This window comes from Arvicanthis niloticus, chromosome 6, assembly GCF_011762505.2.
Source record: "Arvicanthis niloticus isolate mArvNil1 chromosome 6, mArvNil1.pat.X, whole genome shotgun sequence".
NCBI lineage: Eukaryota > Metazoa > Chordata > Mammalia > Rodentia > Muridae > Arvicanthis > Arvicanthis niloticus.
Genome location: NC_047663.1, coordinates 51,195,191 through 51,333,141, shown reverse-complemented (window position 1 = coordinate 51,333,141; position 137,951 = coordinate 51,195,191). Strand labels below are relative to the sequence as shown.

The following is a 137,951-nucleotide window of genomic DNA, read 5'->3' as shown; positions in this document are numbered from 1 at the left end:
TGAGAGTCTTGAAATCTGGGTACTCATTTTTTTCTTTGTCTAACAAACACCAATTAATTAAGCTGTAACTTCCTACTGTCATTTTGTTTCTGATAGTTTCCCAGTTTATTTCTGTTTCAAAACAATATGACTTAACTGTCTAAAAGATATGGCTCTTATACCATCAGTATGAATATACATAATATTGACATAAAATGACTAACAAAATACTGACAAATGGGTGGCAGTAGCACACATCTTTAATCCCAGCACTTGAGAGGCAGAGGCAGACAGACTTCTGAGTTCTTAGTTCAAGACCAGCCTGGTCTACAGAGTAAGTTCCACAACAGCCAAGGCTACAAAGAGAAACCATGTCTTAAAAAACAAAGCATAATATACTGTAAGAGAGGGTTTAATCCTATTAGTTATTATTTACTAGTTTGAGTAAGCAACAGACAATAGAATTTAAAAGATACAAATGAGGGCTGGTCCAAGGCGTGTTGTAGACTTAGTGCCAGCACTCTGGAGACAGAGGCAGGTGGATCTCTGAATGCAAGGCAGCCTGGTCTACAGAGTGACTTTCAGACCATTCAAGGCTATGTAGAGATTTTGTCTTGAAAAATTAAAAAGAAATGAGGGCTGGGGTACAGCTTAGTAGTAGAGTGCTTTCCTAGCATACTTAGGGCCGTGGGTTCAGTCCCCAGCAGTGCTCCAGCATGCACAGACACACACACATACAGAAGACACACACACAGACACACACATACACACACACATCCAGACACAGACACACACATACACACACACATCCAGATACATACACACAGACACACACACATACACACACACACAGACACACACACACACACACACACACACACACACACACTAATACAGTATATAGTAATGAAAAATATTTTTCTTCCTTCCCATCATCTAGTTTTCCTCCTCAAGGTGAGCACTACTAACAGAACATTGTTTATCACTTCGATTCGGAAACATTTCTGCCGTTTTAATTGGTTCTTTCCATGGAGTTTAAAATATCTACATGGACACTTGTAACACAATATTTTGTAGGATTAGCCATCTTATTTCATTCTTTTTGTTTGGTTTTTTTTTTCCTTTGTGTTTTTGCCTTCTTCTCTATAAGTTAACTTTGCTTTTGGACAGGCAGAGGTCAGCCTGGTCTACATAGCCGGCCAAGGTTACATGGTGAGACCCTACCCAAACACAATGTAGCTGGGTATAGTGACACACTCCTTTACTCTCAGCACTCAGGAGACAGAGGCAAGTGGATCTCTGAAGCCAGCCTGGTCTGCATTGTAAGTTCCAGAATGGCCAGAGCTATTCCCAGCACCCACATGGTGGCTCCAAACCATCTATGACTCTAGTTTCAGGAGACCTGATGCTCTCTTCTAGCCTCCTTTGGCACCAGTCACATACCCATGGTGCATAGTCAGACATGTAGGCAAAACATCCATTCACACAAAATTAAAATTAAACAACAAAAACAAATCCAAAAACTACACCTTTGCTTTCATCTTCTCTGATGTTTAAGAAGCCCTACTACCATGGTTCACTTCTCTAATGTTTTTCTAGTGTTTTGTTGTGTTGTGCTGGGCTTGAGTCCAGGCTCTATACATGCTAAGGACATGTTCTGTCACCCAGCATTAAATTATTTTTTGTTTGTTTAGTTTGTTTGTTTTGTTTTGTTTTTTGAAGAAGGTCTTACTGGGTAGCTCCAGCTGTTCTGGAGCTCTGTGTAGACCAGGTTGGCCTTGAACTCATAGAGTTCCTGAGTGCTGGGACTAAAGCCATGGGTCATCGTGCTCAGCTGTTTGGTTTTTATTTAAAGATAAAAGATTGGTTTTTATTACTTCTAAATTCTGTGTGTCTATGTATATGGGCACCCAGGTGTCTATGGAGGCACTGGATCCCCTGCTTGGAATTGGACTTGGGTCCTTTACAAAAGCAGTCTAGACTCTTAGCTACTCAGCCATCTCTCTAGCCCCACAAAGTTTTCTTTTAAAGGTTGAAATACAATATTTGTACTTATTTATGTGATACACTATTATAACTAAATAACAAATAATATAACAAATACACAGCTGTAATATGTAGCGATCAAGTCAGAGGAATTACTTTCCATTCCAAATGTTGCCATATCCATGTGTTTGCTGGGAGCATTAAAACTCACCTAGTTATTTCGAAATATATTTTGAGTAGAGTAAGTTGTAGTCTATATTTACCTGATGATCCTATAGAATGTCAATCATTCATGAACAGTGGCACTTGAACCAGTGGGAGGGAGGTTTTGCCATTCCCCTGCACCTCAGATGGGTGGAAGGCTTTGCCACATCAGTGGGTCTGAGGCATTACAGTCCATGGCCCAGCTGTGACATGTCAAAATTCACATGTACTCTCCCTTGGCTCCGAATATCCCTGCCTTTCTTATCTCTTCCATGATCCCAATCCAGCTTGACCTCTGGCCCAGTGGCACCTCTCCGTATCCTCTGGAATCCGACTAAGAAGAGAGAACTCAGAAGCCTCTGGCCTATGTTGGATCATCTTGCTCAAAATGGGAAGAAAAAAATCTCTGGGGCTGGAAATATGGCTCAGCGGTTAAGAGCACTGACTGCTCTTCCAGAGGTCTTGAGTTCAATTCCTAGCAACCACATGGTGGCTCACGACCATCATAATGGGATCTAATGCCCCCTTCTGGTGTGTCTGAAGACAGCTACAGTGTACTCACATATAAAATAAATAAAATTGGAGAAAAGGAAAAATCTCAAAAATTAGTAAATTCTGGGGCTTACAGACACTTGTAACTTGCTTACAGGATGATATAATAATATAATAATGACAAACCTGCATGCCATGTTCCATCCAGACTACATTCCATACTTTAAGCAACATATTTCCCTTGGGGCTGCATGTAAGAGCCCAGCCACAGACTCTGTGTACAATTCTTCCATTTTCCTTGGTGAATTTCAGTTAGCAAGAAGGAGTTTTTCCCTTGGAGGGCAACCTGGCAGAGGAGACTGAGAAATGAAGAAACGAATCACACATGCCAAAAAGCTGGGGTGGGTGGGCTGTGCTCTCTCTGATAGAGGGCAACAATTATACAACCCAGGATCTCATTGAATTAACTACGTACCATGCTCTTAGGGCAACTATGTTAACTCACTGGTAATCTTGCAAAAGACAGTTTCCAGCCCCTTCATAGTCCAAGGAGCAAGGCCTGTGAAGTCACACTCTCCTAGAATTTAGTTTTGCAGAGCTTGCCTTCTTGTACGGAAATGACCTCAGAGCTGTGGAATCATGTTTAAGGCTTCATAAACAAGAAGTGAAAATGTGAAGACATTTGCGTCTTTCCACCATGTATCTAGACCCCAATTCTTTGTCTATTCTTTTTCGAGTATCCAAATGTACCGTCCCTTCTTTGGGAAACCAAGAGCACATTTTCTGAACCTAGCCCAAGAATTGATGGAGCTGTAAGGTGTTTGCCTTACATTGGGGTTCCTCAGAATTTCCTTCAAAGCACTAATATTTGATTGCCTGTCTCTAGGTCCTATATGGCCAGTGTTTTACACACAGTGCATATAGCTTCGGTCTCACCTTTACCTTTATCTTACCTTTACCTTTATTTCTGTGCATCTCATGGAAGAATTCTGACCAATTTGACTTCTCCATAAGCAAGGGTCCCTGTTCAGTCGCTACTTGCCACACCCTGCATGGCTTGGTCCTGGAAAGCTGACAGGGGAGACTCAGAAATGAAGAAATGGCTGACCCAGAAGAAGTGAATCACATATTCTGAAAAGCTGGGATGGGTGGGTTGTACTCTCTCTGATGGAAGGCACCAACTATGCAACCCAGAAATTTATCTAATTAACAGTGTACCACGTACAGTGGAGGAGGGGGTAAGCCCTCCCTGTGGGAGGTCTCTCTACAGGGGAGCAACCTCAGGCTGCAGCCATCACACACTGGTCCATCATTAGTAAACACCCACACTGGGACCACAGAAAGGCTTTGTCATTCCTCTGATCCTCACTGGGGAAGGTTTTGCCATTGCCATGGGTCTGAAGTACTGGAGTTTTTAACATAGCCATGCCTGTGTTGACAATACCCATTCACTCAGGACTGCCTCCATTCCCCACACAAATATATAAGCAAGCAAAGTAAACAACATACTATGCTTCCCCCAATTTAAGCAAAAGAAATCAGGCTTTGCCCTTTGTCCTCCCCTCAGATAGTACTGATAATATTGGAGATTATAGAAATGGATTATTAGTCTTTTAATCTATCCCTATGCCTAAAAAGGTTAGCCACTCATTATGAGATGGATTGTGTCTCAAATTTTTTTTTAATATCTATTGATGTTCTGACCCCCATTACCCCAGAATGTAACTCCCTGGAAATCAGTGCCTCAAATGTGATCAAGTTAAAACGAGTTTCTTAGGACAGCTGTTAATCTAATCTGGGTGAACCCAGATACAACTAGGAAAAATTCGTGTGGAAACACATGGAAAAAGCCATCTTCAGTCCAGTAAAAAGGTCTCCGGGGAAGCCAACCCTGCCAATTCCTTGATTGAGGATTTCCAGTCTCTCGAACTGTAAGAAAATGACTTTCCATGCCGACACCACCCAATCCACAGTACATGGTTGTGACAGAACTAAACAAATACACTAGAACACAGACCTCAACCGATACACGGGGACATAGACCTCAATGAAGACACTGCCCAAAATAAAGAAAAGGAGGAATCACTCCTGTAGTCTTCTCACTGGCTCTGTCTGAAATGGTATACGGGCAAGCTGGAGCTTCCAAGTGAGCTGACTTTGCCTGCTGGCAGCTGGTCCTTGCCACTCAGCAGTGCCTAGAGAGGATCTAGTGCTGGGGCCAGCCCGGGCAATGGCCAGGTCCCTCAGAGAAGACAGGGAGTGGGTGAAGGAGGAGTGAGTCAGGCACGGTGGTCAGGGGAAATCTTTCATCCTGACTGACTGGCAGTCAGAGTGCTTCTTTATTTACACAGAACTCAGTAAGCGTGGATAGATGCATGTCATTCCAAAACAAAAAATCATATCATTTTTGTCCCCAAACACATGTTTTAATTTCCTCTTATCAACCCCATAACCCAATTTTTAAGAATCTAGAATCGGGGTTTTTTGTTTTTGTTTTGTTTTTTTTTGGGGGGGGGTTTCTTTTTTGTTTTTTGTTTTTTGTTTTGTTGTTGTTGTTGTTGTTGTTGTTTTGCCAAAGCACGACAGCCCATTCTCAGGCTTGTAGCTCTTGAGGTTTCAAGGTCGACAGAAAGAAAAATCTCCAAACCATCCTGGGCATATTGTCATGTCCTGAGTAGTGTATTATTAACTCTTTTTTTTTTTTAATTTATTTATTTATTGTATATGTGTACAGTGTTCTAGCTGCATGTGTGCCTGCAGGCCAGAAGAGGGCACCAGACCTAATTATAGATGGTTGTGAGCCACCATGTGGTTGCTGGGAATTGAACTCAGGACCTGAGGAAAAGCAGCCAGTGCTCTTAACCTCTGAGCCATCTCTCAGGTCCCATATTATCAACTCTTAGTGGTCAGAGTTTTAATTGTCATTAGACCCAAGAAAAATCTTCAGCCCAAAGCTGCTGCAGTTATTATTTAATGACTGCCATAATACAATGTTTACATTTTATACCTTAGTAGAATTTATTTATATGTCTAATCTTGGTATTCTTTTGTTCCTTGGTCTTACGACACCACGGTGGCCCTGCATGAGTTATCTTTTCTAAGAAAGGGAGTTTTAATACTTCATTCTTTTATTGATTCACATAATTCTTTGTCCATTAATTAGCATAAGCCCCAGTAGAGAGCAGTGATAACTCCAGCTAATCTAACTTTGTTGCTGTATCTTTTCCCCAAGGGGCATATGCGGCTCCCAGTCTTATAAGCCTCGTAATTGCCTGAGTGTATAGTAAGAGGAGGCCCTCAGCCTGATCTGCCGCTGCCAACTCCTCCAGCCCACTCAATCTTGCTTACCTTTTTGAGCTGACTTTCTTCTGATGATCTTGTTCCGGAGTAAGTACAAGGGCAGATGCTCCAAGAGTATCTTGGAGTCAAAGACTCATGACGAGACCTCTGGCATCTTTATTTGAGCCACAACATCCAGGGTGTAAGGAAGACCTTCAACTAGGTCAGAGAAGCATATCTCCTTAAAAGCTGGAGGGTTAATATGCTCAGGACTTTCTTGGGAAAGCTTAGAAGCAGCACCCGGGAGAAGGTATAAATGATTCAGAAGAAATTTCCATCAACTCAATATCCACAAGCTGTACAAATATTAAAGGCCTCCCAGACATGGAACACGTGGAGATCAGGACCAAAAGTGTAAGACCGTGTGACAGTGATTACATCCCTTGGCTCAGCTTCTGGGGATCTTTTGTCAAGCAGCTGTGCTGGTTTCACGACTTTCACTGTTTCCATTAGACATGGCTGTGCCAGGCTAGTGATGATTGTCAATGACAATCCACGGCGTCGCCTTCCCTTGTCCAGAATCCTGCCTTTCCAGCCTCTCCTGAAATGAATAGCCACTAAGTCTAAGGAGCTGGGACATCTTGGGGAGATGAGGAAGGTCACCAGCTGAGGTGCTCTTGTTCTAGGGGCCTTGTTTCTGGCATTGCACCCAAGATGGGTCCTACTTGTGGGTCACTCAGCACCTCATGGCTTAAGTTCCGAGGGTATCCACTGCCTCACCTCACCCCTGCTGAGCTGATGCCTTCTCTGGGCAACTCACCCACTCCTCTATGCTCAGACTCTCTCCCAGTACCACCCTGAGTCTTGCCAGTGTTGTAGCCAAGTGTGTTTTTTTCTGGTGTGGGTTCAGGGGGACGACGAGCTCTGCTTCCTCTGGCTCCAAAAGTCTCAGTTATAAAAGGAAAGGAGGCGTGCTAAGAGGCCATTTGCAGGGCTCCTCCTGAAAACCTGAGTCTGGGGACCTTCTTTACCGTCTGAGGATTGCTCCCAGTATTTTGGAAGCTGAGACAAGAAAATCTGGAGTTCAAGGACACACGGGGTCACTTAGCCAGACCCTGGCTTATAAATAAGAAAATTCTCGTGCCTTCTCTACATAAAGTCCTTACAAGGCCCAGCGTGACCTATAGAGTCCAGCCCCTACTGGCCTCTCTGACATCATCTTGGGCCTTTCTTCCTTTTTTGATTGAAATCAGAATATCCCAATATCTTCAAAGGTCAGTAACTTTTGGTTCCTTATTGCTTTCTTCCTCTCTGATGGAGTCTGCTTGTTCCCTCAAACCAGAGCGTGTGCGCTGCCTCCTACTCACCATGCGGCTTCCCCTTCCAGAGTTCCCCTCTCTGAGCAGAGCTGACAGATTTTTGTGGTCAAGGGCACAGACTGTCTGAGTATGAATCCACTTCTAGTTTCCTCATTGGCAAAACAAAGATGATGATGATGATGATGGTGGTGGTGATGATGATGGTGATGATGGTGATGATAATAATTCCAACATCCCAATTATGAAAACTATAGGAATTAATGTACGCAAAGTACTCTGGATGGAGCCTGGCATGCAGGCTTGCCATTATTACGTCCATTGTTGTTGTAGAAAATATTTACTCCCAATCAGGGGCTTCTACCCTGCCTTTGATCATTCAGTTCCCTGATAAAAGATGTACAGCTTTTATATTTATAATACGCATTAATCAGCACTAGAGCTGGACAGATATCTATCCTCTATGCTAGTAGAATCTATTTCCCCATCATTAACCCATTTTATAATCTGCTGTGTTCCATCTGGGCACTCTTAACTCCAATTGGCGGCCCTCGAGGTCATGTTTTCATGACTCACCTATCCCATGGCGGCTTCCTTATCTACCTTCTCTCTCCTCAAGCCTGGGAACCCAAGAACCCCACCGATCTCTCTTTTGTCCAGCTAATGACTGTAGGCACCTTTATTCACTAATCAGTGATAACTTCGGGGCCAAGGTTACATGTCATTACTTGAGTATGTCACTCCGGTTTGTGCAGACTCTCTCTTCCCTGGGGACAATCAGGCCTTGGGGGCCAGCATTACAAGCAAAAGACCAAACCTCAACGAGTTGGTACTGTTATTACATCCTGTAAGCACATTACAAGTGTCTGTAAGGCCCAGGATGGCAGCATAAATGGATGCCCAACTGTAAGAAGTCTAAACCCACATGAGATGATTCCCAGCCCTGGAATCATACATTTTGTCTGTTCACCTGGGATTTTCTTCATATATCAGAGGCTGAAGGAGCCAATCTCTTACCTGGACCAAGACTTATACCTTCACCCACAGGTAGCCTAGGTCTGCAGAGGCAGAGTGGACAGAAGTTGGCTCTGGACCCAGACTCCTATATAGTTGTCAAGATACACACCACACACACACACACACACACACACACACACCTGCAGTCCCTCAGATTCACATCCACTTTATCTTTAACTCACACATTTCTCTCCCATAATCCCCGCTGGCTTTGTTGGTTGTGGGATCTTCATGGAAAGTTTGGGTGCGATGGTCTTTGTGTTATGGCATTTGCTGCATCTTTTATAGCCTTGCTACCCATGGTCTGACCCTTAGAAGAGTGTATCATCTGGGAGCTTGATAGATGTTCAGACTGTACCATATCAAATCTACAGTATCAGAGTCTGACGGCACTTCGCACGGAGCGGGGCCTTCCCTGAAGTAGTGTCACTCCACGGAAGAGAGCTGACATTGCCTCACCCAGCAGTGATCACATGACAATAGCTCCTTGGGCAAGAGTAAGACTGCTCACTGCCCCTCCTCCATGCTGGCTTTTGTCTGGCTGGAGTTTGACTGGCTCTTCTTTTGTGCTGTCAGTCTCTGAGTTCATAGATATACTTACCCTGTGTCCAGAAAACAGTTGTTTCCTAGAAGTTATCCACAGCCTCTGGCTCTTACAATCTTTGTGTCCCATCTACATAGATTCCAGAGCCTCGAGAGGAGGGGTGTGATACAGATGTCCCATTTAGACCTGAGCCTTCCAAAGTCTCAGATTCTCTACAAGAGGTCTGTGTGTGTGTGTGTGTGTGTGTGTGTGTATGTGTGTGTGTGTGTCTGTGTCTGTGTCTGTGTCTCTGTCTGTCTGTCTATCTGTATGTCTGTCTGTCTGTCTGTCTGTCTAAGATCAGAGGACAGTCTTGGGTGTTTTCTTGTTTGAAGGAGCTCTTGTTCATTATTGCGTATATTAGGCTGACTCATGAGCTCCTGAGGACTCCTCTGTTCCCACCTCCCATCTCACCATAGATGCATCAGGATTACAGGCAGGCATGCTGGGATTACAGACAGATGCTGCTGCATCCAGCTTTACGTGGGCTCTGGGGATCCAAACCTCAGTCTTCACATTTGTGTGGCAAGTGCTTTTTATCCACTTAGTCCTCTCCCCAGAATCAAGTCTGATGATTCACAATCACTTTTTAACAATTGATGGTTTGTTTTTCTTATTGTTTTAATATTATATATGTATATATGTGTATATACATATATATATGCATGTATATACATACATACACACACACACACACTAATCTGTGTGTGTATGTGTGATGTGTGTGTGTGTGAATGTCTGTGTACATGTGTGCCATGGTGCACATGTAGAGGTCAGAGATTGACTTACAAGCAGGTTCTCTCCTTCTACCACAGGTTCCAAGAACCAGACTTAGGTCCACAGGTTTGTGTGGTAAGCACTTTTATCCAAAGAGCCATCTCTCTGTCTGATGACTGTGAGTCTTTATGGAACATCCTTGTTTTTCTATTTTGTTTTTCTGCATCATTCTCTTAGATGCTGTCAAGGGCCGTCTTAGTTAGGTTTCTATTGCTGTGATTAAACACCACAGCCAAAAACAGCTTGGGGAGCATTTGTTTCATTTTTTACATCCGGATAGCAGTCCATCACTAAAGGATGTGAGGGAAGAACTCAAGGCAGGAACCTTGAGGCAGGAACTGAAGCAGAGGCCACAGAGGAGCGCTGCTTATTGGATTGCTCCTCATGGCTCGCTCAGCTTGATTTCTTATAACATCCAGGACCCCAGCTGAGGGGCAGTGAGCTGGGGCCTCCCACATCAACCATCAATTAAAAATCTTGCACCAGACGTTTGCCCACAGTTCAATCAGTTCAGGCTCCGTCTTCTAAAATAATTCTAGCTCATGTTAAGCTGACATAGAGTGATCAGCACAGGGCCCCTAGTTTAGCAAATTCTTGGGACAGGAACTGGAAATCAAACACAGGGTCTTGAGTGTGTTAAGCACACACTCCACCACTGAGCTCCACTCCCAACTTTGCATTAAGAATCTTGTCTCACTTTCTCCCCTATTAATATTTTACCAGTTAATGTCAACACAGAAATGATATTTTAACTAACATCAAACTTCACTATTTTATTTTCATGCTTTTCTTAATACTTCAGCTTTAAAATCTTTTAAATATAATTATTTTTTGCAGTGATCCAAGGCCTTTTAAATGCTAGCCACATTTAAAAGTTCTCTCCTGTGGGTTGGAGAGATGGCTCAGCAGTTAAGAGCACTGACTGTTCTTCCAGAGGTCCTGAGTTCAGTTCCAACAGAAGAGGTCCCCTTCTGTTATGCAGATGTACACGCAGACAAAATACCCATATACATAAACTAAGTAAATAAATAAATAAATAACCTTTTAATTTCTATTTTTATTTTATGTGAGTGGGTGTTTTGTGTGTTTGTGTACCACTTGGGTGCCTGGAGCCTGCAGAGGCTAGAAGAGGGCATAGGATGCCCTGGAACTAGAGATACAGGGAGCTGTGAACTGCTATGTGGTTGCTGGGAACCCAACTTGGATCCTCTGGCAGAACAGCAAGTGCTTGTAACACTGAGCCATCTCTACAGTCTCCAATGTAATCATTTGATGTGTGTGTGTGTGTGTGTGTGTGTGTGTGTGGTGTGTGTGTGGTGTGTGTGTGGTGTGTGTGTGGTGTGTGTGTGGTGTGTGTGTGGTGTGTGTGTGGTGTGTGTGTGGTGTGGTGTGTGTGTGTATGTGTGGTATGTGTGTGTATGTGTGTGTGTATGTGTGTGTATGTGTGTGTATGTGTGTGTGTTATGTGTCTATATGGTGTGTGTGGTGTGTGTGTATGTGTGTGTATGTGTGTATGGTGTGTGTGTGTGTGTGATGTGTGTATATGTGTGTATGGTGTGTGTGTAGTGTGTGTGTATGGTATGTGTATGGTGTGTGTGTATATATGTGTGTGTGTGTGTGGTGTGTATGTGTGTGTGGTGTGTGTATATGTGTGTGTATGCTGTGTGTGTGTATATGTGTGTATGTGGTGTGTGTGGTATGTGTATATGTGTGTGTATGCTGTGTGTGGTGTGTGTGTATGCTGTGTGTGGTGTATGTGTGTGGTATGTGTGTGGTGTGTGTGGTGTGTGTGTATATGTGTGTGTGGTATGTGTGTGTATGCTGTGTGTGGTGTATGTGTATGGTGTGTATGGTGTGTGTGGTGTATGTGTGTGGTGTGTGTGGTGTGTATGTGGTGTGTGTGTGGTGTGTGTATGTGTGTGTGACATGTGTGTGGCATGTGTGTGGCATGTGTGTGGCGTGTGTGTGTGTGTATATGTGTGTATGTGTGTGTGTGTGGTGTGTGTGTGGTGTGTGTATGGTATGGGGGTATGTGTGTGTGGTGCGTGTGTATGGTGTGTGTGTATGTGTGTGTATGTGTGTATGTGTATGTATGTGTGGTGTGTGTGTATGATGTGTGTATGTGTGTGTGTGGTATATGTGTGTGGTATATGTGTGTGGTGTGTGTGTAGTGTGTGTGTGGTATGTATGTGTGTGTGTGTGTGGTGTGTGTGTAATATGTATGTGTGTGGTGTGTGTGTGTGTGTGTGTGTGTGTGTGTGTGTGTACTTCATCCAAGGAGTATGTGGTACTCACCCATAGTTTAAGCTACTCCAATAGCTAAAGTAAGAGAGTCCCTTGAATCCAGGAGATAGAGACCAGCCTCAGCATCTTAGTGAGATCCTGTATCTACCTATTTAGCTACACACAAACAGAGAGAGAAAGAGAGAGAGTTACACAGAGAGAGACATTCATACACACATAGACAGAGACACTCACACACACATGGATATATGTATATATACTTAAGTTCTAAGCAAAATTGTCCCCTGACCCTCACAGCCTCTCCTGTTATCACATGGAACATGTGTTATAATCAATCAGCCTATATTTATATCATTATCAGCCAGAGTCCATGGTTCACATTAGGGTTCACTCTCGGTCTTATCCATTCTGTTTTTGAACACGTAGATAATGACATGTGGATTCTACCAATATCATTCAGGGCATTTCGGTTCCCTAAGAAATATACTTGGTGGCTGGAGAGATGGCCTCAGTGGTTAAGAGCATTGACTCCTCTTTCAGAAGATCTGGGTTTGATTCCCAGCACCCACATGGAAGCTCAGAACCATCTAGAACTCCAGTTCCAGTGGATCCAACACAATGCTTTGGCTTCTGAGTGTACAGGCATGAACATGGTACACAGACATACTTGCAGGCAATTATTAATAAATTAATAAAAAAATTTATTAATTAAAAAATACAATTATTCATCCCTTCCCTTGTCAACAGATCCATCAATTATTCTGTCACTGTCTCCATAATTTGTGGTTTTGGAATGAACTCATACATTTCTTTTTTTCCCCCAGAACATATCAAAGGCATCAGTTGTAAATTCTTACTGGTACACAATAAAAACAAAACAACCTTAAATTTCTATCTATATACAATAATTGAAACCTACCACCCTAGATGATTAAACCATAACACATCAAACAACTAAAATTATCCATCCCAACTTAAAGGATCAGGATGATGATCTTCTATGATTGCTTCATGCCGAATTGGAGCAAAGGATTCCTGTTTGCAGTCCAAGGGAAAAATATGGTTAATCTGAAAAAAACAACAAAAACAAAATGGCTGACTGACCAAACAAACAAACAAACAAACAAAAGTAGCTGTAGCATTTTTTTCCAGTCTCTCTTCCTACCAGTCTATATGTTGTCCAGCCAGCCCTTGTGTTGTTAGTCCAGCATGTGTGTTGTAGGTCCAGTCTATGTGTTTCCTGTTAAGTCTTCATGTTATCTAGCCTACATGCAACTGATCATTTGTACAAGAACTTTTGAAATTGATGTGCGTGCATATTTTTGGAGAAATCAGCAACTGAGACAGTCTGTGAGAGTGGATCACCCAGGCTTATTTGCTTTGTGTAGACATTCATGTCTTGGGACCATTTGTTGGGAAATTTTTTTCCAGCCTTTTACTCTAAGGTAGTGTCTGTCTTTGTCACTGAGGTGGGTTTCCTATACGCAGCAAAATGCTGGGTCCTGTTTACATATCCAGTCCGTTAGCCTATGTCTTTTTAATTGGGGAATTGAGTCCATTGATGTTAAGAGGTATTAAGGAATAGTGATTGTAGCTTCCTGTTATTTTTCTTGTTAGATGTGTAATTATGTTTGTGTGGCTATTTTCTTTTGGGTTTGTTAAAAGATTACTTTCACTTTCTTGCTTTTCCTAGAGTGTAATTTCCCTCCTTGTGTTGAAGTTTTCTTTTCTTTTTCTTTTTTTTTTGGGGGGGGGGGGGAGTTCAGACAGGGTTTCTCTTTGTAGCCCTGGCTGTCCTGGAACTCACTCTGTAGACCAAGCTGGCCTTGAACTCAGAAATCTGTCTGCCTCTGCCTCCCAAGTGCTGGCGTGTGCCACCACTGCCCTGCAGGAGTTTTCCATCTATGATCCTTTGTAGAGCTGGATTTGTGGAAAGATATTGTGTAAATTTGTTTTTTTTCATGGAATATCTTGGTTTCTCCACCTATGGTAATTGAGAGGTTTACTGGGTATAGTAGCCTGGGCTGGCATTTGTGTTCCTTAGGGTCTGTATGACATCTGCCCAGGATCGTCTAGTTTTCATAGTCTCTGTTGAGAAGTCTGGTGTAATTATGATAGATCTTCCTTTATATGTTACTTGAGCTTTTTTCTTTACTGCTTTTAATATTCTTTCTTTGTTTTGTGCATTTGGTGTTTTGACTATTATGTGACAGGAAGAATTTCTTTTCTGGTTCAATCTATTGGAGTTCTGTATGCTTCTTGTATGTTTATGGGCATCTCTTTCTTTAGGTTAGGGAAGTTTTCTTCTATAATATTTTTTAAAGATTTATTTATTTAATGTATATAAGCACACAGACACACTGTCATTGTCTTCAGACACACCAGAAGAGGGCATCAGATCCCATTACAGATGGTTGTGAGCCACCATGTGGTTGCTGGGAATTGAACTCAGGACCTTTGGAAAAGCAGTCAGTGCTCTTAACTGCTGAGCCATCTCTCCAGCCCTTTTTCTATAACTGTGTTGAAGATATTTACTAGCCCTTTAAGTTGGGAATCTTCACTCTCTTCTATACCTATTATCCTTAGGTTTGGTCTTCTCATTGTGTCCTGGATTTCCTGGATGTTTTAGGTTAGGAGTTTTTTTGCATTTTGCATTTTCTTTGACTGTTGTGTCAATGTTTTCTATGGTATCTTCTGCACTTGAGATTTTTTCTTCTATCTCATATTCTGTTGGTGATGCTTGCATCTATGACTCCTGATCTCTTTCCTAGGTTTTCTATCTCCAGGTTTGTCTCCCTTTGTGATTTCTTTATTGTTTCTATTTTTAAATCCTGGACAGTTTTGTTCAATTCCTTCACCTGTTTGGTTGTGTTTCCCTGTAGTTCTTTAAGAAAAATTTGTGTTTCCTTTTTATGGGCTTCTACCTGTTTATCTATGTTCTCCTGTATTTCTTTAAGGGAGTTATTTATGTTCTTCTTAAAGTCCTCTGTCATCATCATGAGATATGATTTTAAATCAGAGTCTTGCTTTCCTGGTGTGTTGGGGTATCCAGGGTTCGCTGTGCTGGGAGAACAGGGTTCTGATGATGCCAAGCAGCCTTGGTTTCTGTTGCTTATGTTCTTGCCCTTGCCTCTCACCATCTGGTTATCTCTGGTGTTAGCTGGTCTTGCAGTCTCTGACTGTGGCTTGTCTCTCCTGTAAGCCTGTGTGTCAGCACTCCTGGGAGACCAGTTCTCTCCAGGAGGAATTTGGGTATGGAGAGCTGTGGCACAGGGTCAGCTCCAGGACCCTCATACAACATTTCAGATTGATCTCTCACACTTAAATCTAAGTTTTCTGCAGGTGTCTCCATGGCCTGGGTAGCTTGTTTATTTTAGCACCCAGCAATATTTTTTTGAGAGCAAAATCACAAGTACACCAACTCATTATGAACAGCGTTGGAATAGGAACAGAACTATGGGGGTTTTCAAAGGTGGACTGAATACATTTGGCATTATGAGATGACAAAACGTTATGGTCTGACTCTGAAAGGTCTCCACAGGCTCGCGTGCTCGAACACTTGGTCTCCAACTGGTGACACTTATTTTGAGAGGATGTGAAAACTTCAGAATGGGGGTGTATTACTAGTCAGGGTTTTCTGACTAGTTTCTCCCCTGCCCCGTGGATTTATTTTTGTTTATTTTTTTTTAATTCACTATATGAATCTGTACACCTGCATGCCAAAAGAGGGCATTAGATGGTTGTGACCCACCATGTGGTTGCTGAGAATTAAACTCAGGACCTCTGGAAGAACAGCCAGTGCTCTTAACCTCTGAGCCATGTCTACAGCCCCTTTTTCAGGGTTTTCTAAGGGAACAGAACTACTAGGATAAATATATATTTATATGTGTGTGTGTATTAATTTATAAAAACATATAAACACATATATACATACATACACATACATTATGTATGTATATATAAAGGGGACTTATCAGACTGGCTTACAGAATGTGAGCCGGTATTCCAACAATGGCTGTCTTACCACAGAAAGGCCAAGCGCCTGGTAGCTGCAGAGTCTACAAGGCTAGCTGTCTTGGCAATCTCAATTTGGTGCTGAAGGCCTGGAGAACTCTTGGAGCTCTGCTGGTCTTCACTGTACACTGGAGTCCTGAAGGAGTTTGTGTGTAATACCAGCTGCAGAGATAGGATAGATGAACTTGCTACAGAGAGGGCAGGGAGGAAAAAGGCAAGTTTCCTACTTGCGTGTCCTTTTCTGTGGGTTGTCATCAGAAGCTGCGGCCCAGCTTTAGGGCATGTGTTCCTGCATCAAATAATATGCTTAGAAGAAGTCCTCACAGGCGTGCCCAGCATTTGGGTTTTAATTGATTCCAGATGAGTTCAGGTTGACAACAAAGATTAGCTACCACAGGGAGTCTAGCTGGGAGAAGTAAGCTCGACCTGGATCTGGCCTTTTCTGTTCATGGTCCACAGCAGTGGAATGAATCCTCACCCACATGTCCCTGTGCCTCCCCGGCTCCACTTCTGCACCAGGATGGACTGAGATTCTGAACTTTCCTCTGTTAAGTTGCTCCTGTCAAATTATCTGGTTGCAATGATGCAAATGGTAACTAATACCCCCTTGAAGAACAGTTTGGTTGCTTCAGAGCTCCAGCAATGTGAATGGGGCTGCTACACCCCACGACATGTACAAGTTTGTGTATAGTTTTCGAAACATTTAGGTTATAAATACCAACGAGTACCATTCCTGAATCGTTTAGTAACAGTGTGTTTAATTTTGTTAAGAAACTGATGACCAGCCAGGCATAGTGACTCATGCCTCTAATCCCATCAGGTGACAGGCAGGTCTCTGTGACTTCAAGGCCAGTCTGGTCTACAGAGTGAGTTCCAGGTGGCCTTTTGCCTATTTTTATTTCATTTATTGCTGTTGTTATTGTTGTATTGTTCTATAAAGATAGGATTTCTCCAGCCAGGCGGCCCGCTGAACCCTCTCACGGCCTAGTGTTCCTGTCTTAAAGCCCCTCTTCCTCTTGGGGCACCTTTATTACCCCTCCTCCTAATTAATCTATGTTCACTGCACTTTATTTATTTATCACTTTTTTTTTTGAGACAAGGTTTCTTTATGTAACAGCCCTGGCTGTCTTGAAACTTGTTCTCTAGAACAGACTGGCCTCAAACTCAGAGATCCTCCTGCCAAAGCGTCCTAAGTGCTAGGATTAAAGGTGTGCACTATCAGTGTGCACTATCAATGTTTAGGTATACAGAGAAACATTTTTTAAAGAAGGTCTTTCCATGAATGACCTATAATTAATTATATAGTTCAAGCTGGTCTCAAACTCTTTTTTTTTTAGATGTATTTGTTTATTTTATGTATGTGAGTACACCATTGCTCTCTTCAGAGACACCAGAAGAAGGTATCAGATCCCGTTACAGATGGTTGGGAGCCACACCATGTGGTTGCTTGGAATTGAACTCAGGACCTCTGGAAGAGCAGTCAGTGCTCTTAACCATAGAGCCATCTCTCCAGCCCTGGTCTCAAACTCTTGACACTTCTCTTGTTTCTGCCTCCAAAGTGCTGGGATTATGGTTATAGGCCTCCAAACTGGGCATAAGAAATTTCTTTTAGGGATGGAGAGATGGCTCAGTAGTTATAAGCACCTCTGGCTGAGATCTCAGCTTTTATTCTTTTTTATTCTATAAAGGACTCAGGATGTAGCAGATAATAAATGATTCATATCTTGCTTCCATTAACAACATTTTAGTATTTAAATTATATATTTTCTCTTCCAAGTAATTTTTGAGTGAAAAACCATATTTACAAAAAATTATTAGGCTTATGACTAAACTTCCCTATTTGCAGGGTTGACTTCATTTTATCTCTTGGTGAGTTCAGAACATTTCCCACAACCGGAGGAGACACTGTGGTGTTCCCAAACCTAAGCATTCTCAGAAACGAGTTCTGGTCGCTCACGTGGTCACATGACTCCAGGCAGCGGTGAGCTTGGACATGCGCACAACGCTTGAGTCATAGCTCTTTGCTGTTGATGTGGCTTTCACCCCTCCCTTTGTCTAGCGTCATTTAATACCCAGGACCTTATGCCTGGTAGGCAAGCTTTCTGCCACTAAGCCGCATTCCCAGGTCACTGGTGTCTTTTTTAGTTTTGTATAGGTCCAACTTCTTTTGCTTTCTCTGTTTTGGGGGGTTGTTGTTGTTGTTGTTCTTTTGGTTTGGTTTGGTTTGGTTTGGTTTGGTTTGGTTTGGTTTGGTTTTGGTGTTTTGAGACAATGTCTCTCTATTGCCCAGTCTGACTCACTATGTAGACCATGCTGGCCATGAAACTTGCATCTAACCTGCATAAAAAAATTTATTTATTTTGCATCCCAACCACAGTTTTCCATCTCTCCTCCCCTCCCAGTCCCACCCCTGCACCTCCTCTCCACACACCCCCCCCCCCCCTACTCTCCTCTGTTTTGCTTTAGAAAAGGGCAGGCCTCCCGTGGACACCAACCAGCAAGGGCATATCAAGATGCAGACATCTCCTCTCCTATTAACGCTACACAAGGCAACCCACTATGAGGAAAAGGTCCCAAAGGCAGGCCACAGAGTCAAGAGACGGGTTAGGAATCCCACAAGACCAAACTACACAGCCGTAACACATATCCGGAGGGCCTAGGCCGTCCCATGAGCTGTCTCTGATTTTTAAGTGTGCCATTACACTTGGGTACATGCAGCTTTTGATTGAAACATTTCTCTGATGAGTCTTTCCTGTGATATTGTAAGCCTTTCAACCTGCTAACAACCCAGGTAGACCTAAGCTCCACCCTGTCATCTCCACAGGAAGATGGCATTCAGGATTTGTTTGTTTCTCCTCAGTCTTTTATTCCTAATACTATAGAACAGCCGTTCTCAACCTGGGGGGCTGAACTACCCTTTCACAGGGTTGCCTAAGCCCGTGGAAAAACACAGATATTTACATTACCATTAGTAACAGTAGCAAAATTACCATTATGAAGCAATGATAAAATAATTTTATGAAATAACTTTATGATGGGGGGGGTCACCACAACATGAGAAAGTGTATTAAAGGGTTGCAACATTAGAAAGATGAGAACCATGAGAACCATGGCTATAGAATAAGCCCAGGCTTCCCATGTGCTAGGCTGACACTGTATCACAGGTTCACAAACTCCATCGCAAATGGCCGATCTTCACCCATTCTGGGAGCTGGGACACTACTTTGCTTTGTTGTGTCTTTGTTATATCTAAGCCTGAGTGTGAGTTTTCTAAAATTCTTCCCTCCTCACTCACTCTTCTTAGTCTCAAGACTGAGATCTTTGAGATTTCTGCATGAACTTATGGGGTTTTTTTTTATGATTTATTTATTTTAAATGTACATTGTGGTTTAGTCTGCATGTGTGTCTGTGTAAAGGTATCAGATCCCCTGGAGCTGGAGTTACAGACAACTGTAAGCTGCCATGTGGTTGCTGGGAATTGAACTCAGGACCTCTGGAAGAGCAGCCAGTCCTCTTAACCTCTGAGCCATCTCTCCAGCTCCTGACGCTGTGCCAATCTATGCATATTAGTTTTTCACAAGGTCCATCCTTTCCTACAGATCAGAGCCTTTTCACTTCAGCCTGTTCTCTCCAGCTCTTACCTCCAGAATTCTAGTACATTTACCGAGGTCTTCCCTAAAGTATTCTTGAATACTACAGCAATCATTGTTTCCAGAATTCACTCTGGGATATTGCGATCTCTCCTGTATTTGAGGAAATGTTTTCAGCTCTTGACAATGCTTTGTTAATGCTTTATTAATGTTATGTCATCCATAGGGAGTTGCTTGAAATAAAATGAGCAGTGTGACTCAGTGGCCAAGCACTTGCCTAACACCCATGAGGCCACACACACACACGCATAGAAGGAGGGAGAGAGAGAGAAAGGAAAGGAGGGACAGAGAGACAGAGATAATACAATAAAGGGGCTGGAGAGATGGCTTAGTGCAAAAAGTACTTGCCTTGCAAGCATTAAGACATGCATTCAGTCCCCAGAACCTACATTAAAATTCTGGTCATGTTGGTTTGTGCTTCTAATCCCAGCAATGAGGAAGTAGTTCCCTGAGGGTCACTGGCCTTCTGGTCTAGCCTAGTCTAATTAATGATCTCCAAGCCAGCGAGAGACCTTGTCTCAAAGGAGGTAAACAGTGTTCCTGAAGATGACATGAAGATTGTCCTCTGATCTTCATACACATTCCCACATACATACACATGTGTGTACAGATACATACTCATTAAACTTAGTAACATGAGCTGGGCCTGGTAGTGCTTGACTTTAATCTCAGCACTTGGGAGGGAGTAATGGGTAGATCCCTGAGTTCCAGACCAACTTGCTCTAAAAATGCAACAGCAATGAAAACGCCACCTAGTGGCCACACTCTCTTCCTTGACTGCACGATTGTTTATTAGACACCAAGATAATTAGTTTCAAACAGGCCTTCCTGAGGTCCTAAGACTGCATGCTAGCTCTTTGTTCTGTATCATACATTTGAAACTTAAGTGAAAAGTCATGCCGGGCAGTGGTGGCGCACGTCTTTTTTAATCCCAGCACTTGGGAGGCAGAGCCAGGTGGATTTCTGAGTTCGAGGCTAGCCTGGTCTACAGAGTGAGTTCCAGGACAGCCAGGGCTACACAGAGAAACCCTGTCTCAACAACAACAACAAAAAAGCCATGACTACGGGCAGTTACATAAATGCCAGCTGTCATATATCAGACTTAATTTTGTCATCTGAGAATGTGTAATGACTCAGCTATGAGTGAAATTCCCTACTGAAATTACAGTTCTTCTGGCCAGTATCAGTAGTTTTGTTGACATAATTAGGCTTGTTAATGATTAAACCCAGCTTTACAGCAGCATGGCTTGCTACTGGCAAGATGAAAAAATTTTGTAGGAAATAAATGAAGAATACTTTCTTTAGGACTCACTTTTCAAAATGTTCTTTGAAGAAAATAATCTTCATGAGAGAGTGTCCTTAAAGTATTTTATTTGTTTAAAATAGAAAAGAATTCAGAAAGAAAAAATTAAAACGACTAAAAAAGAAAATAAAAAAATAAATTAAAAAAAAAGAAAAGAATTCAAGGTCATACTCAGCTATGTAGTAAGTTAGTGGCCACTTTTCCCCGCATGTGATTGTTGGGGAGTTTGCTCAGTGGGTAAAAGGGCTTGCTGTGAAAGTATGAGGATCTGAGTTCAAATCCCAGAACCCACATAGAAGCCAGATGTGGAGCCAGACATGGCAGTGCACTCCTGCAACCCCAGTGTTCCCATAGCAAATAGGAAGTGAAGATGGAAGGGTCTTCAGAAGTCCATGGGCCAGCTAGCCTGGTATATATAGTGACAAAGCATAGACCTGGCTTAAACAAGGCTAGCAGCAAGGGCTGACACTAGAAGTTGTCATCTGTCCTCCACAAGTGTGCAGTGACACACTGGCATTCATACCTACACCCACACAAAAAAATTAATAAAATAAAAACCCATGGTGTTCATGGCATATAAATATAAGCATTTGTTTCATCCACACATGTAAGGTTTGTCTAGGGGGCAAGCTGATCTAGATTGGCATCCAACTGAGGCTTTCCCCTTTGTATCTGGCACCTTTTTAAAATCAGTGGGTGGCCCAGCATGTTCCTCTGGTGACAATGACAGTCACAGGTGGCACCAGACAGTGCTTTTTTGTTTTAATTTCTTAAAAGGTGTATTTCTGTTTTATGTATATTGGTGCTGAGATCTCATTGATCCTGCCCCCTTTTAATTTTTCCCATGGAGAGGTACATCTAGCACGAGGGGCCACAGACCGGCATCTCAGAGGACATCAGTAGAGAGGGGGCTGAGGAATCAAATCAGGGAGCTCCCTTTTTGCCGAAGTTCACAAGGTCCACTCTAGGCATGGTAGGCTACTGGTTCAGAACCCCTCAGAGGAGGCTGCAGAAGGGGCAGGAGGTCTGAGGTTTTTCAGAGAGAGGTGGGATGACAAGTTAAAGGATGGTGTACAGCGTTGAAAAATAACCACTGCTTCAGCTCTAAAATAGCCCTCCCAGAGCACAAGAGAACGGCAACCTGGAAAGGGAATGACAGAAAATATCAGAAGCACCATGGAAATAAGTTTTAAATTTTTAAGTGGATACCGCAAGCATTGGTTTTAGTTGTGACATTTTCATACATTTGTGACTCCATGCCTTGTGTCAATTGCTCCACTTCCTGACTGCCCTTCCCCTGTGTTTCACTCTGGAAATTTTGTTTTTTGGTTGTGTTTACTTTGAGACAAGCTCTCCCTATATAAGCCTAACCAGCTGGGGAGTCACTATGTAGTTCAGGCTGGCCAAGCACTCACTATTATAGCTCAGGCTGGCCTCAGACTTGTAGGGATCCTGCCTCTGACTCCTGAATGCTGAAATTGATAAGCATTATTACCTCTGGCCTTCTGTCCCGGAAACCTTGTTAAAGCGTTAAACAAGCAAATGGAAGTAATTCCAATTATCAATGACTGTGTCATTGTTTATGAGTCAGAGGCAAACAGCTGGAGCAGATAGGGAAAGTTCAAAGTACTTTTTCCCCCAGGCATCTGCCCATTTGGTAAATTCTTCACTGCTGCTTCTCTGTCTTACGGGTAACAGGGATTCCTCCAAGGCTCTGCCCTTTAGTTTTGAGAGGCTCCAAGTTTTCTCTATTTCCCACATGTCTATAGTGGTTCGGGCAGGAGATTCAACAGAGGCTCCTGATTAGATACCCCGTTCCCTATGACACTGTCATCAGTGGCTCTCGTGAGGTCCTATGGTATTTCCTGTAAACCTCCTTTATCTATGGCATGACTACCTACTACCAAGCATGGGTGACTCTTTCAAGGGTGCAATCTGGGGCTTAGTCCTGACACTGTCAATCCATGTGCTCTCCAGCACCAGGTCCTAAGAAATCAAGGGAATTTCTGTATCTAAAATGATTTCAGGAGCTGCAGAGATAACTCAATAGTTAAGTTCCCAGCATTCACATGGACGCTAGCCACCTTCTGTAAGTCCAGTTCCAGAGGATCTGATACTTTCCTCTGGCCTCTTCCAACACTGCATGAACACAGTATGCAGACATGCATGGCAAGCAAAGCACTCATACACATGAAATAAAAATATTTTAAAAAATGATTCCTTCACTGGGGATAGTGGTACACTGCCTATAGTCACCATCCGCATGATACTGAGGCAGGAGGATAATGAATTTGAGGCCAGTCTGATCTCCATAGAACAACATTGCCTGCAAAAGCCAAAATAAATAAATAAATAAATAAATAAAATAGATTCCTTATAGTAAAGTTGACAGAAACACACCTTGAGCCAGTTCACATAATAAAAACATTCCGAGGGGTGACCAGACAGGTCTGTATGTTCAGGTCCAGTGTCAAGACTTAGGCTCTTTAGTTTTCTCTTCTCTTTCCTCTATATTTCACATTCCAACAGGCTGGCCTTACAGTACCTTCATCACCTCAACAAAAGCAGAACTTCTTTGGTCTCAGAATAAGAACAAAACCAAGTGAAAATGGGAGCCAAGCACTGTGGCCCATGCCTCGATCCCAGCACTCAAGAGGCAGAGGCAGGCGGGTCTTCATGAGTTTGAGGCCGGCCTGGTGTACATAGCAAGTTCCAGGCCATCTGTGTCTAAATAGTAAGATGAAGACGAAGATGAAGAGGAAGAGGAAGAGGAAGGAGGAGGAGGAGGAGAAAAGAAAGAAAGAGAGAGAGAGAGAAGAAGAAGAAGAGAAGAGAAAAGAAAAGAGAAACAAACGCCCACATGTTACATCACCTGTAACTTCAGTGTGTGGAACTAATCTCCTCCTCTGGCTTTTGCAGACCTGAGGCACACAAGTGCGTCACAGATACACATGCAGGCAAAATACTCACACACATAAAACTGAAGCTAAATGGAGAGAAAACACACAGCCATGACTAAATCACTGAGTCCAGAGACTGAATGCTTGGGTCCACTCTGAGAAACAGAAAAGGGCACAGAAACAAAATTTAAGAGCTGGGCAGTGGTGGCACACACCTTAAATCACAGCACTCAGGAGACAGAGGCAGGTGAATCTCTGAATTCAAGGCCAACCTGGTCTACAGAGTGAGTTCCAGGACAGTCATGGCTACACAGAGAAACCCTGTCATGAAAAAAAACAAAACAAAACAAAAAATTTTGAGAAGAAGAAATAAATAAGAAATCGTTAGTATCCCTTTTTGTTTTTTCAGATAAAGCCTTACAATGTAACTCAGTGTCTTAGTTAGGGTTTCCATTGCTGCAGAGAAACACCGTGACCAAAAAGCAAGTTGGGGAGTGTTGGGGTTCAGGAATCACCACACAAACCACACGAACATCCATCTCAGTTAAGCAAGAATAGTTTATTGAACGCACGCCTCAAGACTGAATGTTCAGGACCGCAAAAAGGACTTGGAAGCCTAACTGTGGCACCAGTCTGTCCTCAGGACATGCTTTTATAGGAAAAATCAGGTTCAGAAGTTTAAAAGCAAGCAGTGAAGTGGCACACCATTTTTGGCTCACTAGACAGAGTATCATTAGCTAACCTATAAGCTGATTGGTCCTAGGTGAAGTAAGAGGAAAGGCATGGCTAGTCAGCTGGACAGTTCCAGTCCATTGAGATAACAGCATAAATATTGTAATCCTAACTGTTTGGCTTTTTAGTAGCATTCTTCAGTGTCAGCTATGGATAATTACTTCTGGGAAGTGAAGTCTGAGAACCTGAACTTAATTTCATCTTATGAACACAATGGAAACTGAATACAAAATGGCTGCAGTTATGCTAAAAGGAGCAGGCCTCCACATGGAGGAAAGGGTTTGTTCAACTTATACTTTCAGCAGACAGAGTCCATCATTGAAAGAAGCCAGGACAGGAACTCAAGCAGGACTAGAACCTGGAGGCAGGAGCTGATGCAGAGGCCATGGTGATGCTCACTGGCTTGCTTCTGGTGGCTTGCTCAGCCTGCTTTCTTATAGAACCCAGGATCACCAGCCCAGAAATGGCACCACCTAGCATGAGCTGGGGCCTTCCCCACTGATCGTTAATTGAGAAAATGGATCTCATGGAGGTCTTTTCTCAACTCCTTCCTCTCTGATGACTCTAACTTGTGTCAAGTTGACATACAAAACCAGCCAGTTCACCCAGGTGGACCTCAAACACAGGCTCTTCCTGACATCCCTCAGTTACTAGTGTGAGCCCCTGCCTGGCTACACTGTAGTCTTTTTAGTTTCTTTACAGAAAAACCTCTTCCTGTGGGACAGAAATCATGAGGCCACCGTACATCTGTCCAGCACTTCCTCATTGACAAGGCTTTCTAACTGGTCCCATCAAATCCTTACAAACAGCTCTCTGGGCAAGTGGCTTCAGCCAACCTTTTTCACAGATGGAACAACTGAGACTTCCAGAGGTGGAGGGTTTGGCTGAGTCTTCAAGTAGATGAGGAGGGGCTGTAAAAATGTGTACACAGACCAAGGATGAAGATGCTGACCCCATTCGTCTTCCCTTGTTCGACCAGCTCCCTCAGGTCCTATTGCCACACATCCCCTCTTTCCCTACCAGCCTCAGCCCCTCCACCTCCTCAGGGCCTCTCTCTTATCATTGCAATTCTACCTGCCACTCCTCTCCTCAGACCTTTGCTCTGAGCTCCAGCCTGTTTGCCTCCGGAGCCTGGCACTTCCCGCTCACTTTCACTCCGCTCCTGCCTTTCAGAAGCCTCAGACATGTGTACTGGAAAGTGTGCTCGCTGCCTGGGGCTCTCCCTCATCCCTCTCTCCCTGGTCTGCATCGTGGCCAACGCCCTCCTGCTGGTACCTGATGGGAAGACCACCTGGACGGATGGCAACCTCAGCTTGCAAGTTTGGCTCATGGGTGGCTTCATTGGAGGGGGCTTGATGGTGAGAACGCCGGAGCACTGGCCAGGGCCCTGGGGCCCGAGCTAAGGGACCGTGGATAGAATGGAGAAGAAAAGAGGGGAAAGGATTCATGTGCTCTGGATGAAATGGCAAGGGCTTAGTGGGGATTAGGGGTCTGTCCATCTGCTCACATACAGTAACCATTCTGTAGAAGGTCCTGGAGGAGTCCTAGCGTCCTGAGCTGAGTGTCTGAGGAATGGGAGGAAGGAAGGACTTCCCTGCCAGGTGGGAGCAAGTTCTCTGTGCCCCACCTTGTCTCTACTACTGAACACATGCTTTAAAAAAAAAAAACCCAAAAAACAAAACAAACAAACAAACAAACAAACAACCCCCATTATGAAGGTAGAACTTAGTTGTGCGAGAAGTTTCAGGACAGTGTCATAACCCACTGGAAAAGCTTAGTGCCCAGAACAACCTCTGCAGCCAGGCTGATATCTCAGATTCGACACTCCACCAGCCAGCTCCATGTTGCTCTCCCTCTCTTCCATGGCTGTACCTTCTCAGCGTATCTTCTAGAATCCCCAGTCTGTACTAAGCGCTAGGACTAATAATCCTGGAGCTAGGTCAGTATTTTAGAGTAGATGTTTCAGTCTTCCTACAGACTAGGGAAGAGCCAGACTAGTGCATGCCTTTAGTCCCAGCACTCCAGAGGCAAATGCAATTGAATCTCAGAGGCTAGCCTGGTCTACTGAGCAAGTTTTGGGACAACCAGAGCCACACAGGAAAAAAAAAAAAAAAAAAAAAAAAAAAAAAAAAAAAAAAAAAAAGTCTTGAAAAACCAAAAGCAAAAAAATGCAAGGAAAGGAGAAACACAAATATTCTATCTAGATTTTACCCATCTTCCAACTCCATCCCATTTAGAGAATTTTCTTTTTCATTTTTTACTTTCTGTTTGTTTATTTAGAAGCAACATCCTGTTTGTATGTCAGGCCAGCTGGGGACTCTTTATATAGCCCAGGCCAGTCTAGAACTTGAATTCTTCCTGCCTGAACCTCTCAAGTGCAGGCCTGTGCTACCATGCCTGACCTTTTGGGGGAACTTGTGGGTGTTAACCTTGTGTATCATTTTCCCACCTTTAGTACAACCGGCTGTTGAACTTCTGTGGAGAGGCTGCGCTTTGGCCCCCTCTGCTGGCCACATTTTTAGTCTTTATTACTGAATGGAGATTCCCTCTCCCGAGGCAGCTCCCTTCCCTCAGCTCCCTTCCCTCGCCCTCTGATACGTTTTCTGCTCTCTTCTTCCCTTCCCTTTCCTTCTGACATCATGTTTTCTACTCTCTACCTCCTGCATGGATTCTGGTGGTGTATTTTCATTGTTTCGTTTTTTTGCTTTTTTTGACACAGGATCTCACCTGGTGATCCTGACTGACCTAGACATCATTATGTAGACCAGGCTAGCATTAAGTTCACAGAGATCCATCTGCAGAGGCAGATGTGTGCCACCACCCCCACACGGTTTTTGTGGTACTTGTCTTGTTGTCCTGTTTGGTTTTGTTCATCATCTTTGCTTTGAGCTCACTGTGTAGCTGAGGGTAGATTTGAACCCTGGAAGCTACTTCCCTCCTAAATGCTGGGACTATAGCCATGCATCACTAGGCCCAACTTTTTTTTCTTTTTAGTTTTTAAAAGTCAAGGTCATACGAAACCCAGTATGTCTTGAACTGACTCTATAACCAAGGATGAAGCTTAAAGCCCCGGATCTTCTATTTCCTCCAAAACACTGGAATTGTGAGCAAACAAGACTGCACCTGACTCTCAGCTGTCTGAAGACTACAGCAGAGCTGAGAGTTTAAGCCGGCTTATGTAAGAGGCAACACAGAGACCCTTCCTTTAAAAGGAGTAGAGTGTGGGAGAGATGGCTCAGTGGTTAAGGGCACTTGCAGTTGCTAGATGTAGTGGCACATGCCACCTATCACTTGGTAGACAGAGGCAGGTGGATCTCTGTGAGTTTCAAGACCAGCCTGGTCTGTGGAGCTCCAAGACAACCAGGGCTATACAGAGAGACTATGTCTCAAAAGACAGACACACAGACAGACAGACAGACAGACAGACAGACAGACACTTGCTGCTCTTACAGAGGAACCAAGTTTGGATCCCAGCACCCATATGAAGACTTAACTACCTATAACTCCAGTTCCAGGCAAGGACATGGACACCAGGCACAGGTGTGGTACACATATATACATAAAGCCACTCACACATATTCATAAAATAAAAATAAATCTTTTTTATATGTGTGTGTGGATATTTACCTACATGTATGCCTGTGCATCACACTCGTGTCTGGTACCCACAGGGATCAGAAGTCCATCAGATCCTTTGAAACTGGAATTGCATATGATTGTGAGCTTCCATGTGGGTGCTGGGAATTGACCCCAGGTCCTCTGGATGGATAATCAGTGCTCTTAACCACTGAGCCTTCTCTTCAGCACCCATAAATCTGAGAGAGAGAGAGAGAGAGAGAGAGAGAGAGAGAGAGAGAGAGAGAGAGAATCTATTAGGGAGGCAGAGGACACCTTCCTCCTGGAAGGGGAGTATGGGCTTCGTGCGTGAAAGAGTTAAAAGGAATAAGAGGTTTAGACGCCATTGAAGTCAGCCCTGGTATAAGGGGGTCAAAATCTCCCAGCCTAGGTGAATTGATGGATATTTTTCCACTGAAGAAGACAAGACAAAAGGCAAATGAATTTGGGGACTATTGTGAGGTTGGCATAAGGCTTGCTGAGTCTGTTAAAACTAAGACATTCAAATGAGCGTATCCTTTGGGCAGTTTAATATGGCTGTCTGGGTGCCTGGAAGTGACTATTAACAGGTGAGTGGCTACCTGGGTGGTATGAGCTTCATGATGAAGGTCACAAGGGGGAAAAAGACGAGAAGACTGACTCTTAGGAAGTCCTGCGATCCAAGGCAGAGTCTGAGCAGAGCCTTATACAGTCAATCACCAAGCCTGCTCATCGCACCTTCTAACCACACAATCCTATGGTACCATTGAAGATGTGTGTCAGCATGGGGCATTCTCTCTGACCCAGCCATGACAAAACCATCTGAGAACGGTCTTTTGAGATAGGTCTTGCAAATCCACTTTATAAGTGACAAAGCTGATACCCTGAGAAAGTAATAGAAATTCATAGAAAGTAATCAATTCTCTTTCAGGTAGGAACCTACCATGTGCAATATTTGTGCAGAATATATATTGTACCCCCCTCACTCAAGCTACTAAGCTACTAAGACAGCTGTAGTATACTGAACCCAACCCTCCAGGAAGCTATAATCTGGATAGAGATAAGGCAGGCATAGAAATAATTTTACATTAAGGTCGAGTCCAACAGCCATTCGGAAAAGCATAGATAAGGTTGTACAGTCCAAAGGGCTCAGGGCATCATGGGCAGCTTCCCTGAGATGGACAATGAAGCAAGTACAGCCTTGAGGACCTAGGAGAACCTGCTATCACCAACTCTCATCCCACAGGTGCTGTGTCCTGGAATTTCAGCAGTCCGGGCAGGAGGGAAGGGCTGCTGCGGTGCAGGTTGCTGTGGCAACCGCTGCAGGGTAAGAACCAAATTCACAAGTTTAGGTATTGGGTTCTGATCCCTTCCTCAGAACCGAAGCGCTGTCTACATGCAGCCTCTAGGAGGTCTCAGGTGCCACATCCCTTCCAGTCTTGGGTCTTAAACAAACCTGACCAGAGGTGGGTAATAAATAAGCCCCATGAACTTCCACAGTAGATGGCTTTTAGGATTCACCTAACTTCAAACCCAAGGTTTAAAGACAAATGTATTTTTAGGCTGGCTGAACAGGAGTGCTGCGATATGTGGGAGGGATCGGGCATGGGTGTCTGTCCAAGGGAGGAGGTGGGCTTTCCCTTTCCTAACCTTTCCACGCCCCATCTAGATGCTGCGCTCTGTCTTCTCCTCCGCCTTTGGGATACTTGGTGCCATCTACTGCCTGGCAGTGGCGGGAGCTGGGCTCCGAATTGGACCGAAATGCTTAATAGACAACAAGTGGGACTACCACTTCCAAGAAACCCAGTAAGTCCTTACTTTGTATTTGTATGCCCTGTTCTGTGCCTCTCTCCACCTGCTCTCTTCCTAAGTGGTCCAGAAATGGTGGACCAGACTGAGCTCCTAAAGAATTCTTTCCAAATGAGCCATCTAGCCCTTTACAGACCTTAGTAGATCCTTGCACTGGGTGGTGGTAGGGCCTGCTGTGTGAGCAGTTTCTCTTAAATGACCCTGTTCATCCACAGAGGCGCTTACTTGCAAAATGACACTCTTTGGAATTTATGTGAGGCGCCACCTCACGTGGTACCTTGGAATGTTACACTCTTCTCAATTCTGGTGGTCGCCTCAAGTCTGGAAACAGTGCTGTGTGGAATACAGCTGGTGAATGCAACCATTGGCGTGTTGTGTGGTGATTGCCGGAAAAAGGGGGTATGACCGATTGGGGCACAGTTGGGGGTGGGGGACTAAGAAATCCTGTTTGCTCTTGGCTTCCTCTTTACTCTTTCTTTCTTTCTTTCTTTTTTTGCAGGGTGCAGCTCACTGAGTTCCATGGGCCACCCCTAATACCCCATTTCTGGAAGTCTGAGTGGTCACCCACTCCCTGGTTGGCTAGGAAAAAAAAACCCACACATACACACTTTTATTGTTTAATATCTTCCTTAGTGGAATTAAGTGCCCTGAGCACCCTTCCCCAGTTCTGGTTTAGCCTTTGAAAGGAGTGTACATAGGCCTTCAGAGATATGTGTCTAGGATTGGGCTTCTATGTGGACCCTCACTGCACCCCCAACCCCCACCCCATCTTGTTATTCTCTTAACAACAACAACAACATAGCTATTGTTCTGGAAATAAAATTCTGTGTTCTCAAGGAAGTTAATGTGCCAAATGATGGAAGACAAGCAATTTTTAATTTAATTTTTTTTTACATTCATGTGTGTATGTATGTGTGTGTCAGAGAACCAACTTGTAGGAACTGGTTCTTATACCATGTGTGTGCTGTCCTCAGGCTTAGCACCAAGCAGCTTTACCTACTGAATGCCCACTCTCCACTGTTGAGGAAAAGCCTCAGGTCATGAGGTCATGAGGTCATGAGGTCATGAGGTCATGAGGTCATGAGGTCATGAGGAATTGAGTCAGACTGTGCTGGGCAAATAGATCCAAGCCATAAAGAACAGCTTAGCCCCAGACTGACCCTTCTGCTTTACCTGCAGAAACAAAATATGCTCAGGTACTGGAAACAACTCACCCTGGGGTAGTGAAACTCCCCCTTTCACTCCCCACCCTCCCCCTTCCCCCCCACCCCTCACCCCTCCACACACAAACATAATCTGTAATTTCCTGGTAGCTCCCTGTTATACAAAGAGTCTGTCTGTCTCGCTTTTCTTTTTTTTTTTCTTTTTATTTATTTTATTATTAATTAATTTATTTTTGTCTCGCTTTTCTTACATCCACCATTGGCAAGTTCTTTTTAAAGAAGTAAAGGATGATTTCAGTTGATGGGAAATGTTGATAGGTCTCTAACCAGAGACAAATGGTTAACAAAACTGACTACTTAATATATCAAAGTGGACCTGGCTACCAGGTTCTCCCAGTACCCCTCAGTCCCTACCTGTTACAGAGTACTGGCTGGCATACCCTCCTCCTAAACATCTTCAGCCCAGGGATTGGGCTGCCATTCCCAGCTGCCCTTCCCTATATAATTGTCCCCCCTCTTTTTTTTGGACTACTATTTACCCTCCTGGTCTCTTGGTCTGGCTCTCCCATGTCCCCTCCCCACCCTCCTGGAACACCCGAATCCCTGGGCTCAGGGTCATGTTCACTCTAGACTGTGCCAGCTGTCCCTGCCTCTGGCCATACACCTTCCTTTTATCTACAACAAACCTTCTCCCCTGTCATGCCTAGGAGCAGTCATTGTGTTTTATAAAAAAGAAAAAAGAAGCAGGGATGTTTGGAGGGGTCATATGGTACAGGGAAAGGGGGTTCCTCTGCGGACCCATGCTGAGGGATCCCTTCCCCCGGGGGTGCCAGCCACATGAGTGTGATATAACACATGAGTATAGTGTAGAAATAGAGTTTACTTAGGGCATTGGGAGGAGAGTTGAGTGGATAGTAGAGACAGCGAGAGAGAGAGAGAGAGAGAGAGAGAGAGAGAGAGAGAGAGAGAAGAGTAAAGGCTGGCTATGAACATGTGGAGAGAGACAGGGGGGAAGGGAGTGGGAAAAGAAGGGACAGAGGGGGAAGAGGGTAAGAAAGCAAGCAAAGAGTATGGGAGGGGGGAGCAAGCAGCCCCTTTTATACTGAGTCAGGCATACCTGGCTATTGCCAGGTAACTGTGAGGCGGAGGCTAGAAGGAATGCTAGGAGTCATGTCTTTCCTTTTTTATTCAGTAAACATTTTAAAAACATGTTGGTAATGAGATACTTATTGACTAGTAAGAAGAAATACTTGTCATGATAGGGAAAGTCTAACTCTGAGTATAGATAGCTGGGGGATTCCAGGCTGAAAAAACAGCATGAAAATAAAAGTCTGGATGACAATTTCTGTTTAGGAAAGCCGCTACTTAAAACTTGCAAGGTGAGGTGGGGATGAAACAGGTGGTGGAAAGTGTGGGAAAAGATTCTTTAGTCTCAAAGCTCTAAAAATGAGCATGCAAAGCCATTTGCTCTACCATGTGGTTAGTTACTGGCTCTGTGAGTGCCTCCCACCCACCTGGGGACTTCCAAACCAGGTGCACACCCCATCTGACCACCCAAACCTGGGAAGTTCCACCAAGTGCTACCAATAAGGGGTAGATTGTGTCTCTTCATCTAGTCTCTCTGAGTACAGGGTTTGGGAGTGGACACAACTTCCATCCCACTCCTTTATCCGGAGTCACTGATGGTTCGCAAGGGAGACAACTTGGGCTCTTAAAGGGGACATTTTATCTACAGATGTCCTCAGAGAGCCAAGGCCCAAAAGTCCATGTGTTCAAGTTCTTTGTTCTGAACTATATGACCTAAACCCCTGAAGCCAAACCTGAATGCAGGCTTTGAGCCATGCCTGATCAAGAAAGAAGAGTCGAGGAAGCAGGCAGCTTATTGTCTCTAAATCAAGGGACAGCAAAGCCAAGACCAAGCAGCTTTAATAGTAAGAGGCAGTACTGTGTGAGCGACAGCATCAGCTGTTACAGCAGAATATTCTGACGTCATTAAGTGCAGTGTCATCTCGGAGGCCTCTAGGCTTCTGGATTTTGGTCTGCAAGCCACAGACACCTTTGGGACATGAGTCGCTCCACTCTCCGTAGTCTCCCCAGCTCAGGCCTGGGCCCTCCAGCTCTACACCGTCTGAGCAACGGAAGCGCACGTTGTTCACTCCAGTGTTGTCCCCAGGAAATGTAAATGGCTCCACCCGAAGGCAGAAAGCCACTAGGAAGCTAGTACCAGGACACCACAGAGGCTCGCTCCATGAGCCCCAGCTGCAAGAGAAGGAGTTGTAATGGCTCCTCAAGCACCTCCTACCCACCCCCCGGACGTCCAAACCCTGCACAGTTGATAAGGGATGGGCTAGGTCTAATCTCCTGTGTTTCCCTGAGTACCCGGGTGTAGGTGAACTTCCACCCCACACCTCTATAACCTTAATGGAGTTTATCTCAGAAAATGGCATTAACAGAAGGGAAGGGGTATACCTTTGTACTGGGAGAGTGTCCTTCTCACTGGGGAGTGAACCTAGAGCTTTACAAACTCTAGATAAATGCTTTCTATCCCATTGGGGTTTTTTTTGTTTGTTTGTTTGTTTTTTGTTTTGTTTTGTTTTGTTTTTGTCTCTAATCTCACCTTCCAGACTGGGACTCCACGACATGGGTGTTCTGCTGTGCATTTCCTCGAGTGCAGTGTAGCCGGATCCCGTTCAAGGCTGTGTCATCTCCAGGAACACCTTGAGGGGGCTCCACCTAGGTCAGGAGGGAAGCAAAAGTGAGGCCCACTGAGGGGATTCTCCTTCTCATTTTCAGCTCTGTAATTTGGCACATCTTTGCCCTTTCTGAAACCCAGGTCTGAACCTTCACCTTGACAGAGAACCCACTGGCAAAGTATCCATCAGGACACATCTCAGGCCAGGCCCAGTCACCCCAGGTACCGCCATTGGTCACGTCAACAATCGATGCATATCGTGGTTCTACATGAATAATCTTCTGTGCATGTCCATAGCACATCACCCCCAGCAGCAGTAGCAGCCTGGCTTCAGCTTGCAACTCCATCCTGCTTTACTATGAATCTGGTCACTTAGGTGGATTTATATCAGTCCTGCCCCTATCAAGAGTCAGGATGCAGCTCTATGCCAGCCCTGTTCTTTCGTGGCTCAGATTGCGGAAGAATGACCAGGATTAAGTGACATTCAAAACTAATCTGTTCCAATACAGGAATACGGAAGATTTGAGGCCCCCAGGAGTTAGGGAAGGAGGGGCAGCAAAAGCCATTGAGTTTAAATTAGCGCCTACCGAATACTTTCCACTAGCTGTGATCTGCACTCTGCAGCCATATTTCATGTAATCACTGCAAGGATTGTAGAAGATAGAAATTATATTTCCTAGTTAGTCGATGAGAGAGCTGCAAGTGACTTGCTTCCCCACCCCACCCCCGCCCCAGTAAACCGAGGGAAATCCCAGCACTGGGAATGGGAGCCAAGGCTGGAGACCACGGTGATCTAGGAAAATCTGCCAGGACAGGATTAGGCAGGGGACAGTGTGAGGATGAGAGGCAACTTTACAGGAAGTGAAAAATAATACCGTTAACATAGACCAAGTCTGTGAAGGATAGGGGCTGGGAAAAGGTCTTTTTAAGGCTGTGGCCCTATTCTTTGAGAATCTTGGACACCAATACACCCAGGGAGACAGGGTCTCCCTCTGTAACCTGGGTTGTTATGAAATACTGTGTGTGCTGTTTCACTTAGGGTTTCTACTCCTGCAACGAAGCATCATGACCAACAGCAGGTTGAGGGAGAGTTTATTTGGCTCATACACCCACTAAAGGAACTCTAGCAGGGCAGGAACCTAGAGGCAGAAGCTAATGAGAGGCCATGGAGGGGTGCTGCTTACTGGCTTGCTCCTCGAGGCTTGCTCATCCTGCTCACCAGCCCAGGGAAGGGCACCATCCACAGTAGACTGGGCCCTCCTCCATCAATCACTAATTAAGAAAATGCCTTACAAACTTGCCCGAAGCCATATCTTATGGAGGCATTTTCTTAATTGAGGTTCCCTCCTATTTAAGATAACTTTAGCTCCTGTCAAGTTGACATAAAATTCAACACAGTAGCCCAGGCTGACTTTGAATTTTTAATCATCCTCCTAGCGTAGCCTCCCAAGTGCTAGGATTACTAGCATGAGGTACCACATCCAGTGAGACAGGAATAATTCTAAGACCTTATAGACAAGAACTGAGATAACTAAAAACAAATGAGGCTGTTCTTCCTCTGCTTCTTGTATTCTTTAAGACACGATGAAATGCCATTCACTATGTAGCCAAGGCTGACCTAGAACTCTTGACTCTTCTGTCTTGGCCTCCTGGGTTCTGGCATTCCATCCTCTTACCTTGCCTTGCTTAATAGTCTTGAATCTTTTCCCAGACTGCCTTTCCTTCTATGACCAGCAGATGGACCCCTAATTCACAAAACAAGAAAAAAACCTGGTTAGATTTGTTAGGGGGCACCACCCCTGATCAGCTGACCTCATACACATTCCTCTGTTTCTTTAATGCATATTTATTTACAAGGCATTTAGTTCAAGAAATATTCTAAATTGCCAGAAGGTGACCAAGAAAAGTAAGGTGCTTGGCTAAGTCTAGTGGCTCAAGTCCGTGTATGATCACAGAGGCTCAAATAGCTAAGTCGGAGGATAGAAAGTTCAAAATCAGCCTGGGATGTAGGGCATGATAATGCATGTCTTTAATCCCAGCACTCAGGAGGCAGAGGCAAGCAGATCTCTGTGAGTTTGAGGCCAGTCTGATCTATATAGTGAGTTCCAGGACAGTTGGGATATGCAGAGAGACTCTGTCTCAACAAACAAGTAAGTATGTACGTAAGTAAATAAATAAGATAAACCAGGGCTCTGTAAAGCGACCCTGTCTCAAACAAGCAAATTAATAAATAAATAAATAAAATTAACCTGAACAGTTTAGATTGTGTCTCAAAAACAAAAAGGAAAAGGGGAAATAGTGGGGTTCAATGATGTTTACAACTCAATGCTAGAGTTGCTTCCCTACTTGTCTTCGCCAAAGTTCACATTCTGGGGGAAGACAGAAGACTCTCCCCAGTGAACCTTGAGCTGTGCTTACACACACACACACACACACACACACACACACACACACACAAAGTATTACGGAATGAACCTACAATCTTGCACATTCTAGGAAGACACTCTACCACTGAACTATATCCCTAACCTATTTTATACTTTTTTTTTAAAGATTTCTTTATTTCATTTATATGAGTACACTGTAGCTGTCTTCAGACACACCAGAAGAGGGCATTAGATCCCATTACAGATGGTTGTGAGCCACCATGTGGTTGCTAGGAGTTGAACTCAGGACCTCTAGAAGAGCAAGCAGCCAGTTCTCTTAACCACTGAGTCATCTCTCCAGCCCCATATTATAATTTTTTTCTAAATTAAACTATTTCTAATGTTTTTCACAGAACAAGGCTTGATTTTTATTATTTTAAAAAAGCTTAATATTTATTTAGTTTTCTGACTATATTCGTGCCTTCAACACTTACACACTGGTTTTCTGTTCTTCAGTAAGGGAAGTACACTAGATCCTGTCATGGATACATTTAGCACCAGTGGAATCACCATATACCCTGCTACATCTTTGTTGTTTTAGGCAATGTCATTAGGACTTCAGGTCTCAGAGCACAAACTCCTCACTCAGTCTTCCTAGGCTTACACCATGTGTGGATTTTGGTGCTTTCCCAAGTTTCTTGGAATAAAGATTAACAATTCTGTTACCAGGGGTTCTGGATAGCCATTGTTTGTTAGAGTCTGTACTACAGGGAAACCTACAACGGTATGTCACATGCTGGGCCATGGTATGTCATATGCTGGGCCATGGTTTGTCACATGCTGGGCCATGGTATACCACATGCTGGGCCATGGTATGCTACGTGCTGGGCCATAGTATGCCACATGCTGGGCCATGGTATGTCACATGCTGGGCCATGGTATGTCACATGCTGGGCCATGCTAAGCATTGCCAAACATTATTACTGGAGTTGAAATGGCCTTTTTTATAAAAATTTCTAAGACACAGTCTAGATAAGTTATCCAGGTTGGCCTTGAACTTCTGATATTCCTACTTCAGCCTCCCAAATTACATGAAGACCTGGGCTGCTGTGCCCACCTATGAAAATACTTTTGTATTCTGGGGGGTCTAGTATAGGGCCTGACATAGGAAAGTAACGATGGATTTAATGAACAAAATGCTAATGAGAAGCTCAAACAATTAAATCATAATGTCCAGGAGTCGCTGAAGGAAGACCCCAGACTCAAATCGTATGCAAAGGCAAGGAGCATTTATTCTGCAGAATTTACCAGCATGCAGGGATCACAACAAAATGGCAATGACTTGAGGGGCTTGCAAGGCCCCCTTTTATGCAGGCCTATGGGAATTCTCCAGAAGGATTAGGTAACCTCTAATATTATTGGTAGGGGTCAAAGCAGTAACATTAGTACCATTTTCATTGGTTGCTAAGTTAGTTCTATTATGATTGGTGAGACCTTGAAGAATTTTGGAAACCAGCTCAGTTCTGGCCTTGTGATCTCCAGCTAGGTGTCTCAGGAGCTGACTCGGCTCCAGACTCATCCTCCCTCAGTCAGGCCATAGTTGGCTCAAGGTCCTTTGTCAGTGACTCCTTCTGAGAAGCCCAGTATGCTTCCTAGGGAATTGAAAATTTTATTCCCAAGGTTTCCAGACCTCTCAGTAAGAACGTAAAAGAAAAGAACCTAACGTCCCATCATCGGGCCTTAAGAATAAGTAAGATGTATTGGGCAACTGTGATCAGCTTTCCACTTGGAATGTTTTCACATGAGTTATCACTTGATCCTCACATGAGATTTATAAAGACCCATTATCTGCAGTTTACAGTGGTTTCATGCCCAGAGTTTAAGTGGAAACCACCAGACGCTGCCTCTTACTACAAGCTAGCCCCACAGGTAGAGGCAATGCAGGGACAGGTCACATACTATGTCCCCTAAATCTTCACTAGGTCTCTCATCCCAGGAGCTGACCTCTAGGGCAAAGGACAAAGGGGAGGGGGCCTTGATAGGTTAATCATTAACCCTCTGCACCTCTGGACACCACAGGAAGAGAAAGGCCACCACCTAGCTGGGTGAGGTGTGCCAGCGATGGCCATGGGGGTCTTACTGTCCCCAGCCCTGGGACGCTGGTTTCGCCATGCAATTCCTTTCGCTATCTTCATGCTGTTACTTCTTTACACCAGTGTATGGCTCTTCCATGAGTGGCCCTTTGCGGTACCAGTTCAGAGAACCCAGCAGTCTGGCCTGTGGGAACTCAAGCTCCCTTCTTCTCCAGTCTTCACCTCCCTGCTTCCCTTCACTGCAGGTGTCTTACCAGGCTGCAGCCCTGGGGTGCAGTCCTGCAATCCAGAGGGACCGCTACCTTCCCAGGTATGTTTGAGTTTTAAGGCCAGAGTCTGGGAACTCCAAACAAGGAAACGAGGGAATCAGACTGAGAATCTAATGAAAGATGGCTCCTCCCTCTCTGTTCCCTTCCCCCTTCAAATGTCAAGAATAACCAGGAGGAACCCCAGCTAAACCTGAGGGACATTCATCAGAGCCCAACAGTCGCTAGGTAGGCCTAGCAGGCTAGGAACTTTTCATATATCTCTCATATCTATCTCCCAGATTGGCCCAGCGCTCAGACCCCTAGTGGTCCCAGAGAAGGAAGAGCCTCCCTGTCTGGGGCCTCATGGGGGGCTGGGTCGCATGGTGAGCCCCTTCCTGGCCTGTATGAGCCCTGAAGGGGATGTGGTGTTGTCTCAGTATCTGGCAGGATGGCGAGAACTACTTAGGTAAGTGAGTGGTCTCCTTCCCTCAAGCCCATCTGCCGCCAAATGATTCTATGGTCTTTCTCAAGTCATCTTCCCACTTCCACCACCAAACAGGTTCCTAACTCCCCTTGGCTCTGTCTTCGCCTTTGCCACCAGCGAGGCCTTCAACAAGGTGACGGACCTCGAGGCTCGAGTGCAAGGCCCCGATGCTTCGCACTACACATCGCTGATGACTATGGCGACGTGGGAGCGGCGAACAGAATTGCTAAAGAGTCTGGGGACCGAACCTCCGCACCCAGCGGGGCCCTCGGGCTCTCGAACGCTGCTTTTGCTGCATCGCGCGCTGCGCTGGTCCCAGCTCTGCCTCCACAGGGTGGCGACAGGGACGACCGGAGGTCCAGATGCCGGCACGCAGTGCGGGGACGCCTACAACACAGCCCTGGCCCCGCACCATCCATGGCTTATCCGTCAGGCCGCTCGCCTAGCGATCTTGACCCTCCCGAGTCGCGGTCGCCTGCTCCAACTGGCGTGTCCCGGAACCGGAGAGGCGGACGCGCGGGTTGCTTTGGCCCGGGCCGCCCGCGTCCTGGAGGATGTGTACAATCGTACCCAGGGCCTGCTGGCAGGCCACGGCCTGCTCCAGCTGGTTTGATGGCCGCGGCATCAGGAGACTGATCAGGAAAGCATTTCTGGGGAGGGATCTACGTACTATGTTATCGGTGGCCCGGGTAGCGGTCCTCCTCCGTGACGTCACCACAGTTAAGGCCCGCCCTCCAGTAGAGCGGGCCCCAGTGATGTATGAGATCCTCTCATCTTCAGCCTCAGGAAGCTGGAAGAAGCAATGAGGAATAAAGAATTCTTTAGTAGCTGTCGGCATCCGGCGTTATGTATGATGACTGTAGAATTAGCTTAAGGTGGGGGCTGGGGGTGTGTGTCGGGAATATCTGTTATCCCTGTTCTCTGTATCTGAAGGACTCATATTCTCCTGAGCTCATTTCAGCTGCTCCATGGCTTCAGTTGCCAGCTCTATACCAAGTCTCAGTCCAAATCTGCCCTGCACACAGCCAACACAGCATGTCCCACCTGAGTTCTACCTTCCTCCACCAGAAGTACATTTACTTCTGTGTTCTGTCTCCAACTGAAGCCTGTGCATCATGCCTCTCACCAAACAGGCTCTCCACAAAGTGGTTATCAAAGGTCACCTTGGTCACTTCCATACTAGTGAATGTGAAAGAAATAAACCATTTCCTAGCCTAACTCCCAAACTGTAACTCAAATCTACTTTTTTCTGAACTCCAGAACTCTATATATCCAGCTGGATATTTGGCATGTCCACTTGGATGTCAACTAGGTACAGCACACCTAACAGACTGAGTTTCTAATGCTTTCTTCTAAAATATTACCTTCATAGTCATGTTAGCTCCGTAAGGAATTCTATTTTTCCAGGTCCTCAGATCCAAAATCTTGTTAAACTGACTTCCTCCATACCAACATTGAATCTATGGAAATCTGACTACTTCCCACATCTCCCAAGTTTCTTTGCCTAAGTCAGCTTTATGTATCATCTGGATTATCTTCTCCTTTCTTACAGTTGTACTGTCACTAAACTACAAAAGGTGATTCATTTGTTTGTTTGCTCAGGTTTTGTTGTTGTTTTGAGACTGAGTTTTTCTTTTTTTTTCCTTGTGTAGCCCTTGGTGTCCTTGAACTTGCTTTGCAGACCAGGCTGGCCTGGAACTCACAGAGATCAGCCTTCCTCTGCCTCCTGAGTGCTGAGATTAAAGGCACATGCCACCACTGCCCGGCAAAATGTCAATATTGGGGGCTAGAGAAATGGCTTAGCCAGTAAAGTACTTGAGGTGAGAACCAGGGTTAGGATCCTTGTCACCACATGAAAGCAGGGTGGACATGGCAACTTACCAGCAAAAGGAATGTAGAGGGAGGAGAATCGGGAGTTCAAAGTCAACCTGAGCTGCATAGCAAGTTTGAGACTTCATGAGATCCTATCTTTAAAAAAAAAAAAAAAAAAAAAATCAGAAAAGGCAAGCCTGGTAGTTTGTAATCTCAGGGATTTGTGATCTCAGCAACTTGGGAGGCTCAGACAACAGTGCCACAAGCCAGTGCTTGCCTGGGACCTGCCTAGGCTACAGATTAGTTCAAGGCTAGCTTTCAAAACCTAGGGAGACATTGCCTCAAAATTTTTAAAAAGGTCATCAGAAGCCTGGGATGTCCCTTAGTGAGTGACAGAGTGTTTGCCTAGCATTCATGCACAAGGTTCTGGGTTTGAACTCAACAACAAAAGCAAAACAAAAACAAAAATCTTAGAAAATAGTGTATTGATGCAAGGATTTGGGGTGTTACTGCAGAAACACAACCAACCAAAGGGGAAAAAAATGACTAGATTTGACTTCACCAAAATTTTAAACTTAATTTTTTTTTTAAACATTTGGTTATTTGTTGGGGGAGAGGAGGGTGCATTGGAATCACAGTGATTGTATAGAGGTCAGAAGACAACTCGCAGGTGTTGGTTTTCTCCTTCCACCATAAGGGACAAGCACCTTTACTGACTGAGCTATTTGCTTGCCAAAATTTGAAAACTTTTCGCTATAATTCAATGGTAGAAAAATATCTGCAAATCATATATGTGATGTTTCTAGTACCTAAAATATAAAAGTAACACAATACAATAATAAAGACTCGGGCAATTCTTTTTTTTTTAATGGGCAAGAACCTTGAACGGACATTGCTTCAAAGAAGATACACAAATGCCTCACTAGCCATGGAAATATACTTAACTAATCTTTCGGAGAAAACAAATCAAAATCACACGATCACACCCACATGCACTAGAATGGCAGGATTTTAAAATATAATACATTGGTAAGAATGGGTAAAGGTGGGAACCCTCAGATATGGCAGGTGTGATTGTCAAGGGGTATAGACGCTCCAGAAAACAATTGTGGCTTCTTCAAAAGTTCTTGTGGGACCGGGAAAATCAACTACTAGCATACACTGCTAAGTATGTACCTAATGAAAACACGACCTGACCATTCTAATTTGTACTCGTATCGTGTGGGCTCTTTGAACCAGGACACCAATCAGGTTATAGTATATCCAATCTGTTAACATTGCGACACAACTTTGTTATTTACAAAACCTTCATACTCCAGACTATACAATCGAGTTACAAAAAAACAAAAACAAAAGCCACCACCAACAAAACACACACACACACACACAAACCTTATAATGCTTATTAATGTAAATTAGGCTTCATTTGCAACTATCCTTAGCCTCTGGGTGCCTCAAGCACTTAGTTAGAGACATCTTTAAGAGAAGAGGCTCCGCCCCTCTTTCCCCTCTCTATACCCGCCTTTTTTTTTTTTTGTAATTTGACACACTGCCGTAAAGTGCTCACTGTCGCAAACGAGCAGTTTTTTTACCTTGTATTTTTCCCTTCTGCCGTCAACCAACTTCACTCCCAGAAGGCCACAGAGACGTACTAAAGAGAGTGACGGAGCGCTTTACGACGGTTGCTTTGTGGCAGCAGTAGCAGAGGAAGATGGCGGCCGCCTTAGCTGTTCATGGAGCGGGATCTGCACCGGCCTTTGGGCCGGAGGCTCTCACCCCAGACTGGGAAAACCGAGAAGTCTCCACAGGGGTGAGGAAAGAGCCAGAGTTCAGAAGACATGTGCTAGGCCTGACGGGAGGGAAAATATGAAACCCGAGTGGGTTTGGGCTTAGTGTGTTGGGGGAGAGGCGCAGTGTTGCTCTGCGAGAGGGAGAGGGATTCCTTGCATGCTGGAGTGGGGCGATACCTTTCGTGGTGAGAGGTGAACAGCGGACTGAAGCATAAGATTCTGAATCCTGGGGTTTGGAGATTGGAGTTTTTATATTCCCTGAAGTGTTGAGCCCCCATCAGATTTGATAATAGGTTCCCAGAGCACGAGTTTTGTATTATAGAATCCGGGTCAAGAATCATTGAGGTTGATCTATGCTCGAGAATGTGGTAAGGCTAAAAAATTTACCCTTTTTACGCTCTTTATTTTTCCCAGACCACGATCATGGCTGTGCAATTTAATGGGGGCGTGGTTCTAGGAGCAGACTCCCGAACAACCACTGGGTGAGCTCAAAACAGAAAGTCTTCCCGTTTCCCCTACTTCATACATACGCCCCATTCCTGCCTGCCAGCCCATCCTTACCCTCCTCAGACCACTGTGGCAGGAGAAGTTTCTCCTCTACCTGGAGATACTAAGGGTTTGTTCCCAATTCTGTGGCTCCATTCCCCTCACCCTTTGGTGAAGTACTGATAAAGGTCTCTTCTCCATTCATCGGGCTTCATTTTCCATAAGGACTAATAGGTAGTAACAGTGTTGCTATCCCCGAAGCTGGAGGGAGTAGACAGTGATGTGGTGGAGGAGGGAGGCAAGTGGGCTCCTTCTCACTGTTCCGTCCTCCTGCAGGTCCTACATCGCCAATCGAGTGACTGACAAGCTGACCCCCATTCATGATCGCATCTTTTGCTGCCGGTCAGGCTCGGCAGCTGATACCCAAGCAGTAGCCGATGCTGTCACTTACCAGCTTGGTTTCCACAGGTGCTTGTGGGCAGGGGACGAACAACAATCCTTAAGGGCTCTGGAACATAAGGCACTAAAAGGCCTGACTCCAGATCCTGATGTCGTTTTCTTTGTGACCTTCCAACCCCACCTTCTAGTATTGAGCTGAACGAGCCTCCGCTAGTACACACAGCCGCCAGTCTCTTTAAGGAGATGTGTTACCGGTACAGAGAAGATCTGATGGCAGGCATCATCATTGCAGGCTGGGACCCTCAAGAAGGAGGGCAGGTCAGGCCCTCCTCGCTAGAACACTGGAGTCATACCTTTGATGCTCCACCCCCTCAGCCATTTTGTGTGTGTCCGTCCTGTATGCACGTATTCTTGTGGGTGTCTGCATGTAGTTGGAGGTGTATTTGTGTGGAGGTCTGCCAGGGTTGTTGTCTTCCTCTTGACCTGGTCTCACTGACCATAGAGCTCACCTTTAGCTAGGCTGGCTGTCCAATGAGATCATACCCCTACACCCTTCTCCCAGAGCTGGGGTTACAGATTTACATGTCCAGCTTTTACCTAAGTGCTAGGGGGTTGAAATCAGGTCGTCACACTTGCCTTAGTAGGCCCTTTACCACCCCAGCCATCCCTAGTTCCCACTCCAAACACTTTTTTAAGTTTTTCTTTCTGTCTCTACCTCACCACTAACTTTCCCCAGACCAAAATCAGAAGGGAAAGGTGCAACTGGTGGCTTTTCTCTTCTCTCCCGTCTGGCAGGTGTACTCTGTTCCCATGGGAGGTATGATGGTAAGACAGTCCTTTGCCATCGGGGGCTCTGGGAGCTCCTATATCTATGGCTATGTTGATGCTACCTATCGGGAAGGCATGACCAAGGACGAATGTCTGCAGTTCACTGCCAATGGTGAGCATCTGTGCTTCTAACCCTGTGAACTTCAGCCCTCATTCCCAAGCCATGCCAGGATTCCTTATTTTCCACACCTAACTCCAAACCCAATTTCCTTGTTTTATCAACAGCTCTCGCTTTGGCTATGGAACGAGATGGCTCCAGTGGAGGGGTGATCCGCTTGGCAGCCATTCAAGAGTCAGGGGTAGAGCGGCAGGTGCTTCTGGGAGACCAGATCCCCAAGTTCACCATTGCCACTTTGCCACCTCCCTGAAGCCTTGTATTCTAGGGTGTTGTAAAGGATATTCATACGCAAAAGCTAATAAACAGTTTGTTAAGAGATGTTTCTGTGTGGAGCTTCTTGACTTCAAGCTTAAACTTGTCAGATCCATTGTCTTGTGCAAATTACTTCATTGAGCACGGTAGGAATTTGAGAGGCAAAGAAGGTTTATTAGTGCCCTGTTCTTTTATTATTACTATTATTATTGGATTATTTTGGGGGGTGGCTAATTGCATTCTTTTTTTTTTAATACAATAGTTTATTTTATGTGCATTGGTGTTCTGCCTGCATGTCTGTGTGGGGTGCTAGATTACTGGAACTGTAGTTACAGACAGTTGTGAGCTGCCATGCAGGTGCTGGGAATTGAAACCAGGCCTTTGAAAGAGCAGCCAGTGCTCTTAATCACTAAGCCATCTCTCCAGGCCCTTGTTCTTTTTTTGAGACTAGATCTCTTATAACTCAGTCCAGCCTTGAACTTGTGGCAATTCTCCTGCCTTTGCTTCTTGAGTGCCCAGATCACAGATGTGTACCAGCATACTTGGTCGGGAGTGGTGGTTTCTGAATCTTTCTGTTGATCATATTTATTCCACATACCCAGGTCTCTCAGCTACCAGAATGTGGTTGGTTGAGGACTGTAGCAATGGCCTAAGTCCAAGCTAGAACTTGGAATTAGGAGACTGGGGTCACCTCCCTTGCTCTGTCTGATGCTGATCCTGAGGTTAAAACTGTCCTCAGGCTGGCCTCATGATCCTCTCTTTCCCCCATCACTTAATCATCATACAGCAATGTGACTTCTTTATCTTTGGGGAAAGAGATGGACCTTGTCTACAAATGGGAATAAATTCAGATGTTGGGTGGCAAAGGGAGTGCTTTTGGATAGTTCTATAAGTCACAGTCCTCATGAGGCTGAGAATGGACCCCTTATCCTTTGCAGCTGTCCCTATTCAAACCAGGGACCTAAAGGAGCTGAGAGGTGCTTCAAACAACTCCATCTTTCCAGTCTTATTTCTCTAGTCCACTGGTGAGGGAACCATAGAAACCACATTTACAGACTTTGTTCTGAAGTAGTTTAGAGGGCAGAAAGGATTCCTATGGAAGGAGGGGAGAGGAAAAGAAAATGCCCTAACGAGCAAGTTGGGGAAGGTTGATTACAGTTCAGCCTGAGATTATCATGACAGGACTTGGTGGCAGTGTGAAGCCACTGCTTACCCTGTATGCGTGAGCAGGAAGCAGTGGATTGTGCTGCTTGACTCTATTTATTCTAGGACTCCAGCCCATGGAATGGTGGAACCTCCATTTAGGATGGGTCTACCCACCTCAGGTAACTTAATTTAGACAGTTCTTCACAGATCTGCCCAGAGGTTTGTTTCCATAGTCATTCTAAACATCAAGTTGGCAGTATAAACCATCACAAGTGGCCAGGTGTTAATTAAGTGAAAGGACAGAAAGGGCTCTCTGTCTTCACATTTAAAAAATATTTCAGCTGTTCATGCCTAAACCTGTTCTGCCTAAATCCCCTCTCTTGTACTTAACAGTCTTAAAAACTCTGAAAGTATGTAACTATCTCTGTGCCCATACGCAATCCTTCAACCATAGAGCAACCGAGATCTGTGTAAAATGAGCCATGTTGCTTCTCTGTTTCAGAGTTCTCAGTATCAGATAGAGGCAGCACTTGCCTTTAATCCTAGGCAGAGGCAGACAGGTCTCTGAGTTTAGGGTCAGCCTGGTCTACATAGGGAGTTCAGTTATCCAGGGCTACCTAGAGAGGCCCTGTTTGAAAACAATTAGTAACCACCATCCTCCAAAAAAAAAAAACAAAAACAAAAAAACCAGACATTCCTCAGTATCTTGCCATTGCACCTAGACTAGTCTACTGGCTAGTTAACCATAGTTAACCATGACTGAAACGACCAGACAAAAGCTGCCCCAGCTGGTGCTTTTCTGTTCTCTAGTATGTATGGGATTTTGTATTTAGATGTTTGCTGGGTAGATTGTGTCATTTGTTTTTGTTTTTCAATGAGATCTGCAATGAGCACAAGTGATTTACATCTTTGTCCCATTAATTTAGACAAGGGCTCTTTCTGTAGCCCAGGCTAGTCCTGAGCTTATGATCCTTCTTCACTGTCCAGAGTGCTGGGTTAGAGATATGTGCTACTATGTCCAGCTCCCCAAGTTTCTTAAGACTCTAATTCAGACTGACCTAGAACTCACCATGTAGCCCAGGCTATCCTGGAACTTGTGGCAACCCTCCTGCCTTATCTCCCAGTGTTGAGATTTTAGACAAGAGCCACCATGCCTAGGAAAACTTTATTTGTCATAGTATTTTGAGGTTTGCTGCAGAATTGAGTTTAAGTTACAGAGACTTCCTAAATATTGCTTGTCTACACACATGGGCAGCCTCCCTCATCAACATATTACACCCGAGCCAGACTGTTCTGTTAGAACCAGTGACCCACACTGACACGTCTCCGGCTTTCCCCAGCCGTCCATCACCATGGTCTCAGCTCAGAGGTCAGAGGTCACCTCATCAGGAAAGCCTTTTCTTTTCTTTCTTTTTTTTTTTTTTTTTTGGTTTTTCGAGACAGGGTTTCTCTGTATAGCCCGGGCTGTCCTGGAACTCACTCTGTAGACCAGGCCGACCTCAAACTCAGAAATCCGAACTCAGAAATCCGCCTGCCTCTGCCTCCCAAGTGCTGGGATTAAAGGCATGCACCACCGCAGCCCGGCAGGAAAGCCTTTTCTGATCTTTTCAAATTAAAAACTCTTGACCCCTGACTCATTCTCACATTGCCTTGTTTGATTTCCTGTTGGCCTGCTTGCTCTTTTAATTGTTATCTCCTGTCTGTACCAGAAAGTCACTCAGTACAAGAAGGAATTCTTCTTGGTTCATTGATAAATCATTGCCTCGCAGGGAACAGACATGACATTTTTAAAAATATATTTTAAATTTCTTCCTTGACAATTTCATGCATCTGTACAGTATGCCTTCATCGTATCCACCTCTCACTGCACCTTCTTTCTCCTCTCTAGACGCTCCTCCAATGTGTCCCTCTGAGAGAGAGAGAAAGAGAGAGAGAGAGAGAGAGAGAGAGAGAGAGAGAGAGAGGTGTACATGCCATAGCACACGTGTGGAGGTCGGGTCTAACGTTTCTTCCTACTCTGTGCACTGTGTCCACCTCCCATTTCTCTGTAGGAATGCTGGGAATACAGCTGTACTTTGAGTATCTGACATTTTACAAGGGTTTTGGTGATCAAACTCAGATGTTCAGGCTTATTCAGTAAGCATCTTTACCCACTGGGTCATCCCAACCCAGCCCTAGATAAAGAACGCCTTAATTCTACTTTCTGTCCTGTCCACCCTCACCTCCCCCAGTTCACTTTCCTCACACACAACCCTGAAGCCTGATTTCAGCAAACCTAACTGTCCTGTTAGCTGTACTTGGGATCCACCTTATGCACACCTTTCCCATTGATCAGACCCTTTCCACCTCAGCCTTGTACCCCAATAACGCTCATCCAACATTCAAATACAACCCTTTGCAACTCTGAACTAATTTAATGAGGTTATGACAGACTCGGGCCCACTGAGAATGTGGTGACAGAGGTTGCCAAGAGTTCTTGGAGGCTTGGTCCCCAGTTGTCCCTCTCAAATGGTAGAGTCATTGGCTGACGCCACATCGTGCAGCTGGTGGCGGAAGGAGAGTCGAGCTTTTCGGCTTAAGTAGGCACCAGCCCCTGGGGAGGGCAGCCCTCCACTCACAGCTGGGGCTACAGCTGGGCTAGGATCTGGAGGGGAAGCAGGTTCCAGGCCTAAAAGGGAGTCAGAAGAGGAAGAAGGGTTGGAGGGGTAGGTCAGGGTTCAACTCCGCTGCACCTCCCACCATAGCTGTGAGGAAAGCTAGAAAGGAATGACAGCAAGAGAGCCGTGGAGAGGGAGTGCCTATAGTGGGGCCAGCCTCCCCAAGATAGGGCTCGAGCTATTGTAGAGACACCCCTTCAAATCCCTCTCCTGCTCAAAAGCACCCCGGTCCTTGAAGCAGTAATTTGCTGTCACCATCTTGAAATTCTCACACTTTACCATAGACTTCCATCTTTCCATTTTGCAATACTCTCTACAAAACCTTCAGGCAGCCCCGAGGTGACGTGAGATATCCACTTCCCACCTAGGCAATAGGATCCTTCTCCTACCCTGGTCTGAAACTTTATCTCCCCACCCCAATCATGCCAGTCTGCCCTTTCCCCTCAGAACACCCCCTACCTGTTTCCCTTTCAGTTCCCCGCTGTCTCCGGCACTCACAGCATGGGAAACACCAAGCCCCCTTCAGACCCATCTCAATAGTGGAGACTGGGACTTTGGGAAGGGCCAGAAGGGACCAGGGGGAGGGGTGTGGTTTTCAAGTCCCCCCACCGTGGACAAAACTACCACTTAGCCTCAGACCGCCCGGTGATTATAGGCGCCAGGGGATAGAAGCGGGGAGAGGGAGGGGAGACAGGGTGGAGATACCCCATTCAGAAACCTACATTTGGTGCCCTTTTGATTCGGGGTTCTTTTATCCCCATGTAAAAGGAGAATGTTGGGAGGCATTTCGTGCCAGAGGCAGGCAGAGGAGCGCCATGACAATGAGAATCCAGTGCAATACCCCTCAACTTGGGGTCAGCCTACACACTGCTGGGAATGGCAATCTGTTTCGTTTGGATTTTTACTGTTGGTAACAGAATCCTGGGCCTCCTGTATGTTGGACGAGGTCTCCATCACCAAGCTCTCCCCTCTCTGCCGCCATTTTCTTTTCTTTTCAAATTTTATTTTAGGACCCACATTTATAAGGCCCAAGGCATAAAAATTCAATGCAAATACTAAGTTTTTAGCATGAGAACCTTATCCTGAGAAAGAAATGTGTTCTCACTAAATGGTCTGGTAACTCTTTTTGGTTTTGTTTTGAGACAGGGTCTTACAATGTTAACTCAGACTAGCCTGGAACTCTTGGAGATTCTCCTGTCTCAGCCTCTCACTCTTAGGATCACAGGCAAACACCACCAAACCTAGCTGATCTGGCATTGCTGTGTTGTTTGCCATTTGTCATTGCTACTGTTGTACAGTGTGGATCCCATAGTGTTGCCCAGGGTTATCTGTACAGTAGGCAAAGGCTCTGGCGCTGCTGTTACTATCCTGAGTTTACAGATGAGGAAAGGGGGTCACTAAGAGATACTGTTTTTACAATAGTGTCAGATGCTCATAAAAACACCCCAAGCCCAGTTTCCCTGTCAGTAACATCTGTTCTTTATAAGATGCATGTGGGCTTTGGGTTGGTTTTTTGAGACAGGGTTTCCCTGGGTAGCCCGGGCTGTCCTGGAACTCACTCTGTAGAACAGGCTGTAGAACAGGCTGGCCTAGAACTCACAGAGATCCACCTCCCTCTGTCCCCAGAGTGTTAGGTTTAAAGGCATGTGCCACCACCTCCCTAGCCTGTTCTTTTCTTTTTTCTTTTCTTTTCTTTTTTTTTTTTTTTTTTTGAGACAGGGTTATATGTAGCCCAGGCTGGACTTAAACTCTCTACGTAGCCCAGTGTATCTTTGAACTCCTGTTATTCTGCTTCTGGCTCTTAAGTGCTGCTATTATAGGGGAGGGCTACCACACTTGGTTGGTGTCTTAGGTAGGGTTTCCATTGCTGTGAAGAGACACCATGACAAAAGACAACATTTAATTGGTGCTGGCTTACAGGTTCAGAGGTTCAGTCATCATGGCAGGAGCATGACAGTGTCAAGGTAGACATGGTGCTGGAGGAGCCAAGAGTTCTACATCTTCATCTGAAGACAATCAGGAAGAGGCTCTCTTTGGGCAGCTTGGATGAGGGTCTTAAAGCCCACTCCCACAGTGACACACTTCTTCCAACAAGGCCACACCTCCTAATAGTGCTACTCCCTGGGCCAAGCATATTCAAACCACCACACTTGGGTTTTGGTTTTTGTTTTTAAATTGAGCTGGCAGGGGTGGTGCATCCTTGAAATTTCAGCAGTACTCAGAAGATGGAAGCAGAAGAATTTCTACTTCAAGTCTGGACTGTACATTGAGACCTTATTCCTACCCCTTAAAAAGAACCTTATTGAAACTAAGTGTGTTCTTTAGTGGTGGTTTTGTTGGTGGTGGTGTTTTTTTTTTTTTTTTTTTTTTTTTTTTTTTTTTGTCATTGTGACACAATTAGGAAGAGGGAACCTCGACTGAGAAAATGCTCTTCCTCAGATTAGCCTATAGGCAAGCCCGTGGAAGCATTTTCTTGATGGGTGATTGACATGGAAGGGCCTGGGCAAGTGGTCCTGGGATGTCATAGAAAACAAACTGAGCAAAGCAGAGGAGCAAGTCAGGAAGCCATGCTCCTCCATGATTTTTGCTTGAGTTACTGCCTTGGCTTCCATTAGGGCTGGAATTCCTGGCTATGCTGGAATCACAATGTAGACCAGGCTGGCCTGTCTCTACCTCCTGAGTGCTGGGATGAAGAGTGTGTGTGACCATGCCATCCCAAGCTGCTTTTTTGGTCATGGTCTTTAACATAGCAGTGTAAACTGAACTAAGACACTAAGTATGTATATCTTGAACACCTGTATCTTATCATTTAGTCCCACTGAGTTTTGTAATTAGACATTTCATGTGTTCATGTGGGTGTGTATGCATGTGCATGCAGTGGCCAGAGGTTAGCATCAGGTAACTTCCTCTATCATTTTTTCATCTTATTTCTAAATTACACTTTATTCTGTGTGCGTGTTTGGAGGGGGAGGGGCATATAAGTGTGACACCACATAGGCTTGTGTGAATGTCGGAAGTCAGCTTGCTGGCGTCAGTTCTCTTGGGTCCCAATAATTAAACTCAGGTGATCAGGCTTTGTAGCAGGTGCCTTTATCCTTTGAGCCATCTTGCTGTCCCCCTCCATCTTATTTTGAGGAAGAAGGATCTCTTTACTGAACTTAGAGTTCCAGAGACGCTCCTGTCTCTAGCCCCCAAAGTGCTGGGGTTGCCCAGCACCATGCCTTGGTACGAATGCACTTGCTGACACCTCTCCCCAGGGCCAAAGCCTGGCTTTTGTGGGGCTGCTTGGGCTCTGAACTTAGGTCCTCACACTTGTGCCCCAAGCACTTTATCTATTGAGTCATCTGCACATCCCTGGAACATTTCATTATTCTAGAAATTTCCCTTATAAAACACCCTTTTTAGGCAACCTCTTCCCTGTTCCCTGCCTCAGACAACCCCAGATCTGATTTCCATTACTATTGGTTGTTCTCATCTGTTTCAGAACTTGGTCTAAATGTAATCAGACTCCATTACTCTTTTATGTTCGCTTCCTCTCAGCATAATGGTTTATCTATAGTAACAGTTTATGTGGTTTATAGTTTATTACACCGTAATTCAGAACATACATAAAATTCACCCTTTTAAGACAGAATTCCATGGTGGTTTTTGCTATATTCACACCGTTATATAACAATCACCACTAATTTTAGATTTTCCATTACCCTCAAGAAACCCTTGTACTCATTAGAAATCATTCCCCAATCCTCCTTCTCCCTAGCCCTGACAGCCAGCCACTAATCTACTTCCTGTTTCTCTGTGGACCTTTATCCTGAGCATTCCATAGTGTGATGGTTAGTTTTTCTTGTTTTTTTTTTTCTTCTTTAGGTTAATCTATATTGATAAGATACTTATTTGCTATATTTTGAAGCAACAAATAATACAAAATACAGGAACAGCTGGTCCATCCCCTTCCACCTTTTTCCTGCCCACCCTCTCACCCCCAAATACTCCTCACTGTGATTTGCTCAGAACAGGGCTTAGAGCAGTGATGGATAATTTGATTTTCAACCTGATTAGATTAAAACCCACCCTGAGCAGGACTGAAGAGATGGTCCAGCAGTTAGAAGCACTTACTGTTTCTGCAGAAGGCCTAGGTTCAGTTCCCTGTACCTCCAATTCCAGAGCAACGGATGCCCTCTTCTGACCTCCCTGGGTTCCTGCATGCACATGTTGTATATACACCATACATTTATAACATATACACATACAGGTAAAATTAAAAAAAAAATATCTGAACTTGTTGTGGCAGCATGCACCTTTAATCCCAGCACTCAGGAGACAATGGCTGGTGGACCTCTGAATTCCAGGCCAGCATGATCTACAGAGCAAGCTGTAGGCCAGACTCTAAACGGCAGCAACAGCAACAACAACAAAACACCTAAGACATGAATGAGCATACTTTGAGCAAGCCTGTAAAGATGCTTCCAGATAGGAGGTTTGTTTGCTTGTTTGTTTTAAAGATAGAACCTCACTCTGTAGCCCAGGCTGGCCTCAAACTCATAATGATCTATAGTGGCCGTAGCTGAGAATACAAGTGTGACTCACAACTCTGCTGTCCAGAGACACTGATCTGAAGAAGAAAGACCTGTGCTGAATGTGAATTGTATCACCCCATGCACTGGAGTCCTGGAGTGAAGAAAAGGGAGACAACAAGAAGCCATCTTAGTACCCATATTCACTCGCTGTTTTCTGGTCTCTAGAAGAGCAAGCAGTCCACCACCAGTCCTTTCCTTCAGCAGTGGACTGTTTTCCCTTAAACCAGGAGCCAAGAACTAACTAACTAACTAACTAACTAACTAACTACATACCTCCAGTAAACTGCTTTCTGCCTGTATTTGGTCCCATCAAGGAGAAAAGTAACGAGTGTTCTGTGGAGTCTTTCAATGTGGCTTTTGTCTACTTTATCTCACTTAGTTCAATGTTTTCAAAGTTCCCTCGAGTGAGGAGTATGTGCATCAATACATAGCTTCTCTTTAGGGGTGAATAGTATGGTGCATGCCTATATCTTTATCAGCATTTGTCTCCTTTCCACTCTCTTTTTGGCTTTTTTAAGACAGGGTTTTTCCATGTAGCCCCAGCTGTCCTTGAACTCACTCTGTAGACCAGACTGGCCTCGAACTCAGAGATCTGCTTCTATGCCTCTGCCTCTCGATGCTGACATTAAAGGTGTGTACCACCACCTGGCTCCTTTCCACTTTCTGCTTATTAGTGATAATGCTGCCATGAGCGTCTGAGTATACATTTTTCTGTATATCTACTTCTGCTTTGGGGAAGGAGGGGTCAAGACATGGTCTAAGTAGAACTGGCTGTCCTGGAACTTGCTTTGTAGACCAGGCTGGTCTTGAACTCATAGAAATCCACCTGAAGAGCTGGAGAGGTGGCTCAGTAGTTAAGAACACTGGCTGCTCTTGTAAAGGACCTAAGTTTGATTCCCAGCATTCACATAGGAACTCACAACTGTAAGTAACTCTAGTTCCAGGGTCACACTGTCGTCTTGCCTCTACAGGTATTAGGCATGCATGTGGTGCACATACACACATGGCAGGCAAAGTACCCATGCACGTACAAAATAAAAAAAGAAATCCACTTGCTTCTGCCTCCCAAATACTGAGATTAAAGGCATGAATGTCTACTGCCCAACTGAATATATTTTTTTAACTTAAAAAAAACTCTGTGTGTGTGTGTGTGTGTGTGTGTGTGTCAGAGTGGGTGTGGTCTGGAGCCAAAGGCAGCAGATCTCTTGTGAGTTTGAGACCAGCCTTCTCTATATATAGTGATTTCAAGGCCAGCCATGACTACACAGGGCAGTGGCTCTCAACCTTCCTAAGGCTGTGACCCTACAATACAGTTCCTCATGTTGTAGTGATCCCCAGACATAAAATTATTTTCATTGATATTTCATAGCTGTAGTTTTGCTACTGTTATGAATTGTAATATAAATATCTGATATGCAGGATATCTGCTATGTGACCCCTGTAAAAGGGTCATTTTACCCCCAAGGTTGAGAACCTCTGACATAAAGGTATCCTACCTAATATATAGATATGCATATATGTATTGAGGTTTTTAATTAGGAAAAGATGAACAGATACTTTATCAAAGATTCTTAAGCATATGTGTGATGGTTTGGGTCCAGGGAGCAGCACTAGTAGAAGTTGTGGCCCTATGGGAGTAGGTGTGTCACTGTGGGTGTGGCTTTAAGACCCTCATCCTAGCTGCCTGGAAGTCAGTATTCTGCTAGCAGCCTTCAGATGAAGATTAGAACTCTCAGTTCCTCTTGCACCGTGCCTGCCTGAATGCTGCCATGTTCCAGCCTTGATGATAATAGACTGAACCTCTGAACCTGTAAGACAAACCCGATTAAATGTTGTCTTTATAAGAGTTGCCTTGGCTGGAGATCCATCCCATATACAGTTGCCAAACCCGGCTGCTGTTGTGGATGCCGGGAAGTGCTTCCTGACAGGAGCCTGATAAGGCTGTCTCCTGAAAGGCTCTGCCAGAGCCTGACAAATACAGAGGTGGTTGCTCGCAGCTAACCATTGGACTGAGTACAGCCTCACAGATGGAGGAGTTGGAGAAGAGACTGAAGGAGCTGAGGAGGTTTGCAGCCCTGTAGGGGGAGCAACAGTGTCAACCAGCCTCACACACCCCCCACACCACCCACACCCACACCCCACACCCCACCCCCGGCTCCCAGGGACTGGACCACCACTCAAAGAGTACACATGGAGGGACCCATGGCTCCAGCCGAGTATGTGGCAGAGGATGGTCTTGTTGGACATCAGTGGAAGGAGCGGCCCTTGGTCCTGTGGGGTTCTATGCCCCAGTGTAGGGAAATGCCAGGATGGGTAGGCGGGAGTGGGTGGGTGGGTGGGAGAGCACCCTCATAGGGGCAGGGGGAGGGTGGATGGAATAGGGGGTTTCTGGAGGGGAGACCTGGAAAGGGGATAACATTTGAAATATAAATAAATAATCCAATTTAAAAAAAAAAAGTTGGCTTGGTCATGGTGTCTGTTTACAGCAGTAAATCCCCAATTAAGACAGTATGAAATACAGTTAACATCATTAGTACTCAGAGATGTACAATTAAGATTGCAGTGTTACACCTTTCGCTCCACTCCGATGGATAACAGTAAGGAACTATGGAATTGAATGTGCACCGTGCTAGGGAGTAGCTACAATAGAAGTACCGTACACTGGTTTTTAGAAATGTAAAAAAGAAGAGCCATTTTGGAAAGTTTTTTTTTAATTTTTTCTTTATTTTCATTTTGTGTGTATGAATGTTTTGTGTGTGCAGTGCCCACGCAGGCAAGAAGAGGGCATCAGGTCCCCTGGCACTGGAGTTACTATGATGTGAGCAGCTATGTGGGTGCTAGGAATCGGGCTCAGGTCCACAGCGAGTGTTCTTATGCACAGGGCCATCTCTTCAGCCCGGGTCTTGGTTTTTGGCAGTGTTTTGCTGTGTAGCCTCAGCCGACCTCAATCCCCAAGCTTCACAATACTCTTGCCAATTCTCTGTGCTGCTGAGCTACAAACTGCCAAGCCCAGGTCTTGACAGCATCCTGTAAGTTAAACATAAACTTATATGACCCAGTAGTTCCACTCTAGTCGTTTACAGAAGAGAATATTAAGTCCACAAAAATGACTGGTATATAAATGTTTATTGGAGGTTCATTTCCAGTGGACAAAATCTAAAACAATTCAAATGTTGATTCAGCGGAAATTTAGAAAAAAAGAAGGACAACTTTTAGGATCTGAAAAAAAAAAAAAGTTTTTTTTCCAGACTGAAACTCACAGGCGATTAGGATCCAGGTTCCGAGACTGGTCTTATTGTTGCTCAGTGTCTGGTTAATAGTTCCTGCGAAATAAACGTTTCATGAATGAAGAATGTGATTTCTCATACAGCAATGAACTTGCAGTCACTCGGCTTTTTATGCTCCTTTTTATGCTCTTATTACCTCCCATCAACAAAGGCTGTCTGTACCGGGCCCACCAAGAGGGCAGCAGCAGCAGGTCCTCCCGACAGAGACCGGTTCCGCCCTCGTTCTAGGCAGCGCTGGTGACCAGACTACCAAATGGCTGCGCGCGCGCACTAGAGGAATGTGTGCGGCGTGGATCGCACACTGCGGGGTGCTGGACCTTGCCAATCAGGTGCCCCGAGGGCAGCCGGAGGAATAGGACAGCCCTGGGGAGTGGGCGGCCCCGGGAGTGGGCGGCCCGGGCCAGGGCGTCTCTAGCGCAGGGCGGGCAGAGGACAGCAGGGGCGGGACCCAGCTGACGCGACAGCCGTGGAGGTGAGCCTGGGGGCCTTCCCGCCCCCGAGGGCAGGCTCTGAACCCCGGCCCCGCCCCGGCCCTCTGGGGTGTAGGCTCCTGGCTGAGTTCTGCTCCCTGTGCTTACGAACCCGCGCGGGCGCCGGGGCCCGCATCCAGGCTGGGTGCGGGGCCCGGGACGTGGCGCGGCTGAGGTCTGGAGCCCCGGGAACCGGGAGGGGACGCTGTCGGGCTGGAGCTGCTCCGGCCTTCTGACTCAGCCGCTGGTCCAGATTTCAGGATTTCTCTCCTGGGCGGGGAGCGCGTAACTTCCTCATTCCCGCCGGGACCCTTGCTTCCAGCCAGTCTGGCCTGACTACCAGCCCCGCTGTCACCCGGACTCCTCCTTTGGACTTAACCTCGCCCCAGTTCGAGGCCATCCCACCTTGGCTAGGTGCTTTTTTTGGACCCTGGATATGGAATGAGAGGCGGGGCTGAGAGGCTCTGGTTGAAAGCTGAGGGAGGGAATGGAGGTTGCAGGGGTGGGTGTTAGAGGGGCGTCGGTCTGCAACCCTAGAAGTTGGGAGTCACTAAGTAAGACGGGAGAGGACAGACCGGGGGCGTTAGGATGGGGAAGGGGTGTTTCTGTAGGGCGAGTCCCTTCCTGAGGCTTCCTCATATTCCTAGGATGACTGTAACCCAGAAGAATCTCTTTCCCTATGGGGACTATCTGAACTCCAGCCAGTTGCACATGGAGCCAGATGAGGTTGACACACTGAAGGAAGGAGAGGATCCAGGTACACAGGGAGATGGCTCCCAGAGAGGGGAGGAATGGGATCTGAGGCCTCTGGATATCTCTACACTCTTGGGCTTTTTTTTTCCCTCTCAGCTGATCGAATGCATCCCTTTCTGGCCATCTATGACCTTAAGGCTCTGAAAGCGCACCCCTTGGTGTTTGCCCCTGGGGTCCCTGTTATAGCCCAGGTGGTAGGCACTGAAAGATACACCAGTGGATCCAAGGTCAGCCACCAATTGATACAGGGAAGGTGGGAGAGGGAGTCCTGGCCCAGGTGAAGGGCTGGGCTGGGCCAGAAGACATACTTCAGATTTTCATACTCCCAGGTGGGAACCTGTACTCTCTATTCTGTTCGATTGACGCATGGTGACTTTACCTGGACAACCAAGAAGAAATTCCGACACTTTCAGGAGCTGCATCGGGACCTTCAGAGACACAAAGTCTTGATGAGTCTGCTCCCTCTGGCTCGGTGAGTGGAACTAAATTTCTTCCTGTGAAAGGCAGATACTTCTCATCCTGTGGCAGCCTCACTCCTGTCTGCCTGTTTCTATCCCCTAGGCCTTTTCCTTCCCCTGCTCTGTGCTGCGCCCCTTCCCTTGTCCCTGGTTCCCAGGAAACTTTCCCTGCTTGGTTCCCCTTCTCCATAGTTCTGTGCCAATATTTCAGCCAGGCTGGATGCCCGGAATGTCCTTAGCAACCCCCTCCTCCCAGTTGTCTCCATTCCCCAGGATAGAGACCCTTTCTTCTGCCAGCCTTTCTCCCTCCAAGGCCCTGTCTCCAGTGTTTCAGGCATATGGCCTGCCAGCTCTTTCCTGAGCCTTATCTCCTCTATAGCTTTGCCGTGGCTCGTTCTCCGGCCCGAGAGGCAGCCAATGAGAATATTCCCACCCTACCCCGCGGAGGTTCTGAGGGCTCCACCAGACACAGAGCCAGCAAGCAGGTATGTAGCAGGTCCTGTAGCAAGGTGTTGCAGTATGCAGAAGATTCTGGCTACAGCTGTTTCTTTCCCATCTCTCCCCAGAAATACCTGGAAAATTACCTCAACCACCTTCTGACCATGTCTTTCTATCGCAATTACCACGCTATGGTAAGGTCCTAGGTGCCTGTGTGGATACTTCTCTCTCCCTCCTTCCTTCCTTCCTTCCTTCCTTTCTTTCTTTCTTTCTTTCTTTCTTTCTTTCTTTCTTTCTTTCTTTTTCTTCTTAATAATAAAACAGGGTCTTACTGTAAAACCCCTACTGGCCTTGAACTTACGGTGTAGACCAGGCTAGCCTTGTACTGACAGAGATCCACCTGTCTCTGCTCCTAAGTGCCAGTATTAAATGTGTGCCACCGTGCCCGAGGATGCTTGTGTTTTTTGAAATAGATGAGGATCATCAGCTTCCCTGGGGACAAAGGGTCAGAGTTAGCAGGGCAGGAGAGGCTGAAAGCCCAGTCTCTCCCTAAGCTTGTTTCTTCCTCTGCAGACAGAATTTCTGGAAGTCAGTCAACTTTCCTTTATCCCAGACCTTGGCTCCAAAGGACTGTGAGTGTGGGAACCCCTCTCCCAGCTTTCAGCAGGCATCAGTCCCCATCTTCCTGCTTGAAAATAAAACCCAGTACCGTGTGCCTAGGGTCCCCAACTCTCCTGATTGTCCCTGTAGGGAAGGGGTGATCCGGAAGCGCTCAGGCGGGCATCGAGTTCCTGGCTTCACCTGCTGTGGCCGAGACCAAGTTTGTTATCGATGGTCCAAGAGGTGAGTGAGGAGCTAAGCAGGGATCAGTGGGCAGGAAGAGGGGGATCTGGAGGACCTAGATGTACCACCCGGCCCTTCCACCCCAGGTGGCTGGTGGTCAAGGACTCCTTCCTGCTGTACATGCGCCCGGAGACCGGCACCATCTCATTTGTTCAGCTTTTTGACCCTGGCTTTGAGGTCCAGGTGGGGAAAAGGAGCACAGAGGCTCGGTATGGGGTGAGGATCGACACCTCCCACAGGTAAGACCTCCCTGGTTGTGAGAGTAGCCTGTGGCCCTGAGAGGAGCTGAGCAGGAGAGAGCATGGGGGAAGAGGGAGGTTCTTCAACCCTCTGTGCCCTGGCCCAGCCAGAGCTTTGAGTAAGGGAATTAATTCATATATTCAGGATAGTTCTAGAGTAAAAGCTTATAACAGGTGTTTGGAATAAACGAGGCAGGGTAGTCTCTCAGTTTAAAAAAAGAGGGGTGGATGCTGGAGAGAAAAGAGTGAGTAGTGTTCTTGCGGAAGCCCTGAGTTCTGTTCCCTGCACGCACATGGGGTGGCTTATACCCACCTGTAACCCTAGCTCCAGGGAGGCTGATGCCCTCCTCTGGATTCTGTGGACATCTTTACTCACACTGGTCCATGTGCACATACACACACACACACACACACACACACACACACAAAATAAAGCTTAAAGAAAAGGAAAGAAGCAGAGCATGGCCATGCACGCCTGTAACCCAGCCCTTTGGGAGGCTAGGAGGACTGGTTCTGTAGAGCTCGGTCTCTATAGTGAAACTCCATCTTAAAAAGGAGAGGCTGGACGATAGTGGTGCACACCTTTAGTCCCAGTGCTCAGGAGGCAGGAGGCAGGCGGATCACTGTGAGTTCAAGGCCAGCCTTGTCTATAGAGCGAGTTCCAGCACAGCCAGGGCTGTACACAGGCTGTACAAGTGGGGTGGGAGAGGGAAGAAGGGAGAGATGGAAGGAGGAAGGGAGAGAGAGAGAGAGACAGAGAGAGAGACAGAGACAGAGAGACAGAGAGAGAGAGAAGAGAAGGGAAGGGAAGGAAACTAAACTCTATTTGTTCATTCAACAACAACGAGTCCCTAATACAGTACTGGTCACTGGGAAGCCAACTAGGAATAAAGCAGATTCTCTATGTCTGTGGATTCTAGCTTAGAAGCTAACGGAGGAAGTAAGCAAAGGTAGTAGTCAAAGGGGGAGGGCTCTGGGCGAGATTGTAGCATGAAGGAGAGGGATTAGTGGTACAACTCTTTGTTTCTGTCCAGGTCCCTGATTCTCAAATGCAGCAGCTACCGCCAGGCACGGTGGTGGGGCCAGGAGATCACGGAGCTGGCACAGGGTCCGGGCAGAGACTTTCTACAGCTACATCAGCATGACAGCTATGCCCCACCCCGGCCTGGCACCCTGGCCCGGTGGTGAGACCTTAGTGCCCCTTCTGAGCTTCTCTGTGGCTTTCTTGCCCCCTTGGCTATTCTCTGAGTTCCTGATCCTCACTTTTATCTCCTCTGACCTCATGACCCTGCTTCTATATCTCTCATCCCTCTGACCCTATAACCTCTCTAACCACATTGATTTGTCTGCCTTTTCCTGGTCTCCTAACATGGACATCTCCTCTGTCCTCTTATGTCCCTGATTCTTATAAGCATTTCACTCACACGGAGCCTCTGTTGAGGAGCTCTCCAAGTCTTTCTGATTTGGTCTATCGTTTAATATTTAATATGCATTTGAATCTTAAGCACCAGCTATGTGCTCCATCCGGTAGGGCAATAAGACATAGGCTTCTCTGGTTTTGAGAGGGAGGTGATCTAATTATAGAACAATGTGAACTCGACACCCTGGTGGTAGCTATAGGGAGGGGTGCACAGAGGGGGCACCTGTCCCAGGGAGCGTGTCACGGCAGGCTTCCAGAAGGTGCAGCCCTGAGGTTCCTTTAGAAAGATAACGAAAATGGAGAGGCGCCCTCCAGGCAGAGGGCACAGAAGCATGGGGTGTTGGAGAAGGAGGGGACAGATTACTGTTGGAGTGAGAAGGCACAGTCAGAGAAGGGGCGTGTCTTACTGAGTCCAGCTTGCTAATCTGGGAGGTTGAACATTTTCAGGCAAAAGTGGGCATGAATGGAAATTTTCTATGAGAGATAAGTGTTATTTTTTTTTTATTGCAGTATTGGGGTTAAAACTAGGGTGCCACATGTGCTAGGCAAGAATTTTACCTAAAGCTCATGTGTGTGCATGTGTGTGTGTGTGCACGTGCATGTGTGTGCATGTGCGGGTGTGCGTGCTTGTACGTGCGTGCATGTGTGTGTGTGAGAGAGAGAGAGAGAGACTGTACGCTTGTGCTCCTGCACATGTGCCAGAGATTGACCTTTGGTCCCTTCCTCTAATATTTTCCTTAAAAGAAAAGTCCGTGGGTATTTTGTGTGTATGTATACCTCTGCACCACAGGCCTGCAGTACCCTGGAGGCCAGAGAAAAGGCATTGGATCCCCTGGAACTGGAGTTAAGGTTGTCTGTGAGCCACCAATGGGGACTGAGCATTGAATTTGGGTCTTTTGCAAGAACAAGTGCTTTTGTTGTTGTTGTTAAAGATTTATTTATTTATTTATTTATTTAAGCACAATTATAGCTGTCTTCAGACACACCAGAAGAGGGCATCAGATCCCATTACAGATGGTTGTGAGCCACCCATGTGGTTGCTGGGAATTGAACTCAGGAACTCCGGAAGAACAGTCAGTGCTTTTAACCACTGAGCCATCTCTCCAGCCTGAACAAGTGCTCTTGTGCCATCTCTCCAGCACCTCCATTTTAATTTTTGAGACAGTGTCTCTCATTGACCCTGGCGCTTACCGACTTGGCTAGACTGGCTAGGCAGCGAGCCCCTAAGATCTGCTTGTCTCTACCCACTGCCACAGCACTGGATTTATAGAATGCACTGCTCTGCCAAGCTTTTTTATTTCGGTGCTGAGGATCTGAACTCAGATTGTGGTGTTTGCACAAGCACCTTAAGCCCTTGGGCCCAGCACTCATTGCCCTTTTCTTTTATTGTTTTAGTGTGTGTGTGTGTGTGTGTGTGTGTGTGTATGTGTGTGCACGTTGTACGCGCTCATGTGGGTGTGTGCATGTGCGTATCTGTGCACTGGAAAGCCAGAGGACAACTGAGATTTTCCTTAGTTACTCTTCACCATAGTTTTTTTTACTTATTTATTAGTTTATTTTTTATGTGTATGAATGTTTTATCTGTAATGCATGTATGCATGCCATGTATGTGCTTGGTGCCCAATGGTGCCAGAAAGAGAGGTGTCAGATCCCTTGGAACTAGAGTTATAGATGGTTGTGAGCTGCTGTGTGGAATGGGTCCTGGGAAACAAACCAGGGTCTTCTGCAAGAGCAGTGAGTACTCTTAACTCCTGAGATACCTCTCTGGTTCCAATTCACCTCATTTTTTGGAACTAGGGTCTCACTGAACCCAGAACTTACTAATTTAACAGTAGTGGCTGACAAGCAAACTTCAGGGATCTGCCTCTGTCTTCCTTGTCAGTGCTGGGACAATAGACATTTGCTGGTCCCATTTTACTGGCCCCATTTTGTTCATTCATTCGTTTGTTTGTTTTTCAAGACTGTCTTTGTAGCCCTGGCTAGCTTGGAACTCACTCTGTAGACCAGCTGGCCTGGAACTCACAGAGATCCTCCTGGCTTTGCCTCCAGAGTGGTAGGATTAAGGGTATGTGCCTGGCCATACTGGCTTTTTATGTGGGTACTGAGGATCTGAATTCAGGTCCTCAGACTTACGAAGGAAGTCATCTCTCCAACCCTCCTGGTTTTTATTAAACTTTTTTCTTTGTTCCTTTTAAAGATAGTGTTTCATGTAGTTGAGGCTGGCCTCAAACATTTTGCTTCTTCCTGCCTTAGTTCCTTTTGTAACAGAAGTGATGATACCTGTACCAGGAGGCCTGCCTATTTATTATCCATTCATTCATGGTTTTCTGAGACAGGCTCTCAAGTAGTCCAGGAATACTGTGTAGTCAGTGATGACCTTGACCTTCTGACCCCTCTGTTTCTACCTACCAAGTGCTTTGATTGTAGGCATGTGCCACCAAATCTGGCTGTTTATTTCTTTATGGGTGAGGCATAGGCAGGGTCTCACTGGCATGTGGTCTTTATGGGACTGGAAGTCAAAGTGTAGATGAGGCTGGGCTTGATGGGAGGTGATGCTCCCGATTCTGCCTCATGAAGGGGGATTTTAAGTGTGCATCACTAGACCTCGGCTATTCATTTAAGACCAGGTCTGACTATGTGATTCCCAAATGGCCTGAAACTTGCAAATCCTGCTTCAGCTTCCTGATTACTGGGATTACAGATGCATGCTGCCACATATGGCTGCGATGTATTCATTTTATGCACATGGGTACTCTATTTGCCTGTATGTCTTCATGACAGAAGAGGGGATGGGATCCCATTATAGATGGTTGTAAGCCACCATATAGTTGCTAGGAATTGAACTCAGGGCCTCTGGGAGAGCAACCAGTGCTCTTAACTGCTGAGCCATCTCTCCAGCCCTGATTTATTTATTTTTAATACATTAATAATAGCCACTATTCATGAAGAGCTTACTCTGTGCCAAGAATGAATGTGTTTCACAGATTGGATACTCTGAACTCCACTAGGTAAGTATGGTTGTTATCTCTGGCTTTATACGGGAGAAGACAGAGGCAAGACAATGCTGGGTAACTTACCCAGGGTCCTACAGCTGTGAACAGTGGAACTGGGATTTGCATGCAAGCAGTGGGAGTCAAGACTGCTCTTTATCCCCCTCCTAGACTGAGAAGTCAAATGAAAGGGTGGAGCTCGGTGAGAGGGAATTTGCCTGTCGCCAGGGAGGCCCTGCTCTTGATCCCCAGCACTCGGCGGGGGAGGGGAGGAAGGCTGAGGAGAACAGTAACAAGTTAAATTAAACAATTGGCGCTGCATGTGGTGGACATTGTAATCTCAGCACTTGAGAGACAGACAGGAGGATTGATACAAATTTGAGGACAGCCTGAACTGTAGTAGGCCAGCCAGGGCAAGACTCTATCTTAAAATAAAATAACCAGACACACCAAACAATTGAAATTACCACTCTTTATCTCACTCTGTACTTGTGTAGCCCTCTCCAATCGGTTGCCTTTCTCTTTGTAGAGGTAACCTTGGCAACAGTGTGTCCTCTCTCATCATCTGTGTGTTTTCATATGCATGTGCATGTATTACTTTTCGCTTTAACATAAATGGGATTGTTACCTCTTTCGTGCTTATTTTTCTTCTGTTTAAAGATTTAACATTTAGGGTTTTTTTTCCCCTATCTTAAAGATAATGTTCCCCATAAACATAATCTTTGCCTAAGTATTTAGACATGTATTCCTAGAAATGCAATTACTGGCTGGTGAAATGGCTCACCAGGTAAAGGAGCTTTGCCAAGCTTGACGACCTGAGTTCAATCCTTGGGATCCACACAGTGTAAGACTACTGACTCCCTGAAACTGTCCCCGGCCTCCACAGATGTGTTGTGGAACATGTACCTCCCTCCAAAAATAAATCAATGTAATAAAAATGTTTTTAAAATATAGGTCAGGTGTGGTGTCGTACACCTTTAATCCCAGCATTCAGGAGGCAGAGGCAGGTGTATGTCTGTGAGTTCAAGTCCAGCCTGGTGTATATAGAGGGTTTCAGATTAGCAAGCTGCATAGTGAGATAATGTCAAAAAAAAAATCACTGTATGTATTTAATGATATTAAAGAGTAAACATTGAAAAAAAATGGAGGTTTATGTGGGACTGAATGTGACTCTGCAGGAGTGTCCACTATCTTCAGTTTGATTCCCAACAGTTCAAAAAACAAACCAAAAACAGAGTATGTACTTTTTAACATTTTGATAGATACTATCAACTTATCTTAAGTCAGTATAATCTACTGGGCATGGTGGTTTTAAGCCTGTAATCCCAGCACTCAGAGGCTAAGGCAGTAGGGTCAAAACTTCAAGGCCAGCCTGGACTCTACAGTGAGACCCTGTCTGAAAACACCAGGAAAAAGTCAATAACCAGTTTCTGTGGTCTGTGAGAATGCCCACTTCTTTTTACACTGACACTGTGTTAACAGATGTTTTTTTCCTTCTAGTTTCCCAGTTTCTGGGTTGTTTGTTTTGTTGAGACAAGGTAGTCTCAACAAAAGTGTAGTCCAGGCTTCAATTTCACGACAATCTTTCTGCCTTCACCTGCTGAGTGCTGAGATACAAGGCACCAAGCCTGGCAGGAGACACTGATTCCTTTGAAAAAGTTCTTTCATTTCTTGATTTCTTGGGGGTTTTTTGTTTGTTTATTTGTTTTTGGTTTGTTTTTTGAGACAGGGTTTCTTTGTGTAGTCTTGGCTGTTCTGGAACTAGCTCTGTAGCTGGTGGCCTCAAATTTACAGAGACCCATCTGCCTCTGCCTCCCTAGTACTGGGATTAAACGCCTGCACCACCACTGCTCAGAAAGTTGTTTAATTTTAAGCCAGGCATGATTGCACATGGATTTGAAAGACAGAGGGAATCTGAGTTCTGTGAATTGGAGGCTAGCCTGGTCTACATAGTGTGTTCCAGAGCAGCCAGGACATCAGGGATACATAGAAAGACTTTGTCTGAAACATACTAAAACCCAACCAAACAAAAAACGTATTTAATTTGAATTTTTTAGTATTGTATATTGTGCATGTGACAAGGTCTCACTATGTATATCCCTGGCTAGCCTAGAAATCACTGTATAGACCAGGTAGGCCTTGAACTCACACAGATCTACCGGCCTCTGCCTCTGCCTTCCAGACGCTGGAATTAAAGGTATGTGCTACCATGCCCAGCCTTTTTTGATATTTTTGAGATAGTCTCACTATGTAGCCCAAGCTTGTTTCAAACTCTTAGTAATCCTCTGGTCCAGGCCTGGGATTACAGGCCTGTGTCCCACACCCTGCTCTAATTTCTTGTTAATTAGTGAACTGAACATCTTACCCTGGGACTGCCCATCTTAATATCTGCTCTGAGCTGTCAGTTCTCCGGCTGCTCATTAGTCAGCTGGCTTCTGCATTTTTCTTTGTATTTGCTTTTTCTTCCTGTTTTCTGGAGCTCCTTTATATATGATGTAAGAGTCCTCCCGATCCGTGGTCAGTTGTTTTTAATTTATTGTGTGTCTTGTTATGTTTATTTTGCTCACACTGGCACCCCAAACCACCATACTGAATAATCCCACCTGATGCATTTGATCCGATCTAACCTCTCTGATCATTCCTGACCTTTGACCCTGCTGTCACCTCTGACCCATGGCTGTCCTCCGGTCTTCACTCTCCAGAACTTTCTGGCTTCTGACTCCCCTGACCTCCTTGGCTTGGACTCCCCCCAGGTTTGTGAATGGGGCAGGTTACTTTGCTGCTGTGGCAGATGCCATCCTTCGAGCACGAGAGGAGATTTTCATCACAGACTGGTGGTGAGTAAGGTCAGATCCACCTGAGAAGGGAGGTGGGCAGGCAGAGCAGTGCAGGGGCATGAAAGAGGAGGGGGGGGTGTTTGTTTTCAGCATAGCTTGCTCCTCACCGATTGCCCTGACTTTCTAGGTTGAGTCCTGAGATTTACCTGAAGCGTCCAGCCCATTCAGATGACTGGAGACTGGACATTATGCTCAAGAGGAAAGCGGTGAGAAGTGGTTGGCTCTGGAGAGAGAGAGATGGGGGGGGGGGGAAGAACTGCAGCAGAAATCTTCTTCCAAGGAGAAGATTGGGAATCTGATGCTTCAAGACTGGGAAACGTACGCCTTCTGGCTCAGTGTCTATCGAATATTACCTCCTGGTTCCCATTTTAGGGTACGAGTCTAAACTAGGTTCTCACTCCTCAGACCCTCCCCCTTTTGTTCTATCTGGGAGTGTGGATATTCATGTATCTTTGCTAAGTAACACCACAAGTTCTAGTACCACAGTCATTCAGGAGCGTTTTTTGTTTTTAAGTCACGGTCTCACTAAATAGTCTTGGCTGGCCTGGAACTCAGTATGTAGACCAGGTTAGCCTCGAACTCATGATGATCTGCCTGCCTCTGCCTCCCGAATGCTGAGATTAAAGGTGTGTGTCCCCACACCTGGCATTTATGAATTTTGACAAGAGGAAGGATACATGGAGGATGGAGGATGGGTGGATAGATGATAGAATGGCTGTGGTGGTTCCCGTCTGCAGTCCCAGCACTTGGGAAGATTAGGAGGTGAATGTTAGCCTTGGCTACTACTGAGTTTTATACCACCGTGGACTAAGAGACTGTGTTACAAAGGGGAAAAGACAACAAGCAGGGAGATGGATGGAAGGCTGTGAGTCGGGAAGGTGAGGTGACAGGGAAGAATGGTAGACAGTAGTTAAGATGACAAGCAAATGGCTGGGAGACGGCTGGGAGAGTATGAAAGGGAGGCGGATAGATGAGTGGGCGAGCTCATGGTTGCTGTGAGCATCATTCCGGATGCATGTAGGAGGGCACTCAGGTAGGGTGGAGGGACATACAGGAATCCTGAGTGTGGGAGTCGGATAGGGGCCACTCGGGGAGAGGCACTAGGATTTGATTTTCCCACTCACTACCAGGAAGAAGGAGTCCGAGTTTCCATACTGCTGTTTAAAGAAGTGGAACTGGCCTTGGGCATCAACAGTGGGTACAGCAAGAGGACGCTGATGTTGCTGCACCCCAACATAAAGGTGACGTTCAGGCCTGAGTCCCTTCCTATATGACAGCACTTCCCATCCTCTTCAACCCTTCCTCTCCTAAAAAGTCGTATCCTCCATCCTACCCCCCTCTGTCCTCCCACTTAAACCCTCCTCTACGTCACCCTACTCTAGGTAATGCGACACCCAGACTTTGTGACATTGTGGGCCCATCACGAGAAGCTCCTGGTGGTAGACCAAGCGGTGGCATTCTTGGGCGGGCTGGACCTTGCCTACGGCCGTTGGGATGATGTGCAGTACCGACTGACTGACCTGGGGGACCCCTCCGAATCTGCAGATTCACAGGTAATTGCCCCGAGGCTGTCTTGTGCTCCCCTCAAACCCAGGTACTCCAAATTTACACCTTTCCCAGAACTGCCAGCCTCTGGGCTTCTCAGCCTTTCAGAGGCTCCAAGAAGCTTGGATTGTTGGTTGTTGTTTCTGAGACAGACTCTAACTGTATAGTTCAAGCAATCTTCAAATTTGTCATCCTCCTATCTCGGCTTCCAGATTGCTGAGAATATAGGCTTGTGCCAAGACGTTGATCAAGACTTACCTTTCAAAATACTACAACCAGCTTGTCATGTGGTCCACATCTGTAATTCCAGCACTGAGGAAGTTCAGGCAGGAAGGACTTCAAGTTTATGGCCAGCCTGGGCTACACCATGAGCCCTTATCTTAAAAAAAAAAAAATCTAAAACTCCCTCTCTTCTTTCATTTTTACTGACTCTAACGACTCTAACTGCAGTTGAAGAGGGAGGCTGAGGGATGAGACTCTCTGGTGCAGCGCACATGTCTTCTCTTGGGCCTGGCCCATGACCTCACCTTGCCTGGCTGTGGTGTATACTCTTCATACAGACTCCCACACCAGGTTCAGACCCTGCAGCCACGCCAGACCTCTCACATAACCAATTCTTCTGGCTGGGAAAGGACTACAGCAACCTCATCACCAAGGATTGGGTGCAGCTGGACCGGCCTTTTGAAGGTGAGGTTCTCTTCCCCCAAGGTCCCCAGGAGCTGGGACAGACAGTAGGATGAAATGAGTCAGGAAGACTATAGCCTTCCCTCTGAAAGTTTCCTCCTCTGAATCATCTTCCTTTTCCTCCTTGTGTTAGTTAAGGTTACTATCGCTGTGATGAAACACCCTGACTAAAAGCAAATTGGGGAGGAAAGTGTTTATTTGGTTTCTGTTTCCATATCACTGTTCATCACTAGAGGAAGTTAGAACAGGAACTCACACAGGGCAGGAACCTGGAAGCAGGAGCTGATGCAGAAGTCATGGAGGAGTGCTGCTTACTGGTTCATTCCACATGAATCTGCACAGTCTGCTTTCCTACAGAACCCAGGACTGCCACCCCAGGGGGACCACCCACAATGGACCGGGCCCTCCCACATCAATCACTAACTATAAATACCTGTCAGGCTTGCCCAATCTAATGGAGGCATCTTCTCAATTGAAGTTCCCTCCTCTCTAATGACTCTAGCTTGAGTCAAGTTTACATGAAACCAGGCTAGCAACAAGTGTTCTCAAAACACCAGCCCTAACTTCTCCCTTGACTCCTGGGACTCCCAGATTTCATCGACAGGGAGACCACACCTAGGATGCCATGGAGAGATGTTGGCGTGGTTGTACATGGAGTAGCTGCCCGGGACCTTGCCCGGCACTTCATCCAGCGCTGGAACTTCACCAAGGTGCTGACTCCTTCCAAAGGGCCTAGAGGGGGAGAGGGAGGACCCAGGTTCAGCTTACCACCTTCTACTGATTCTGCTATTCCTCATGGCAGACCACCAAGGCCAGGTACAAGATACCTGTGTACCCCTACCTGCTTCCCAAGTCCACCAGCACTGCAAACCATCTTCCCTTCATAGTCCCAGGCGGGCAGTGCGCCACTGTGCAGGTGACAGTCCGGATCAGCCAGCCCCTCCCTCCCTCTCTCCCTCCCTCCCTCCCTCTCATCAGCCCATCTTCTACCTGCTCTCCCTGAGAGTACCTCCCACTCGCCCTGCACCCAACCCCCCATTGTTCCTCCTCTCCTGGACTTAAACACTACATCATATTCACCATCCCATAGGTCTTGAGGTCTGTGGATCGATGGTCAGCAGGGACTTTGGAGAACTCCATCCTCAATGCCTACCTACACACCATCCGAGAGAGCCAGCACTTTCTCTACATTGAGGTCTGACTGAGGCACCAGTGGAGGGACAGAGGGGCTGGGATGGGAAGGAGGTCACAGATGAGGGACAGGGTGGGGGGTGGGGGGAAGACAGTAGGATCAGTCTTCCAGGACTAGCCTGGCTGGATATGAAGCAAATGCAGGGTCTCAGACAGGAGCTAGAGGTCAGAGCCAGGATGCTGATGTCTCTTCTTTGATCCCTGCCCCAGAATCAGTTCTTCATTAGCTGCTCAGATGGGCGTACAGTTCTGAACAAGGTGGGCGATGAGATTGTGGACAGAATCCTGAAGGCTCACAAGTAAGGAGGGTGGGGCAGATGGAGGGGTGGAGTTTGTTTTGGTGCACCGGCTGACCTCTATTTGTCTCCCAGACAGGGGCAGTGTTTCCGAGTCTACTTGCTTCTGCCTTTGCTCCCTGGCTTTGAGGGAGACATTTCCACAGGGGGTGGTAACTCCATCCAGGCCATTCTGCACTTCACCTACAGGTGACCCACTCCCTGCCAGCCAGATTCACCCTTCCTGGCCCCATCATACCACACCCTTCCCACCCTGTCCTGATCCCTTCCTACAGAAACTTCAGGTCTGCCTCTCCCAGTTCTTCCCTTCCTCCTTCTCCAGCCTCTGCCTCCTTCAACCTTTTCTTTTCTCTCAGGACCCTGTGTCGTGGGGAATATTCAATCTTACATCGTCTCAAAGCAGCCAGTGAGTGCTGGGGGCTCAAGCCCTGGACCCCTGGCAGGGAGGCAGCTTGGGTTGCTGGAGTACTGGGGATGGAAACTGTCATTCTTGTGTGCTATTCAGACTACAGGTGGCTTTTCACTGCTGGCAGTGAGAGGTGGGATGGAGCCCCATCTGCTCACTTCACTGCTCCTCCCCCATCTCTGTTGTGTACAGTGGGGACAGCATGGCGGGACTACATGTCCATCTGTGGGCTTCGCACACACGGCGAGCTGGGCGGGCACCCGATCTCTGAGCTTATCTATATCCACAGCAAGATGCTCATTGCAGATGACAGAACAGTCATCATCGGTCAGTGCTGCCTCTGGTCTTCTGTCAAGAGAGGGCCTGGGAGGGTCAGAGGGTGGGCGATATAGAGTTACAGTTGGAGCTTGTGGTAGGCGCCTCAGGCTAGTGCCCTGGTAAAAGTGATGAGGTGTTGGAAGGACCCCCCCACCCCCCTTGGCCCAAGCAGACAGTGTGCCCTTCAACCCAGGTTCTGCGAACGTCAATGACAGGAGCTTGCTGGGGAAGCGTGACAGTGAGCTAGCCATACTGATCGAGGACACAGAAATGGAACCATCCCTCATGGATGGGGTGGAGTACCAGGCAGGCAGATTTGCCTTGAGTTTGCGGAAGCACTGTTTCAGGTAGGAGTCGAGGGGTGTAGATGGATGTGAGGGTATTGGGAGGGGCTGCCTTTTGAGCTATATGTGAGGGTTTCCTAGAACTGGTAGTAGATTTCTTCCCAGAGTAATTCAGTTAAGGTATCAGCCAACTAGGGACACACACAAAAAGAAAATAAAACTTTAAAAATTAATGTATATTTATTTTATTTACATGAGTACACTGTAGCTATCTTCACACACACAGGAAGGGGGCATCAGATCCCACTACAGATGGTTATGAGCCACCATGTGGCTCACATGGTGCTAGAAATTGAACTCAGGACCTCTGGAAGACCAGTCAGTACTCTTAACTGCTGAGCCATCTCTCCAGCACCAAGAAAAAAATGTTTTATAGTTTTATTTTTTGAAACAAGAAGTTGCTAGTGTAGCATAGGCTGACCTTGAACTCTGGTCCTCCTGCCTCTGGCTCCCAAGTGCACAGGTTATCATGCCTAGCTAAAGTAATTGTTTTTTTTAAAACATCAAAGTAAGGGCTGGTGGTGGTGGTGTCAGTGGCAGCAGCAGCAGTGCATGCACTCACACATAATCCCAGTACTTGGGAGCCAGAGGCAGCCAGATCTCTGGTTCAAAGCCAGTCTGGTCTACAGAGGTGTTCTGGGACAGCCAGGACTTACACAGAGAAACCAACCAAAAAAAAAAAAAAAAAAAAAAAAAAAAAAAAAAAAAATCAAAGTAAAGATAAACCAAAGCTCCATCAGGTCGGCTGGTACTGTTTATCACATCTGTTTGGAAATACCAACTGTTTAGATTCTTTAAGGATCTTCATTTGACCCATTGGGACTATTCTTCCATAGTGTGATACTTGGTGCAAATACCCGGCCAGACCTGGATCTCCGAGACCCTGTCTGTGATGACTTCTTCCAGATGTGGCAAGAAACAGCCGAGAACAATGCCAGCATCTATGAGCAGGTGGAAGCTGCCGTGAGGCTTAGTCTGAGGGATTGATGGGTTATCCTGAGAGGGAGGGAGATGAGGGACTGGGGAGCACTGTCTATTTGGATTCCATAGCCCTGGGCTACTGAAAGGTGGTACAGGGAATGAGGAGTCCAGCCCAGGCAGCTCAGAGTCCAGGGCACATAATGATCCTAACCGTTCCTTCCCTCATGTCCTCCCTTTCACCCCAGATCTTCCGCTGCCTGCCGTCCAATGCTACCCGTTCCCTGCGGGCTCTCCGGGAGTACGTGGCTGTGGAGTCCTTGGCTAAAGTCAGCCCTTCTTTGGCTCGGTCTGAGCTTGCCCACATCCAGGGCCACCTGGTTCACTTCCCCCTCAAGTTTCTGGAGGATGAGTCCTTGTTGCCTCCACTGGGGAGCAAAGAGGGGATGATACCTTTGGATGTGTGGACATAGCTTAAGCTTCAGCTCAGCGGCAGTCGCTAGCCGTTGGGCCCCATCATGCCCGGATCCTTGCCCCAAACCCTGAGTTCTGAGGGCGGTGCCCTTTGATCCTTGGGAAGGACATCTCTGAAGAGTCCTAGAGAATCACAGAGGACCTTTGCTTGAGAAGTAGCCAACAGGAGCACTCTCAAGCCTGGCCTGGGGAGGCAGGAGAGAGTTCTGGAGAAGTTTGCCTTCCTGCCACCATGTTCAAACCACTACACCATTGAACCCTAGTCCTATGAGGAGGCCTGAGGTCAAGCCTTTTCCTCCAGGAAAAGGAATTCCTGTCCTGGGTCTTCTTCATCTCATTCTTCCTCCTGCCCTTGAACCTCCTACATACCCCAGGGCCTCTCCCAGGCCGTTGCTGCAAAGATGGAGGGGAGTATGAAGCCACTTTGACTGCAGTCTCCAGCAATGGTGGTGGGGAAGACACCATAACTGCCTCCACCAGCCTGCTGACAGACACTAACTTTGTACCAGTTCACCAAGCATTTCATAAATAAAAGTGTAGAAAAAGTCCCTGCCTCTTCTTCTAACTTTTCTTCTGCCTGCATATCTGTGCTTGTGCTCTCTCTCTCTCTCTCTCTCTCTCTCTCTCTCTCTCTCTCTCTCACTCCCTCCTTCCCTCTCTCTCTCCCTCCTTCTCTCCCTCCCTCCTTTTCTCTCTCTCACACGTGCATGTGTGTGCTCTCTCTCTCTCCTCCCTCCTTCCTTCCTTTCTTTCCTTGTGAGGGGGGTTGGTTTCCAAGACAGGGTTTCTCTGTGTAGCCCTGGCTGTCCTGGAACTCACTCTGTAGACAAGGCTATCCTCCAATTCAGAGAGATCTGCCTGCCTCTGCCTCTGCCTCTCTGCCTCTGCCTCTCTCCTCTCTCTGCCTCTCTCCTCTCTCTCTCTGCCTCTGCCTCTCTCTTCCTCTGCCTCTCTCTCTGCCTCTCTCTCTGCCTCTCTGGCCTCCGCCTCCGCCTCTGCCTCCGCCTCCTACGTGCTCAGATACAGATTTGTGCCACAGCTCCATCTATCTCTGTGCTTCTTCTCAGCAGCTTCCAAGTTCATTCACCTAACTCCTGAAGATCAGGGCCAACCGTGTGATATGTGTGCGCACACATACCTGTTTGTGTGATACGTATGTTCATAACTTTTCATATGTCTGAAGTATTTTGCAATTAGAAAAATGTTGAGCACAGATAGCTACAGAAGCAGGAAGAAAATTAGGGGAGTTGAGAATTAGGAAGGCTTCATGGAAGGGAGTGGGGGTGGGTGATTATGTGACCAGAGGGCGTTAGGTTGCTCCCCCATCCCTCTAGTTCTCTTGAGAAGTGACTTCTAGGGCCAGTGAGATGGTTCAGCAGAGGAAGATGCTTCCTGTCAGGCCTGACAGCTTTGGTTTGATCACTAGGGCACACAGGACAGAAGGAAAGTCCTCTGATCTCCACACATAGGCCATGGCAGTCCTATGTGTGCTCACAATAAATACATTAACTTTAAAAATCAACTAAAACTGTTCTTTTATTTTCATGTTTGTTTTTAAAGAAGAGAGTTCCATGCCAGGCAGTGGTGGTGCACACCTTTAATACATACATATCTAAATAAGAAAAAAATGATAAAAGATCCCTAACTTTTCATTTATTCTCTTATATATTACATCCCAACTGTAAACCCCTCTCCACCTCCTCCCTCCACATCCACTCCTCTGTTTCTCTTCAGAAAAGGGCAGGCCTCCTGGGGTTATCAACCAAACGTGGCATATCAAGTTGCAATAAGATCAGGCACCTCTCCTCATATTAAGGCTGGATAAGGCAACCCAGCAGGAGGACAAGGGTTCTTCTCCCTTGTTTGTCAGACTGCATGTGTACATGTGTATACACGTGTGTGTGTGTGTGCTTGTGCACACACACATATACATGTGTACATCTGAACAGATGGATATGCATATACATACACCACACACAACAGAATACTAATATCCCCTCCTACACACTGGAGTTCCAAGTACTAATTGGCTTCCCATTAATTACTCTCATTGTCAGCACTAAATATCTCTTTCCCTGGGGGAACCATTCTTTCCTTAACTGTAAGGTGGAGGCTGCAGCTGCCCCAAAGCTGGGCCAGGGGATAGATTGGGCTGTTGCACATAGATCCTTCTAGTTCTTAGTCTTTCAGTGTTTGTTTGAAGACAGGGTCTTGCTGTGTAGACCAGCAATCTGTAGTTACAGTAGCCTTGCCTCTGCATCACACCCAGCTAGGACAGGGTCTTGCTGTATAACTCAGCCTGGCCTCTAATTCATGATCCTTCATCCTCCGACCCAACCTCCTAAAGACAGGGAGTGGCTGCCGGAGTAAACAAGCGCACCTTTGGGCCAAGGGTCTTGATGAAAGGCCAACCATAGCATAGGGGAGAAAAGCAAGGTAGAAAAACTAGTAAACAAGAATCAGCTCCTCCTGCAGTCTTTCTTCTTCCCCTTCCCACCCCAGGGGCTACAATGGCCTTGTGAGGTGAAGGTGGCCATTTATCTCATTCCTGAGATATTGATTTTTTTCATTTGTTTATTAACTATCTTTATTAAATAGCCCATGAATCTGGCGTTAGGAAATTTATTAAGTACATGCCAACTGCCTCTCTATTATTTAATTCACTTTAGACAGAATCTCACAGGCTGGCTTGAAATTCACTATGTAGACCAGGCTGGCCCTCAACTTGCTATGATCCTCTAGCTTTGCCTCCCAAGTACTGGGATTACAGAGGTGCATCACATACCTGGATTTTTGTTTGTTTCTTAAGATAAGGGTTCATATAGCATAGGCTGGCCTGGATCTCACTCTGTAGTCCAGTCTGGCCTTGTACTTTCTGGGAATCCTCTTGCCTCAGCTTCCAGAGTATTGGAATTAGATGTTTGAGCCACTACACCCAGGAGACCTCCACACAGAGGTAGTCCTTTGTGCACTATAACATACCTGCATACATACAAACACATGTAACAGAATATTGTAAAGTAGTGTGATAGAGAGGTGATTCCAACAGGTCGGGCAAAACAAAGGCCAATGAGAGTGGCCATGGTTGGTGTCTCAGTTGGATTTTGTAATAAAATACCATAACCAAAAGCAACTTGGGAAGGAAAGGGTTTATCTCAGCTTACAACTCTCAGGTCACACTTCCTCACTGAAGGAAGTCAGGGCAGGACCTGGGAAGCAAGAACTGAAGCAGAGGCCACAGAAGAGTGCTGCTCCCTGGCTTGCTCAGCCTGCTTTCTTACACAATCCAGGACGACATGCCCATGGGTGGCAACCACCCGAGTGGGCTGGGACTTCCCACATCAATCACCAGTTAAGAGAATGCTTCACAGGCTTACCCACAGGCCACCCTGGTGAGGGCGTTTTCTCAATTGAGCTTCCCTCTTCTCAAATGGCTCTAGTTTGTGTCTAGCTGACATAAAAGTAGCCAGCACAGCTGGAAGTTGGAGAATACTCCAAGGAAAAGAAACGTAAGTGCAAAGACAGGTAAGAGATGTTGAGTTTAAATGTGGTTTATTAAAACATAAGACCAGAAAAGGAATATATATATATATATATATATATATATATATATATATATTTATATTTATATTTTTTTTCTCCAGAGAAACAGGCAGAATCTTGAAAGTCTTTGATATTACTACCCACAAGGCAGTGGGAGTCATCAAACGGTGTTTTCACTTATTTCAGTTTTTTCCCCAGTAATCACATAGCCCAGGCTAATAGAAAATGTAATCCTCCTGCCTCAGCTTCCTGAATGGTGGGATTTAGAAAACCGCTTTAAGCAGGACAATGATGCCAGATTTAAGTTTTAGAGAAAAAAAATCACTTCTGGATATGAAGAATTTATTTGAGGGTGCCAGGCAGATAGGCCATGTGGGAAGGCCAAATGGGGATTGTGGCTTTCACATCAGGGGCAAGGTAAAGTCAGGAGAGTACCCAGAGCAAGTTTGAACGTGCATCCAAAAGTGCCAAGAAGCCTCTAGAGAATTCAAACTCACCTAAGCAATGTTAATATTCATTTTCAGAGAGCTCTTGAAACACTCAGAACCGTCTCCCCTCGACTTCATAGAGAAAGAAAAGCCCAGAGGCAAATTCACTTGCTCAAGGTCACAGAACACATTAGTCAGCGGCAGAACATGTTTGTCTATAGTTATAAAGCATCACCCACCCTCTAGTGACACTAACCGGCTGGAGGTGCTGTGTCAACAGGAGTATATCTAAGGAGCTGGAACAAAATTTAAAGGGATTGGATACAGTTTCTTCCTCTTCTGATTTGCCACTAGCAACTCCAGCGATAGTTCTTTCCTGCAGAACACTGTGCTAAGAGACACAGACACAGATGTGTGCAGTAGAAGTGCCTATCTGCTCCCAACATCCCCACTCCAGCCAGAAAAGAAAGTAAAGGGCAGACAGTACCCCGTCCTTCCCTCCCACGTGGTTTCTCCAGCCAAGTTCTCACGGAGAGGCCCCTCCTTCAGCGGCTCCACTGTTACCATGGCAATTGGGTGGGTGGACAGCGCATCCTATCTAGAGGCCAGCAGCCCTCGCGTGGGGAGTTACCATAACAACCCCCCTAGTAATAGAGGGGGTTGGGTCCCGCCTCCCTTCCCCCGCAAATAGAGAGGTGGGTGGTTTGATTGGCAGCTGGGCACACGAAAGAGGGAAAGGGAAGGAAAGGAGTCAAATAAAGATCAACGAAGGAACTAGGAGAGAGGAGGCAACAATAATAAAAAGGGGAAAGGAAGAGAAAGTGTGTGCGCACGCGCACCAGCCGGTGGGCACGCTCCTTCCCCGCCTGGTTTTAGCCAGGCTCGGTCCGTGCGTGCCCTCCGCCCGCTCTCCTGCGCCTGCGCGCAGGTGTCGGCGCCCCACGGAGGGGGGGGCGCCCGGCGCGTTCACGTCACGGTCCGCTCCGCGCGTGCGCAAGGCAGCCGGCAGCTCGGGTTGCAGGCGCGCGGGTGAGAGCGCCTGTCAGCCGCTGGGTCTGTCCTCCCGCTGGCCCTCCCCCTCCCCGGCCTTCGGGGCAGGCGCGGTGGAGCCCGCCCCTCGGGTCCCCCGATGGGGGAGAAGCGGCGACGGCGGCAGCGGAGTGAGCGAGCCGGAGCGTGAGTGGCCCCGCGGCGGCCATGGGCGACCCAGCCCCAGCCCGCAGCCTGGACGACATCGACCTGTCCGCCCTGCGGGTGAGCACCGCCCCCAGCCTCGCCCCCGCGACCCCTGCCCCTATCCGGAGCTCGCGCCGCTCCGGCTTTCGCCCTCTGGAGGTTCTGGGAGCCAATTCGGTCCCCACCCTGTGCTGCCCTCCCCCACACTTGCGTCCCACCCCTACCTTGCTGCTGGGATCCGAGTCCCCTCCTTTATAGGCGCTTGAGGGTCACCTCTGGTGTCCCTAAACACAGCCCTGCCTCACCTGCAGAGGTTTTCTTGTGCCTCCCCCCTAGCACCCCCGGCACTCATGTCTGCTTCCTCCACCTCCTCCTCTGGCTCCCGGAATTTTGACTTTGCAACTGCCTCAGCCTCCCCCTCATCCCTCGTTTTCTTCCTCGCCTACCCCTGAATTGCAAGTTGGGCGACATTTCACCTCCTCACTCCACCCCACACACCTCCTACGTCTGCATCCCACGTTCACTTTCTCTGTCCCTTTTCTCGTGTTTCAAGTGCAGTTTTTCAGACCCAGGCATTTCCGGTCTCGGGGTCCCAGAATATTACATTACTAACTCTGCAGCCGTGTGGGGTTGGGAGGACAGACAAGTGCACAGTGGGAGGAAGGGAAGCCTGGATTTCCTCGGAAACTTGGGCCGGAAGACGATGTTTACACACACACACACACACACACACACAAAAACAACATGCTGCCTCTGGTCAGTAGCGAGGGCTTGGGGGAAACCAGTGGGAGTGGAGAGTTGGAGGGAGGGGCTCATTAGGGAAGCGGTTAAGAGGAAACAACTGTGTCAGGAATGCTTTCAAATATCCCATTTATTGTTCCACGTGGGGCACTTACTCTCTCCTTCCGGAATTTTCAACTCGGCAGCATTTGCAAGTTTCTCTTTATCGGGCAGCTCTGTCTTAAGGGCAACATAGAAATTTCAAGGTGAACCATGCCAGACAGTCTCCTAGGTGGTGTTTTGATTCCATGCCCTGCGAGCTTTCCCGACCCGTGTTGGTGTAGATAGAGCAGGATTTCCCACCTCATGCTTACCTTCTGAGAAGGTCTCTGTACACATTGTCTTCTGGCTTTTAAATTAGCCAGGGAAAAGGCAGCCACCCCACAAATGCCCCGGATATGACTGGAGGGGAGAGAGAATTGAAGAGAGCAGAGTCATGTTGTTAATTGGGTTTCTCTAGGTGACACAGTTTTTTTTTTTTTTTTTTTCCCTCCCTTGCCATTCAGGTCATAATTTGTCTGGTGCAACGTTGGGTTATGAGACCTGACTTGCTGGAGATAAGTTTCTGGAGAACAAAATTGAGTATTGGATCTTCCTTTCTCCTCCCCCCCCCCCCCCGTGTGCTTTGATGGGGGGGGATTTTAGGAGAGCAGCTTAGTCACTGTTTAAACTGGAATACCCAATGTCCATTGAGATGTAAGATGGAAATCCAGGTTTTGAGTAAAGTTTTAATGTTCTTAGATTTGGAATGTATTTGCAAATTGAAGTTGTTGATTAACTCTGGCTGTGGTGACCATAAAGAAACGCTCTTACTCAGTGGGTAGGTGCAGACCATGACCTTTGATTTCTACCTCTGGTCCTCTGCTTCTCTTTTCTTTTGGTTTCTCTGTTAACTTCATCTGGGCCCCCAACTTGGGATTTCCAGCTATTCTGCAATTACTATTTGACCTTGGACATAGTATTTCCCTTCTGGACTTCCCTCTGTGAAGTCTGTTAGCCTCTTTCCACGCTTACTCCTCCTGGGTTTCCTCTCCTTCCTTTCAGGAGAACTGGGTGACCTGTTCCTTGTACTTCTGTTTGTCCTGCCTTCTGCCTCTGAGGAAAACAACCCATGTCTCTCACTCTGGTACTTCAGGACCTGAGGAATAGCTGTCCTTTCCTGAAATGGGGCTGGAAAAGCTGCTCTCTCCTTGCTGGCTTCTCTCTAAATTGCCAGTCGGGTCCAACACACCTGTGAGAACTGCTTGTGGCTTTGTCAGGCAGCTGGCCCAGTCACCCTTGTTCTGCTCCTGTTTTCTAGATAGGAATGGAACCATTGGGAGAACTAACCAAGTGTGCAAGTGTGGTGTTGGTGGTTGGGTTAGGGTGAGAGAGAAGTTTGCGTAGGGTTGAGTAGCTAGCCTCTATGAGCCTCAGATGTCTTTCTCCTCTTGTTTCAAGATAAGACTTGGTTTTCAGCTGACAGTGAGAGTAATAGTCTGATATTAGAGGAAGGTTGAATTGCACTCATCTCTTAGTAAGGAGGCCAGAAGGACCTGCTACTTTGTTACCACACCATCCTTGGCTTCTTGGGCTGTTTGTCATCATTATGATGGCCTAGTGTAGTGGGGGAGGAACATGAGTCTGGAGTTGCTTTCCTGAAAAGTCCTAGTTTCCTTATCTCCTGTAAGATACAGACCTTGGTACTTTATCCTTACTTCCCTTCTTTCACACTCTACAGTCTAACTTCCCTAAGCTCCGTTTTCTTGCATGTGTGGTAGAAATAGCAATAGCATTGGACATAGTTACTGAAGTTAAATGAAGTGATGCACAGTATGTATTTACCTCAGTTCCTAGCATAGAGTGACCATATTATCAGTCAGAGAAGCCTCCCAGGAGAACTTTAATAACACTCTCTCCCCACTTTATGTTTCTGTAAAATTCTTTTTTTTTTCATAATTTCTTATCACTGGTTGACATAGATCTATTCCTGTCAATCTTGACTAAAATGTGGATTAAGGTATAACTCAGTAGTAATTGTCTGCTTAACATGGATGACACACTAGGATTTTCAGTGCCACACACACATACAAAAGCATATTGTAAGCTAGAATTCTGACTGTCCTGCTCCCTCTGTGTCCTCAGTGCCTAGAGCATGTTATGCAGTGGGACTCAGTTATTTGTTAGGTAAGTTCCTGCTGTAACAGTTGGAAGCTGTTGGTGTAATGCTTGTTTAAAGTAATAAAGAAATGCAAGACCTGGCCAGAGGAGATGGCCCAGTGGGTAACTGCAATCACTACCAAGTCTGATAACAACCTGAGCTTGATCCTCAGAGTCCACCTGGTAGATGCAGAAAGTGGGTTGTCCTCTGACTTCCACATGTATGCCAGACTGCATGTATGCAGGAGGTCATATATATAAACACACAGAGGTATACACATATATAGACAAATAAATATAAATAAATATTCTAGGTGTTGTAGCACATGCTTTTAACTGTAGAAGAAAAGTAAGTGGGATCTTTGAGTTACATGACAGACTGGTCAACATAGATGAGAAACTCTGCCTTAAAAAAAAAAAATTCAAGGGCAGCCTGGAATACATTAGAACCTGTCTCAAAAACAAGGACAGAAAGAGTCTTTTCTAAGATGCTTTGGAATCAGACCTTGCCTTGTGATAAAGCAGAGCTCTGGATGCTTCTGATCAAGTAATGGCTAAAATAAAGTTTGTATTATCCTAGAGAAAATTGAGGCCTCTAGTATGAAGTCATCTTTGCCTGTGTCCAAACTTGGTTATATTCCAGAAGAGTCTTCTGACTTGGAACTGTTGGCTTCTCACAGAGGATAAAGCATGAGCAAAAGCAGCTGGGAGAGGGGGGAGCAGACCCGGGCTGACCTCTTTCCTTTTACATTTCTGCTTTTGGGTGACCCACTTCATAAATCAAACAGTTTCTTTTTACTGTCCAGCAGCTAGAAGTTTTAGGCTGCAGTGTCTCTGCAGCTGTGGAGCCAGGCAATGTGGCTGTACTGAAGTAATGCCTTGGCACACCTTCCAGGGACTTGTTATTGGGTGGTAGTTGCTGACAGGTGTTTTTTTCCTCATGATTTTGCACGTTTTGTGTCTCTCGGATGATTGTGTATATTCTTTGAGGATGCCGTTCCACCTCTGTCTATGCTGCTGTAGAGCCAAGCACCACTAGAAAACTGGCAGCGGGCATGTCTAGGCTGCTGAGCCGGGTGGGACTGCTGTTGTGTGCTGAGATGCTAGCTGTCCACGTGCTGATGACAGATGTCCTAGGCAGAGGAATGGGAGGACTGACCTGCAGCAGCAGTGAGGGCATTTAGTGACTTTCCCCCTAGAGAATGATAAAAGGAGGGGGGTTTTAAAGCTGTGGCATTTGAGATGATGTAAAATGTTGCTTTGGTAAAATGACGGAAGGATGATGAGAGAGACCATGGCTGGAACTGGGTGTTCAGCCATTACCCAGACAGGAGAAACATCACCACCCTTCATGTTGTAAGATAGAACAAATTGCCATAGCTTAGCGATACATGAAGGAATGTTCTTTGGGAAATTGGGTGTGCATGTTCATGTGCATGTGTGGGTGCACATAACCTGTGGAAGCTAGGGAATGCTGGATGTCTTCTTTCCCTCTCTACCGCAAACCTGGTCTCATTGCCCCTGAGGTTCTCTGTTTTGGGCTAAGTTGGCTGCTCACTGAGCTCTTGCCATCTGTCTCCCTGTTTTATCTTCTCCCCTCAGTGTTGAGGTTACAGGCACACACAGCTATGCCTAACTTTTAGAGTGGTTGCTGGGGATTCAAGCTTACATCAAGTGCTGTTACCTGCTAAGCCATCTCTGTAGCGGCCAAAAGTGAGAGAAGGGTGGCAGGAGTGGTTCAGTCAATGAGGTGTCTGTGGTACAAGCATGAGGACCTGACTTTGGATCCAGAGCACCTATGTAAAAGCCAGGTAGGGTGACACATATTTGTAACTCTAGGCTGGGGCTGAGTGAGATGGATCCCTGGAGTTCATTGGCCAGTTAGCCTAGCCAAACAAATGAGATGGAGAACCATCAAAGAAAGAAGGAAGATACTGATGTTGACCTCTGCCCCCCCTAAATTGCATGTACACCCATATGTACATGGACGCACATGAGTGTGTGACTCTGCTTTCCCCTCCCCCATAACACGAAGGAGGGTCAGCAAGACATTGCTCTGGTCTCGCTCTCTGCCCCAGAGCTCATGATGCTGTATAAGATGCAGCATCAGCCTTACGCCATTGAGCTGCAAACTGTGCCTAAAACAGAAGAAATAAGACACAATTTGAGCTACTTAGAACACTTTGTCACTTAGGGGAGAGGATGGCAGGAAATGTTTAACTGAGGAACTTGCAGTTTGGTTTAGGTGTGTAAACAAGGAATGCAGTAGCCTGTCCACCCAATCACACACAAGCATCCTGGGCCTGGAGAGCATCTCCATAAGCCATCTGAGTCTACCTGCAGAACTTCCTGTCTCTAGAGTCCTATCAGAGCTGAGGGTGCTGACCTTTCCTTCAGCAGTGGTCACTGAGCATTGTCTTGCTGTTGATATCCAGATCTGGACCCTATGGGAAGGATAGGATATTGTACTCAAAACCGTACTAAACTTCTGAACCAGTATTCAGTGAGCATCCACTTAAGAAATGCTTTGCAAACTCAGACCTTAGAAGTACTACCCCTTCTCCTGCCAGGGGTCTTGTTATATTGCTCCGGCTGGCCTCAAACTCCTGGACTCAATGGTCCCAAGTGGTTGGTACTACAGGCATGTACCACTGTGCCCTCCTAGGCTGTCCTGGTCTTTTTGTTTGTTTTTATGTTTTTATATATGTGAGTGTTTTGCCTGCATGTATGTCTGTGTTATGTGTGTTTGGTGCCTGCAATATCCAGAAAAGGACATTGGAACAGAAGTTACAGTTGTTAGCTACCATGTGAGTGCTAGGATCTGAATCTGGGACCTCTGGAAGAGCAGCCAGTGCTCTTAACCTCTGAGCCATCTCCAGCTCTGCTTTTTTTTTTTTTTTTTTTTTTTGTTTGTTTGTTTGTTTGTTTTGTTTTGTTTTTCGAGATAGGGTTTCTCTGTGTAACCCTGGCTGTCCTGGAACTCACTCTGTAGACCAGGCTGGCCTCGAACTCAGAAATCCGCCTGCCTGTGCCTTCCAAGTGCTGGGATTAAAGGCGTGCGCCACCACTGCCCGGTGCCCTGCTCTTATCTTAAGTGTGTTTCCTCAGTGTCTTAGAGCTTTCAGAGTCAGGCATTCTTGTTAATCCTGATTGTTAGGAATTCATACTCATTTTCTGCTGTGCTGTGATTAGTGAGTAGCCAATCATCTTGAAATTAATTTTCAGCTCCACATTCATTCAGCACCTGCCATATAACAATTTATGCCAATAACCTTTAAGCTCTCCCCAACCCCCATTGAAAAATAGAGCAGAAAATGATTGTTAATGAATGGACTTTTAAAAAATCTGCTTGTGTATGAATGTGTGTATGCATGATGCATGTTTGTCCCATAGTATATGTGGTTAGAAATCAGGACAGCCTTGGGTGTGGGTCCTCGAGTTCCACCTTACTAGAGGCCGTCTTTTGTTCATTGCTACATATGCCAGGCCAGCTGGTTTGCAAGCTTCTCGAGGTTCTCCTGTCTCTGCCTCCCATCTTGCAGTAACTGCACCTGGCTTTACATAGGTTCTGGTGGTTTAAACTTGGGTCTGTGTCTGTGTGTTAAGTGCTTTACCCACGGAGCCATCTTCCCAGTCCTAATTGACTTTTTTGTTGTTGGTTTTTGCTGGTTTTACTCTGTCCCCTGAGGCTGGTGACACTATGTAGCCCAGGCTGACTCTAACTCTGGTGATCCTTATGCCTTAGTTTCCCAAGTGCTTGACTGCACAAGTTTTGTTTTTCTTGTCACTGTTCCCTGACAGTATGCCATAGCAACTGTTATATAGCATTTTTATTTATATTAGGTATCAAAAGTGATCTAGAGATTTAAAGTCTGCAGGGGAGTGTGTAGGTTCTATGCAAATACTACATGATGGTAGCTATGCTTGTCAACAAAAGCGTGTAGTCTTACCCAGTAGCTTTGTCAGGTTGAGGTAGAAGAATTGCCAATTCAAGGCCTGCCTAGCTATAGAGTAAGTGTAAAGCTGGTTTTGGCAATTCAGTGAGCTGTCTCCAAATCAAAAGTATTGGAGGACTGGTGAAGCTGGGTGTGGTGGTACACACCTTTAATCCCAGTTTGAGGGAGGCAGAAGCATGTGGGTCTCTGTGCTGAGGCTAGCCTGGTCTACAAAGTGAGTGCTAGGACAGCCAGAGCTATATGAGACTTTGTCTTGGGTGTGTGTGCGTCGGGGGTGGGGGTGGGGTGGGGGGGATGGCTGAAATGAAATGTCTTAGTAGATAAAGCCACTTACTGCCAAGCCTGATGACTCGGGTTCAGTCTCTGAGACCCACATGGTGGGAGTAGACTTCCCCAAATTGTTCTCTCACCTCCACGAGCTGAGCGTGCTCGTGCACACATATACATATAAATAGATAAATGTGATTTTAAAAAAATGTTTTTTTTTGGTTTTGCAAGATAAGATTTCTCTGTGGAGCTCTGACTGTCCGCCTGCCTCTGCCTCCTCAGTGCTGGGATTAAAGGTATCCCCCACTACTGCCAGCCAATAAATGTGATTTTAGGGGTGTGGGAGGTAAAAAGAGAGCTGCAGTATCAGTATGGTGGCAAACACCTGTAACCCCAGAATTTGGGAGGGAAGATCAGGAGTTCAAGGCTATCCTGGGCTACATGAGTTCTTATCTCAACAAAAGAACAAAGAAAGGCCTGGGGTGTATCTCTGTTAGAGTGCTTGCTTAAGACATTTAAGGCTTTAGATAATCTCTGAAACCAACTCTACTCCCCCACAAAACCTAGTGTTCGCTTTGTTTTTGTTTGAAACTAGAGTCTGGTTATTTAGCTGAGGTTAGCCTTGGAACTGCTATATATGTAGCCCAGGCTGGTCACAAACTTGGAATTCTTCTGCCTCTCAAGTGCTGGGTTAGGTTTATGCCTCTATGCCAACCTTTTGCATTAATTATTTCTCTGATTTCGAGACAGGGTCTTACTTTGTCTTCTGGCTGGCCTAGAACTCAGTATGTAAGTCAGGTTCCCTAGTCTTCCTACCTTAACCACCCTGAGTGCTGGGAACACAGATACGAGTCAACACCTGGCTTGTTTTCATAAGACAAAAATGGCTGTTTGGTTCGTTGATTGAGAGGCATAAGCCAAGCTGGCATTGCTTTGAGAAAAATAAAAGACAAGAAATAGAAATGAAGCCGCAGGTAGAATCAGTGGCTAAAAATGAGACTGCATCACTGGTCAGCATGTGAGCCCTGAGTTGTGAGAGTTGTGAGGCATTGAAACTCCAGACTTCACTTTGATCCAAAAGAACTTAGTCTGAAGCTTTCTGTGGGGAAAAATGTTTTATAAAATAATGGATTGCTTGTGGGAAGGGCACAGGATTGTAACCCTCATGTATTTATTGGGGGAGGGTTCCTGAGTCTTGGGTCTGTGGGCTCATGTGTGAGTTTCTAGCAGGTGAGAGTGTCCTGCTCTGGGAGCTGGGTTGTTAGTCTGAGCAGTGGCTTAGGTAAGTGAGCCTCTCATAAGAACAATCCAGCTTGGCCTTGACTTAGCTCTTAGTCTGTGAGCAGCAGGATTCTCCCTCTAACATTAGACAGATTCTGTGTATAAATAGACAGAGACGCTCATTTACATTGTGCACATGTAAAGGATGAGTGGGGTGTGTTAAGGAGTGTTAGTATTTTTGAATGCTTGAAAGGAAAGAGGGTTGGGACAACCACAAGTCTTGGGCTTCTTGGAGGAGCCAGACTCCAGAACCAGCTTGAATGTCAGGTGGATGGAGGGTGTGAGATGGTAGGATGGTCTGTGAGGAGTTTGGTAGCGTAGCCTGCGGGAGGAGTCTGAGAGGTTTGAATGAGGTGAGTAGAGGAAGTAGGGACACTTGAGAAAAGTGAGGCTGGTTGGAGAGGGAGACCCTCCACAGTGGAGGCAGTTCAGACTTCATCCTACAGCTAGTGGGGGGTGGGGCCCACAGCAGGAGACCATGAGCCAGAGCTGACAAGTGAATGGAACATTCCTGTAGCCTGGGAACTCCAGCCAGCATTCAAGGCTCACTGCCTGCATGTGGAACTGGATGTATTTGAATGTCTTTGGTACCTCTGCCTCTTCTGTGGAGCCTCATAATAGTTGGCCTTCTGAGGGAACATGGAAAATTTCTCACACCCATTTCTACAGGACCTTTGGAGTATGGGATTTGCAGGGGTGGACTGTAAATTGCTCCTAGACCCACAAGGAGTTTTCCATGGACAGCAGTTCTTACACAGAGAGATTGAGGCTTAGAAGGACTGAGTGAAGAAAATTTCACCTTCTTTGAGACCTACCACAAAACCTTTGTTTTTTTCCACAAAGCCTTTGTCATAGTGCCAGCCCTTAGCTGGTTATCTTATCTGCTTCTCGTAGACCATATGGCTTAATTTGATTACACATTACTGTAGATCAAATAATTTGTTAGTCATCTTTCCAACAATGTTTTTATGCATGGGGATTATGATCCATACTTCCTGTTGATCTGTAACTGCCTATGAAGAAGCTGAGGACAAGCTAGGGACTCAGTAATTATTCACTTGGTTGGAGACAGGCTCTTGACTTGTTCTTTCCTACTGGTTTAGTTCCTGAGCCATAACGGATGGTTAGAATACGGTGGGCTCAAGGGATGTAGAGCAGCACAAGTCAGTGCTCAGTGACTCACAGCTGAGTGGCACTGCCCTCCAGGGTGTGTTTGGAAATGTTGAGGAGGGAGTTTTAACTTCACTATGCCTTGGGAACACTGAAAGCACTTACTATGTGGGGAGCAGGGACAGTAGCCATCCTACAGCCTTGCAGGCATTTTATTAAAGAATTGTTCCAATTTTGTTGTTTCTAAAACCTTTGTGAATTTGTTATGGATATTAGAGAGGCCAAGGAAGGATAATTTAGGTTTCTTCTGTAGGTAGGAAGGAGTTCTTGTCTCCTGTTTACCTCTTTCTGGGAAGAGCTTTTGCACGTGGCACATATCTCTCAGACTAAGAGCTTTGTCTTCTAGTGCACCTCTGAAGGCAAAATAGGTCGGCTGTGTTCCCATGTTCTATTCACTCCCCACCCGCTCTCTCAAGGCGCATTTGGAAGACAGCGGTGGAAACCTGCAGAACTTGGACTTTAGCTCTCAGTAACTTAATGAAGAGCTTTCAAGAAAACTGTTGAACAGGGTAGTGCAAGAACAGAAGTAGGTGTGTGCATGGACACACACACACACACACACAGAGAGAGAGAGAGAGAGAGAGAGAGAGAGAGAGAGAGAGAGAGAGAGGGAGAGAGAGAGAGAGAGAGAGAGAGAGATCAGGATATCAGGATATTTGTGCTTCTTCTTCTGCTTGTCCCTCAAAGGTAGAAGAATGAGTCTCATCCAGATGAACCCTTAATAAACCAAGAGGTGTGCCTGCTCTTGCCCTCTTAGTTCTCACCCTCGCCTTCCTCCCACTCCCCACACCTTACAGGGACATATGAGAGGACAGAAGGCACTTGCCATAGTCTGTGTGGCCACAGGAGCCAAAGATGTGCAGCAGAACTTGTCGGACACTTGTTCTTTAGCTGAGGTCCAGAGAAACTGGCAGAGCCCCCCCACCCCCGACCTTCACAAGTGTGTGGGCACTGTTGTGGGACATATGTCAAAGCAGAATTGGAGACACGGGAGCATGTGCATCAGAGCCTGATTTTCTGGCCCTCGAATCCTCTCTCATAAGCCCTTCTTTTTCTGCCTTTCTTCAGTTCAGAACAAAGAATGCTTTGATACGACTCATTTGTATTTTAATGTGTTCATTTCAGAAGGGAGTTTGGGAGCTGGAGCAAGGAGCACTCACTGTGCAGTAAGTTCTGTCCTTGTGTGATCTCAGTTTCCCTCACAGTAGCCCTTTGAGGTGGACGATGAGCCAGGTTTTCAACAAGAGAAACCAAGAGAAGCTACTTGGAAGTTCAGTAACCCATCTGAGATCTGAGATTGAGTAGTCACCGAGTAGCTGAACCTGGATTCAGCCTCAGATCCGACTCACTGTAGAACCAGGGCTTTTGTTAAGTATCTGCAGTTGGAGGCAGGGAATATGGAGGTGGGCACTGAGGGAAGGGCAGGAGGGCAGTGTGTGGCAGCTCCTTACGCTGTTTTCTGCTTGTTTCAGTTGCATATGTGTAAAATTTCTGTGACCTGTGGCAAATGGATTTTGTAGGTTTGCCCAGGACTTGTAAAGTCTTCAGTGACTTTTAGAGCATGCCTCACTTAATGGATTAGAGACAGCTGGTGTGAAAATGGTTTCTGACCTCCAGAAGCTCATGATTCAGATACCTAGGTCTGTGCCTTTAAAAAAAAAAGATTTATTTTTATTTTACATTTATGAGCTATGATGATCATGTATATGAATGTTTGCCTGCATGTATGTGTGTGTGCCTGGTGTGCATAGATCCATGAAGAAGGGATTGGAGATTTTAAAACTGAAATTACAGGTGGCTCTGAGCTTTCATGTGGATGATAGGCACTAAATCTGGGTCCTCTTCCAGAGCAGCAAGGATTCTTAACCAGTGGGCCATCTCTCCAAACTTTTAAAAAACATGTAACATTGTAGTTATATTTAGTTTCTTGTTTTGTTTTTGTTTTGACCTTTGACTCTTTGAAATAGGGCTTGTGTAGCCCCAACTGTCCTAGAACCCACTCTTTAGAGAAGGCTGGCCAAAAACCCACAGAGATCCGCCTGCCTCTGCTCCCGAGTACTGGAATTAAAGGCATGCGCTACTACTGCCTGGCACATTTATTTATTTTTAAATGTACAGTTTTGTGGTATTAGATAAATTCCATCACCGTTCTCCAGAATGTTTCCATGTTCCCCAGAGGAATCTCCTGTGTCTGTCAAACACTAGCTATGCGCTGCATCCCCAGCCGAGATAGAGACTTCTTCCCTTTCTGTGTGTAGACTTGATCAGAGTACTAGACACAGGCAGATGGATGTTTAACATTTGTCCAGTCAGGTGAGGTGAACTGTTTTGGAGTCACCAATGGTTTGGCATGTTGACCTTGCAGGCTCTAATGTGCATTGTCAGGTCTCTGAAAGGGGATCTAGGCATCATAGGAGGATTGGGCGGGCAGTAAGAAGAGAAGTGGTTTCTGTATTCAACTCTATGTAACTTGCAGGAATTCCTGCTTTATTGTTGTTGTTGTATCTGTCACCAGCCTTTTACTTCATTCCATCCTGTGCTTTGAAGGGTGTGTGTTAGAGCAGTGCATCGCAATTTTCCTAATGCTGCAACCCTTCAATACAGTTCCTCATGGTGTGGTGACCCCAACCATAACATTTTCATTGCTACTTTATAGCTGTAATTTTGCTACTGTTATGAATCATAATGTAAATGTCTGTTTTCTGATGATCTTAGGTCACCCCTGTGAAAGGGTCAGCCCCAAAGGAGTCTCACCCTGCAGGTTAAGAACCACTATGTTGGGGCTGCGGAGATGGCTCCGTGATTTAAGAGCACTGACTGCTCTTCCAGAGGTCCTGATTTCAAGTCCCAGCCACCACATGGTGGCTCACAACCATCTGTAATGGGATCCAATGCCCTCTTCTGGTGGGTCTGACTACAGTGATAATGTAGTCACATATGTAAAATAAATAAATCTTTTTAAAAAATTGTCTTAGAGGAAGTTGGGAAGAAGACCATTTAGAGGGTGAAAGATAATAAAATTTAGCAACTTTCTGCATTTGTACATGAGGAGGGTGCATGCGCCTCTGGAACAATTTAGAATGAAGTCAGGCTCTGCCTTCCTCTGAGGTGTTCACACCAGTGGTCAGATCCAAAGCATGGCCCGGAAATAGTTTGGATACCTTAAAATGGAGCCCTTGTCAACCTAACTTTTCCTTGTCTGTGCCATCTTACACTTTATTCTTTGATTTTCAGTGGGATGTGGGAACACGAGAGAGAGGTAAGATAGGCTTGGTGTTCATGTGAGCCAGAAAGAATGGAGGAAGCTGCTTCTTAGTGCCAACTGCCCAGGAGGTCAAGAGCCGGGCAGTAGAGGCTTGTAGGTCATACTTTGGACATAGTAAATCAGGACTGTGGTGGTTAGGACTGTGCCTTGAATTGCCGGTCAGAGTCTGTGGCAGTCATGAGCTTGGTTTCGTGGTTCTGGCTCCTGTCCAGGAGCTCTCCAACAGCTTTCTAAGGCTCCTTTCTCTGCTCTTAGAGCCTACATGTACTCAGCCTGTTACCAGTTGAGGCTGGTTGCTGTTCTTGGATGGAGGTTACCCAACCCTACTGCTCAAAGTTTGAGTAAAGAAATGTTCTATTGCTTTTCTGAGAACCTGTCTTCCTTGGGTGTTACTCTAGTCTGGTATGCTGTTGCCATCACCATGCCTAATGAAAGCAAAAAAGGACCTCAGTGCCTATGTCTAAGGCAGAGCCCACTGGCCACCCTACACTTGAGAGGTGGCAGCAGAGGCCCAAGGCTCTAGAGTTAGAGCTGATTTCTGCTAAGTAACTGTTGGCTTGCCCAGTTCCTGACATATTTGAAGTGTTTGTGTGTGCTGCTCATTCTGGGGTCCTTGGTGTAGTTTGCCCAGCAGGTTAACAATGAGCATTTTGTACTGCCCAGATCCTGTACCCTGGCTTCATGAACTACTTGAATAAAACTGATGTCTAGCGAGTTCCCAGTTGGAGGCCTGTCTATACACCTTTTTGTAGCTGCTTTTGAACATGATCCATGGGGTGGTTGTGTTGCCAGGAGACCTGGTTCTCCATTCCAACTCTAGCATTAGTCTCTCCTGGACTTGGTTTCCTCACCTGCAAAATGAGGGGTTAGGAATTCAGTGGCTTTCAGTCTGAGACTCATTCAAAACCACCTGTGCATAGCCAGGCCCTGCCCAGGGGGTGATTCACTATACTCAGGGTGGGGCCCTGGTATTTTGGTTTCTTGCCCAGAACTGTGGAAACCCAGAACTCCTTCCTATCTTCCCTAACTCTGAGCTCTGAGTACATATTATAAGATGGTTTGTTTGTTTGTTTGTTTTTAGATAGGGTCTCACTGGGTCCCCTTGACTGACCTTGTACTCATAGATAGAAATCCACCTGTCTCTGCTTCCCAAATGCTGTGACTAAAGGTGTATGCACTACACTTGGCTGTACCCCTGATTTAGACTTACAAATCATCCAGATGGGGATTTATGGTATTCTTTGTTGGAGGAATGTTAAGCCTCTGTATGTTAAGACAGGCAAAGGAGGAGTTGAGAAAAAGATACGATCTTGGAGAGGCATGGGGAGATCTCCGGCGGGGCTGATGTTGGAGTGCAGGCATGAGATGGAGCATCCATGCTAGAGACACAGGGTAAAAGGCAGGTGACTTTGGGACATTGATACCCAAAGACTATCCAGAACCAGACTGGTGGTGGTAAGGGAAAGGGTAGTCAGAACCAAGTGGGAATTCATTTCAGAAGACAGAATTTTCACTTGGGTTTTGAGGATTGGGCCTAGGCGCTGGGATAGGTGCAGCTCTTTTCCACACAGGCCTTGACAACAGGCTTGGATTTTAAACCCTGCTAATCACTGTGTGATCTTTGGCAGACAGCCAGCACTCCACACCTAATTTTTTATCCTTTGTAAACTGAGGGTAACAAACCCCTCAGAGAGTGTTAAATGAAAGTGCTTAGCCTGGCAAATGCTTGTTAGATAGGAGGTGGTTGTGATGCCCCTTCTCCTGTGGAAGAGAGGGAATCTTGGACAATTCAGTTAACATTCTCTCCTGATTTAGAGTTCTGTTTAAGAAGGAGAAAACCAGCCAGTAGTCAATTGATTTCATAATGGCTGTGATGAGTCAGCCCCAGGGGTGGGTCTGGAATTGTAGAGCTCGGTTCCCTGGCTCCCGCTTGCCTGTCCAGGAGCTCCTTAAAGTCTTCCAGTGTCCCTGAGAGAGACAATGACTAGAAAATCTTATCCAAACATGAAACTCCTGTTTGACTTGCCCCCTGAGTCAGGGTTCCTAGCAATCCCTGGGCAGTCTCTGCCCCTGCCTGTTTTTGTGAAAACTGTGGGCCCACCCAGAGGAAGCACTCACCGGAGGGAACAGTCTGTTGCGGGGTACACTTGGGGTGTGAGAGGCAGGGCTTCTGTATAAACATGCTAGAGCTTTATGTAAAGTACAGAGCAGGGTTGGCTAGTGAGGATTCTTGGCTCTTTCCCAGGAGTCCTTGCGTCCTCCCTCCCTGTAGCCTTGTCTTGGTTAACTTACTGTCCCTGTGGCTTCAGCTTAAATATGTCCTTTGCTGGCCTCCCTTCTCTGTTGGTCTGTCATTAATCTTTCTAATAGTACTCAGTCCGTTTTCTTTAGGACTTATAGCTGTGTAATTGTATCTTCCTTCAGTAGACACCTTGTCAAGTAGACTGTAAGCTCCCTGGGGGGAGGCTTTTTCTGTTCTCTGTATTACCTGTCTCATCCTAGTCACTGCCACCTTCGCTTCCCAGCTACTTCGTTAAAATGTTTTATTAATTTTATCTGTATGAGTGTGTGTGTGTGTGTGTGTGTGTGTGTGTGTGTGTGTGTAGGAGTATGTGTGCCCTAACACACATGTGGAAGATTGAGGACAGTTTTATAGTCATTGTCTCACTTGCGCTTTGACATGTGTTTCAGGTTAGCAGGCTTCCACAGCAAGCACCCTTATCTGCTGATGGATGTTTAGTGAGTGAATACTTGAGCTGACTTTTAGAGTTGGTGTGAAAGGAGTCTGAGGTTTCTTAGAGTGGAGAGACAGGCCTGCTGGAAAGTTGGGTGACTGCTGGTGCTATCCTGCTGGTCAGGAAGTTCCTTCTTACCTATCTCTCATTAGCTGCAATTTCTTCTGGGTTGGTTCTCGGTGGAACCAGGAATACTTGGTGTCCACCCTGTAGAGAGTAACCCGGGCCTTCCTTTCTACCTCTATGATTTCCACAGTCATTTCCCATACTGCCCTGCTGTCCCTACCCTCCGCCCGCTCTTCTTCCCCTGACTCAGCCTGGCACCTCTCTGCTCATTTCTTGTTGGCCTCTGAACACTTTAGAACAGCCTACTTTCAGTAGGCTGTTGTCTGTTGGAGGGTGGGGTTGTCACCTTCTGCTCTTCTCATCTGGCTTCACCTTTCTGTCTCCAGTGGTGCTAGGGATTGAACCCTGGCCCTCCTATGTTAGTAGGCAAGTGCTTTCCCACTGAGCTACATTGCCAGTTCCTTCTTGTTTGAGACAGGGTCACAGTTGCCCACGAAGGCCTTGGGTGTGTGTGCTCTGCCTGCCTCAGTCTCCTGAGTAGCTGGGATGACAGGCCTGTGCCACCAGACTCAGATGCTCTTTTTTTTTTTTTTTTTTAACTTTTTTTCTTACTGTTTCTTATGGCATCCTGTTGGACTTGGACTTGTGTAACTAGAAGCAATATAGAACTAAGACAGGGCACAGGTCTCTTCTTTGGCCCTGTGAACACCTGATTGGACAGTAGGAGGCTGGCAATGAGGTATAATGATTTGTTTGTGCTGCAGTTGGAAATCATCAGGGAGAAGCCTTGTTATTACCCAGCCCCTGATTACTGGTGTGGTCCTCCACCGTTAGTTAGCTTGGAGTCTGCCAGAGTGAATGGGCCCCGGTGCCTCCTGCCTCCTTCCTGCTTCCAGGCCTGCCCCTCCCCACTGGGACAGAAACCCGCCCCCTCTCTCCTGCCTCTTCTCAGTTCTGCTCATCATCTTTTTCTCCTAAGCTGCTCCTTTTCACTCTAAATACTAGAAACATCCAGTGTCTTAGAAAGCCCCTTCTTGCCACAGTCTCTGTTCTATGGGGTCGAGTCTTCACAATGACTCATGCAGATTTGTAGCATGCTATGGACTGGAGAATGCTTTACATCAGTGAGTTCTTGTGAGAAGAGATGGGGTGGATGAGAAAAAGAGGCAGTGTGAGGTTACAGAATGTGGTTGCCCACCATTGCATCCCGTGCTGCTGACTTCCTTTCTGCACCAGCTACAAAGGCTTGCCCTTCAGCATCTTCTAAACACTTTAGGACCTTCCAATAGGCGGTTGTCTGAAGGGGAGGGGATGCCACCTTCTGTCCTTCCCACTGAGCTACAATGCCAGTTCCTTCTTGTTTGAGACAGGGTCACAGTTGCACACACAGGCCTTGGGTGTGTGTGCTCTGCCTGCCTCAGTCTCCTGAGTAGCTGGGATGACAGGCCTGTGCCACCAGACTCAGATGCTCATTTCTTTAACTCTGTTCTCCAGAAAGTCTGAGCTTTATCTCTTCTTGCCCTCCTGCTTCCTGTGGTCTTTGGACCTTACTCTCTTGTTATTTCTTGGGTTTTGCCAACTATAAAAATAGTCTCCTCCTTTAAAAAAAAAATGCTTTTTGGTAATACTTACCTATGACCTTCCCCCCACCCTCCATTACTTTTAGAGAACCTTTTTTTTTTCTCCCTCCTTCTCTGGAGACAGGGTCTTGGGGTAGCCCAGGCTGGCTTACACTGTGTTTCTAAGAATGGTCTTGAGATTCTGATTCTCCTACTTGCTGAGTGAGTGCTGGGAATGAAGGCAGGTGACACCATTTGCCTATGTTGTGTGGTGCTAGGAATCAAGCTCAGGGCTTCCTATATGCCAGGGAAGCACCCTACCAACTGAGCAACAGCCCCAGCCTAGCTGCCCTCATGGACCTGTCATTTTCCCCTCTGTGGTCATTTTAGAAGGACGGTGATAACCCCAAACTAGTGTTAGAAACCACTGCTCTAAGGAACAGTTTTATTTCTGTGTTCATATGACAAAAAATTCAGCCCTGACCTCCAACAACGTGGTCTAGCAGAATAGACAGGCAGGGATTATTATATAAACATGTAATTGGTATCTTGAAAGGGTGACTACAGGGACAGTTCTAGTAGGTAGCCGTGTTGAAGTTGACGTATAGAGGGATGTTATAAGCCATCCAGGTGCTGCAGAAGGGAATGACTGAACGTGGAGAATGTGTGTAAAACAGGCTGGTACAATAGAACTGAGACCCAGTAACATCTGGGCCGCTTGCCCTGCCTCCTTCCCACATAAGGAGAGACAAAGGGCACCATGAGTATTGGCAAAGCTCCATGTAATTTAAAGCATTTTGAATTTATTTGTTGCATGTGGGTATGTGGAGGTCAGGTGCTTTTGGCTCTTAAATTCAAGTCATCAACCGGAGGGTGGTGGTGCGTGTCTTTAGTAATGCTGACCAAGGCAGACAGATCTCTGAGAGTTCGAGGCCAGCCTGATCTACAGGATGAGTTCTAAGACAGCCATGGCTACACAGAGAAACCCTGTCTCAAAAAACAACCCAAATTAAAATTGTGGTCATCAGGTTTATGTAGCAAGTGCTTTTACCTGTTGAGCCATCTCACTGACTGGAAAGTCTCCATTTAAATCACTTATGACAGATACAAGGCATCTAAGTACAAAGCTGCCATCTCTGGTTCATGGATGACAGATGAGACCTAGTGGACAGAGCTAGTAGGAACAATGTAGTGTTACCATCAGAACACTAAACTGGCTTCATTGCTGCCTTTACTCAAGACCAGAAGTTCTCAACCTGTGGGTCTTGACTCCTTTGGGGGGGAGGTGTGAGTGTTGAGTGACCCTTTCACAGGGCTTGCCTAAGATCATCAGAAAACACATGATTCATAACAGTAGCAAAATTACAGTTACAAAGTAGTAACAAAAGTCATTTTATGGTTGGCGTCACACACCATGAACTGTATTAAAGGGTCTCCACATTAGGAAGGTTGAGAACCACTGGGCTAGGCAGACATTCCACTTGTCAGAGCCTTGGTTTTCTCATCTGCCCTGCTCTCTACAGGTCTGAGGCACAATTGAAATCACTTTAATGACTGCAGATGCTGGGCAACAGGGAGAAGGCAGCAGCCATGGGATGATGAACCAGTTCTACTCACTTGGACTCCCTGAATGTGTGGGGACCTTGTACTTAAGACCTTCACTTACCTCTGGCTCTTGGGAAGAAGGACTAGGGAACAAGAGCAAGACACCACCTCAGCTGCCTGGAGATTTGCAGGGTTTCCTGACCAAGGACAGTAGTCTCCTCCAGACGGGCCGCTAGGGGCCTGGTCTCCCTGGCCTGCAGCTCTGTTTTCCCTTAGAAAGCTCTGTAGGCAGGCGGAACCTCAGAAGCAAGCTGTTTATCTTTCGGGTTTTTCAGTTTATTTTTAAATTTCTGACTGATGGTATTTATTTCTTTCCTTGTCCCTTTCTCCACTTCCCCAGCTCAGAAAGGGACCATCTGTCCTTGCCTTGCCTGCGGCCATTTCAGAGCCCCACCATGCTGCTTGAGTTTTGGCTCCTTCTCTTTTGCTCCCTCCCCTCCTGCCTGAGTGTACCACAAGCCTTCCTCATGTAGATCTCAAGTGTTGGGCCATTTCTGGAAACCTCTAGATTGATGCAGGCAGCCATCCTGGGGCCCTTCTGAGTCTGCAAAGTCTGGGGAACCTAGACATGGGAACAGTAAAAGCAAAGTGGAGGTGAGAGTCCCTCATATCCTTGTATCAGGCAGTGCACCCCTTTGCACTAACTAGTTTCTGATGAGAATGGCATTTGTATTCATAGACGTGTTCTGTTCTAACTTGTTTCTGTTTCCGCATGTATCTGCGTGTGTGATTCATACCTCCTCCTGGCTTACAGACCCAGGAAGAGTGCATTACGCCACCCTTCCCCTCTATGTATATATCCATCTTGTTTTCTTTCCCTCTCCCCTACTCCTGGAGCATACTTGATTACTTAAAAAAACAAAGCCAGGCAGTGGTGGTGCACGCCTTTAATCCCAGCACTTGGGAGGCAGAGGCAGGCGGATTTCTGAGTTCGAGGCCAGCCTGGTCTACAGAGTGAGTTCCAGGACAGCCAGGGCTACACAGAGAAACCCTGTCTTAAAAACAAAACAAAACAAAAAACCAAAACCAAAAACAACAAAACAAAACAAAAACAAAAAACAACACCCCCCCCCCCAAAAAAACAAACAAACAAACAAAACAAAACAAAACAAAAAAACAAACCACTTCAGAGTATGGATACATGGAGGACTGGTACTTTATAGTGTACAGTCAGAATCCATGGAGAGCAGATGAAGTTTCCTGATTTGAGAGGGAGGCCAGTAGAGTTGAGAATCCATTTTTGACAGTGAGGAAATCTGAGAGCCTGGATTTTGGAAGGCTTCATGAGAGCCTAGTTTATTGTAAGTGGGCATGCTAAATACTGACAGTTTGAGGATTTTAGCCTTTAGAATGTTCTATACACTCTCTTCACTTCTTCAGGCTCATTGAAGAGGGGTCCTCTAGGGAGCCCTTCTTCGTCCACTTCCTTTTCCCCTAAAGATGTAATCTGCCCAATGCTTTGGCCTGGGCCTGCTTTCCACATTTAGCCATCTGGGCTGGGAACAGGGTCGTATTGCATGCTTTCTGAGGTTGGTAGATGGAGGTCCACTCAGCTCATCTGTTGAGAAGGCTGGAGTCTGACTCTACATTTCTTTTGGGTCCTTGGAGCTGTATGTCATCTCTGTTTAGGCATGAAGGCAGGGGTGAGCTCATGAGACTTTGTTGTATCTCTTAGCTCCCCAAAGCCCTTGGTTTCTCTCCTTCATACATGATCACTTGTCTGTCTTTCTCACACTCCTTTTCTTTCTTCTTCCACATCCTTAATTACTCACGCCTCTCCCTCCAAATGTCTGCCTGGACTGAGAAAAGTGTGTGATCCTGGTGGGCCTTGAGTTGTTGGAAACCCTATGAGGTGCTCCCCTGGTGGTCACTGCAGACACCCCCAATAACAGTGGTTTAAATTGGTAATCTGGTTGGGAGTGGAACTAAAGGATGGATTTCAAAGTTGCATTTGCACAGTGCTCACACTTCTGTGCTCAGTTGTTAATGTTTGAAGTGGCTTTGAAGGAGCTGATGAGTTTATGGGAGATCAAAAATTCCTTCTCCCAGGATGCACCTACCTTCACAGAGACTTGATGTGCCAGGGTAGGGGAGATATCCAGGAGAACCCCCACCTGCTCAGAGAAGGGGAAGGGGTGGGGTGAGGGGAAGGATCGTGGGAGGGGATGGCTGGAAGGGGGGCAGTGAGTGGGATGTAAAGTAAATAAGTAATAATAAATAAATGTCCTTCTCCCAAGCTGCCAGTCAGTTGTTCTGCCACTGCCTTTGTAGCCCCCCACCCCACCACACTTTGTGTGGGCTTCTAGATTACAGAAAGAGCTGAGGAAGACAGGCCCATTGTTCTCATTCAGGCAGGGAGGCAGGAGCCTGCTCTAGCCTCTGAAGTGGTACCAGATACACAGACTTCCTGGGCAATTGCCCAGCCTTCTGTTCATCTTAGAGCTCAGGTTCCCAATCTCTTCCTGCATAATAACCCCTGGGTCTTTGCTCCCCTGGTCTCTTCTGTATCACATTTTTCCTAAGTTTATTCATCTTCTGTGCTGTTGGTCATCACTGGCAAGTTTGCAGTAAGTGAGGTTGGACTGCAGGAAAGGGGCTCGGGGTGGGGGTTCTGGCCCTCTAGCATCACAGCTGGCTGGCCATGACTTGTCCAGTCTGCCCACACCCTGTGGCAGCTTCACTTCCTGGCCCAGTTCCCCTGGGGCAGGGAGAGGTGAGGCACTGACTGCCGTGGCATGGCCTGCTGGGCACAGCTAAGTGAGTAATTGCTGCTGGGCTTGAAGCCCACCTGAGACCAGGCCTCCTCTTGTTTCTACCTGGCTTTTTTGTTTTGTTATGTTTTTAGTGTTTCTTTCCTAAGGAATTCCTCCAGATTTTATGGTTCCAGATCTTTCACCATACTAGCAGCTTCTCTGGATTTAGTAATGAGCCCTTACAGATAAGAATTTCTATAATTATAAGACTCCCGGATCAGCAAAAAAGGCTGATGTAGCATCCTATCTTATGTCGTTCCCTGCAGTTGCTTCCTGAGCCATCTTGCCCTTTACAGTGTATCACATGTAACTAGCTCCCAGGCCACCTTTTACGGTCTCCAGGAGAAAATAAAATTATACGTGATTTTGTTTTGTTTGACAAGGTCTCGTGTAGCCCAGGTTGACCTTGAATTCATGTAGCCAGTGATGAGTTTGAACTCATGGTCTTCCTGTCTCTGCTTCCCAAGTGCTGGAACTGCAGGAATATTGCCACCATACCCAGCTCATACATGGAGGTTTACCATCCATCGGTTGTTCCCACCGTGCCCTGGCCCCCTTTGGGTAGGGGCTAACTGTGTAGATCAAGCTGGCCTTGAACTTAGATCGTTGTTGCCTCTACCTCCCTAGTGCTGGGATTCAAGGTATACACCACCATACCTGGCCATATGTGGAAATGCTAACATATGTGAGGGATGAGATGATAAATGCTTAGTCATAGAAACACTAGTAAGAGGACGGAGCAGCAGCCAGAGCCTGGCTGTATGTGCTTATTGTAGAGCAAAGTAGTTTTGCATATGCCACAGACTCAGCTGAAGGGAAGACATTGCTGTTTCATTCAGGTACAAGTCTGGCTAGCCCTCATTCTGTGTATAACACCTAAGTGCTGTCTTCATCCTGTCCTTAAATGGCTCCTGTTGTACTGGGGAGGAAACATAATCGTGTGTAAGGTAGAACAGCAGTGTGCTGTCCAGCCTGTTGGGTTGTCAGAGCTTACTCAGGTTAGGTCGCATAAAGGATGGTTGATTCTGGAAGCGACCACATGCCTTTACATCTTAAATCCCGCCTCCACTACTTAAAGGGCTTCCAGCCTTGAGCAAGCTGCACACCTCATGTTGTGTGACGAAACTTTTAACTTACCCCAGATAGGGAGGCCACCACAGACCAAAGGACAGACACCATCAAAGTCCAACTTGGTGAACCAATGAGTTTTATTGGGGTTACTCTCAGGAGTGTGGGTGAGGGTCACTTACAGGGGCAGAGATGACTCAAGGACAGCTGCATCCCCAAGGCCCACCCCAGCAGGTATGACAGCTCACAAAACCTGGGAACCTGGAGCAGACTGCACAGCCTGCAAGCCGCTCAGCAAGTCGGAGAGTGTCTTTTCCAAGTGACTTAGTGGATCTAACCCTCCTCCAGCAGTAGCTCTCTGTTTTCTGGCTCTTCCAGGCAGCTTCAGAGTCTTCTTGACAGTTTGGCTTAGTTTGTCTTTGAGGGACTCTCAGCTTTTATTGCTTACTCTGGCAGGGAGGGGCCTCATGAATCTGGTCAGTTTCGAGGACTTCCTAAAGTTATTTTGAGTTGTTTATCTTCCTGTTTAAGGAGTTACACAACACCTTTGTCGTGGCTTTTGAATCTACTGGGAAAGACCAAAGACTTAGGTTCAGTTTAAATTTAAATTAAGTGAATTTATTCTTACCGCTAACAGGATAGCAACTTTAGAGCCGAACAGCATGCTGAGCTAGAGGAAGGGTCTATAAAGGTGGACATCAAAGGTGGACATTACAGTTATCTACGGAATCCACAGCTGGGCAAGAAAATGGTTTTACTCCTCTCCCTTTCTCTTCCCTGATGTACAGTAATAAAAAGATCATGCATCTTCTAGCTGGCACAGGAGAGTTAGGTGTAAATTATTACCCAGGTCTGAGCTCTCTGGCGGAAGTGTTACTAATGACTGGGCTAGAGCAGTTTGTTTCTGGGCAGGCAGTAACACAGTGCCATCAGGTTAGGATGGACTGTCACATCCTCACACCTTCACAATCCAGATTATCCATGAGAATACCACAACTGTCTACCTTGTGGATGTATCTGAGCATTAAATGAGGTGCCATGTGTAAAACAGCACAGTGCCTGTCTGTTAATATTGCGTCTTCTTGTTTATAACAAAAGTTTGCTTCCTTGGTCTAACTGGCTTTGAACTTGAGTTCCTCCTGCCACAAGCATTGGAATTGCAAACACACTGCTTTGGGAGGTCAGTGTTTTTTTTACTTAAGATCAGGAACCTTGTTGGAATCTTGCTGTACACCAGAACTGTAGCTTATATGACTCCATGGACCATGAATGGTGCTGGACTTTAGGAAACAGCACAGGGTGGATGGCTGCAGTCTAACTTACTCCTGCAGCTCTCAGCCCTGTGTTGTCTCTCCATGTCTGCTTAGATGTCCATGTACTCTGTTCCCTGACAGCTCCTGCTTTCCTTTACCTGAGGAATAGTCCTGACTCCATTTTCTCTCTGTCATCTTCTCCATGGGTTGGAATGCATAGGGATAAGTTTGCCCTAGCTGGCATTTCCCCTCTGTCTTGGACTGGCAGTGTCCAGTCAGGAACCCAGTTCCTCAGGTCTCACAGTCCCTTAAACGACAGGAGCTGTGAACCAGGCAGAGTATGCTTCAGGCCTTGGACTTAGATTCTGAGGTCAAGTCTTGGCTCTATCCCTTTCTAGTTGTGTGTGACTCTGGGCATGGCATTTGATCATTCTGCACTTCCTTCCCTGTGAGGTGGTGACGGTTGTCCCTCCCTCCAAGCCTTCTTAGGAGATTATAGTTCTACAGTGCTTGACCAGGGACAAAGCAAATGCTTTAAAATTACTTCTAATGTGGCCTCAATTACAGCTTGGTGGCTAAGCACTTATACTGCTTTTTCAGAAGACCCAAGTTCCTAGCACCCAAGTCCTGTGGCTCACAACCACCTGTGAACCTAGCTCCAGGAGGATTTAATGCCTCTCACCTCTGTTGGGTTTTCTGGAATTGGGGTTACAAACAGTTGTGAGCTACTGTGTGGGTGCTGGGAACCAAACCAGGTACCCCTACTGATCCATCTCTGCCCCCTAAATTGTGTAACTTGTAATCTTGTGAATTACTATGATTTTTTTTGTTTTGGTTTGTTTTGGGTTTTTTCTAAGACAGAGTTTCATGTAGTCAAGGCTGGTTTCTATCTGAGGATAGCTTTAAATTTGTGATCCTCCTGCTTCCACCTCCCAAGTGCTGGGATAATAGGTGTGTGCTACCATGTTTTCTGTGTTTGACTTGCGACTTTTTGGATGTGTTATCAGAAACACTTCTTGGGTCATCAGTAGTGGAGTAGTGTTCTTTGAGTGGACAGATTGGCATAAATCAGGGTCATCACGGTAGACATTCTTAAGGTGGTTATTATTATTATTATTATTATTATTATTATTATTAATTGTTTGTGGTTTGGTTTTGGTTTCTTCGTTTTTGTTTTTGTTATTGTTTTTGAGACAGGGTTTCTCTACATATCCCTGGCTATTCTGGAACTCACTCGATAGACCAGGCTGGCCTTGAACACAGAATTCTGCCCGCCTCTTTTAAGCCCAGCTAGGGTCATTATTTTTAGTAAGTCCTTTTTGAGATATAATTCACATGCCATAAAATCTAGCTTTTGAAAGTATCTTACCTGGGTGTAATAAGTTCAAGGCCAGCCTGAGCTACATATAAACTCTTGTCTCAAAGAAGTTAGTTGGTAATTTTAGAGTGGCTTTTAGTATAGTCAAGATTTGTGTAATCATTACCCCATCTAATTTCAGAATGTTTTCATCAGCCCTCAGTAAAACTGTTCTCATGAGCAGTCACCATCCACTTCCCTCCTTGTTAAGCCCTTGGCAATCACTTTCCATCACTTGGACTTGCCTCTTATAAATACACATATAATGGAGTCATAAAATGTGTGGCCTTCTGTCACCGGCCTCTTTCACAAACATATTTTTTCTTTTCTTTTTCGCAGGGTTTCAAACTGTAGCTCAGTTTACCTTACATATAACCCTCTTGTCTCAGCTTCCCAAGTGAGCGTCACAGCCGTGAGCTGCCACACATGCTCATTAACGTTTGTCCCGAGATTGTCTAGCTGCAGTACTCTGTTCCAGTGTTTTAGGTAGTGTGTCGTTGTTTTATTATGTAGATATTATAGAATTATCGATTGACGTTGGTTAGTTCTGCTGTAGGACTTTTATGAACAGTGCTGCTGTGGACATCACATACAGACTTCTGTATGCATTTCAGGTGTCTTGAGTGTGTATAGTAATGAATTCTGTATAACATTTGCAGAATTATTTCAGCTGCTTAGGAATTAAAGGTATATGTGAATCCCTGGGTATGGGAGTTGGCCACCAGGGCCACCTGTGAGCAGTGGGTAAATCCTGGTTCTTATGTACTGGCCATGTAACTCCTGAGCTCTGGTAAGCTTCTCGAGGGTCCTGGTAGTCCTCGTCCAAGGAACCCCAGAAGGCCTGATGCTGGGCAGAGGTCCTGCCCAAGCAAGTCACATACACAGGCAGCAACATGTGCCACTGTGTCACTTAAATTGTTTTCCAAAGTGGCAAACCATTTCACACTCCTACCTGCAATATGAGGGTTCCAGTTTCTTCATAGGTAGCCTTCACCAACATCTGTTGACGGGGCTTTGATTAAAGCTATTCTGATGGGTGTGAACTCATGTCTTGTGGTTTTTTTATTTGTGTTTCCTAATGAGGAATGATGCTATACATTTCCTATATGTTTATTGGCTACTGCATATATTTTTTAAAGAAACATCTCTTCAGATCCTTTACTTATTTTCAATCTAATTAAAATTTTCATCTTTTTTGGACTGGTTTAGACTGGCCTTGCTCTCAGCCTTACAGGAACAATAAGTACTGCCTGGTGTATGTGACGTGTATATCTGTATTAATATATAATATATTTATTTTGCATTCGTCTTAGTTACTGTTCTATTGCTGTGACAAAACACATGACCAAAGCAAAGTGAAAGGAACTATATAAATCGAGGCTTCCGTACAGAGTCAGCACATGGTCATCTGAAGGGGAGCATGGCGCAGGCCAGCCACAGCTCCTTCAGCAAGGCCACTTCTCCTAATCCTTCTCAGTCTGAGAAACAGGAATTCAGATAGGAGCCTGTGGGGACCATTAGCATTCAGACTACCACACATGCATGCATGCATGTATATGGGGGGGGGTGACTATGCCACTATGTGGATGTCAGAGAAAAAAACTTGAGGGAATGGGTTCTCCCCTTCCTCTGTGTGGATCTGGGGATTGAATGCTTGCCATCAAGCTTGGTGGCAAGGCAAGTGTGTCTTTACCTACTGAACCATTTAACAGGCTCCAGAAATAGCTTGTTTTTAATGCTTAATTTTTTGGGAATTTCCTACAATATATATTGGTCATATTCACCACTGTCTCTGACTCCCCCCAGATGCACTCCCCGTCTCCCTACTTCTATGTGTTCTTTTTGTAATGAGTGTTTTACCTGTGTATATGTATACCAACTGCTTGCCTGGTACCCTGGGAGCTTAGAAGATGGTACCAGATGTCCTGGGGCTGGACTTACAGTTGTGAGCCAATATGTGGGTTCTGGGACTTGAACCCACACCCTTTTGAGACGGTCTTTCTATGTAGTCCTGGGTATTCTTGAACTTGCTGTGTCTCCTTTTTTTTTTTTTAGAAAACAAAACAACAACCCAAAATTGTCAATTTTAAAAATTAAAAAATTTCAGTCTCATTTGTGCCATTCAAATAAGGTCATGCCCTTTTTAAAAACTGACTCTATCAGTTTCCTTGCTAGTAGCTCCTTGGCTGGGGGTGGGGGCATCATGCCACAACCCCCCTCCAAGCTATCCTTTTTCTGGCTTGAGTCTGCGTAGGTCTTGTGCATGCTGTCACCATAATTGTGAGTTCATATGTGTAACCAACTGTGCTGGTGTATCTAGAAACCACAGTGTCCTTGTCATAGCCTGCTTGCCCGCAGTGATCTTGAGTTTTGGGGTTGGGGTGGATGGTGTATATGGTGTTTGAGCACTCCACAGTCTCTTATTCTATTACTCTCTACAAGTTGGCCAGTTGTGGGTCTCCATGTTCATCACCATCTACTGCAAAAGAAGCCGCTCAGCTGAGGGCTGAGAGAGGCACTGGTCTCTAGGAGTGTGTGTTGGCGTCTGTGGATGCATGTGCTTGTGGGAATGGACATTAGCATCAGAGCTGTTATCTCTGTAGCTCTCCACCTTACTCTTTGAGACAGTCTCTTCCTAAACCTGGACTCACTGGTTGGCTAGATTGGACAGCCCTCAAGCTCTAGGGATACCATTCCCCAGGATTTAAGGCATGTACTGCCAAAACTACCTTTTTTTGTGGGTGCTAGATAGCTAATTTAGGTCCTGATGCTTATGCAGCAAGTACTGAACCATCTTCCTAAGCATCCCTCCCTCATTTTGAGACATGTAGTAGAACCAATTTAAGCATATCCCTGACTAGCTTACGTATAAATGAGACTCAGACTGTGGTTATTTTATTTGGCTTTGACAGTATTGGTGGGTAACCCATAATCTACCTTACTAGCCCCTGGCCTGGCTACCTCTCCACGAGTGTTCCCAAATACTTGCTGTTCTGGCCATGTGCTCATGGTACATTGCCTCCTGTGGCACTTTCTCCTCACTCCTTATTCCTCCTTTTCCTCTGCTGTCTACCCTCAACCAAGTAACTCAAATCCCATCTACCTCTAATCCCTGCAGTAATTGGCTGTAACCATTTCTATTTAACCAATAGTTTTAAATTAAGAAACAAGATTTGAGCCGGGTGGTGGTGGCGCACGCCTTTAAGCCCAGCACTTGGGAGGCAGAGGCAGGCAGATTTCTGAGTTTGATCGAGGTCAGAGTGAGTTCCAGGACAGCCAGGACTACACAGAGAAACCCTGTCTCGAAAAACCAAAAAAAAAAACAAACAAACAAACAAACAAACAAAAAACAAAACAAACAAAAAAAAACAAACAAGATTTGCACAACAAAAACTAGTAAGCTTGATAATTCACTGGTAAGCCTTCAGGTACAGAGCTTAGTGTACAGTATGTACCAGCAGACCAAACCTCCACAAAGACAGGGTCATTTATTGTGTCCCAGTTAGCCCCAAACTCACTATGTAGCTGATGATAACCTTGAACTTCGGATCATCTTGGCACCACTACTAGAGTGCTTGGATTCCAGGTATGCATCATCACACTGGGTATATATGAAGTTCTGGGGATTACACCCTGGAGGCACATGTAGACATGCTGTACCAGCTGAGCTACACTTCTGCTTAGCTTTTTACTTGCTATTTTATCTGGGGGTATATATTACTCAGGCTAATCTCTGACTCAGCTTCCTGCCTTAATCTCCCAGGTAGCTGAGACTAGAGACGAATGCCACCATGTGTGTCCACACACTAACCAGAGCCAAGCTTCCACAGCTCCGTCGCTGTCCAGGCCACCGAGTATTACTCTGCTCTCTCATCTTCCTTTTTATTTTTTCAAAAATGTGTTTGTATGTTTTACGTGCTTCACATGCAGGTGCAGATAGGAGCCCTCAGAGGCCAGCAGAAGGCATTGGACCCCCTGGAACTGGAGTTAAAAATGGTTGTGAGCCACCATGTGGGTGCTGGGACCTGAACTCAACTCAGCTCTAGGAGCAGCCAGAGCTCTTAACTCTGAGCCATCTCTCTAGTCTTTGTCTTTTAAAAAATTATGCATTAATTATTTGCGTATAGGTATGATGTGTGTTGTGGAGGTCAGAGGATAACTTTGTAAAGATGGTCTTCCATGTTTGTGTGGACGAAAGGCTATGCAACATGCATCTTTTCCTGCTTAGCTGTCTTCTTGACTTCAGCAGATCTCAGGGCTTACCCCCTCCCTTGGGTTTGAGTGTCCTTTCCTCCTTGGGTAGCTGGCTAGATTAGAACTGGGAAGACAGCTCAAGTGTCCTGGGGAGGAGGCTCAGGAGGACTACAGCGCTCCTTACAAAGCAGTGCTAGGCCAGCTAGGAGCACTGGAGCTTCACATTTGAAGAGGGTCACTAAGGACAGATAGTATGTGAAGGGTTACATTTGCTGTCTAATCATTGTACAAATCGAACCTAAATTCTTGGGTGTCTGGGCACTCTGAATCATTTGGTATACAAGAGAATTGGGCGCCATTGGGTTTTGCTGCTACTACAAAGCAAAGAACAATAGTTTACTTACTCAGAAATAAAATTTACATACTCCTGAGCTGGGAATATCACTCAAGAGATGGAACATCTACCTAGCAAATACCAGAGAAACAGTAGCCACAACAGCAAAGCCTGACAGATCTGTACACACAAATGTTATTTAAACTCAATTCCTTTCATCTTCCCTTTTGTCTTTTTCCCATCCATGGGCATGAGAGATCTCCCAGAAACTTGTCTGACCCGAGGCCTTTTCTAGGTGTCATCTGCTTTCCTTTTGCTCTCAGGCTGTTACTGGGAGGGTGCTCCCCGAGCCCTGACTTCCTCACCCTCCCATTTCCTCCAGCCCCCACTCCTTTGATTTCCGCTCCCACAAGCGCAGCTCCCTTGAAGCTTCTCACTGGTCGGTTAGAGGCTGATGCCATGGGAGTCCCTGCAGTGTTCTCTGACTGCTCTGTCTTGCCGCCTTGTCCTCCACGGTCGCCCATCCTCCAGTGTCTGTCTTGTGTTTTCGGGATAGCCTTGGCTTCTTTTGTCTTACCTTTCTGTACTCTTTTCATTCTTTGTCACAGCCCTCAATCCCAAGTGTCTGTGCTGTCTCGTCAGACCCTTGTATTGAACTGTTTGATAGACATGTGCTCCCAGGCTTCCTGACTTCTCAAACTTAGCGTCTTAACCACACACTGCTCCTCAGCAAGGCATGCAGGCACTCTATTCCTTTCCTTATCTGTGGTTGGAAACTTAGCCTCCAAAACCCTCAAGTTTTGGTCTCCTCGAGAGCCAGCTGGACATTCTGAATTAGAGTTGTGGTAAATTGAGATGGCATATCACTGCCGTTATCAAGCCATCATACTCAGAAAAATCCTGCCCATCTGTCTTTTTTCCTCTCTCTTTTGGCTGAAAGAATTGAAGTTTGATTCAAGAAAAGACTTCCCTAAAGTCAGTATTGGAAGACTAAGACTTCAGGAGCTCATCTTCCAGGAAGATCTTAAGGGACCGTGTTCTCTTTGACCCTCCGCATTAGAACTACAGCTAGACAATACGACTTCATAGTCCTTGTAGCTGTTAGGTTCAGGCAGACCTCATTTTGCTCCGTCCCCAACTGGCAGCAGTGCTCCTTTTCCTTTGAGTCCTGTTGATTTCTTAGACCCATTAAGGATTTTTTATAGGTTGGTCTCATGAGAGCCCTTCAGTACAGTTGGGTGTTCTTATTTTCAGAAACCCTGTATTGACTCTATATTGGAGTTTTAGGTTGTATACAGTTAGAATGTTTAGCACAGACACATCAGGAAAAGCTGGCTTGCCATCAAGCCCAATGACCCGTTCTGGAGTTCTGTTCCCTAGGACCACATGGTAGACGGAGCAGACCTCTCCAAGTCGTCATCCTCCCTCCACACACTCTCTGTAGCAAGTAAGCTCTTCTGACTTAGTCAGCAGTCAGCAGATGCTGTGTCAAACAAGGTGGAAGACAGGGGCGATGCTAATGTCATGCACCGCTCCCCATAACTAGTAAAAGTAAAATAATGGGCTGTTGACATGGGATATAATCAAGGATTAGGAAGAAGCCCCTTCATTGCTGTGAGATTCTCTGGGGAGGATGGGGGCAGGCTTCAGGCTGCTGAGTGCCAGGTCCATTGAGATGCTGGACAGACTTGGAGAACAAGGAGAACTCAGGCACTTCCTCCAGGGAGTTTCCCAGCAAGTAAATATGTAATCACCATGCCTTGTGATCTCTGCTGTGAGGGAACTAGGGCGTGTCTCTGCCCTCCACTTCCTCTGAGAAAGTGGACAAAGTGCAGTCAGTACACACATTCCTAAAAAGCCCTGGGTGGGGGTCTCATCGGTCTTGTGCCCAGACCCAGTCCTTGTAGATTCCTTCAGCACACAGGATGTTTTTATTTTCAGAAATCCTATATTGGCTCTTAAAAGCCGGGAGAGGGGACTGTTAGGTTAGGTTAGGTTAGGATGCTCAGCTCTGAGACTGTGCTGCCTGGAGAGTTGACACCACATTGGTGTCCTTGGTCTCTGTGTGAGGATTGGGCCAGACATGCTCTTTTTGCAGAATGGAACTGGGGGCCCAGTCTCTTCAGCTTGCAGCCACACCTCCCAGTTTGGGGGTGGGGAGCAGTCCTGCCTGGAGGGTTTGGGTACCCGTGAGACCAGGCTGCCTGCTGTGAGCCAGCAGGAGGAGGGGATCTTTAGAAGCTTTGTTCGGCTTTCTCCTGGCACCACATGGCTCCAAAAAGGAGGAAGGGCAGCGTCCAGTCCAACAATGAGAGGCCCTTTCTCTCTCCTTTTGTAGAGGAGCCTTCACATGTCCCAAACACTTCATATCTTACCAGAGGCCCTTATTTTAAGAGGACTAGGGAGGGGAGACCAAAGGATGGTGCCTCCTGTGCCCTGGCTCATCTCTGTCCCCACCCCCATTTTTAAATTTGTATTTCCTGTGTGTTGTTTTGCCTGCATGTATGCCAGTGTGAAGGTGAGGGCATTAGAGAGTACCTGAAACTAGAGTTACAGACAGTTGTGAGCTGCCATGCAGGCGCTGGGAAGTGAAACCAGGCCTTTGAAAGAGCAGCCAGTGCTCATAACTGCTGAACCATCTCTCCAGCCCCTCCTCTCTGCCTTTAAAGTAATAGCAATAATACTAAGCTCTTATTGGCACACACTGCCAGCCTGGGTCTTAGTGCATGTGGGCATTACCTCACTGAAAGTCTAGCCCAGGCCAGGGGTATGTTCTTGAGCACCCTCACTTGCAGTTGGGAACCCAGATACATAGCCATAGGTCAGTGAGTTAGGAATCAAAAAAAAAAAAAAAAAAAAAAACCACCTGGGCTCTGACTTCTGTGTTCCCTCCTGACTCTAGAATAATAGAGTGAACTCTGAACTATCCAGGGAAAACCCTTCTAACCATTAGGATTCTCCAGTCCTCTAAGTGATAGTCTTAACCTGTCACTCATATCCTGGTTGACACCTTCTTTCCCTCCAGCATCACAGCCCTTGCTGAAGTGATGGCATCTTGTTCTTTCTTCTCCCTCCTCCCAGGACCCTGCAGGAATCTTTGAGCTGGTGGAGGTGGTCGGCAATGGAACCTATGGACAGGTGTACAAGGTGAGACATGGACAAAAATACAACCTTCAGACCTGTGGGCCTCTGTAGAGGAATAGAGGAAGGGGAGTCCCAGGGCCGGCAGTCTGAGGGAAGCTACAGGAGATGACAAAGGCTGGGGTCCCCTCAGAGACGGAGGAAAGCACAGACCACAGAGAGCAGCCACAGAAAGAAGAAGTAAGACACAGCTGAGTGTAGACGTGCTTTTGGGTGTGGCAGGAACCAGTCTGCAAGCTGGTGGTTTCGGATAGGACGCAGGAAGAGTCGCGGGGACATGGGTGTCGGGGCTCACCTGGAAATTTACAGATCATTGCCAAAATTGTGTGTGGGTACCTCCTAAGCTTACAGGGAGACTTGGGGTTGATGAGACTTCACGGGTGGCCTCAGAGAGGAAGTGGCTTTGTTGACCTCCTGCAGCTGCTTACATTAGGAAGCCAGCAGAACCCAGGCCTCCTGCTTTTGAGCTGCTTCTCCTCACAGAAGTGGCATTTCCTCTGCCCCCAATTAGTTTTTTCAACTTGGCCAGCTCAGCACTCTGAAGTACCCAGGCCTCCTTGGCTACATAAAGTGGCCACATTGGTGAGGGGGATTAGTTGGGTGCTGCCCCCAGGAACATTTAGTCTGCTTCCTTATCTTAAGACAGCTCCTGACATTTCCACAGATGCCCCTGCGTGCCTGGGTCTCCTAGTCACTTGGACTATGAGCCTTTTACCCACCCCTTTCCCTTTGTAAGCGTGAGCTGTGGGGGAACAGACAGTGCACAGTTCCTGCTGAGTCCCATCCGTCCAGAGAACTGGGCTTCTCTGTGCTTGGGTTTGTGGTGACTATGGAAGAAAAGACTCGGGTAGCAATTTGTATGTCCTGCCTGTGAACATTCTTGTCAGGAAGACTTCGATTTTCCTGTTCAAGCCATTGATTTTTTAAAAACTTTATTTATTTATTTATTTATTTATTTATTTATTTATTTATTTATTTATTTAGTGTTCTGTCTTCACACACACCAGAAAAGAGAATCAGATCCCTTTTACAGGTGGTTGTGAGCCATTTGGTTGCTGGGAATTGAACTCAGGACCCCTGAAAGAGCAGTCTTAGCTGCTGAGCCATCTCTCCAGCCTCTCATTGGTGGTTTTTAACAAAGGATCTCAGAAGAGTGGGTGGGTGGGTAGGGTGGGAATCAAGTCAGAGAAGCTGTGGCACAACACAGATACACCATACCATGTGGCACACGTCAGCGGCCCCCCCCCCCCCCCCGTGTGCCTAAACTCAGTGGTGTGGTTGTGATTTCCCTGAGAACGTAAAATACCTTGGGCATAAGATTGATCCAAGGAAAGGCCTCCTGTCTAGAGTGGCTGGGCCAGGAAAGCACCAGACATTTTACCTCACATAGATGAAGGAAAGGGTTAACCCCTTTTTAGCCTTCATCAGGATATGGAAGTTCCTTCACTCTTAGCTTTGAGTCTGGTGAAAATCCCCACCAGAGAGGACAGAACTGAGCAGTGCATCTGTCTGCACCTCAGGTGTTGTGTGGGGGAGCCGTTATCTTTGTGGAACTTTATCTTTATTGCCTAGAAATGTCTGGGCAGTTTTACCCTCACTGGGATAGCTCAGGAGCCTCTCCCTTGCCTTCTGCTTTATAAAGAGAGGCATCTAGCCACATGGAGGACACATTCTAAGAAAAGCACTAAGGGACCTGGCTTCTCCCAGAATCAATTCCTCTTCCTTATTTTACTAAGTGAGCATATACCGGGACCCCTCCACACCCTCCATATTGGACTGTCTTGCAGGGGCGGCACGTCAAGACTGGGCAGCTGGCTGCCATCAAGGTCATGGATGTCACAGAGGTAGGAAATGGAGCTGGGAAAGATGGGGCTGGCACCAAAAAAGGGTCTGTAGGAGCCCAGGCCTCACCTCCCCTGTTTGCCTAGGATGAGGAGGAAGAGATCAAACAGGAAATCAACATGTTAAAGAAGTACTCTCACCATCGAAATATTGCCACCTACTATGGGGCCTTTATTAAGAAGAGCCCTCCTGGAAACGATGACCAGCTCTGGGTAAGAAGTGCCCTTCCTGCCCCTCCTCCTGTTGTATCCGTTCTGACAGCCCTGCCTTCAATATGGATCTAAAGGGACCTCATGACTCATGGGACTCTTTGTTTAGTCTGTATACCCAGTGTCTTGTCCTCGTGTGTCTAGTTATCCTAGTATTTGTCTCCTTCATCCCCCGTTTACCCTAGCTACTCAGCAAGCACTTCTTAATCAGTGAGCAATAAGAATCTTTGTTTTGTTTGTTTGTTTTTTTGAGACAGGGTTTCTCTGTATAGCATTGGCTGTCCTGGAACTCACTCGGTAGACCAAGCTGTCCACGAATTCTCAAACTCAGAAATCCGCCTGCCTCTGCCTCCCAAGTGCTGGGATTAAAGGCGTATGCCACCACTGCCCGGCTAGTCTATAAATTCTTGTGCCTTTGAATACAATATTGGGAAAGCCATAGAATCAAAGTATCTGTGGGAAACAACAGGACTCAGTCAGACCCATCCTGGCAGCACACAGCCCTTCTGGGTGGTGGTTTAAACCAAAGCCTACTCAGATACCTCCTGACCCAGAACATACATACATACCTAAGAGTCATTCTCTCCCTAGCTTAGACATCAGTGCCACCAAGTTTCCAGCTTCACCTTTTGTGGTACTGGGCCCATACTTAAGGGAAGAGTTGCTAGGGGCATCATTGTAGCTACTGGGACAAGATCCCAGGTCTCGCCCCCTAGAAGCACACTAGACTTCAGAGATACTCAGTAAGCGTTTTCTGAATACCCTGCAAAGATGAGCATGAGACATGGTCACAGACTCAGTGGTCTTAAGGATTGTGGGGGAACACATACCACACACCAAATTGTGTATAGTGGGAGACCACTGAGGGCTGGAGCAGTAGGCCAAATGCTCTCCTGTTAGCTGTGGGTACTGGGCCTCTACTCCACCCACTGTGTTCTGTTGTCCAGGTGGTGGGACACATGGCAGTTACTTTAATTACATAGCAGATACACCAGTCCCAACCAGCCTTTCCTAAGTTAGATGTCAGCTTTAGTGAAACAGTTGGAAGGAATTGCTCCCGAGTCCCTCCAGCAGCGCACTGAGTGGGACCCGAGAGCTTTCCTAGCAGTCCCAGCCCCTCTTACCTGAGTCAAAGGTGTCGAGCTTTTCCTGGGAAGGTCCAAATGGGAAGCACTTGAGTCACGTGGTCACGTTGCTGTTACCACGGCTCACTTCTGCTCACACCCCGACAGCAGTAGAGAACACGTGAGTAGCTAACCATAGCCAGCCAAGCAGAGCCTCACACATAGTCCCAGCACTCGGGAGCCTGAGGGCAGGAGCAGCGTGCATTTAAGGCTACTCTCTGGGAAGACCCTCACTCAAACAGACCTGAAAGTGAGGTGTGCCTGAATTCCAAATTTATATTTAGGTTATCAAAATTTCCTGTTATTCTCATTTGTCATGAAGTAGTATTCTTTGGGGTTTTTTCCCCCTAATCATGGAATATAGTGGACACAAGCTGAGGAGATGCCTCAGTTGCCATTCAAGTGTGGGGACATGAGCTTGAATCCTAAAAACACACAAATAGCTGATCATGACAGTAGATGTTTGTACCCAGTTATGGTGAAATGGGAAACAGACTAGGACTAGCTAGTCTAGCCTGCTTGTTGAAGTCTTGACCCCCCCATACACACACACACACACACACACACACACACACACACACACACACACACACACGTGGGGGATGGTATACCATTATCCGTTGATTCAGGCTGAGTGTAGCTCACTTGTAGGTGCTCACCTAGTATCTTGAATGCAATCCCTAGTGTCCCATGTATACACAGAAGTCACTTACAGGAGCTGGATGGTGCTGTCACATGCCTTTAATTCCAGCACTTGGGAGGCAGAGGCAGATGTATCTTCTTGAGTTCAGGGCCAGCCTTGTCTATATAGTGAGTTCCAGTTAGAGCTACATGGTGAGACCCTGTCTCAAAACAAAACCAAAAAACTTTTACAAAGCAAAAACCTACACACAAAACAACATTCTTTGGCACCTGCGCTTGCCAGCCCCTGCTCTAGAACAATAGTTCTAAGCCAGTTTGGGATTCTAGGGAAAATAGGATTAAAGCACTGGACACGTCAAAGAAAATGAGATAGCCTGTATCACTGTGCTGACAGTTTGGGGGATTCTTTCATTCTTTATACTACCAGTTCTCCAAGTGTGTGCCTTCTATCTGACCTCAGGGAAGTCCTATAGCTTCTAAAGGATCATCTAGCCCCTGCTGTCTGACTGACACCAGTCTGGTCCCCAAACCTCTGGTCTTCCTCCAGGAGTCTGGTTGGGGACAGAGGCCTTGCCTGACAGGTATTTCTCTTCTGATTGTTTTCTTGGACCTGGCCACAGCTGGTGATGGAGTTCTGTGGTGCCGGTTCAGTGACAGACCTGGTGAAGAACACAAAAGGGAACGCGCTGAAGGAGGACTGCATTGCTTACATCTGCAGAGAGATTCTCAGGGTGAGCTCGGAGCCCTTCCTAGCCCTTCCCCCACGCCACTTTCCACTAATCTGCTGCATTCTACACACGTGCACGTGCACGCGCACGAACACGCACACACTCACAGCAACTCTGCCTGTACTTGGGCTGTGGGTGGGTGTGGTCTGTACTTGAGCCTCACTCTGAATGGACTAAGAGCTAACCTCCCCTCAGTCTCCTTACACGTTCCTGTTCTTTCCCATCCACTCCAACACTACACTGGTTTTTCCCACTCTTTTGTCCCAGGGTCTTGCCCATCTCCATGCCCACAAGGTGATCCACCGAGATATCAAGGGACAGAATGTGCTGCTGACAGAGAATGCTGAAGTCAAGCTAGGTACTGTGGGTCCTTCTGAGGCCCCGTCACTGTCCAGACAGAGAACAAGGTCCCTTTTCTCAGATGTCTGTCTGACTTAGGTCCAACTGCATGTGTGCTGAGGAGGCTTGTTTCCTGTCCCCATCACCCACCCTGAGAATCTTGCCTCCTGCTGAAAATCTTGAGAGTTTTTCACTTGCTACCCCACAGAGGGCAGCTGCTCAACATCCTTCTGTGGGAGATAGGGCATTGAGTTCTCTCCTCCCTGGGATGCTGTCCTTTGAGCCCCAAGATCCAGGAAAATTGGGTCCGTTTCTTTAAGACCTTGAAGGATGGGAGAGGCTGTGCAGTTTCTTAGTGGTGTGTGGGTCTGGACCTCGTGTTTGAAGCCAGGGGCGTGAGTGCATGTAGTGGAGTAAGGCAGAACACTGGGATGTTTCCTGCTTGCCCCTCCCCATGCTCACCCTTCCCCATGCCCCACCCTCCCCATGCCCCATCTTCCCCATGCTCACCCCTCCTCATGCTCACCCCTCCCCATCTCCCACCCTCCCTATGCTCACCCCTCCCCATGTTCGCCCCTCCCCATGCTCACCCCTCTCAATGCTCGCCCCTCCCCATATTCGCCCCTCCCCATGCTTGCCCCTCCCCATGCTCGCCCCTCCCCATGTTCGCCCCTCCCAATGCTCGCCCCTCCCCATGTTCGCCCCTCCCCATGCTCACCCCTCCCCATATTCGCCCCTCCCAATGCTCACCCCTCACCATGCTCACCCCTCCCCATACTTGCCTCTCCTCATGCTTACAGTGGATTTTGGGGTGAGTGCTCAGCTGGACCGCACTGTGGGCAGGCGGAACACTTTTATTGGGACCCCTTACTGGATGGCTCCAGAAGTCATTGCCTGTGATGAGAACCCCGACGCCACCTATGACTACAGGGTATGCTGTGGGGAACAGGAGCACTGGGGCTCCCAGGGTAGGAAGGAGGTGGGGAGGACAGATTAAAGGTTTGGGGGCATAAGCCAGGCGAGGAAAGTGACCTGAGCAGTGAAGAGAGAGTCTATGGATCTAGCCAGACCTGGGTTGCTGAAAACCTCCCAGGACTTCCCAGCAATACCCGTTACAAAGGAGCTAAACTAAAACCTAGTGTTTACAGCAGGACAAGTCTGTATTGGAAGGTGGGATGATTTGTAGGAAGGGGATTTGGGGAAGCTTTGTATGAGATGCTAGGTGAAGGGAGGTAGTTACTATGTAATACCGTCTGGAAAATGTGTGGGGTCCTGGGTGAAGGAAGTTACTGTGCAGTATTGTCAGGAACATTCATACCTGTCCCTTCTTTCTCTTCTGTTAGAGTGACATTTGGTCTCTAGGAATCACAGCCATTGAAATGGCAGAGGGAGCCCCCCGTAAGTGCTGATTCTGCCTTGGATGGGACAGGGAGGGCAAGGGCGTGGATGTAGGGAGGAGGTGGCTTCAGAGGCCATGTTAAGGCAGGGATTCTTTGGCCCCTAAATATAGCAAAGAGGATTGATGGTGTCTCTTCTGTGTCTCAGCTCTGTGTGACATGCACCCTATGCGGGCTCTCTTCCTCATCCCCCGGAACCCTCCCCCCAGGCTCAAGTCAAAGAAATGGTATGTCTTTGAGTGTTTGCAATCTGGCAAGGAAGTTTTCTAGGCAGGGTTGCCCTCACCTTAATACTTCCTGTGTCCAGGCTTTGGTGTACACCATGGAAGAGGTGTGGGGACTCCAGGTAGCAACTGGGACTGGGGTTTGGAGAAGCCAGAAGAGAAAAGACAGTTTAGAGATGAGTGGCCCACCATCTTCTTCCTGTGACTTCCCCTTCCAAAGGGGCCCTCCCAGTGTGAGCCACCACTGTTTCTAGGTCTAAGAAGTTCACTGACTTCATTGACACATGTCTCATCAAGACTTACCTGAGCCGCCCACCAACCGAACAGTTACTCAAATTTCCCTTCATCCGAGACCAGCCCACGGAGCGGCAGGTCCGCATCCAACTCAAGGACCACATTGACCGCTCCAGGAAGAAGCGGGGTGAGAAAGGTCAGTGGGTAGGTGGGGAGCAGAGGGTTTGGGGGACGCCTCTGCCCGCCCCCTCTCTAGCCATGAGGTCTTTGGGCTTGCATTTGCACCCTCTCTCACCCCAGTCTCCTTGCCCAAGGAACCCTTTCCCAAACTTGCAGCTCCAGGGTCGGGCCATGCACATAGATATTCCCAGCTGAGGTCTCCCTACCCAGGGTGGAGGCTGGGACCGCGAGTGGAAAAGTATTCGTGGTCTCCTTTGCAGAGGAGACAGAGTATGAGTACAGCGGAAGTGAGGAGGAAGACGACAGCCATGGAGAGGAAGGCGAGCCAAGGTGGGTTTGGCAAGGAGAGCTGGGAGGGTGGGGCTCTATTGTCTGGAGGAACAACAGTGATCCTTGGCTTCAGGACTCTCGGGTAATGGCACATATGATAGAAGTGTGTATAAACTGAATCTCTAAGCTGGTGCGTTGGCTCAGTAGGCAAAGGCACCTCCCAGGCTTGGTGGCCAGAGTTTAGTTCCCAGGACCTACATGTTGAAAGGAGAGAATTCCTCCAAGTTGTCCTTTGAACCCCACTGGCTTACTGCAGTGCACTCAGACACGCACACACGCACCGCTCACACCGGCATGCTGCGGGGCACTCAGACACGCACACACGCACCATTTATAAGCATGCATGCGCACACAATAAATAATGTAACTAAAGAAACAAAATGACACAGAATCCCTTCAGGACAAAGAGTAAAGCAGATGACTTGTGACAAGGAGAGTGTCTTAGAGCTGACAAAGGTTTGATCTGGAATCTTTAAAACAGCACCAGACCCTGAGCAGATGCCAGGGATGATGATGCTTCCCTAATCTTTGCACTTGGGGGCCTGAAACAGGAGGAGAGCAAGTTACAGACTAGTCTGGGCTGCATAATTCAGGCCCTGTCTCAAAACAGGGAATAGGGGCAAGACAGAAGACAGATTTCCTGCCCCATTTGGGATTAGACATTGGCAGGATGGCTGGTACAGTTGGAAGCATCCACTCAAGCTACCCAGAGATAAGGACCACCAGCTCTGACCTCAGTATGTGTTTATGCCACTCGCCCAGCTCTATCATGAATGTGCCTGGGGAGTCCACACTGCGCCGAGAATTCCTCAGACTCCAGCAGGAGAATAAGAGCAACTCTGAGGCCCTAAAGCAGCAGCAGCAGCTGCAGCAGCAGCAGCAGCGGGACCCTGAGGCACACATCAAACACCTGCTGCACCAGCGGCAGCGTCGCATAGAGGAGCAGAAGGAGGAGCGGAGACGCGTGGAGGAGGTGGGTCCCCATCCTGTGTATTGACAAGACACTGACTGTGGACCAGGGCAGGAGGAAGAGCAGAGTGAGGCAGGCCCTGCCTACCTCTTACCAGACCCCACTGCTAGTAGAGACTCAGTCTCCACCTCCTGGCTCCCCACCTGGCCCCATGTGGATGGTTGTGCCATCAGCATCCTGTCAGAGCAGAGCCATTCTGAAAAGCAGCAGTTGTCAGGATAAAGCTATTTCTGCTTACACTTCAACTCTGGGTTTCTCCAGCTCTGGAGACCCATCTGTCCTGGCTACCTGCAGGACTGTATCCGTGTATGTTTGTGCAGTTGATCTGCTCTAAACAGAAAGAGTATACCCCTGATTATTTTGGTTTTGACTTATTTTCTTATGAAGTATAGCTTTCCTGTTTGGGACTAATTAAAGGTTGGTAGAGGGGATTCATTTTAATTAAGAAGAATCTTGTGTTTAAGTACAGTTTTCCATTTGTTGTATTACTCATTAAAATAATACAGTGAGGTGTGGTAGCTTTCTCCTGTACTCTTAGCACTTGGGAAGTAGAGGCAGGAAGATGAAAAATTCTAGACCAGCCTAGTCTCAGGACCAAAAAACAAAATTGCATAACAACCAAAAATCTGGGAGTATAGGTCAGTTGATTGAGGGCTAACTTGACATGCCTAAATCCCTGAATTCAATGTACCATATAAAACTAGTTGCAATAGTACATACTTGTAATCTCAGCACTCTGAAAGAGGAGGCAAGAAGTGAGAAGTTCTAGGTCATTCTCAGCTACATAGCAAGTTTGTGCCCAATCTGATAAGTTTAAGCCTTGTCTCAAAAAAAAAAAAAAAGGTTGGGGGTTAGGAATACAGCACAGTGGTAGAACCTGTCGTACGCGAGGATCTTGGGTTTGGTCTCTGGTAATACATCCAAAAAATTTTTGTGTGTATGTGTGTTTGAATGTACTTACTATTGGTGCATAATGGAGAATGAGAAATCTGGACTTTGTTTTTTTTCAAAATTTATAACTAAACAATGAAAACATCGTCTAGGAGGCAGTAGTTCCAACATCTACACTATCTTCTGCTCTCAGAGTAAGTTCTAGTCTTACTGAGTAGGAAGACATTTGCAAGAAAGATTGACTTTGGAAAGCTTTCTGCTGTTCTAATAGAAGTGGGTAGGATTTGACAGAGGCCTGTCCAGCAACCTTGCCACAGGAAGAGGTCCTCTGTGTGTAAGGGTCCAGAAGCTTGGTCTTGACCATTTTGTTGTTGCTGTTGTTTGCAAGGTCGCTTTTCTGTGCATGTGCACTTGGTGCCCCCTGTTGGCCGAAGGTTGACATTAACGTCCATCTCTCAGTGTTTAAGGCACAAAGGCTTGGGATGCAAGGGTCAGAACATGGCAGTGTTTGTTTGGTGGCTGGCTGGCTTAGGCTTTCAACTGCTACGGCAATGCACCATGACCAAAAGCAGCTTGGAGGAGCATGGCTCACAGGCTTGCTCCTCATGGCTTGCTTGGCCTGTTTTCCTTATAGCACCCAGGGCCACCAGTCCAAGGGTGAGACAGCTTACAGTGGGCTGGCCACTCACATGTCAGTCATCAGTCAAGAAAATGCACCACTAATCTCATGGGGACATTTTCTTAATTAAGGCTCCTTCTTCTAAAAATCACTCTGGCTTGTGTCAAGTTAACATAAAACTAGCATGTTCAGTGGAAAGAGAAAAATGTATTGTTCAGCCCACTCAGAGGGCAGCAATTTCTGTTTAGCCCCATGTGCACGGCTGCCTCAGACTTCTCAAACTGAGCTCCTGGGGCCCAGTTGCACAGCTCTGGTACAGGGCTAGGGTTATGTTCTTGGAAACATTGAGGCCTTCTTCTCCACGGTCTCTAACACACTGGCCCTGCTCCTCTTGGAGGGGCAGTCCTTCCAAGGCTGTGCAGTCCTAGCATCTGTTCCGATCCCATCCATAAGACATACTGCCCACTTGCTCTACAGCAACAACGGCGAGAGCGAGAACAGCGTAAGCTGCAGGAGAAGGAGCAGCAGCGGCGGTTGGAAGACATGCAAGCCCTGCGGCGAGAGGAAGAGAGGCGGCAAGCAGAGCGGGAACAGGTATTGGCGCCAGTGCACACACACACACCCGCCTCCACTCCTGCCCTGCCCTGCCCTGCTCCTGCTGCCTGCCTTCCTGCTCCCAGTGCCCTGTCCCTTTTGTTCCCCTGCCCCTGGATTCCTCCTATCTTTTCTAGCTTCACTCTTTCTCTGTTTTCTCCTACCCTTCAACCCCACCCTGCTCCCTGCCCTCCTGTCTCTGTGCCTTCATTCCCCATCTCTGCCCATCCCTATCTCCTCCCTGGGCACTGACTGTCCTTCATGTTCCCACCTGATTCCTCCTCATCCCGTGTCCTCTTATTCCCTTCTGTGCCACATTGCCCCCCCCCCCGGGCTCATCTACCCCTGTCCCCCCCCATCCTCACCCTGCTCATCCCTTCCTTCGCCGCTGCCGCCACCCGCCTGCCCCGCCCCCGCTCCCGCCTGCCCCCCCCCCCAGGAGTATATCCGTCACAGGCTAGAGGAGGAGCAGAGACAGCTCGAGATCCTCCAGCAACAGCTGCTCCAGGAACAGGCCCTGCTGCTGGTAACGGGGTCCCCCAGTGTCCTCGGGAAAATGCCATTCTGAGCTGCTTCCCTACACTGGGAGGGGAACACATCAGGGAACCGGGCTTTCCAAGACCAGGGAAGTGGCTCCTGTCTAGGCAGCAGAGGAAAGAAAAGGCATGCCTGCTCTAACTTACACAGGCCACACTCTGCTGAGCCCTCTCTCCCTACCGTTGGGCCCAGGAATACAAGCGGAAGCAGCTGGAGGAGCAGCGGCAGTCGGAGCGGCTCCAGAGACAGCTGCAGCAGGAACATGCCTACCTCAAGTCCCTGCAGCAGCAGCAGCAACAACAGCAGCTCCAAAAGCAGCAGCAGCAGCAGCAGCAGATCCTGCCTGGAGACAGGAAGCCCCTGTATCATTATGGTCGGGGCATTAATCCTGCTGACAAGCCAGCATGGGCCCGAGAGGTATGCCGCCTCCTCTGTCCCCTGAGACCCCATCCTACTAGTCTCACTGCCCCATGGCTGGACAGTTGGGAGAAGTGGTTGCTCCACAGTAACGGGCACTGAGGAGGGATAGGCGCGGAGGTTGTGGAGCTAGAGTGTGTGAGGCTCTAAATGTTGGCCTGCTGACCCCCACTCGCTGGCCTACCTGTTATCGCCCCACTCAAATCACATGTAGGTAGAAGAGAGAGCACGGATGAACAAGCAGCAGAACTCTCCCTTGGCCAAGACGAAGCCAAGCACTGCAGGGCCAGAGCCCCCCATCTCCCAGACCTCTCCTAGCCCCCCAGGACCTCTTTCCCAAACTCCTCCTATGCAGAGGCCTGTGGAGCCTCAGGAAGGACCACACAAGGTGAGTCTGTCTCCATTCCTGTCCTAACAGAGACATGGGTACCTTTGCTTCCTACAGCCATCAGTATGTGCTTGCATTCACTGGTGTCTTCTGCACATACTGGGCACATCCCTGCATAGTTTACTTCTCCAGTTTTAGAATCCTCTTATCTTTTGATGGGAGAGAGGACTTTTCTCAGCCCAGATGCCATTTGGCAGGATCTGCCACAAAGCAGGCTGTCCACCCTTTCTGGTCTTTCCCTGCAGAGCCTGGTGGCACACCGGGTCCCACTGAAGCCATATGCAGCACCTGTACCCCGATCCCAGTCTCTGCAGGACCAGCCCACTCGGAACCTGGCTGCCTTCCCAGCCTCCCACGACCCTGACCCTGCTGCTGTCCCCACACCCACTGCCACACCCAGTGCCCGAGGAGCTGTCATTCGCCAGAATTCAGACCCCACCTCTGAAGGGCCTGGGCCCAGCCCAAACCCTCCATCCTGGGTCCGGCCTGATAATGAGGCTCCACCCAAGGTAAGTATAACCCTAAAAACAAGAAAATGAGAGTTCAGAGTGGGTGGAAGAAAGCAGTGCAACCACAGAGACACTGTCTGTAAGGGTTAGTTAGCATCCAGAAAGTAGAAAGACAGAAGTGACTGTAGGAATGTGAAATGGCCAGCAATCTAAGGGCTGCCCTATCCCAGAGTGGCCATTTTTCAGTTTCATAGCTTGGACATATTCAGTAACTTCTCTGAACCTGTTTGTTTCTCCATGAGTGCTGAAGACTACAGTCCTCAGATTGACAGTGGAATCAAGTGTGTGCCATGTCTGCACAAGACTGTCAGAGCTTGTCAACTGTTCTTTCTCTCCAGGTTCCTCAGAGGACCTCGTCTATTGCCACTGCCCTTAACACCAGTGGGGCCGGAGGGTCCCGGCCAGCTCAGGCTGTCCGTGCCAGGTACACAACACCAGGGTGGGGTCATGTGGCAGCCTAGGGAGTAAGAGATATAGGGACTTTGCCAGGTTAGCTGCATAGGGGTGGGGCAAGCCCCAAACCAGGTACCTCATCCCCTCCCTGTGCCACCACGACCCGCCCCGGCACCCTGTGCTCCCTCCACAGACCTCGCAGTAACTCCGCCTGGCAAATCTATCTGCAGAGGCGGGCAGAGCGGGGCACCCCCAAGCCTCCCGGGCCCCCAGCTCAGCCCCCTGGCCCGCCCAACGCCTTTAGGTAATGGAGTTGCCCCCCACTTCCTCTCACCTCTCACTTCTGCCACCTGCTTCCCTGGTGACGGCTCCTCCTGCAGCGTAGCTTGACACTCGGGGATTGGAGTGCATCTCTGATGTGAACTCTGTCCCTTCACAGTAACCCTGACCTCAGGAGGAGTGACCCTGGCTGGGAGCGCTCAGACAGTGTTCTCCCGGCCTCCCACGGCCACCTCCCTCAGGCTGGCTCCTTGGAGCGGAACCGAAACCGTGTGGGAGGTATGTCAACCAGGCCTAAGCCTTCTCTGGGTCTTGGCTTTGTCTTAACCAACACCAAAATCAGAGTTCATTGCCTTAGTGGCTTAGGATCAGAGCACATAGGAACAAGAGGGATGTGGATGGATTTGGGGCTTGTGGTCAGCCTGGGCCATACTGTAGGTATCTGTGACTTTCTTTCTCCCACCCTGCCATGCTCAGCCTCCACAAAACTGGAAAGCTCCCCAGTGCTCTCTCCTGGGAACAAAGCCAAGCCTGAAGACCACCGCTCAAGGCCAGGCCGGCCTGCAGTAAGTGATCGGGGGCAGGATGTGAAAGACTAGGGGAGCTGCAGACTTACACAGCAGGCTCATGTTACTAACGTTTCTCACCATCTCTCCTGCTTCCTCCTGGCCGCCTCTCTTCCTCTGTGACCCCTCCCAGAGCTATAAGCGAGCAATCGGTGAGGTTAGTGAGGGGCTGCTGGGAAGCCATCCTTTGTTCCCTGCCTGCACCTCCGCTAGCAGGCACCCTTCCTTGGTGTTGCTTCTGCCCAAGCCCTACTGCCTCCCCTCATCTCTTCTTCCCTGCAGGATTTCGTGTTGCTCAAAGAGCGGACTCTGGATGAGGCCCCTAAGCCTCCCAAGAAGGCCATGGACTATTCCTCATCTAGTGAGGAGGTGGAGAGCAGTGAAGATGAGGAGGAAGAAGGCGATGGGGAGCCATCAGAGGGGAGCAGAGACACTCCCGGGGGCCGGTATGAGGTGTCCATCAGAGGGGAGCAGAGACACTCCCGGGGGCCGGTATGAGGTGTCCTAGGGCAGGGCCTCCCTCATCAGGACAGGCAGAGGAGAAATTCAGGGAAGGAGGGAACAGGGTTGTGCAGAATTGGAGGGAACAGAATGGAGTTAGTAGCTCCCCCCTCTTCCACTGCTCTGTCACTGTGAGACCCTGTCAGATGCCCCTCTGTCTCTTTGTCAACCTGGCTGAGGGCCACTCATAAAGGACCTGAATCAGTGAGGGCTTTTGAGGAGGCTGAAAGCCAAGTCTCTGGCTGTCACCTGCTTCCTGTGGCATTGTATGGCAGGCAGGACCTGGAAGGCCCCACCTTCATCTTTTCCACAGCAGTGATGGTGATACAGACAGCATCAGCACCATGGTGGTTCATGATGTTGAGGAGATATCTGGGACCCAGCCCTCATATGGAGGAGGCACCATGGTGGTCCAGCGTGTGAGTGGTCTCCTTACCCTTCTTGCCTTTTCCTGGGGCATGCCCTCTGCAGCCCTACCCTGACTTAATCGATATTCTTTAGACTCCTGAAGAGGAACGAAGCCTGATGCTTGCTGATAGCAATGGCTACACAAACCTGCCGGATGTGGTCCAGCCTAGCCACTCACCTACTGAGAACAGCAAAGGTCAAAGCCCTCCAACAAAGGATGGAGGCAGTGATGTAAGTGTGCTGGAGTGGGTGGGTCAGTGACGAAAGAAAGAACCCTGGGGTTCACAGAAGAGTGGGGTGCTAAGGACACTGATAGGTGAAGCAAGGCACTGTGACCTTAATGAGACCTGAGGTCTGTCCCACTAGAAGAACGCAGCCTAGAGGCCAGGGCCACACGTGTATCTTGACTGTTCCCTCTCCCCTACAGTACCAGTCTCGTGGGCTGGTAAAGGCCCCAGGAAAGAGCTCATTCACCATGTTTGTGGATCTAGGCCTCTACCAGCCTGGAGGCAGTGGGGACACCATCCCTATCACAGGTGAGGACAGGAGGAGCCATCTGCCTTGAGGCTGGAACCCAGAGCTGTCCTGGGTAGAAGCTCTTTGAGAATGGGGCTTTACAAAGTATAGGCGTGGGGCTGGGTAGATGGCTCAGTGGATAAAAGGTTCTGCTCTTCCAGAGAACCCAAGTTTGATTCATATATTCACATAAGGCAGCTCACAACCTCCTGTAACTCCAGGTCCAGGGGATCTGATGCTGTCTTCTGGCCTCCATGGGTACCAGCACACAAAGACAAGAAAACAAAAATAAAATTCAAAAAATATTTTTAAAAGTCCAAGCACAGGCCTCTTATTTGAGGCTCAGCCCCTGCCCTAGCACAGATTACAAGGGAGGGCTAGCGGGGGTGGGGGTGGGGGTGGGGGGGGTGGGGTTGCGCAGAGTGGTTGAGGGAGCCAGGCAGAGGTGGAACTGCTGAGTGCTGGAGGCAGGCCAACACTGAGCCAGGCCCTAGCGCCCAGCTCAGGCACTCTTACCTCAGTGCACCTCTGTTCTAGAGTCTCCCCTTCAGAGGATACTGATGAGCCAAAATCAGATGGAGGGACATAGGGATAAAAGTAATCACTGAGGGGCTGCAACCCACCCTCCCTCCCTCCTCTTTGGCAGCCCTAGTGGGTGGAGAAGGTGGTCGCCTCGATCAACTGCAGTTCGACGTGAGGAAGGGCTCTGTGGTCAACGTAAATCCCACCAACACCCGAGCTCACAGTGAAACTCCTGAGATCCGCAAGTACAAGAAGCGGTTCAATTCAGAGATCCTCTGTGCAGCCCTCTGGGGTAAGCCAGGGCTGAAAAAGGTGAAGCGGTCTGGGCACAGCCTCCATGCTCCTGGTCAGGGGAGAGCCTGGATCTGCCTCTGACCTGTCCAAGGATTCCTGTTGCAGGGGTCAACCTCCTAGTGGGCACAGAGAATGGGCTGATGTTGCTGGACAGGAGCGGGCAAGGCAAAGTATACGGACTGATTGGGCGCCGCCGCTTCCAGCAAATGGACGTCCTGGAGGGACTCAACTTGCTCATCACCATCTCAGGTGTGTGTGGAGCTGGGGACAAGGGCTTAACTTGTGCTTGCTTGTCTTCATCCTGGAAGGACAACAACAGTGGTCAGACAGCATTGTGGGAAGCAGCAACAGGGTCTTTGATAAGAATGAGTGTGTGTGTGTGTGTCCGTCCATGTATGCTTGTCTGATCATCTCATAGGGAAAAGGAACAAACTGCGGGTGTATTACCTGTCCTGGCTTCGGAACAAGATTCTACACAATGACCCAGAGGTGGAAAAGAAGCAGGGGTGGACCACCGTGGGGGACATGGAGGGCTGCGGACACTATCGTGTTGGTGAGGATGCCACAGCACAGTAGCCAGGGAACAACAAGGTCTGGGCTAACTTCTAAGAGATCTTCGAGGCTGATAGTGGAAGTCACTGCGTCTCCCCCCTTTCCTGCCCTCCAGTGAAATATGAGCGAATTAAGTTCCTGGTTATTGCCCTGAAGAACTCCGTGGAGGTGTATGCCTGGGCCCCCAAACCCTACCACAAGTTCATGGCCTTCAAGGTAATCCCAGCCTCAGCCCCCAGTATGTCCCGAGGTTCTGCTCCTCCACCTGTCTTCCCTGAGCCTTCTCTCTCCACAGTCCTTTGCTGACCTCCCTCACCGCCCTCTGCTGGTGGACCTGACCGTAGAGGAGGGACAGCGGCTTAAGGTCATCTATGGCTCCAGTGCTGGCTTCCATGCTGTGGATGTTGACTCGGGGAACAGCTATGACATCTACATCCCTGTACATGTGAGCTTAGCAGGGCTGTGGGTCAAGGGAGACCAACCCATTCTGGACAATGAGACGTGAGGACCCCACACAGTCCACCGTCTTCTCCCTAGATCCAGAGCCAGATCACACCGCACGCCATCATCTTCCTCCCTAACACTGACGGCATGGAGATGCTGCTGTGCTATGAGGACGAGGGTGTCTATGTTAACACGTACGGCCGGATCATCAAGGACGTGGTGCTGCAGTGGGGGGAGATGCCCACCTCTGTGGGTACGTGAGGAAGGCCACCCCAAGAAGGCCACCCCAAGCTGCTTGTTCCCAGGTGACTAGGACTAAAACCTCCTTACAGCCCTTCCACTGTCTTCTCCCTTCAGCCTACATCTGCTCCAACCAGATAATGGGCTGGGGCGAGAAGGCCATAGAGATCCGCTCTGTGGAGACAGGCCACCTAGATGGGGTCTTCATGCACAAGCGAGCCCAGAGGCTCAAGTTCCTGTGCGAGCGCAATGATAAGGTGAGCCAGTGTGTGTCTGAAAGGAGCCCAGCCCAGGTGATGGGCTGCCTCTCCACCTTGCTGTGGTCCATTTTGCTCTGGGCAGGGGTTTGGGTGTGTGGAATGGTTCTTCTGTTTTGAGCTATCAGAGCCATACCCTCCTTCCCCATGGGCTCTGCTGCCTTTACCCCAGGGACCTGGTAACACTTTTTTGCCTTTCCTTGGGGATGGAGAGAAACAGGTGTCATTCACTTCCTCTTTCTCTCTCCCAGTGTCCACCTCTTCTCTCCTCCCTGCACCCCTCCCCTCCCCACATACACTTTAGCCCTGGTGTTGTCTTTTCTCCTTTATCCAGGTGTTTTTTGCCTCAGTCCGCTCTGGAGGAAGCAGCCAAGTTTACTTTATGACTCTGAACCGTAACTGCATTATGAACTGGTGACAAGGCCCCTGGGCTGGGCCTCCCCACATGGACCCAGCTCTCTCCCCACAGCCAGACTACCCAGGCCGCCCCTGTCCTCCCACCGCCCTCCCCACTTGGGCTTTTGCTTTTACTGGTTTGATTCACTGGAGCCTGCTGGGAACGTGACCTCATATCCCTGAAGCTTTTGTGATCACGTGACCATCCTTTCTCCCAACATTCTCAAAACTGTGCCTTTCCCCAACTTCTGGGGAATGACACAGCTTCCTTCCCCTTAGCAGGGATTGAGTGGGACTTGCTCCTCCCCTTTTCTCCACAGAAGAGGAGAGTGCTCGAGGCTTGGACCCCTTACCCCATTGCTGCTGACTGAGCAGGGCCCTGACCCCTTTATTTGCACGCCAGGGGAGCCGGCTCCCCCCTTGAATGTACCAGACTCTGGGGGGGGGTGGTATTCACTGGGCCCTGGGTTCTGGGGGAGGGGGCCGGTCACCAGCCACTCCAGGGCCAGGGACCATTTCCTCATTTTCTGAAAGCACTTTAATGATTGCCCCCCCCCAGCCCCCAGGGAATGGAGGAGGGACCCCATAGCCAAAACATTCCCCCCTTTCCTCCCCACTCCCACCTCTTCTAGCCCCTCCCTTTCCCTAGAGGGAGAGAGCTCAGAGCTCCCACCCTCCATCCTCCCTTGCTTGCATCTGTATATAGTGTGAGCAGCAAGTAGCCCTTCCCTCTCCTGTATCCTTTCTCAGTGTAGTGGCCTTGGATATCCCCTTTGTTAATAAAGACAATTCAACCAGCTTCCACCATCTTGAGATCCTACCATTCTCTCTCAATCCTGGATGCTTTCTAGGGAGAGCTTTGAGAGTTGGGATGCAGAGGGTAAAAGGAAGGCATGATGTTAAGTGTGAGATTAGAAATGGAGTGAGGTGGTTGGCGGTGCCGGGAATCCAGGTCATCCTCTGTCCTAGCCCTGTAGGACCCTTTGAGAAGATTTAGTTTTTACCAGCCCCAGCAGGGCCAGGCCAGACTTGAGGCTTTAGTGTTTCTATATCTAGGTCTTGCAAAACCTCATTGGCTGTCAACGAGATAAACATTCTTTAGGTTAGGAGCCAAGAGCAAAACTGAACCAATTGGCTTCAAGTGCCTGTCCCTGAGGAGTCAGCCCACCCGCAAGACCACACAACCCTTCCGGCAAGTTCACAGACCACATTTATTGGCAGTCTTTTTTCAAAATCTCTTCCTTGGGGGTTGGAGCCAAGGTGGGTGCTGCTGTTGTTGCAGGCCCAGGTTGGATGCACGGTGGGTAGGGGAGATCAGGAACTTGGTTGAAGTAACTTCCAAGGAAGATAAGAGTAGAACCGACACTGAAGAGCACCAAAGCTGCCCAAAAACAGACTTTGTCGAGGGCTTTCCCCATACGCACCCAGTCAGACAATTCCTGTAAGAGAGAGCTTAGCGAGGGAGATGCCTGGAAGGCGGGGCCTCTAGCACCGCTCCGCCCCAACCTCCCAACCCACCTCTCCAGTGGCTTCCTGGTCCCTTGTGCTCTCAGCCACAAAGTTCACAGCATCCACACAGCCGCGGATCTCAGGGGCTGCAGCACCCAGGTTCTGGCAGAGGGCTGCTGCTAAGGCAACACCAAGCGCTGGGTCATTAAAGAGCGTCCCCAACGGCGAGTGTATGCCTTTGACCCACCAAGAGCAGTGCTCACCAGTCCAAGTTCCATGCCGATGCCTCTGCCCCTCAAACACAAGTTCGCTCCTCGGCTTTTTCAAGATGAGCTCTTCCGCTCTGAGCAGAATGCCCACAGACGAGGCACGCCTCGCTGGTGAGGCAGTTCGGGGATCTTCTGGGGGTGGGCTCGAGCCCAGGAGACGCGGCAGTAGCTCTAATAAAATCTGCAGCCGAGGCAGAGAAAGGTTCCAAGTCCGCTTCCCACCCGTGGACAGTACTTTCTACAACCAGCACTTACCTGGCGCAGCCGAGGAGATGTGGCATGGGTCGTTGGCGTCCGCAAAGATACGTTGAGCACGATGACGCAATTCATAACAATGAGTGTGGCAACCACCATGACGAAAATAAGATACCTGATACACAGGAAGCATGAGGTCACTGCATCCCACAAACAGAAGGCACTTGGCTGTCCTCTACCTCACAAATACCACCTCCGCACAGCTGGTGGAGTTACTTCTTGCTACTCCTTGATGATGCCAGTATTGTCCCGGCCCTTTTGCATATACCATCTGGGGCGGCCATGAAAGGGATTCCCAACAGTTTGGACACCCTGCTGTGGGTCTACCACTTCCACAGCTCCACCGAGGTGAGGTTATTAGAATGGCCCACCCAAAGGCAGAATCTGGGGAGGTCTCCAGCGCTTCCTGCTATGACCCTTTCCATGTGACCACTCCACTACCCCTGCTCCTCCAGGTGGCCTTACAGCCTCCACTTCTATCTTCCCTGGAACTTGCTGTGGCCGCAGCTCACGAATATCTGGTGCAAAGGTTCAGAGAGCTTAAGTCCCAGGACCCCCGGGAATCCGACAAGCCACCCACCCAGAAAGCCACCTTAGGACTGGTGCTAAGAGAAGCCGCAGCCAGCATCATGAGCTTTGGCGCCACCTTGTTGGAGGTGCAGCTCTGGGAAGTTGAGGGATGGGAAGAAAAGGGGGAGAGGGCTAAGCCAGCAAAAGCAGGGACCTCTAGCCCATGTGCCCCAATGCAGATCTCGGCCCTGTGGCTGCAGCAGGAGGTACAGCGACTGGACAGTGGCAACGGCTGGCCAGGCCCAGCCCAGGACACTGGGGATCCTGGTAGAGCACTGGCCCGAGTAGCCCTGGCCACAGGGCAGGGGATTCGACAAGCTGGAGCAGCAGCTGGAGCGAGTGCTCAGTACCTGATCCAGGGGGCGTGGTTGTACCTGTGTGGACGAGGTTTGCAACGGTCTACCTCATCCCTGCAACAAACCCTACACCAACTGGGCCTTGGAGTCCCTGGGGATCTGGTGCGTTTGGGATAAAGGGTGTGACACGGGTCAGAGAAGGTATGATTAAGGAGATACTGAGCAATACTGTCCTCTTAACAGAGATACTCGGGAAACCTCAAGGTGTCGTCCAGCAGCAGTGAGGAGAATGGGGGAACAGATAATCCAGCACTGTCCCAGTCCAACCCTGTGTCCAAATAAAAGTCCAGAACGGGACAACACCAAGTCTCCATCTTCCATGCAGGCCCCCATCTCTGTGGGATCCACTATGAGATTACCTGCCCAGCAGCGGCACGCTCAGAGACGTCTCTGGAATTTTCTGGGCAATTAGAAACAAGAAGACAGTCTGGGCTAGCAGGACGTTGATAGAGACCGCGCATTTCTGGCCACCAGCTAGAGGAAGCAACCCGTAAGAGGCGAGCCAGGGAGCAAGCCCAGCCTGGGGTTCAGGAGTCAGGGTCACCCCTTACCCTGTGCAGGCAGGAAGTAAGCGAGCAGCACCAAGCCAGAAATGAGCACACAAGGCACAATGATGTTAATGACATAAAAAAGCGGCTTCCGGCGGATGATGAGCGTGTAGATAACGTCTGTTTCTCCGGGGCCTTCTGTCGAGCCTCCCTCATAGTGGCGAATCACGCCTGGGCAGTAGTCGATGGCCCATTCTCCATTCTCTGCAAGACACAGGGCTCAGTCAGCCTGCACACCTGCAACTCCAGACCAAGAGGGCCACTTGAGACCCGGGCTGTCAGCATGGGGGCAGAATGGGTGGAGAGGGGCATTTCTGTGGGGGTGTGGAACTAGCATATTTGAGGAGTATGACGATCCAGGCTGACTTCAAGAAACTCAGCTTCAGTTGTGTGGCTCCAGTCAAGCCCTACACTGAAAGTCCCCCTCACCCCCTTGAGCCCTATCTGAGAGAAGATTTTTGGGAAAAGGTATATATCCCTTCACCGGTAAAAGCCGCAGTGTCGATGTCAATTTTGTCGATGGTGTTGTTATTGTCATCCAATGCAAAGATGAAATTCACCTCTTCAGCATTGTAGGTCTGGGAGCTGTGAAACAGGGCCAGTCTTCACCCCAGAAGCTGGGAGCCATCTTAGTCCCACCCCGGAAGCTGGGCTCTGGCAGGGTAGTATGGCTCCCTTTTGCCCACATTCCCAGCCTATTTCCAATCCTGCTGCCTTTTTGTTTTGTTTTGGGTTGCTGATGGGCTCACCATGTTGTCCAAGGGATTCCTGGACTCAAGTAATTTTTATGCCTCAGACTCTTCCTGAGGAGTAGCCGGGACTACAGGCTAAAACTACAAGATGGCAGCAAGAAGCCTGTGCCCACCCCACTGCAAACCTAGATCCAGCTTCCCACCCCTTCATTCCAGCGCCTCACTCCACCTTCTTCACAAAAGTTCTTCCAAAGAAGACCCCACCGACTCTTCCATAGCAGGCCCTGTCCCCTGCGCTAGGCCCTTCTCAGTATCATGCTTGAAGTGATTCTTCCTACCGAAAAATGAGAGAGCAGTTCTGCCAGTCAAACGGAAAATAGGTGACCTCCACTGCGCAGGTGCTCCGGTAAATGGCTGGGGGCAGCCAGCTCACACAGCCTCCCTCATAGATAAGAACATTGCTGTCATACGCCACTCCAAACTGTCCATCAATACTGTGGAAACCAAGCTTTTTACATGTCTGAACCTCCTTCACCAACCAAAATCCCCCAAAACCAGTTCCCTTGCAGCCTGCCCTCTGGGTAATCCTCACTTGTTTTCTAGAACAATCTCTGGCAGCCATACATGGTTTGAAGGGACCCGCAGAACATTTACACCTGCAAAATCGTCCGCGTTGTAGTTGAGCCGATAGTCACACCATTCCTAAGAGGCAGGAGTGAGAGGGTATGTACTCTCCATCCCCCACCTGGTAGGAAAGAAAGGGGTTGGCTCCGAACCCTCCCACTGCTCCCCAAGTCTGACTCACAATTCCGATCCAGACACTGGTGGTCAGAGTTTCTTCTTTCTCGTTCTACAACAGAAAGAAGCCTGCTGAAGCCGGAGTTAGGGATGGAAGTGAGGGAATAGGATTAGAATTGGGGGGAGGTCTTACCAGTGAGATGAGGTTGGTTAGGGTGACCTTGAGCTTGATGGTGACAGTGTCCTCGGGTCTCCTAACTGGCCGGCATCCTGGGTCATAATTGTCGAAGAGATGGTGGTACAGGCTAAGCTCTTCATTCTTCCCCTGGCTTCTGCCTGTGATTCAAGACGGAAGGATCACTGTATATGAAGCAGCAGCCCTGAAAGGCTTCTCTGTGCTCCTCAGGCCAGTGCACCCCTCCTGTGTTTATATTTCTAGAGTCCTTCTAAACCAACAATATTGCACCTGAGGACCAAGTACGGTCTCAGTCTCCGCCCTAGTCTTAGTCCTTTCCCTACTCCCTTAATGTTGACATATGGATCCAACTGGCTCCCCTGACCCCTGTCCCTACCAAAGAGTGTCAGGAGAAGCAGGGCCCCAAGCAGAGCCCCTGCCATCCTGATGTCTGGTTCTTAGGTTATTCTGAGCTTTGACAAGCTTGAGGGAACAGGCCAAGGTGCCCATGTGAAGGGGAGGAGGGTGTTAGTTCCGGGCTAGGTTTGGGGACTGTCACCTAATCCTCTGCCCCTGCTGTGGGGGCAGGGGAGGCAGCTGCCCCATCCTGTGTCCCTCGCCCCACCCCATCCCAGCATCCTTTGCCTAGGCTTCAGCCAGCTCTGTAAGCCACAGGCCTATCACCTCAGGAGAGAAGCGGACTCTAACAACACTTGAAAGCACAAGCCATTAGACCCATCCTCAACACTGCTATCCCTGTCCAGCAGCCCTGTATGGGTGACTCTAATGGATGCACCTGAGGCAGTAGACATCCAGCACCTCCCATACTACCCCTGGCTTAGATACTTTCCTATTACCATCCCAAGACCCCACATCCAAGGCAATATATGAGAAAACTTGGAAGACTGTGGTTCCTGAGGGTTAGATCCCAGAATCATCATGGTGAGGAACATGGTGCTGGAGCAGAAGCTTAGAGCTCACATGTTCAGATGACAAGCATTCTGCAGAGAACTGGGAATAGTCTTGTGAAACCTCAAAGGCCAACCCCAATGCCACGCCTCCTCCAATAAGCCCACATTTAATCCTTCCCATACAGTTTCACCAACTAAGGACCAAGCATTCAAACATGAGCCTCAGTCCTTAGTGTATGTGTGTGTGTGGGGGGGGGGAGGAGTAGTGTTCTCATTCAAACCACCACAACCCCCATGTGCAATACATGCTATTATACCCTTACAGGGGCTAATTCACACTAATACAGTCAGAAAAAAAAGTCTCCATAAAGACCTGGCAATAAGACAGGTTGTCATACAGAATTAGTCTGCAGTGACACACTTGACCTGGCAAAGCCTGTGTTCAGTATTGGGCCCAGCACCTTCAACATGACCCCAAGATAAGCCCACCTTAATCTCCTTAGTTTGAGCAGGACACCTGCTATCCCTTCCCTTTTCTTGCTGTCACCTTATGGTGGTCATCAATGGTACTGTCTTTTCAACTGCTGTCCAAAATATACTGGTCTTGAGTGTAACCCAGGCTGTCCCTTAAGTTTTGAACTTTCTGCCTCAGCACCTGGGTGCTGGGATGACAATCATGAGCCACCAGGCCTGGCTTTTTATTGCTTCATTTGTTTTTAAGGTAGGTTTTGTAGAGCTCAGACTGGCTTTGAACTCCAGATCTTCTGGGCCCTCCAGGGGCTAGGACTGCAGGTGTGAGCTCTGGTGTGATGAGGTAATCAGAAGCTGTTGTTTTAAAAGCTAGCTAGGTGTTCCTCACCGGGTAAGAAGTGGAGGAATAAACAGTTTGATTTTGTGTTGTTGGCTTTTAAGGGAGAGGGTTTCTTGAAACATGGTCTCAGTATGTAGGCTAGTCTAGCCTAGAACTACAGAAGTGAACTTCACAGTCCTCCAGCCTCATCTGCTACATTGCTGGGATTCCAGACATGCCACCTTGCCCAGCTGGAAGCCCTTTGTATGTTACACCTTACACAGGAAGCCCTTTGTATGTTACACCTTACACATTACTCCAATCCAGGGAAATAATCCCCTCTGTCCTGAATGCATGAAAAGAGACTGTAGCAGAGGGTCATTCCCACAGGTATGTTGGTATAATGCATGAGGCTTGCTAATCACCATTATTGATCATGTACCTCTGCTATCATTTTACATTTCCCAGAACAGTTATGTTCATCATTTCCTCATGTCTTTCCCCACCTGTCAAAATCCCTCAGTCCTCTGACAGCAGCATGGCCATGTGGGCCTTGTTTGTTTCTCATACTCACTTGAAGCCTCTGTTTCTCCTGCTATCTACTAACTTCTCATTTTCCACTGCAGACTCCAGAAAGGATTTATGGGAGTGAACTCACCACTGTGCACACCTGCTGAGTGTTGCTTACTCCAGTCTCTGAGTTAGGGCCTGGGCTAAGTGCAGACATTTGTCCAAACATAGTGGGCACTTACAACCCAGATACTGTGAGTATACAGCTTAAGGAGAGTCGCTTATGCTCTGTGGTGGTGGTGACAGCAAGCACCTTTAATCCCAGCACTCAGGAGGTAAAGGCAGGAAGATCTCTGTGAGACTGAGGCCAGCCTAGTCTACAGAACCAAGTCCAGAACAGCCAAGGCTCCAAAGAAAAACCCTGACTCGAAAAAACCAAAGTGGAACAAAAAGAAAAAGAAAGATTCACTTGATCCACTGGTGAGCTCACCAAACCTCACAGGATAGTTCCAACCCCATGGTCACAAGGACAACCTTAGTAAAACTCAAATTAAGCCAGGAGGTAGTGGCACACGCCTTTAATCCCAGCACTTGGGAGGCAGAGGCAGGCAGATTTCTGAGTTCGAGGCCAGCCTGGTCTACAGAATGAGTTCCAGGATAGCCAGGGCTACACAGAGAAACCCTGTCTCGAAAAACCAAAAAAAAAAAAAAAACAAAAAAAACAAAACAAAACAAAACAAAACAAAACAAAAAAACAAAAAAAACTCAAACTAAAAAGGCACAAATGGGAACCAGTGTATATGTGTAAGTTGTGGGGTCAGGGTAAAGGTGCTGCCTGCCAAACCTGATGACCTGAGTGTGATTCCCTGGACCCACATGAAGAAAGGAGAGAGCGAACCAGCTCCTACAAGCTGTCCTCTGACTGTCACCTTCGTGTACAGACATGCATTCCTGACCAAGTCTCTTCCTGAGCAGGAGCGGAGCAGGAAGGGTGACAGGGAAAACCAAAGGTCTCTCCAATTCTCCTAACCAGCTATAGGTGTCAGGAACATGCCTGTGAGCCAGTCTCAGTTTTGTATTTGTATATTGAAAATTCCAGTTTCTCTGGAAGCTAACTTCCAAGCTGGCTGCAAAGATCTCAGCTCAACAGGAAGCCACTCCCTTCTCCAACTCCTTTTGGCTAGCTACTCTGAACAGCTGCAGCTACCCCTGCCAGCGCCGAGGGCTGCTGCTTCTGATCACCCTGGACCTTCTCAAGGTACCATCCCCAGCTAGTCACAGGAAAGGTCCCTGTGCTTAGCACAAACAGCAGTCTCTCTCTGGTAGCAGGCGAAGTGGGTTAGCAGAGCCAGGTCAGGGAGTATCCAGTAGACACTAACCATCAGTGTTCTCCTGCTGGCTGGCCGTGTCCAAGGTATTTAGTAGAGTCTGGCATGATGCAGATACTTGACAAATAGACTAAATGAACTGCAGCGTCTTTTTACTGAGAACTAGTCTCTCCAACCACATGTCTAGAGATATGATTGATTATCTGAAGGAGAATAACACCCACAGGCTTAAAGATTTGCATACTTAGTTTCCAGTTGGTGACTTATTAGGAAGAAGGTGTGGCCTTGCTGGAGGAGGTGTGGCCATCACTGTGGGCTTTGAGGTTTCAAAAGCTCTCCCTCCTTCACTCCCTCCCTCCCCCCCTCCTCCCTTTTGCTAGTGGATCAGGATGTAAAGCTCTCAGCCATTGCTCCAGTGCCAGACCTGTCTGCTTCTCACCATGATGATCACAGAGCTAGGCAGTGGTGATGTACACCTTTAATCCCAGCACACAGGAGGCAGAGGCAGGAGGATCTCTGTGAGTTTGAGGCCAGCCTGGTCTACAAAGCAAGTTCCAAGACAGTTAGAGCTATACACAGAAAGAAATCCTGTCTTGAAAAACAAACAAACAAACAAAACAATAAAAATAGACAAGAGCCAAGCGAGGCTGAAGCCCACCTTTGATCCAGCATTGAGAAAGGAGGGGATTCAAAAGCCTTTGTAGCCTGGGCTACAAAGCAATACTTAATCTCCAAAAGGAGAAGAGAGGGCAAGAGAGGAGCACTCAGCAGTCCCTTTAGGGATCTGGGTGCAAGCAAAGGGCACAAGGGTTTTCCACTTTCTAGAACTCCTAATTCCAGGAGCTCC

General features: G+C 47.3%; 9 protein-coding genes and 3 long non-coding RNA genes across 33 annotated transcripts in view; 7 read left to right on the top strand and 5 right to left on the bottom strand.

Moving 5' to 3' along the window:
- Positions 1-2,820, top strand: part of LOC143442764 (uncharacterized) — a 13,642-nt gene extending 10,822 nt beyond the window's left edge. Inside the window, exon 4 of the long non-coding RNA XR_013111230.1 lies at positions 2,457-2,820. This is a non-coding gene — a long non-coding RNA (uncharacterized LOC143442764). The remainder of the gene's footprint in view (positions 1-2,456) is intronic.
- LOC143442765 (uncharacterized) overlaps positions 1-5,324 on the bottom strand; it is a 7,571-nt gene extending 2,247 nt beyond the window's left edge. Inside the window, exon 1 of the long non-coding RNA XR_013111231.1 lies at positions 2,848-5,324. This is a non-coding gene — a long non-coding RNA (uncharacterized LOC143442765). The remainder of the gene's footprint in view (positions 1-2,847) is intronic.
- A 20,260-nt stretch (positions 5,325-25,584) lies between these two features.
- On the top strand, positions 25,585-30,719 carry Tm4sf5 (transmembrane 4 L six family member 5). The gene is made up of 5 exons (XM_034507836.2): positions 25,585-25,834; positions 29,317-29,397; positions 29,740-29,876; positions 30,095-30,278; positions 30,379-30,719. Exons 1-5 carry the CDS (start codon positions 25,661-25,663, stop codon positions 30,391-30,393), a joined length of 591 nt encoding a protein of 196 aa, XP_034363727.1. The 5' UTR covers positions 25,585-25,660; the 3' UTR covers positions 30,394-30,719.
- A 2,231-nt stretch (positions 30,720-32,950) lies between these two features.
- On the bottom strand, positions 32,951-34,112 carry Vmo1 (vitelline membrane outer layer 1 homolog). Its single transcript, XM_034508010.2, has 3 exons — positions 33,890-34,112; positions 33,660-33,775; positions 32,951-33,301 (listed from the first exon to the last, which is right to left on the bottom strand). Exons 1-3 carry the CDS (start codon positions 34,079-34,081, stop codon positions 33,004-33,006), a joined length of 606 nt encoding a protein of 201 aa, XP_034363901.1. The 5' UTR covers positions 34,082-34,112; the 3' UTR covers positions 32,951-33,003.
- Positions 34,113-37,966: 3,854 nt separating this feature from the next.
- Positions 37,967-39,752, top strand: Gltpd2 (glycolipid transfer protein domain containing 2). The gene is made up of 3 exons (XM_034508011.2): positions 37,967-38,503; positions 38,741-38,907; positions 39,001-39,752. Exons 1-3 carry the CDS (start codon positions 38,222-38,224, stop codon positions 39,536-39,538), a joined length of 987 nt encoding a protein of 328 aa, XP_034363902.1. The 5' UTR covers positions 37,967-38,221; the 3' UTR covers positions 39,539-39,752.
- A 2,630-nt stretch (positions 39,753-42,382) lies between these two features.
- Psmb6 (proteasome 20S subunit beta 6) lies at positions 42,383-44,676 on the top strand. Of its 2 annotated transcripts, none has more exons than XM_034508117.2 (6): positions 42,383-42,547; positions 42,942-43,009; positions 43,350-43,481; positions 43,601-43,730; positions 44,208-44,352; positions 44,466-44,676. In XM_034508117.2, the coding sequence occupies exons 1-6, from the start codon at positions 42,449-42,451 to the stop codon at positions 44,606-44,608; spliced, it is 717 nt and encodes a 238-aa protein (XP_034364008.1). In that variant the 5' UTR covers positions 42,383-42,448; the 3' UTR covers positions 44,609-44,676. The 2 variants fall into 2 exon arrangements, with proteins under 2 accessions (XP_034364008.1, XP_034364009.1); XM_034508118.2 differs by having other exon boundaries at positions 44,446-44,637.
- Positions 44,677-48,260: 3,584 nt separating this feature from the next.
- Positions 48,261-48,945, bottom strand: C6H17orf114 (chromosome 6 C17orf114 homolog). Its single transcript, XM_076935243.1, has 2 exons — positions 48,873-48,945; positions 48,261-48,424 (listed from the first exon to the last, which is right to left on the bottom strand). The coding sequence occupies exons 1-2, from the start codon at positions 48,943-48,945 to the stop codon at positions 48,261-48,263; spliced, it is 237 nt and encodes a 78-aa protein (XP_076791358.1).
- Positions 48,946-55,699: 6,754 nt separating this feature from the next.
- Positions 55,700-57,988, bottom strand: LOC117710878 (uncharacterized). Its single transcript, XR_004607091.2, has 4 exons — positions 57,880-57,988; positions 56,414-57,177; positions 56,251-56,313; positions 55,700-56,017 (listed from the first exon to the last, which is right to left on the bottom strand). It is a non-coding gene; the product is annotated as an uncharacterized LOC117710878 (long non-coding RNA).
- Pld2 (phospholipase D2) lies at positions 57,018-73,447 on the top strand. The gene is made up of 25 exons (XM_034506158.2): positions 57,018-57,161; positions 57,395-57,504; positions 57,597-57,727; positions 57,830-57,972; positions 58,338-58,443; positions 58,525-58,590; positions 58,970-59,028; positions 59,147-59,239; positions 59,326-59,478; positions 60,513-60,662; positions 66,642-66,725; positions 66,853-66,931; positions 67,856-67,966; positions 68,108-68,278; positions 68,831-68,957; positions 69,546-69,664; positions 69,757-69,870; positions 70,045-70,149; positions 70,356-70,444; positions 70,517-70,630; positions 70,798-70,847; positions 71,040-71,174; positions 71,359-71,512; positions 72,346-72,460; positions 72,676-73,447. Exons 2-25 carry the CDS (start codon positions 57,396-57,398, stop codon positions 72,898-72,900), a joined length of 2,802 nt encoding a protein of 933 aa, XP_034362049.1. The 5' UTR covers positions 57,018-57,161; position 57,395; the 3' UTR covers positions 72,901-73,447.
- Positions 73,448-77,857: 4,410 nt separating this feature from the next.
- On the top strand, positions 77,858-129,312 carry Mink1 (misshapen like kinase 1). 16 transcript variants are annotated; one of them, XM_076936422.1, is made up of 34 exons: positions 77,858-78,126; positions 110,912-110,977; positions 112,759-112,815; positions 112,900-113,025; positions 115,409-115,519; positions 115,784-115,874; positions 116,656-116,786; positions 117,199-117,253; positions 117,401-117,479; positions 117,731-117,897; positions 118,151-118,220; positions 118,983-119,193; positions 121,178-121,294; positions 121,734-121,820; positions 122,024-122,248; positions 122,463-122,636; positions 122,882-123,145; positions 123,484-123,569; positions 123,732-123,842; positions 123,978-124,096; positions 124,295-124,383; positions 124,517-124,540; positions 124,666-124,829; positions 125,198-125,303; positions 125,386-125,523; positions 125,720-125,828; positions 126,455-126,622; positions 126,730-126,873; positions 127,043-127,177; positions 127,292-127,392; positions 127,472-127,621; positions 127,714-127,873; positions 127,978-128,117; positions 128,452-129,312. In XM_076936422.1, the coding sequence occupies exons 1-34, from the start codon at positions 78,070-78,072 to the stop codon at positions 128,533-128,535; spliced, it is 4,116 nt and encodes a 1,371-aa protein (XP_076792537.1). In that variant the 5' UTR covers positions 77,858-78,069; the 3' UTR covers positions 128,536-129,312. The 16 variants fall into 16 exon arrangements, with proteins under 16 accessions (XP_076792537.1, XP_076792538.1, XP_034360483.1 ...); XM_076936423.1 differs by having other exon boundaries at positions 117,731-117,906; positions 122,942-123,145; XM_034504592.2 differs by having other exon boundaries at positions 117,731-117,906; positions 125,201-125,303.
- A 406-nt stretch (positions 129,313-129,718) lies between these two features.
- Chrne (cholinergic receptor nicotinic epsilon subunit) lies at positions 129,719-134,093 on the bottom strand. Of its 3 annotated transcripts, none has more exons than XM_076936435.1 (12): positions 133,963-134,093; positions 133,584-133,726; positions 133,458-133,502; positions 133,245-133,354; positions 132,991-133,146; positions 132,445-132,545; positions 131,964-132,164; positions 131,772-131,886; positions 130,487-130,601; positions 130,226-130,412; positions 130,032-130,141; positions 129,719-129,952 (listed from the first exon to the last, which is right to left on the bottom strand). In XM_076936435.1, the coding sequence occupies exons 1-12, from the start codon at positions 134,006-134,008 to the stop codon at positions 129,725-129,727; spliced, it is 1,557 nt and encodes a 518-aa protein (XP_076792550.1). In that variant the 5' UTR covers positions 134,009-134,093; the 3' UTR covers positions 129,719-129,724. The 3 variants fall into 3 exon arrangements, with proteins under 3 accessions (XP_076792550.1, XP_034362018.1, XP_076792549.1); XM_034506127.2 differs by having other exon boundaries at positions 130,032-130,138; XM_076936434.1 differs by having other exon boundaries at positions 130,032-130,412.
- Positions 130,596-131,775, top strand: C6H17orf107 (chromosome 6 C17orf107 homolog). Of its 4 annotated transcripts, XM_034506130.2 has the most exons (4): positions 130,596-130,834; positions 130,942-131,142; positions 131,236-131,514; positions 131,596-131,775. In XM_034506130.2, exons 1-4 carry the CDS (start codon positions 130,769-130,771, stop codon positions 131,692-131,694), a joined length of 645 nt encoding a protein of 214 aa, XP_034362021.1. In that variant the 5' UTR covers positions 130,596-130,768; the 3' UTR covers positions 131,695-131,775. The 4 variants fall into 4 exon arrangements, with proteins under 4 accessions (XP_034362021.1, XP_034362020.1, XP_076792556.1 ...); XM_034506129.2 differs by having other exon boundaries at positions 130,942-131,514; XM_076936441.1 differs by having other exon boundaries at positions 130,596-131,142.
- Positions 134,094-137,951: the final 3,858 nt, after the last annotated feature.

Coding starts and splice junctions, on each gene's coding strand:
- Tm4sf5 (XM_034507836.2), top strand. CDS start 25,661: ATGTGTACTGGAAAGTGTGCTCGCTGCCTGGGGCTCTCCCTCATCCCT. Junction 25,835..29,316: donor TCATTGGAGGGGGCTTGATG/GTGAGAACGCCG, acceptor CTCATCCCACAG/GTGCTGTGTCCTGGAATTTC. Junction 29,398..29,739: donor GCTGTGGCAACCGCTGCAGG/GTAAGAACCAAA, acceptor CGCCCCATCTAG/ATGCTGCGCTCTGTCTTCTC.
- Vmo1 (XM_034508010.2), bottom strand. CDS start 34,081: ATGGAGTTGCAAGCTGAAGCCAGGCTGCTACTGCTGCTGGGGGTGATG. Junction 33,776..33,889: donor CCAGTGGGTTCTCTGTCAAG/GTGAAGGTTCAG, acceptor CTCCTGACCTAG/GTGGAGCCCCCTCAAGGTGT. Junction 33,302..33,659: donor GTGGAGTCCCAGTCTGGAAG/GTGAGATTAGAG, acceptor CTTCTCTTGCAG/CTGGGGCTCATGGAGCGAGC.
- Gltpd2 (XM_034508011.2), top strand. CDS start 38,222: ATGGCCATGGGGGTCTTACTGTCCCCAGCCCTGGGACGCTGGTTTCGC. Junction 38,504..38,740: donor AGGGACCGCTACCTTCCCAG/GTATGTTTGAGT, acceptor TCTATCTCCCAG/ATTGGCCCAGCGCTCAGACC. Junction 38,908..39,000: donor GGATGGCGAGAACTACTTAG/GTAAGTGAGTGG, acceptor ACCACCAAACAG/GTTCCTAACTCCCCTTGGCT.
- Psmb6 (XM_034508117.2), top strand. CDS start 42,449: ATGGCGGCCGCCTTAGCTGTTCATGGAGCGGGATCTGCACCGGCCTTT. Junction 43,010..43,349: donor GACTCCCGAACAACCACTGG/GTGAGCTCAAAA, acceptor GTCCTCCTGCAG/GTCCTACATCGCCAATCGAG. Junction 43,731..44,207: donor ACCCTCAAGAAGGAGGGCAG/GTCAGGCCCTCC, acceptor CCCGTCTGGCAG/GTGTACTCTGTTCCCATGGG.
- C6H17orf114 (XM_076935243.1), bottom strand. CDS start 48,945: ATGGGTCTGAAGGGGGCTTGGTGTTTCCCATGCTGTGAGTGCCGGAGA. Junction 48,425..48,872: donor GGGAACTGAAAGGGAAACAG/GTAGGGGGTGTT, acceptor ACTCCCTTTTAG/GCCTGGAACCTGCTTCCCCT.
- Pld2 (XM_034506158.2), top strand. CDS start 57,396: ATGACTGTAACCCAGAAGAATCTCTTTCCCTATGGGGACTATCTGAAC. Junction 57,505..57,596: donor GAAGGAAGGAGAGGATCCAG/GTACACAGGGAG, acceptor TTTCCCTCTCAG/CTGATCGAATGCATCCCTTT. Junction 59,479..60,512: donor AGGATCGACACCTCCCACAG/GTAAGACCTCCC, acceptor GTTTCTGTCCAG/GTCCCTGATTCTCAAATGCA.
- Mink1 (XM_034504591.2), top strand. CDS start 78,070: ATGGGCGACCCAGCCCCAGCCCGCAGCCTGGACGACATCGACCTGTCC. Junction 121,821..122,023: donor AGGAACAGGCCCTGCTGCTG/GTAACGGGGTCC, acceptor CGTTGGGCCCAG/GAATACAAGCGGAAGCAGCT. Junction 127,178..127,291: donor CTGCGGACACTATCGTGTTG/GTGAGGATGCCA, acceptor CCTGCCCTCCAG/TGAAATATGAGCGAATTAAG.
- C6H17orf107 (XM_076936440.1), top strand. CDS start 130,849: ATGGCCCACCCAAAGGCAGAATCTGGGGAGGTCTCCAGCGCTTCCTGC. Junction 131,515..131,595: donor TTGGAGTCCCTGGGGATCTG/GTGCGTTTGGGA, acceptor TCCTCTTAACAG/AGATACTCGGGAAACCTCAA.
- Chrne (XM_076936434.1), bottom strand. CDS start 134,008: ATGGCAGGGGCTCTGCTTGGGGCCCTGCTTCTCCTGACACTCTTTG. Junction 133,147..133,244: donor GAGATTGTTCTAGAAAACAA/GTGAGGATTACC, acceptor TGGTTTCCACAG/TATTGATGGACAGTTTGGAG. Junction 132,165..132,444: donor CGACACTGCGGCTTTTACCG/GTGAAGGGATAT, acceptor TGTGTCTTGCAG/AGAATGGAGAATGGGCCATC.